Source organism: Cuculus canorus, chromosome 23 (genome assembly GCF_017976375.1).
Source record: "Cuculus canorus isolate bCucCan1 chromosome 23, bCucCan1.pri, whole genome shotgun sequence".
Lineage (NCBI taxonomy): Eukaryota > Metazoa > Chordata > Aves > Cuculiformes > Cuculidae > Cuculus > Cuculus canorus.
In genome coordinates, this window is record NC_071423.1 from 3,936,136 (window position 1) to 4,075,724 (window position 139,589).

The window sequence follows — 139,589 nt, forward strand, 5'->3', positions numbered from 1 at the left end:
ATTAGAGAAAATAAAACAGATGGTGAGTAAGGAGGTGGTGGCTGAGCTGGGAAAGGCGTTTTCATGCTCATTAGCCTGTTGTGTATCTGTTACTGTCCTGCGCTGGAGAATGATGCTGTGTTTATGCAAAAGAGGATCTTGTGTATCTTATGTACATCTTCAAAGCAGAGGTGTTTAAACATCCATTGTAGGAAATGCAACAATGGTGCAGCTATTGGGAGTGGAGCTGATAGCTGTGGAAGTCATTGTTATGTTAATAGTGGGTTCTAGGCAGGAAAAAAAACATTGGCAGCTTTAAGACCAAGAAAGCAGTGAAGATTGAAATGTCAGCAAGTACTGTCCTTTAAGGCATTGTTGAAATGCAGATGGAAGTCCACTCTATTGCCAATACAACTTTTTGTAGTAAGAACACTTTAAATCTTCCATTGAAGTTACTGATTCAGTTTAAGTCTCTCTAGCTTAAGAGGTCTTGTGTGGTCCCAGTGCGTGAACGACCAGCTGGCAGCTTTGTTCAGCGATGATATTGCTTGCTTGGAAAGCACCACTGCAATAGAGTATTTTTGAGAAGATGCCTGTTAGTATTATACTAATTAGTGCTTGTTATTGCTCAGGCTAGAGAAGGGAAATGTGTGCCTGGAGGGAAACGGGCAAGGTGGGCATACTCATCCGTTCTTGTAAGGAAAGAAGACTCAAACAAGTGGGACGGAGAGTGGGAAACCAAAAATAATCCTTTGCTGATTGGATAAGTAAATCTTACTGCTCTTGGCTAAGATGGGTTTCTCTGTGCTTGAGAAAAGTGGGTTTTAAAGGCTGTATAATGTCATCTTTATTGAAATGCAGGGAATTCTCTGGTTCTGTGGGCAGTTTTGTGTAGTATAAGGAGCACGCGGGAGCACTGCATGTTGGCTAAAGCTTGATGGCCACCAGTGTCCATGTCTATTTGTGAGGTAAAGCTGTAAAACCAGCATTTATAAGACTTGCTTTCCTTGCCAGGAGCTGGCTGTAGATTTACTGTAGGTCAGGGCCCAGTACAGCGGCGGTGTAGCAGCATGAGACGGGCCATAAGGCACAGAGCTGCCTCAGTGGTGTAATTAGTTGTAGCAACAGGATATGAAAACGATCAGATTTAATGTAAGAAATATATTCATTTAGCCTGAAGAGGTGATATAAACTGTCTTTAGTGGCAGCATCTTGGAGCTTCAAATGTGGTTTACCCTCTTCTAGATTCTATCATCATTCCCCAGTCTGCTAAAAACTCTTCGGAAACCACTTATTTTCTGGCTTTTGTAGCGTTATTTCATAGATTTTGCAGTTGTATCGTAAGTATCAGGAACTGAATGTGCAGCACTGTTGTGTGGTGTCAAACACATTTGTTTTTCCTTGTATTTTAGTCAGCTACCTGATGTCTTAATGAGCTACATCCGAGCTTGCTTACTGTGGAATCAAATTCCCTGCTTACCTTGCACATACTAATTGTGATTTTGGCAGATGTCTGTTAATTCCCTGTTAAACAATTGCTCTCCTATTTTCCTCGTGCAGTTTAGATTTTTTTTGTTTAGCCTCAACTTTCCAAACAAAGTGACCAAAAATGAGAATATTCAAGGGGATATTTGTTGAAGGGTACTACTTAAATGTAAGCAAACAACAACAAAAATGCAGACCTCCATATATACATCTGTTCTCCTTTCGGAGTATTTGAAGGATTGAGTGCAAAGTTACCAGGACATCAAATATCACAAAATTGAGGATGGAATTTTGCAGCTGGGGGCACAGAACAGCCGATGTTGGTGGCTTGTTCCTCCAAAGGAGGGAACTCGGGTTGCACAGAGCCAGAAAGTTGCTTTCTCTTGAATATAGCATAGTTCTGTGGTTAGTGAGCCGGAGATGTTTGGCAGAGCTGAGGGGGATTTATTTACATGCAATTTTATTTTCAGACTACTTTTTACTATTTTGACACCTCTTGGCAATTTTCCTGAGTGCTTAAACGGTACATTACTGTGAAGAATGTTTTTAAGCAGCTACATGTTTAAACGGGGTAAGGCTTATTTACTGTGTGACTTCTGGCTCTGACAGCATTTATTTCTCTAAACGATTTCTGCTAAATGAGTTATTTCTCAGTTAGATTGAGCAGGTTCCTGTGCTTGCATCTTCTTTTCCATTTGCATTTTCTTTCCTTTCTGCCAGTGCCAATCATACAGCTCCCTAGGTAAAGGATGCTTTTAGAAGTCAAACGTTTCCTGACACGGTGTGCAACAGAAGGGGCAGAAAACCACAGAAGGCAGAGAACCTTGCAGCTTTTAGCTGTTGACTGACATAGGCAGCTGGATGAGAACAACTGTATTTCAATTTACTCTTGTGTTTTCTAATGAGTGAGAATGTATTGACAAAGCAGTGGAGATAGGAAATGGGCCCAAATAATGGTATTTTTAGAAAGAGGCTTTAGGATGCTCTAATCCAGTGGGCTTCACGTGCCCCAAATCCTTACTGCACATCATCAGTGTCCATGAGAATAAATTGAGCCAACAGAGGTGCTTAGACTTCATCTGAGGGGCTGATGGCATGTGTTATTTTGCATTTGGGCTTCTGTTTGTGCATTCTGCTGTATTCTGTAGGCATTCATAGCCTTGGAGAGATGGAATTACTGTAAGAAGGATTCTCTTGCCCCTGTGGGACTTAAGCTGTTTTGTCTCTGAGCTCCTCTTGCCTTAGATGCAAACTGAGAAAAAAGAAGTGTTCTTGTTAAAATAGCTCTGGTATTGCCCTGCATTTCATGATAGATAGGGAAACTCGCTTTGCTTGTAACCCAGTTTATTTATCTGTTGGTAGATTGAGGCATGTGTGTTGTCTAAAGGCTTTACTGTTCTGCCTTCTACAAGAGCTGCCTGCACAGTTTTTTTTTCTTATGAGTCTCCCTTCTTGGTCTCAACTCCTTCTGTTACACTTTCAAACACTTAAGAAGTCATTATCGGGCTCAAAGCTCTTGAGATAAGGCTGGGGCTGCTCAGGGAGGCAGACAGCTGATAACACGCATCTGCCTTAGGATGAAATCTGGCTGATGTGAAAAATAACCAATTGTCTCCTTTGGGGATGATATTGTCTGGTGGTGGTCGAGGCACGCTTTCTAGAACGGTAATTCTAATGAACCCCTGTTCTTAGCCAGAATATCTCTGCAGCCTAACCATAGCTCAGTGTTTCTTCACAACAGGTTTTTACAGAGCTTTATATGGATCTAAGCTATTTTAACTCAATTCAATAGACAGCTGCCTGTTTGACTGCTTAGAGGAAAAATATTCAAACTCGGGTAAGGAAAACTGTGCTCCTTTGGTAATTGGAAGTTTGCTCCCAAACAATCAATAACAAATGTCATAAAGTGCTGATCTATTCAGAGAATTAATTGGAGATACTTAAGAAAAATTAATAATGAATGTTCAAGTGAGAGTTCCCTTTTAACTTTGCAAGAATATTAAAACAAAGTAAACAGCAGAGGAATTATAGTAAACCAGGCAAACTGGGGGGAAAATTAAGTATGCAAACTACAGAACTGCATAAATCTACATGTTATTAATTGGAGGAGAGTTTCTGAAATTATCATATGGGATGAATATTAATTATAACCAGCAGAAAATTGAAATGAAGAGGTGCAAAGTGGGGGAGGAGAGTGTAGTGCACAGGAAAAACCATTGCAGGCATCCTTCTTGGACTGCAGCTTTCCACGGTTCCATTGTGATGTGTGTAATGTTTTAAATGTATATAGTTTACTGCTTATACAAGGAGAACCACTCAAAGGCTGGAATAACCAGAGCAAGTAATTAGAAACCTCTAATTATAGAGTTATTGTATTTTTACCTTCTACAACCCAGAGTTTGTCCTGAGGAATTTTAGCTTAGAAGTAAGTCATTTGTGTTCTGGCTCGCTCCTAAGTCTGCTGAAACCGGTTTCTTCAGGACATGCTCTAAACTTTATTGCTGCTGAGCTTTTGGTGATGCTTACAGCACTCCTAAGGGTTTGGTGAACAAGGACCTTACTAAACTTTCCAAATAATAAAAAACAATTACTAAGAGTATGTAGATTTTTAGTAATGTGGACAGCATTTTACAAAGGATCTCATTGTGGAGTTCATGATGAGTGAAGGACTGTAGTGTGTTCTTAAGTAATTTGGGTAAACCTGTTATTAGGCTTGGAGGTCTAATGGCCACAGCTTCATTCCAGGGCTTTGGTAGTACTGTCAGATACCTTTACAGGCTGCACTCTGCAGCCTTTGTAATCATAGAATGATTTGGGTTGGAAAGAACCTTAAAGCCCACCCAGTCCCACCCCCTGCCATGGGCAGGGACACCTCCCACTGGATCAGGGGCTCCAAGCCCCATCCAACCTGGCCTGGAACCCCTCCAGGGATGGGGCAGCCACCACTGCTCTGGGCACCCTGAATCAGGTATATAACAGTATATAACTGCTATTTCACACGATGTCATTAGGTCCTCCGGAACTGCTTGAACATAGCTTTTTGATAGTTGGCATAACTCTAATATTCAGAGTTTGGCTGAATCTTAATTAATGGCTCCTAAATGAGTTGTAAGATTTCTTTGTCGGTCGTTACCGCGGTGAAGTTGAGACGTCTGTCAGCATAGCTGAGGAGTTGTTCCTGCGTCTTCTCTCCATATATCTCTTTCCTTTCTTCTTAAGACACAAAGGTGTTTACTGAAACACTGAAGGACTTGGATTTATTTCCAACCCATCATTTTTGTGATAAACTTGCATTATTCATAAGGTAGCATCTTCCAATTTATCACTTGCAAATAGTGTTCAGATGCACATTGCGGTATCCAATAACAAAACTACTGTGCTCAGAATTACTTCCAGCTTGCTATCGTTAGTAAATCTGAAACTGGTCCTCCTTTAATTCTTGTGCATTGAAGGTGATTGAGGGTTTAGCCTGGCCCTCTGCAAATTCAGAAAGGTTCTCTACTCCTGCTAAAATCGGAGTGAGTGAGGAGGTGCGTGGAGCACTTCAGGATTAGTGTGACTGGTCTGAGCTTAGTCCCCTGTATTTGCTCTGCAATGTGCAGTTGTTTTCAGCTTGAACCTCATTGTCTGCTTTGCATATGAACGTGGGGTCTGGACTTTTGTAACACGGGGACTGTCATGTACTGGGCTCACGAATAGAAAATTCATAAGGATTTATAGAGGATAGGAAATAGTTTGCTTTTAAGCTCTTATGGAAGACTGCAGCAAATCTTTGCCCTGTGCCTTAGCTATGAGGCAGAATCTTTGGCTGTGGGCATAAAGGGCTGTTTTATAATGAGGGAGCATCTAATTACTGTGATGGCTTTTCCTGTTGCATAGGAAGATTGTTGTTCTCATGTCCAGAAGTCTGTCGTCCCCCAAGGTGTGGGAAAGCTGGGAGATGGCCACCTAAACCAGTGATTTGCACTAAGGTCTTCCATGCATCCGAGCTAAGAGGCTCTCCAGAGTGCCAGGGAAACTGGAGAGAGCGGATTTCACAGGTGCTCTTAGTGTGAGGTGAAGCCCTCTTGGTTCCTGCTGGCTTGTAGAAATGCATCCTGCAAGCACCCGAACCATCTTAGCTTCTGTACTGTCAGCTGTGGGAAAAGATTCTGAGTGTCCTACCTTCAGATAAACTTCTAATATCTAAAAGAATGAAAATACCCTATAGCTGCTGTATCATTCCTTTTCTTTTTTTGCAGAAAACTATTAGATCAAGCAGGAAGGGCGCAGGACCAAACCAGAGATTCTGACCTCCTAAGTCTGCTCCTGTCTGATTTTGTGACCTCATGTGTGTTGTCTTCCTTTACTTTCTTCAATTTATCTGTTTGTAAAAGTGATTCTCACTCTTCCATGCAAAAGCCATGGCTGCATAAAAAGAATGCAAGGCTTAACTAATCTGTGATGACTTTGAAATAATGTTGTATTTTAACTTAAGTGATGGGGGTTTTTGTGTCCTTCTCTGTAACAAAGTAACATGGGAATATCCTGGAGATGCCGCTGACCAGAGCGCTGTTATGCTATTCTTGATTAATGGCATCATCTCCTTTCCTTGATGTGAATGTATTGTGTTGCGCAGCTTGCTCGTCTCAATGTTCAGACTGTAATTGTCACAATAAATTCAATGCAAGTAAAAAGCTATTTAAGGGAGTACAGAGCAGAAAATGCCTGAATTCTGTTGTCATTCATAACTGGTATTAAATCTTGACATAGTATGTGTGCTTTCCAATTAAGTTTGAAGCATCGCTTTCATTCTTCAAACATGTCTCTCAAAACTAAACTTGCCAAATACATGGCTTGACTGAACTGTTTAGGGAAATCTTTTTGGCTTTATGCATTTCTCTGGAAAACTTGCTTTTGTGAGAAGTATTATAATTGATTAAATTAATGTGCGGATATGTTATAGTAGGTGCAAGGAGATTAAAGTTCTGCTGTCTCTTTTCATTATGAGCTTGAAATATGCCTGTGTTAAGATATTAAAGTGACATTGGTATTTGTGAACGGGCTTCAGGGAGGGTGGGGAATAGAGATGAGAGAGAATCCAGAAGGGATCCTTTTCATTAGCATCATTCAGTCTTGACTTGCTCTCCCTTTTTTCTTCCGGTGCTGTCTGGCTGCTTATACCTCTATTCGGTGATGTAGAACTGGTGCTGCTTTCCTTTGACACAGACCTTCATTTTCTCCAATTGCGATGAGCAGAAAGGCAAATCACTCAGTAGTTTACTGGCTGGGTTTCAGCACTTGTTTTGCATTTGTAAATTGAGTGCACTAAAACATTGTTGGATTTATTTGCTGCCTTTGATACTAATAGTTCAGAATGGATGTCCTTCCTATCGCTGCTTCTGCTCATGGAAGGCAGCTCGAGGGTTGCATGTTAAAAGCAGTGGTATTCAATGTTCAGGTAAAAAAGGTGATTATTTATGCAGGGGGAGGTTTCTAATTGAGCATCTTGTTGGATAATGACCACTCTTGAGACTCCTAATGGCAAAGTTGATGCCCTTTGGGAGGGAAATTCCCATTTGATACAGGTAGTAATTGAATTTTTCTTCCTGGAAAAGCTTTATGTACATCCAATAGGAACAGCAGCTCCAGCAGAGGGTAAGTCATATTGGAACTGTTGGAATGGGTCCGGAGGGAGATTACAAAGATGATCAGAGGGCTGGAGCACCTTCCATACAAGGACAAGCTGAGAGAGTTGGGGTTGTTCAGCCTGGAGAAGAGAAGGCTCCGAGGAGACCTTAGAGTGATCTTCCAGTACCTGAAAGGGCTACAAGAAAGCTGGAGAGGGGCTGTTTACAAAGGCTTGTGGGGACAGGACAAAGGATAATGGGTATAAACTGGAGAGGGGCAGATTTAGACTAGGCATAAGGAAGAATTTCCTCACTGTGCAAGTGGTGAGACACTGGCACAGGTTGCCCAGGGAAGCTGTGGCTGCCCTATCCCTGGAGGTGCTGGATGGGCCATGGGGGCACCCTGATCTAGTGAGATGTCCCTGCCCATGGCAGGGGGTTGGAACTGGATGATCTTTAAGGTCCCTTCCAACCCAAACTATTCCATTATTTTCTTATGAGTCATATTTAGGCTTCTGAGAGTTACCTGATATACTTGTGTCAAGGTTTCGCCCACTGATCTCAGACACCATCCTATTTTATCTTTACACGTAGCACCACATGGGTGTTACCTTTTTTCTACTGAGGTTTGCAAGTGCTCCAGTTTCACTCAGTAAAATATAAAGAGCATGAGTGAGGGCAGTCATATCCAGGTATAGGGAGAGAAGGCAGTGGTCAGTGTGCAAAAGGGCTAAAGGAGTTCTGGAACAAAGATAAGGGGACCTGGTAATGAGCTGGCAGCGCTGTCAAGTCATCTGGATCTCAGGATATTGAGCTGCTGGTTGTTTGTGGCAGTGTTGGATAAATGCCAGTCTCCAAGGGACTGCACATCGCTAGTGGCACCCAACATTTGGTGTTGTATGACCAAGACAAATACTGAGAAACTTCACTCTAAGCTCAGAATGATCTATAAAATCTATCTGCAAAGATGACTACCTGTCGCCCTCAGTGATTCATTTTGCTCTCTGAGTTCCAGGCATTAAAAATAATGTGAAGGTGTTGCAGCAGAAGAGCTATGATCATGCTGGCAAGACGGCTTCGAGAAGACACCTCTTATTTTTCTTTTAAAGGCCATAGACACCTGGATCTGTAAAGCACACGATCTCCTGAGGGAATAGAGAAATACTGCTGCAGCACAAACTTCTGGAGGAGTTGTAATGTGAGAGGTAAATGTTTTTTGTGAACTGAATGCTGGAAGTTCAGATGTTCTGTCTATGTGCCCTAATTTTTTGAGCGGTGACAGGGAAATCGAGTCCCTTTTTTTCAAGAGTATGGTGCTTTTCTACAGTTCTAATGACAACAACATTATACAACCTTGAAAATCTTAAGAACTTAAGACTTAAGATTTTCAAGGTTGTACCTGAACTTTTCTGCTGTGCAATTGGAATTGTATACCTGCAAGTCTTGAGTTGCTTTGATTTTTCCCAAGAAAATATCTTGTTGGCCTAATACAACTTTTGTCCTTACAGATTAGTGATCAGTGTCAGATATGTGGACTGAGATAAAGGTAAGGATGTCCAAGCGTCCTTTTCAGCCAGTGATATAAGGCTGAAGCAGCTGTGTTTAGAGGTGTGTCAATCTGACTTGGTGTTGAGTCCTTGAGATGAATGAATGTTGGACCAGGGAATAAGACTCGCCTCTGAAAATGTGGGCACTAATTCACTACACATAAAGCATAGCTAATGTGCTTGACCCCAGACTCTGCTTCATACCAGACTTTTCCTAGCAAAACACTGTCGACCTTGCTGATTTGTATATAAACTGCTCTTAGCCTGACTATGCCAGAGATCTGTTTGCTCTGCAGTGGGGAGGTACAATATAAAGGAGATCATACTTGAGTGTTTTCATAGAATCATAGAATAGTTTGGGTTGGAAGGGACCTTAAAGATCATCCTGTTCCACATGCTGTGATGGGCAGGGATATGTCCTACTAGATCAGGCTGCCCAAGGTCCATCCAACCTGGTCTTCAATACCTCCAGGGAGAAGGGGACAAACACAAATTCCATGGGCAACCTGGTCCAGGGCCTCACCACTCATGGTGAAGAAATTCCTCTTTATTTCTACCCTAAATCTGCCTCTCTCCAGTTTATACCCATTGCCCTTAGTCCTATCACTAGAAGCCTTTGTGAACAGTCCCTCTCCAGCTTTCTCGTAGCCCCTTTCAAGTACTGCAAGGCTGCTATGAGGTCTTCCCGCAACCTTCTTCTCCAGGCTGAACACCCCCAACTGTCTCAGCCTGTCCTCCTAGGGGAGGTGCTGCAGCCCTCTGATCGTATTTGTAGCCCTCCTCTGGATCTATTCCAAAAGCTCCATCTTCTCATGCTGAAGATTCCAGAACTGGACGTAATATTCCAGATGAGGTCTCCCAAGAGAGGAATAGAGGGGCAGAATCACCTCCCTCAATCTGCTGGCCACGCTTCTTTTGATGCAGCCCAGTTGGCCTTCTGGGCTGTGAGCACACGTTGCTGGCTCATGTCGAGCTTCTCATCGACCCCTAAGTCCATCTCTGCAGGACAGCTCTCAATCGCATCATGACTTTTTCATCGTGATGCAGTGCAGTCTTGATGTTACTGGACTGCTCTGATGGGAAGGATGTGACCTTGTATTAACCGTACTGCAAGACTGTTTCAGAATCTCTTTCCTGATGTTGTTCTCTAAATCCCTTTGCTGAAAAGCTGGAGGTGTTGGCCTCTAATCCATCTGTGGGCTGTCTTGCTAGAGGTGGAACAAGGCAACAAAAAGCTTTTTAACTGTTCAGTATGCAGCCTCTGATCCCCTGTGACCCTCCTGTAGCACCTAATGTGCTTGTAAAGAGAGAGCTGACCTGGGGCTTGTTAATTAATGTCCTTGCTTGATCTGAGTGGCTGGCCTGCTGCTTGTCAGGGCAGATAGGCTGTAAAGTCAGGCAGACAGTGCTGCCTTTCTAATGAACTGTTTAAAATAAGTACCAATTAAAGCATTAAACAAGCTCTACTCCTCAACCAGCCCGGCATTTTTTTGTTGGTGCTTATTGAATTACAGATTGCAATAAGAGATGAGCCATCAGTAGGGACTATTTGCAGCACAGCGGCACCGCTCGGGGTTTGCATTAGCAGAAATGGACAAGGGGGGAGCTAATGGCTTGTAGAACCATGTAGAAGTGGCATGATTTCTCATTTCATTGCAAGACTTAACGTTAACTGGACTCAAATTTATTCTCTTAAAAGAAAGCAAGCTCAGACCCAAGTAGGTTTTGTTCTCTTTTTGAGTTGGGCGTGGAAAACTCGCTTTAAAATAAAAACGTGATGGTGTTTCGAAGCCTCATGAGAAGTCTGAAGTGGGTGTTTATCATAGGCTAAACTTAGCTAGAATGATGGTAAAAATGCTTTGTTGAAATCAACTTGGCAGACGGGGATCGGTAGAGTACCCCTCAGTGTGATGGGAACACCGTGGCTGAGTCTTCCTGCTGCTTTACTGGCCTTGTGGGTAGCTGGCACTCGAGTCACGTGGAGCAAATGGCCCCAGAAACAAGAATAACAGCTAATTGTCCTTCAATCTCACTTAATGCAGCCTCTTGATAGGACCCTTTTTCCTGGAAAAGTGGTACCCAGTCGCTGCTACCCTTGCAGCAGCTGTGCAATAAAGATGTGTGTTTGAGGCCACTTAGTTTTGATACCAGACTGCTTTGGTTCATTACATCTGATTGGATTAGTAGTTCACATGGGGCGTTTAACAGAAAAGGGAGGAAGGGAACCTGTTTGTGTTGTTCAGTTTGGTTGAATTCTGAATTCTGTGCTAAATGAAAAGCACAATTAATAAATCCAGCTTTTCTAGGCATTGTGCTTGAATCTTGGTGTGTGAGCTGTGATTTTTTTATTATTTTTTTGTTATTACTATGCCTCTATAGGTATTAAACCCATCCAAACCCTCTGAAAAGCACAATGTCCCCAAGTGATGTGAAGTTTTCTGGAATCCTTTGCTCTACTTTAGAAAACTACATAGTTGAGGCAATAATATACACTGTTATCGCAAAAAAACTAAAGCAAATGTTTGTAGCAAACCCCAACTCAGTAGCGTATGTGTGAAGCTATTCTAACTCATGGTAATTGAGCAGGAATTCCCAGCCACAAACCACCTTCGTTTGCGAGTGCTCCTGCTCAGGGAGGCTTAGCAGGGGCAGGAATTGTAATAGAGGAAAACAGGCTGTTTGTTTTTCCCCTTTCAACTTGATCATCTGGGAATACGTTGCTTGTGTGAGATTGGTTAGGGGTTTTTTTTGTTATTACTTTTTTTCCGTGGCTGCCTCTATCCTAGCGTTTATTTGGAAAAAAGCCCACAACTTAAATATGCATCTGCACAGAGAAGGAGGTAATTGCAGATAAATAAGAGAGCCGAGGTTTGCTTTCCTTTGCTGACACAGTCTCTGAAAAAAATGGACTGAGTAAATGTTACCAAAGCAAAATGCTTTGATTGGGCCTTTAATACTGAAGGAATGGATTATTGTAATGCTTTCTTCTCAGGCCTGCTGGGTAATTTGCTAATGCTGCTCCAGACATAGGGGCTTATCTGACTGCAACAAGGAAATATAATCACATTCTGCTTCCTTTAGTTTCTCTTCACTGGTTACCAGTTCATTTGCAGTTGTTTCTGGCAGTTCTTTCCACCCTAAATTTTAGTCTAGGTGTTTGTATTTTCTCGTTAGCTGCTGTGTTATTACACAAACCCATATGTTCCTCAGCAAAATGGTACTGTCATTCTCTTGTGTGGTGAGAACAAAGCCTTCTCCAGTACAGGTACTTCTCTACTGCTTCCCCTGACCTCTTTGAGCTGTCTGGAGTGTTTTCTAGAACCATCCAGACTTGCTTAAACTGCCTGTTCTGAGCAAGGATTTACTCCACATTTTGGTTGCGACTCTGGAGATGAGATGCTGAAGGGCACTAGGGGAGGGTTTGGGCTACCTGGCTGCAACATATGGAAGTTTAATGACTGTGAGTGGAATTTTGCTTGTGTTCTTGCCTTCACTATTGGGCAAGAAGAAACCTTCTCAACTACACTAGCATGATGATGTACCCTTTTACAATTTGAGCTCATGGATGAGTTTCTCTGCTCTTTCTTTGTATGACGGCATATGGTTTTAAGGATTTTCTCATTCTTCCTCCCTCAGCCTCCTGGACTCCATCCTTGGTGTGAGAGTGGTACTTAAATGAAACTGTGCGGCGACTCCAGCACTAGCCGTGTGCCACTTCCAAAAGCTGATTCGCTAGGATCTTCCTCACACTGTGCCCTTCGTACACAAGGAGGGCAACAAAATATTAATAGCCTCGTTCTTCCCCCCAAAAGAGGAGAGACGAAGCTTGGATTTTGCTAGGTTTCACTGCTACGTGATTATCTCGAGTATTTTAAGGCTAGCTTTTTCTTTATCAACTAGAATGCAGAGCAGGCAAGAGAATCTTTGTTCCCTATGGGCACCTTACTGCTTTTCCTTCCCCAACTATTGTATTCTTCTGATGTTTACGGCTTGTTCTTGTTGCCTTGTAAAGTTTCTGTATCTGCCATGATATTCAGAAAACACAGCATCTGTTTTCTGAACTTGTATTGCTCCCTTTTTGATGGGAATTTGAACTGTAATTTTCCAGGATTTGATTCTGAAATGGCTTTTGGGCTGGTGGTGCACATCTTGGTGCTCAGAAGTAGAGACTGAAGAAGAAAACAACACCCCCTGCTTTGAAAATTACTCTGTACTCCTCTTTGAATACAATTTGTTTTCTCGGGGTTCTTTCCTTGCTAAGATTTCATGGGACCTGTGCTCAGACCTGTGTTTTTCTGCTTTTGTCTCACTGTGGGACTTCAAGCCATCAATTGGGCTGCAGTTCAATTTCATGAAGGGTCTCAGTTCCTGATTTTCCAATGACTGCAATGTCAAAAGGAAGTCAGAATATCGGAACAAGAGATGGAAAACGTGACTGGCCACGACAGCCTAGCGAGCCAGCATTAAGGCTTTGATGCAAACTGGCACTAGAAGAAACGCTCCATTTGCTTAAGAATAGTCCTCCAGCATCTCATTTGCTTAAGATTTTACAGCATTCTATGGCATAGCTAATAGAGCTTTCTCAAAAGTAACAAATACCTGCAAAAATCAGCTTATTTTTCTGCTTGTGCTGCTTTGATCTCTTTTGGCGTGTTTCCTCAATATAACGGCTTTAACTTTCCCAAGGTACTGCATTTAAAGGAAGAGGATGATTTTGCGTGACCAAAGCTTGAAAGTCTGAAAATAGTTTCCTTGATGCATTGTGGATGTTCTGTATGATTTTTGGACAATCCCATTTTATCCTTCGTCGGTCCTTAACATGGAAAAGGAGGATGGTGGTGTCTTCCTAACCTGAGTTATGATAAATTAAGCAGAGATACTCCGTGTGACTTAAGTAGGAGGTTTGTAAAACCTTTGTGTTGTGCTAGGTCTAAAATTGACTAGTTTATGAACAATTCTGGTCCTGTTACTTGAGTGCAGTAGTGAGAGATGTCCTTGGATTCAGGTTGAGGGGGAAGCCTAAATGCAGCCCATTAAGCTTTTCTGGTGTTTCCCGATGAAGGGTATTTCCAACTGTACATATGTGATATTTCTGTTCATTGACATTTCCCTCTTTCCAGATGAGTGCCCGGACCAATTCTGAATGAATGGCTCTAACGAGGTTTAGTTTAAGGCTTTCAGAGCACTTGATAAAGGTATCAATTGTCAAGTGTTGTGTAGTTGTAATTGAATTTGTCTGCAAGCCCTCTTTATTTGACTGAAGGCATAAAGCTTATCTGTGCTATGCTCACTTGATTATTAACTGGGAAGACTTTCTGGACTGTTGCTAAGTATCGCCCAATAGAAATGTGCTTTTTGCTGTTGTACTTCCCTGTTCTGAACCAGTTTGTGTTAACAGGGAAATTATTAGCAAGGAATGAAAAACTGATATTTGGAAGGAATAATGCAACCTGCAGGTACGGATAGCGTACACTTAAAAGCATATCTAACCTGTTGAAGCCTGTTCCAGCCTCTAGGGTTCTTTGAATTTTTGGGGTGGGGAATCCAAGTTGTCTTAGTTTCAGTGTAGTTCTCTTTTTGGGCTGCTTGGCTTTGCACAGTTCTTGATCTTAGTTGTGCTCTTCTGTTTTCTTGACTCAGCAAGAAAAATAGATCTCTCCGCATGAAGATAGGGCTCAGCCCTTGATGGAGATGAGCTGTAGCACTGTAATGCCCAATGGATTTGTTTAATGAAAGAGTAGAACAGGTGTTCCTGACTTGCTGAGCTGACATTTAATGTGTTCACGTGTATAAAATTATCTCGTCAGAGAAACAATAGCTCTGATTCTCCGAGATCCCATATCACACTCAGTATATCAAAACCCTTGGTAATCTGATAAAAATTGTTAGCTCGATCTCATAAACTTTAGTTAAAGAAACAGCGGTGGAACAAGATGCCCACTGTGTGTTATTTACCCTATCTTGTAGGAAGCAACATTTTAGGTTGGTGGAAGCTATTAAGCTAAAATTGTGGAAATATTGTGGTTACTGCTTGCAGGCACCATCCTCCCTTTTCCATCACCTATGTGTCTGTGAATGAAATGCCTTGGCTTGGTGAAGGCTGGAGTGCAGAAAACCATGGATATGGGCAAAGCAAAGCTTCACTGTTCTCTTTGTTTACTATAAAATCATAAATTAGGATGTATGGAGCTGAAGAGCAGATCTTGAGCAGTAGGATGTCTCTGGGAACTGGGAAAAGCAGCAGCTAAAGGCCACATGAGTCACTTGTGATGGGTAGCATAGGTGTACTTTGGGGACATAGCAACAACTTAGCTTTAAATATATATTTAAAATGTTTTAAGACAGATGATTGCATCACATAAAGAAAATACTAAGATTGCACATTGCTTGCAAGGCACTAAGGAAAGTTTAGTTTCTCATCAGACATGCCACGCTACCAGCATGAAACTTGTCTCTGTGGAACTGGAGGACTTGATGTTCATTATTTTCCTGGTTGCCATCCTGATATAACCATGCTTCAGTGGAAGATGTGGCATAGCAAGTTCAGAGGCATGTCGTTAACCGATTTATTGTACATTAATCTGAGATTGCACTTTTCAGGGCAGTCCACTCAGCTGGAATAAAATTAGCGAATACCTGTTCATCATTTTAGACTGAGAAGAATTATTATTTTAAAGGAAAAGGTAGGTAGTTTTTAGTAATTTGACACTTTGACGTGTTTGCAAAAAGCCTATTGATCAAAGCGTTTCAAAACTTGACTGGTAGATGTAATGCTTGATTTACTTTTTCCTAATTCTGCAATGATAGCATTCCAAATCACTGAGTTTTCCCTGGCTTTCGTGTTGTACTATAAATAAATTCAAATGTAAAAAGACCAAACCCTACATCCAAAAGGAAAAGGAAGGGAATTTCCAAGAAATGGGGTCTGATGCACTCTTAAATGGAATCAAGTTCTCAAAGAAACTATTCCTTTAAATAAGGCCCAGTGGAGTTTAATGGAAATATTCTTCATAGGCTTTGATGGGCTCTTGAAATTTCTACAGCAAGGGTGTATTTTATTGAACTTGAATGTCTCATAGAAAGACTTATGTTTTCCTTTAAGTTCTGTCAGGCACTACAGTAATGCCTCGAGCTATCTGACAATACCATAGTGCACCCTTTTCTGAGGACTTCTATTGTATTATCTTTAAATAGATGGTTCTCGAAAGGTCTGGTTTGTCACTGAATGAAGGCTCTACTGTCCCACTTCCAGTTCACCGTGTGGGATGGTACTTAACTTAAAGCATAATGTATTGTAATGAGAGTTTCAGAGAAGAGCAGGAGGGAGGGGAATGAAGCTTGGTAAATGAAAATGTCAAGGCAGAGGGCTCTTATGCATGACTATTGTTTTCAAAAGCTTATTTGAATTAGGTGGGGAAGGAACACAGTGTGCTAATGGGGAAGTACAGTTAAATACTTAAGGTTTCTTGGACTCAATAGAGCAGTAATTGTCTGTATTGTCTATTAGATCCTCTACAAACACTATGTACAGCTATGAATACGCGTGGAACACAATCAGATGGCTCTGGACTCGAATAGTTCTAATATGAGGAACAGAAGATATTTCATGTGTATTTCTCTTTGAGATTTCGTATTTGCTTTTCCCAGCGTGAATCAACATATTCAGTCTACCCAACCTACACGATCCTGTTTGCTTTTCCTTGGTTTCACTTAGTTTGTTAGAATGATCCTTCCAGCTTTGTGGGTTATTTGTGGGCTGGGGGAAGTCACTTCTCTCTCCTTATACGCCCACAGGCACAGAGATGGGTTTTATCTGTATGGGTGAGGATTGCCAAGAGTTAGCAGGGTGTGCATTGCTCTGTGCTTTTTGACGTGGTAACAAAGATATAGTATTAGTGAGTGGTATGTCTGGTGTTAGCATGACTGAATTGTGAATGGTTTAACACTTCTTGTGATGAGTTTTGCTGTTGACTTCAACCGGAGCATGATCGGGTTCCCTGTGAAAGCTTGCTGGCCTTTCGCTGTCAATTCATTGAACTTATTGGACAACATAAGTTTCTAGTACTCAACTTTGCTATGTAGTGAGCATTAAATTTCACTCATTTAGTCCTTGGCATCTCCGCTTTGTTTTCAGATTAAAATACTGATTACCCATAGTGGAGACGCAGTGGAGAACCCTACTGCAAAGCTGTACCAAACTCTATTCATGGAGCAGCTAGTGGACAGTGAAGTTTTTGGTGACTATTTCTGCTTTCATACTGATGGCCGTGTCTTTGGAGGCAATGTTTCAGTGCTGCTCCCCTGAGCTTGTGAAGCCCTGATGTAGACAACATCTGTATATCATCTTTTTCCTGCCATAAGTCCTAAGTGTCAGTGCTGGCAGAGATGGCCAAGTGTGATGCTTCGAGGTATGGAGACCTAAGAATAAAAGGGGTAGACAGTCTGTGCCTTTCCTGGCTTGGAAAACATTGGAAGGTGGTGCCAGTTAGGAGGTTTGATAGTGCTGTGAGATGCCAGCTGTAATCTGCTGTGCATCTGAATGGATCACAAAGGAGAAACTAGGTTCAAAGCCAAACTGGTTTTCACAATAAAAGCTGCAGCAGTTGGTGGCATTACGAAGCATTTGGACTGTGGTCTGGCTTCAGAGCTTTGCAAAATCCATATGAAACTATTTGTGAAGGCTTAATTGAAAGACTTAAAGGAATAGTGATATCATATATATCATATATAGTTATCAATATCTCTTGATCTATGCTGTGTGCTTGTGCTGTTTATGCTGTTAAAGGAGGAAGGAATCAAAGCGGAGAGGTGAGGTGGTTAAGCCTTCACTGGTCCTGCTGTCACTGTGTAGAACAGTGTATTGCAATGGTCTCCAACTGCTGCTGGACAAGGTAGCTCTCATCTTATGTAGCCCAGCTAGGTCAGAATGCGCTATGCCACAGGTACATCACTGCTCTACTCATATCTCTGTAACATTATGCTTCCAAAGTTCGTAGGACGGAGAGTTCAGATATTCCCCTTCAGCTCTATCCTAGGTGACAGAGATCAGTCCCAGACCTGGATATCAGGTTTCACCTCTCTGAGCATTGGGTGGGAAATCCTATAGAGAACGCTGAGGAATGAACCCCTGAGCCTTATCTCTCAGCCAGCTGCTCAGCTGGCAAGCAGCAGATGTCTCCTAAGAGGGATGCTCTTGGAAACTTCATGTGCAAACAATAATTAAAGCAATAAATATTCTGAATACAAATGCTGTTTAGAGCTGGCTTTGAAATGATATTTCTACTGAAGGGGGGATGGGGAAGGAGAACAATGAAAATGAAAACCGTCTTTTCACAGAAAATGCTGTGTGAATAACTTTGTGGCTTTTAAAGGAAAACATCACAAAAAAATAAATATAAAAGGCTTTGAATTTTAAGTAGAATTGACACATTTTTTTCATGAGTAAATATCTAGAGAAAACAAGGATGTTGATTTCAGTCCTTTTTCTCCCTACTAAATGACTTCTACTTGCTGAAATTTCACTCAGTAATCCTCTTACTTGAAATTCCAGTGAGAGAATCTAGCATGATTGGTATTATTCTTGGAAAGCAGTCAGTCTTTCTAGGTAGCCTGGATGACTTGTAGCAAGCCCAGCTACTGGGGACACTGGTTATTGGGATGTCTGCAGAACTGGAACACTTGCAAGCTTTCCAGGTGGGTTAGGGTCAAGGGATACGTGGTCAGGAAGAAGTCATGTCTCTAAGTTATTTAGACTTAAAGTACCTTAATGAAGAGGGTTCTGAATAAATAGGAGCCCTAATTCTACTCTTCCTGCTCATGGTGAAGAAGAAGAATGGCTAGAAGAGAAAGTAAAAGTGGATTGCTGGCTCAGGGTAGAGTTTCCAAACATTAAGGAAAATGTCCAAGCTCAAGAATTGATTCAAACTGATTTTGAAGCTTAGAAAGGAATCCATTGCTGCCTTTGTTCAGCAGGTGTCATGATCAACATGTGGGAAGTCAGCTACATGATCTCCTAGAATTGTGGAATGGTTTGGGTTGGAAGGGACCTCAAAGCCCATCCAGTTCCACCCCCTGCCATGGGCAGGGACACCTCCCACTGGATCAGGGGCTCCAAGCCCCATCCAACCTGGCCTGGAACCCCTCCAGGGATGGGGCAGCCACCACTGCTCTGGGCAACCTGAGCCAGGGCCTCCTCACCTTCATCAGGAGGAATTTCTTCCTAATGTCCAATCTAAATCTTTCCCCATCCAATTTAAACTATTCCCCCTTGTCCTATCACTACTTGCCTTTGTTCTGGTAAAGTTTCTGCTCGGGTAAGGGAGCCTCCTCCCCCAGTCAGCCAAAGTCTCCCTGGGTATTCCTAGTTGTATCAGTTTAGTAGGAAAGTGAGAACAACCTGCCAGTGGCTGGAAGGAGCACCGGTCACCACTGAAACAGCATCATGAGGGAAGTGGTAAAATGGGGATGGCAGTGTTGTAATCGGAAGAGGCTAAATTAAGATAGACAGAGTTGAGACAAAAAGAAAAACAGGAGCAAGGGGAACTTTGGAATTTCAATTGGACTACAATTACAAGTCACTAATCTAACCTGGAGGTTAAACTCTGGCACAACACCGAGCAAAATTCCTCTGCTCCGTTAAAATAAAATCCAATGCCTTCAGTTCACTTCTTGAGCCAGATAAATTGTCCAGAAAATAAGGTGTTTTGGCTTTGCTTTTCTAAGCAAAATACAGCTCAAAAGGGAAAGAACACCGACTTGCAAGAAGCAAGTGCTTAGTTTGCATTTTACTGTAAACACGAAAACAAAGAATGAAATCAAAAAGCTTTTGCAATGAAACAATTTCCTCCTAGCAAGCAGTGAACTGACAATCATCCCTGCGTGCTACATTCTGATCCGTCTGTCTTTTGCTTCAGAGAAGTTAACCTACTACCTCGCAAATACACGGGAACTTGTGAGACAGCGAGTGGAGATGCTGAAGTGTTTGTTTGACACGGCTGTTACAGCACTGCTGATAACGGGGAAGCTGAGGTTTAGCATCATTTTCTCAAACATAGCAAATTACCCAACAAGGAGGAAAAGCTGCAGCGGAATTAATCGCTACCTGAAAAACAATTTCATGCTAGGCTAAACAGGGATTAAAAAAAAAATCCATGGTCTAGTTCACAACCCAAGCCTTGATTTTTTTTAGAAAGAAAAGTGGTGGGAAGGAAAGATATAAAGGAAAGACAGTTATCTGAAGGTGTTACTACAAATCTGCTTTATTGATAAGATATAGTTTTGGAGAAGTCTGAACTAAGAAGTCTGTGGGACAGTTGGCTACTGACTCTGCCCTTGACTCTGTGGAAGAGCGCGATTTACACACACTTGGAATTGTTGCTATTCGTGTGTGGTAAGGAAACCTTCTTGGGCGTACCTGGGAGGTGAGCGATGCTAAGAGTACTATCACCATATTTGATAATTTCTGTGCTGCTGTAGCACTCAACCAGTCAGACACACTGTGAGCATTTAATATTTTTGAGTTTCAATTAAATTCTTGATGGGATACAACTGGCCTGGAGCTTTTCCTCCTGGATGGACGTGTTCATTTCATCTATCGTGTCCTGTCAAAGCTATTCATCACTTTAATCTGAATCTGAGGATTTCATTAGAAGCCTCTAATTTTTCAGTGCTTCAGGATGAAGAAACTCAATCATTGAGTGCTCCTGATGAGTTATGTGAGCTCCCTTAATATAACACTTGCAGGTTTTGATAAACTACCAGCATGATGATTTGAAAGGTGTGTGGGTTTTTTTTCTCACCCAGGTTCCTTTTCAGTTGCTCAATATTCTGTTGCTGGCTCTCACTTTGGCCTTTTTCTTTCTAGGCTTTAGCACTTGAGCTGCTAGTTTGGCCTTGGAGACACCTGAGATGGTCCAATTTTCTTAGCTAAGATCCTTCGCAAGGCCTTGACAGTACTTAAGAGAGTTACTTCTGCTTCTCCTCAGTGACAGAAGTGATCCCAATTGATGTACTAGACTATAAAGTTCTCTGGCCTCTGGAAGAAGAGCTTTTTTGTCCCCTTGAAAAAGCAAGTGCCACACTTATTAATATTTAAATCTATGATTATGCTGTTGCCTTTGTTTTGGTACATGCTGCAAGATGAAGTGTGATTGTATTGATTAAGAATCTAGGCAAAACAACATCTAACGGGAATGGTGGGGGCTACTTTCAAATAAAAATGCGAGTTTATTCAAGCCAGTGGTTAGTTTGGATTTTCTGCTGTTGTAGCAATCTTGCTTTCTAATGAAATGGCTGAGAGCATCTCCCAAAAGAAGTTCTGGTGCTGTTGGCCTTTGGCGTTGTGATCCTTTCTGGACTATGTAGCACATATCAAACTGGAGTGTTTGAGTTATCTAGATTCCCGTTCTTTTTTTTTCTTGAGTGGTTTACTTTGATTTAACATTGCAAAGCAAGGGTTTTCCCAGCAGTGTTCATCTTTTCGCACTATCCTGTTATGAACCCTCTTCCTCTTACACAGATATAGAGAGAAAGGAGGGAAGAAACAACTCCCTAGCTGGCACGCTCAGCTGGTGGTTGTATTTCCATTCCATCTCTGCTCCACTAATATCTTGGATATTCATATGAAGTGACCAAATTTTCCCTGTATTTTGTTCTGTACCAGCTTTCTAGCCTTTTTACATTAAAAAGGGGGGAATGTACATACATAATAGATATCTGCTTCAAAGGACAGTGTTTCTAGATGCATTCAAAATGCAGCAGACTAACCAGGCTACACAATTTTGAGTCTATATTGAGGTAACATTCCTTCCCAATAATTGAAATAATCTTTTACCAGTGGCTGGAAGCTTATGTATTTACAGATATCTAATGTATTTTGATACAACAGATCTCTGTTTGTGTACACCCTTAGTTATTACATCACCTCTGTTTATTTTGCCCATTGTACCCTTCCATGTGTTAAACCTAAATGTGGACTGCAATATGCAAATACAAGGACTGACACAAGAAAAGGCTGCTTGTTTTAACTCTTTTGTGGTTTGTTAAATAAAAAATCAACTATACTCGCCTTCACCAGAGTTCTCTTCTGAACTGACAGAGCTGTACATGATACCATCAATGTTCAAAACAATTCCGCAGATCATTTTCTGGAAGGCTGATGAGGGTCTCCATTGTTTTTGCTTTCACATCATCTACTGACGAGGGGGTGGAAAAAAAGAAGGGTTGCTTTGAGCACTGACTGGATCTTTGGGAAGAGGGAGACGGGTCTGGCAAACAGCGTGTGCTCAAGCACAGGGATGTTGTGAGCTAAAAACTGTTCCACCAAGCCTTGTGGGCTGGTGTACACTGACATTTTCTAACTGAGAGTAAGAGAATGTCTGTATTTGAATGCTAATCTATTTCTACAGAGTGAAGAGCCCAAGCTCAGCCCTGTCTCACTGTGACAAACTAGAACGTGTTTAATAACCCCCTCTTTGTCTCTCCCCTTCTGTTCTTTGTTCCCAAACTATTCCATTAGTCTTGCCCAGTTTCAGGCTTTCCGTGCCTCCCTTCCCCTTGAAAGTCTTGCTGTAGGTGAAATGAGATGTGCAATTTTTGATATTTGCATATTCTTCATTTAGAAAATGGACATTTTATCAGGTTTGATGGCTGAGGAAAATTGCCTACGTGGAAAAGGTAACTAATTTCAAGGTGACTGATTGTAGCTTTCTGCAAGGTCCGAGGTCATTCTCGTCCCTTCTAGTGCATTCGCCACAAGAGAGCAATCTTCCTGCCTTAAGGTAGTGCTGCAGCTTGTGCACCCGGGAGTTCATTACTATTGTCAGTGAGCTGAGCAGAATGGTTTTTTTGGTGTTCAAATCAAGAAAAATGGTGCCTTCCTATTTTGCGAAGGACTACTATATTACAGGGCTGACTGGTTTCTTTAGGACTGGCCAAACAGTTGAAGAAAAATAGGAGCCTTTTCAAATACAGTCAGGTCTGCTGAAGCGACAGTCAAGTCGTCGGTGGGGAGAAGATGAGCATGTCAGTTCTGGGAGCTGAGCTATTTTGTATCCCAGAGGAATGAATATGCTGATACTTGGTAGGCTCCAACGTGTGCAACCAAGAAAAGGACGTACCTATTTATTTTTCTTGCTGAAGTCATCTTCATATTTCTGTGCATTGAGTCCAACAACCCAGATTCAATCTGCATCTATTTGTTTCTTGACAGAAGAGGATAAAATAATAGCAAGGCTCTGTTTTCCTTATAGCCAGGAATAGACGGCTGCAGCTTACTGCCAGTGTAAACTGTCCAGGGGTTTGTGATGTTCCAGATGAATGATGCTGCTACTGTATGAAAGTAAATCACAGTGTCCTGGAGTGAGTCCCAGGTTATTCCGCTGTTCGTTTCTGTAGCAGCGCACTTGTAGAGAAGCACCATCGGGTCAGGTTATTTTTGTTAATGTTGGAGTCGCTGTGGTAGGGAGAGTGAAAGTGGGTTTCTTTAAAATTGGTGCAGATCCAGTGGATGTCAGAACCTGTTTGGAGAAGTATAGAGTTCAGTATTGGGAAGCCTTGAAGGCTTCGTTCTATGTTAGTGGGGCGTATGAGATAAAGAAAGTGGCTGCCCCGCTCAGAGCTCCAGTTCAGCTGGCAGAGGAAGGACCACCTTTGAGCACGAGATCAACAAGTGTTTCATCCCTGAAATGAGACCGCAGTTAAATAGCAGACCCTTCTCTGTCTTGTGTGTGCGCCGGGGCTGAATTTGACCTGTGATTTATCTCTGCTCGAATCTGATCATTCCACAGTTAATTATGGAATTGGAAATAAGACAAAGTTAATGTAACATTTTTTCTTATCTTTTCTGTATTCCATCGCACCTTCTATCGTTTCTGAACTTTCTGAAGTACGAGGGACACAGGCAGGTCGAAAATGGGAAGAAAATTAGAAGCGCTTGGCCTGGTGCCTGCCTTTACACTATGTTGATTACATTTTAATTGGCAATTCTTGTCTGTAATATAAGATAATTGCAGAGATTTCAAGGAATTGTTTGTAGAATAGGAAGAAACAGACACATCTGAGTTCTACCGGAGGAGTTTAATTAAAGACTTTATAAAGTGCAACAGATGGTGCTTTGCTAGTTAAGAAGACGGGTGTAGGGCCTCTTTGTAGACACTCAGCCACGTTGGTTAGAGCTTCTGCTCCCTGCTGGCTGGAGATGCTCTGGCGTAACCTTCCGTTAGGGGACCTGAACAATTCAAGGGGAACGTACGCTTTATGCTCTTGTCCAAATTGCAAAGATCATTCTTCAGAAAGTGAAGTTAGGTGGCCATAGAGTGAAACTTCTTGTTTGGTGGCAAGATTACCCCTCCCAACAGAAGTTTTGCTTTCACTGACCTCTGCAGTTGTCCTTAAGTTCCTTCTGAAAGGCCTTCAGAACTGGGAAGATATGTCAGTGGCTGTAAAGGTTTCTTTATAGACATTCCAGTAGCATGGAAAAAAAAGGAGAATCTATTGGTTTTGGAGGGCAGCATTTCTCAATAATTTCATGTGAGCCAACGATCAACCTTGGATTGGCTCCTAGACTACAATTATGTCCGTTTGAAACTTGGAAGACAGACGTTCGGCTTTTTTTCTCCTAATGCTCTAATCAAACTATTTCCAGAGCCCTCACCAGTCTCTGGCTTGCAGGAAGTCAGAGAGAAAGCGGAACAAAGAGAGGATATTACAGCTTACAGAGAAAAAAGGACCTTCTTTTTACAGTCTTTGTTGGAGTGGGTACCAAACCTTGCATTTTTTATTTCTGGAAGTACAACAACTTGTGGAAAGAGAAAAAAGTCTGTTCTGAAGTTGCATGCTCATGAAATGGCCTCAGAATATGATCTACTTATTTACTGTTGCAGTAGAATTATGATTTCTGTTTGCTTACCAGCACTGCCACGGCTTTGATGAAGTTAAACGTGGTGCATCATCAAAGAGTTATCTAGGAAAAGGGAAATTAGCTAGCAGATGGTGGACATTACAAGGGAGATTCTTGGTCTAGGAAGGGTTCATCTGTCTTTTCAAATCCCAGGAAGAATCTAAAATTGCAGAAAAAAATAATAGGCAAACAGGGAAGATTTGACTTGGATGTTGAAAAAAACAAGAAAGTTGTGGACCTGCAATGTCTTTTTTATGGGGTCGTTCTGTTCACGGGGACGGATTTGCAAGGTGACAGCAAACATACTTTCAAGCTCCTTGCTCAGTGGGTGCTTGGAAGGTGTACATTATCTCATGTATAAATGAGGTTTTCTCACCTTTTGGCATCAGTAATGCTGCAGGGAGGTTTCCATGGGATTGACTCTTCAGCCGTCTTTTCTTTCTGCAGTTCGGTGTTCATTTCACTTCGGGCTTTATTGGTAAGCGATTCCCTGGAAGGGGTTCAGTTACACTGGGTTTCAACAAAGGCAGCACTAGACGCTTGAGAAACATTCTAAACATCTGCTCTAAGCCCCATGGCTGATGCTTGGAGTTGGATAATTTTGTTCTGTAGCCTTAGGATCTTCCTGAAAGGTGAGTGGGTCGCTTTCTCATACAGACAGACTTCTTGGGTTTGTTCTTGTTTTTTAGATCGGTGTTGATGTTATCTTCTGAAAGCTATAAGGCATTAGAGATGGCAGTTGTTTAGATCATTGTTGTCTTAAGCTTATGAGCATGGCTGCTGTTCTCTCAAAAGCACTATCTTTCTTACGGGAGAAGATGGGTAGAAAAGGTAGAGGTCGTGTTCACTCAGAGGTTTTAATTTTCTAAAGAGAGAAAGAAAAAAATATGTTGCTGCTTTGGGGTAACAACAACAATAATAATAATCCCATCGTGTTTATTTGAGTATGGAACAGAAGAAAATAAACACCTGGAACTCTTCTCCCCACCCTGTGCACTCATGTTTAGTTGCTCGGGTACAATACGTGAAAAGCCCTTCGTGAGGAACTTCATCTGAAATTCTTGTGGTTACCATAGCAAAGCTCACTTTTCAAACCAAAGGAATTAATTAGAAGAGAGGTATTCTAGAATCTAAATCTCATAGGCTTGCAAGATGTAAGTAAGAAACACAACAATGGAAATAGTCACTCAATATTTGTTTCATTCTTTAAGTTCCAATTTCAGGCATCTCGCTCTGTTGAGTGTTTATCGCCTTCCTCTTATAGAACGTGATGTCAAGAGAGATGTGCAAAAGTGGCTTTACTGTGTAGGCTGGATAACTGAAGCAGAGGAAGATGAAGTATCTTGGTTGTAATTACACAGCACTACGGTGCCTCCTTCATCCCTTGGCTCTTTCCATCGCTGTGCTGTTTGTACTTTCTTGGAAACTTAGGGATCCAGCTTTCCGGCAAATACAATATGACTTTTTTAAAAGATGATAAAGGCACGGAAAAGGTGCTCTGCCACCTACAGAAGGTAGTTGGGTTAGTTTGATAAAGCATCTAAAGTTCGGGTGCTTATATAAAGCTTATTGGGATTTCTCCCAGAATTTTGTGCTCAGAATATTTACCTAGAAATCTTAAGGGAACAGGTTTTAATTCTGGAAGGGAAACATCTTCCTTATTTCAGCCACCAAGACTTAAGAGTGAACGTGATAGCGGATGGGGAGGTAGCATCGATGGATGGAAACACAAGAGGTTAGGTTTATTTCCGGCTTTGATACACTCTGTGTGGCTCTGAGAAGTCAGCTTATTCATGTAGATGTAACAATAATAACAATAAAAAAGACTGTGGAACGCGAGTTGTTCATTTCAGCTTCTTTCTTAACAACACAGGCTTAGAATATTTCCCGTTTCTCTTGTAGCCACTACACTGGTGGGATGCTGTGTCCTATTCTCTATCTCTGTGTCCTCTATAGAGGCAAAGCATTGTTCTTAATAGTGAAAAAGATTTTACGAGCAGCATTAGTGCTATTAACCGCAGTGATAAAACTCTGCAGATACTATTTTATAATGCAGTATTAACTGGTAGTTTAACTTGGAGTCCTGAATGTTTATTCATTGTGCCCTAGATGTATTTCTTTTGCTTCGTTTTAGGGACCTCTTCTCTCTCACCAGATTGCAGCGTAGACTGCCAGACCCACTGTCGCATTGACTGCAGGCAGGGACATTACTACGCAGGTGGCAACTGCTTGGAATGTCCAACGGGTTTCTAGTAAGTCTCCTTCCTTCCCTCTCACTTGGCTCTTATACTCCTGCAATAAGCAAGATAAACAGTTGGGATGTCACCTTTACATCGAGAATATTCTGAGAACTCGTAATGCGGATCCAGAGGTGGGGCACAAGCCTAGCGTCTGTCCTTATAGTTTAATAATTAGCTAACCAGGAAAACCACTATTTTTTTGTGTATTTTGTACAGTGTGTATTTTGTACAGTGTGTGTTCAGGAGGGGCAGGAATATGGAGAAACCGGAGAGAGGCAGATTTAGACTGGGCATAAGGAAGAATTTCTTCAGCATGAGAGTGGTGAGACACTGGCCCAGGTTGCCCAGGGAAGCTGTGGCTGCCCCATCCCTGGAGGTGTTCAAGGCCAGGTTGGATGGGCCTTGGGCAGCCTGAGCCAGTGGGAGGTGTCCCTGCCCACGGCAGGAAGGTGGAACTGGATGATCTTTTTGGTCCCTTCTAACCTTAACTATTCTATGATTCTATAAATATTATGTGTAGTGCTCACAAAAACTAGGCTTAATTTTCAGGTCAAAGGCAAGACGCCTTTGATCCCTGATGCAGGGAATCTTCTGCTGGAAAACTCATTCTGTGTCCTGGCTGCTTCCTTACTGACGTGCCGGTCAAAGAATGGGATGTAAGCCAGGCATAGGGCGATGACCCGAGAACAGAGAAGCCTGGGTACAAAGAACATTGAGTTGCAGGGGTTGATAGTTGCTTCCAGAGGTGGTGAATCCAGCTGGATCTGGAGCTGTGTTGCAAGCAACGCCTCTGTGAGCCATTTTCAGTTGGAAAGCTGTCTTAAACTCTGGTCTATCACCACTAGCATGCTCTGTCTTCCTCAGAAGGACATCATTAAGACTGCTTTCTCTGCCACATATGGCTCACTATAAATAAAAATAGAAATGGCCACTGTGGAGTTTTCAGACACAATCTCAAACTGGATTACAAAAGGCAGCTTTTGTACAAACTGTCTTGAATCCTACGTTCAGGTTGCCACATTTCCTACTGCAAATTCTGTCCTTACGTGTGCAATCCAAGCGATGCACCCCAAGCTTCTATATCTGTGTTAGAACCCTCTGAGGTCTTGGCGGATCTGATTCGAATCCACGCTTCTACAGCTATAACAGCATTTGAGCAGTTGGTGAGGGGATGTTCCTATATCCACACAACTCCCATACTGGCTGGTAGGGGATGAAATTCCAGAGAACTGGAAGAATTTCATTGTATAACTTCATTAATTTTAATCCAGTTGCCCGGGAGGTCAAGCAGCTCCAAGGAAATGCCCTCTGGGAACAGCCAATGAACTTACTGCTCAAGCGGACATCACAGCCTGCCAGGTAAGCTTAAAGACAGGGGAAGAGGGCAGGCGGGTGAAGTAGGACCTTTCACCTCTACTCCCACGTATTTTGAATCATCTGATTTCAGGCTTCTTCCCAGATTTTCGCAGTCTGCTTTCCATTTTTTTTTCAGGCAATTCCTGTACTGTATTTGGCTCTGATTTGGCTCAGAGAAAGCAGGTTGTCCCTCCAGGTAGACAGCAAGCGGCACTCCCTCCATGCATTGTTTACACCATTGACAGGAAAAGCAGATGCTGGGAGCTCTCAAGAGGATGTAGGCCAGATTTTGAAAGCAATCCAAGATCCTTTCTTTCTGGCACTTGATCTGAGGATGTCTGAAACGGCTGTTTTGCATTATTCATGTAAGGAAGACGCTTCTGTGGATCTGATGCGCTTTGTGATCTCGCTGCAGGTTTGTCCTGATGGTTACCTCAGCCTCGAGAGCGGAGCTGGGTGCCGTGTGTGCCCAGATGGCTACTCGTGTGATCCACGTAGTGGTGTGCAGAGGAGCTGTGGTCCTGGCCAGTATTCACCAGAGGGAGAGTTGGAGTGTCAGGAATGTCCAGAGGGATACATCTGCCCAGATGGACGGAGCAAAGAGGTACAGAACGAGCATGTTCTTCTCCAAGAGCAAATTTGCATTCTTCTGGACAGGCAGGGCCTGAATACAAATGTATTGTCAAGAGAACACGGGTTTGCCTGCTTTAGTAGTAGATTTACGGATCTTTATTCATCAAAAAAAAAGCATTCAAAACATCTCAGTGGTAGAACTAAGACCTCCCACAAATGGCCTGTACCAGGAGAAATAGATAACTGATCTAAATTCTGAGAATGGTACTGCTCAGGTTATCTTCTACCACTAACGCCATCAGCTGAAGGCTCAAAGAAGTTTGGAATTTGAAGTCCTGGCTTTGCTTTTAGAATTTTTCCCTGGAGAATAGACCCAAAGCATTGCCTGGAAGGGAGGAGAGGGCAGAGAAGGAAGAAGCACAAGACAGAATGCTGTACTAAGATTTTTCCTGGGTCTCTCTGGCACACAGCTCTGGGCCATTAGACCTTATGGTGGTATGAATTTGTGTTTCTTCTCCTCAGCGTTGTTTGGCCGGTCAGCAGCCAGACCCAAGCCGCACTCACTGTGTAACCTGCGCTCCAGGTTCTTTCTCAGCTGAAAACCCTCTGCTATGCGAGCCTTGCCCAAAAGGTCAGTACACCTCGTGTTTTTTCTGTTAAAGCGTACAAGGTAAGGAGAATGAAACGGCGCTTCGCTCTGGTGAAACCCAGCTGGCAGGAACAGAGACACGATCCTTATATCGCAGTAAAACTGGAGGTTAGAAAATAGTTCCTGGTATAAAGCAGATGCCAGTCTGCTCAGAACAATTCGTGAAAAGCAGAGAATGAAAATGAGAGAACACAAAGAATCGCAGTTGGCTTTGACGGTCACCGCACTCTCTGGCTTTGTGCGGGAGGTCCAGCGGACACAGCCTCGGCACATAGACTGCAGTGGCTGAATGTGCAAGTGTTGCTCAGCAATGAAGAAGCTTTTGCTTTCTCTTTCCATACCGAAAGCCATTCTCCCACTCTGTGATTTTAACTGATCATCTGTTAAATTGATTTACGCGCAGTTACAGCTTTTTCCGCTCCACGGCCTTGATTCACTGGCCGTCACAAATACCCTTTATAATGGGCGCTACGCTCCCAGGTGACAATTGTAGGCGTTAGGATTCAAATAAGGGCACACTTACCTGATTTCTCTTTCTGGTTTGTACTCTCAGAGAAACCCAGATAAGCTCATGTTTAGGAAATTGCAGAGTGTCATCGTTGGGGGCGTCAGAAATTCCTCTCTGAGATGCTGATGCCGTATCAGGCAGCAGGGAGCAGGCTATGAGGGACTACGTTTTTATGATGCAATTATTATCTCTTGAAATTATGATAGGTATAGAATGTTATATCGCATGGTTAATAAGCCACAAATATTGGTCAAAGGAAATGACACAGTGACTTGCGAAGTCACTTTGTGTTATATTCTGTGAGGGTTTGCTGTTGGGGAACAATCCTGATCCAAACACACAGAGAGAGAGCAGGTTAAGCCGTTTGAGTACCTAATGGCTGTTTGGTTTAGTTTCCTTATAACGACAGAGAGTTTTCTGCAGCAGTAAAATCCTGGCATGTCCCTTATATATCCCAGAGGATTTTGTAAAAGGATATGTAATGTCACTACAGGGATGCAGTTTGCAATCTGCAGTCCTATCGAGCTTTTCTCTCTCCTGTAAGCCCTGTACTGCATGTGAAGATGAACTATTTAACAAACAGCTCCAGCCGCCTCTTGCAGAGCCAACGAATTCAGTAACTTGATTCTTCCATCCATAATTAGAATCTCTCTTATTAAATAATGAAGAGTTCCTGCACTCTGGGTACCTTACACGTTGTCTATAGAAGGAGTAACGAAGTAGCTAAGAGATCGTGTTGGACCAAGATCTCAGTAGTTTAGATCCAGTTATAATACACAGGGGAGACAACAGAATGGATGATTTCTCTTATTTCCAGTGCCTGGGGTTAAGTATGAATAGCAAATAATTCATCTTTTGCAAGGTCAGCCTGGGAAGTGATGGTGATTTTTGTGGATGGGGATCATATTACACTAAATATTTACTCAACCCTCTAGAAGGCCAAGAGAATTAATTGTGGCTCCATTAAAAGAAAATCAAGGAGCTCTGGTTTCTTTGGATTTATTGCTCGCAATTAGCAAGCGTTCGAACAAGTGAACAGATACGGTCATGCTAGAGCATGGATTTTAGAGCAACAGATTTTCTACTGTGTTATTATTGTTTACAGCACCAGATCAGCTCGAGACTGCAGTTGGGTTTCCCCTCCGGTGCATCACCACAAAACCTGAAGAGAGCAAGGGAAAAATCTCAGAGATGATCAACAAACATATGCAGAGTATTCCATGCTGAAGTTCAGTGCTTCAGTGTTAAAATTAATCCCTCTTCTGTTCTTAAAACTGAATAAATCATCCAGCCCAATTGCAAAGCCCTCGGATGGTGAGGAGTTTTAATACCATCCCAAGCAGGAGAGGCTTGAGGATTCCCAGCATTCATTTGCACGGTTTGACTGACTTCAATTACATATAATCTGTGAACTTAGCATTGCGTGTGTGTGAATGAAGTGTCATTGCTCTGCTGAATCATAACCATATATTCCAACATAGCAGCAACACTTTCATGCCGCAGTTAAATCCTTTTTCTCCTCCCACCCCCAAAAAAATCTATCTGGAGTTTAGTGAAGCATTTGATTACCAAGTTCTACTCAATCTTACTTGGAAAGAGTAATATTTTTAAGCTGAAAGACGAGACGTTTAGTTTAGATGTTAGGAAGAAACGTTCTCCTGTGAGGGTGGTGAGACCTCGGCAAAGATTGCCCAGAAAAGCTGTGGATGCTCTCCCACTGGATCAGGGGCTCCAAGTCCCATCCAGCCTGGCCTTGAGCGCCTCCAGGAATGAGGCAGCCAACACTTTTTCTGGGCAACCTGGACCAGTGACCCACTGTATCAATACCTGTTATGCTTTAGGACACTGCTACCACCTTAGCTTTGCCTTGACCTTGTGCTATGAGTCCTTTTTAAGTCAGAAATGTGTTAGCTCAGACCAAATACCACACAGACACAGTCGTTTCTGCTGGGTTTACATTGGAGCTGGTTTGTGTCCTGCCAGGTGAGAGCACATTCATGCCTGCTTCCAGGGTGCAATGTCATACACCCCGATATGATTTAGCCAGCAAATATTCATGCTTTCCCACTTGTCCCCCTACCACTAACACACAGCAGCATGCAAGAGACCCATCACCTCTCTACTCTGAGTCTCATCTATCCAGAATATTGTTTCTAAACCACCTCCTGTTTTCTTCTTTTCTATAGGTCGCTTCTGTTCTGAGGGATTTGCAGTCCCTCCATGCCCAGCAGGGAGTTTCAAGCCTAAAGAGGGAATTCACACACCCATCAGCAGCTCCTCATGCGTGCCAGGTCTGTGCCATGAAAGATCTTCATTTTGGAGTGATAATTCTCGCTGTAAATCAGTGTTGAGTACATTCTTATGAGGGAGCTGGCAGTTACAGTCCTTATTTACTAAGATCTGGCTTGGGCGACGCTAGAGCTGGATGGAAGGAACGCCCATAGAATCTCCTCTGAGTCACCAGATTCATGGTGAAGCATTCAACGCTTAGAAAGCTGTTAATCCAAAGGTGTTTACTGTCTATTTATTTTTATTGAAACTGCCTTTATGGATACAAACACTGGTATTTAGAGATCTGCCCCGTGCAAAGTTCACAGAAGTTGCAGTGGAGGGAAAAGGTGATTGTTGTACTTCCAGTGGAAGGAAAGAAACTCAAGGAATGATCTGAAATGATGTGCTAAAGTCATCTAATATTCATTAGATGAATATTAAAATTCTTAAAGCTTAATTGACGTGCCCATCCTGTTCCAGCCCCATGGGTAGGGACACTTCCAAATGCATCAGGTTGCTCAAAGCCCCATCCAGCCTGGCCCCGAACGCCTCTTTTCTATTTGATCATTTCTTTTCTAGCACAGACTCAGCTGCTGAAGTGTCTTGACTGTTGAATGATTTTTTTACTCACCAGCAAAGTTTGGGATATCATTGCTTTCTGCCCACTTCTAGAATTAAAACCAGAAGTGCGCTTACATGATGCAGCGAGGAACAAACCTCCCATCTCATCTAGAAAGCGAAATTCAAGAGACGGGGCCAGTGGCACCTGAACAAACACTGCAGAAACTGCAAAATAAATTAGGGTTTAAAACCTCTTTGATTTAATAATGTAAACTGTTAATGCTGCACCTGTACGACTTTATATAATGATGTTATCAACTCTCCAAAGGAACACTTGGCAAAGGTAGGACAACGCCTGATGCAAGCAGGGAGGGGACACATGGATAAACTCTGACAAGCATTAGAATATTTCAAGTACGCTACTATGAGATAGATAATGGCTCGTAGCCTGTGCCTACCACCTGCACTCCAGCATGGTAAGGGTGACGTACTTACTCCTCAGTGAAACCACTTTTGTTTGCATCACATTTATTGCACAGCAAGCACAAGGGCTGGTTTGGTCCTGCAGAATAGACAATACACTGTAAATCCATGCCCTGATTGTTCTCATATAAAGTGGCGAGGCAGCCATGCTACTAAGACTGTTCTGAACACCAAAGGGAAGGATCATCTTCAGAAAGTCAGGCAAGAAATGGAAATTTCATGTCCCAATAGCCAAGTGGTGTGGCTTCCGTTTCTACAAAACAGCAGTCCAAATGGATTTGGTGGGAGTGCAGATCCACACGCTGAAGCTTTTGTCAGCTTAAGGTAATTTTTAAAGGGTCCCACAACTCCCTGACATTGCAGCCCCTGCTGAGAGTGTTGATTCAGTTACTGTGCTCAGAGTGTGGACTTCTGTAGTCTTGAGAAATGGGAAACAAGATGGGAGGAAACGGCCTCAAGTTGTGCCAGGGGAGGTTTAGATTGGATATGAGGAAATTTTTTTTCTCTGAAAGAGTGGTGAAGCACTGGCAGAGGCTGCCCAGGGCAGTGCTGGAGTCCCCATCCCTGGTGGTGTTCAAAAAGCCTGGAGACATAGCACTTTGGGATCTGATTTAGTCGGCACAGTGGTGTTGTGTTGATGGTTGGACTGGACGATCGTAGAGGTCTTTCCCAACCGTAGTTATTCTATGATTCTATAATGAGATATTTCTGAGGAGTGGGAATAAGCAGGTGTGCAGAAAGACAATGGGAGTCATAACCCTTAAACGTGCTTTGCACTCTGATGAATCCAAATCTGACCCTGCGCCTTCATTCTGTGGAGGGGGAAACATAGATTTCAAAATCTTGATAATTTTGGGAGCGCTGTAAGGCTCCATTCTCACCAAGAAAGGCATATACACGCTAGCGTATGCTTGAACCTTGCCTGGACAAGCATTTGGAAGGCGGCAGGGGTTCAACCTGCAAGTCCTTCAGGAAGCCAGCAGCAGCAGCCAGTGTTTTCCCTTCCCCCTGCATTGCTCTCTTTGTTCTGTGCTGTTGAAAGGCCCAGTTCAGGAGGAGAAAGCATCTCCTGAGCTAAATTTGTTTTTCCTTTTTGCTAAGTTAAACATTTGAGGACATTCTGTAATGAAACGCAGTTTCTGAACATGGTAACGCCAGTAAGGGATCGTTGGTTTATTACACGTTGATCTTACTAGTGTTCCTTCAAGTTACAATGCAAGCATCTTTTGTTTAACACAAGGGATTTTGGAGATCCCAATTGCTCAAGTTGGCTGTCATTCAAGCAGGTATCCGTGTGTTTGTACTGAGTATATTTCCAGTCTGCAAAACCTCTTAATCTCTCTCTGTATTCAGAACACAAACATGGAAACAGCTCAGCTTTCATGGAAGCCCCAGGCTCTCTTACAGCTGATGCTTAAGCATCATGATTATTAAATATACCTGCATCCGAGTGTGATTGAAGGCTGATGGTTTTGTTTATTTTTTAATGTATTTCATTTCTTGTGTTATCGGCTCAGAATACAGTCCAGATGGTTTTAGCACTTCCACGAGCCACTCAACCGCAGCAACATTCAACTAATCCAATATCACCACCTTCTGGCTTTGCACTGACTTTATTGCTGGTGTCAATGAACTCCCACCATACTTTCTTGCTGTAGCTGAAAGCAAAGGAATCATATTTTGTAGGACCCTCTGTTTTGTCAGCAGGTCATGCTCCTTTTGGGTCCTTCAATGTTTTCTCCCTCTTTAGGACTTGGATTGTGTTTGAAGTGTCCTGCTGGGTATTTCTGTCCTGCTGGAGCAAGTTATCCAGTCCCATGCCAGCCAGGTACCTACAATCCACTCCAAGGACAGGATGAAGCTGCTGATTGCAGAGCCTGCCCAGCAGGTAGAGCTTGTACTCAGGCTGGCTTAACCCAGCCGGATGCGGAGTGCTTACCAGGGTAAGTCTTGGTTGTTTTCTGGACTTAATTTTATATCTCTGCACATATTTTCCTTCCATTGTTTTTGCTTTGCGCGGAGGGAGGTGTAGGTGGCATCCTCTGCTGTGGCAAGGTGGTAAAAAAAGGCAAGAATGAAGTTGGGTTGTGCATCCCATGGTTACAAACAACGTGACCTGGCCGAATAACCCACTTTTCTTTTGGTAAAAAAAAATGTATGACACAACCAGTCCAGTTACAGTGTTTAATTTTCAGTATCTCTGCATTATTGGCTGTCAGTTGTGTTGCTGTCAGCCACAGCACCAAGCAGTTCGGCTTTTTCCCAGTGGCAGCATTCATCCTAATGTTCTGGTAGGGCACAGAATTTGTTTCACTCTTACATCAAAACACTTGTCCCAGCTTGCCCGCTGTATTTTGTTAGGTATGTGTGCCCAGTGGGGTCATCCAGCCCTCATTTTCCCAGCAATGCCTGTCCTCCAGGAACAGTTGGCAATGACTTCAACCTCTTTGACAAATCCCAGTGTGAAACGTGTCCCGCTGGATTTGTCTGTGTGAGAGGTAAGTGGCTTTGTGACAAAGTCAACTGTGCTCTTTGGTATCCCGTATCACAGAGCCCACCAGCAAATCCTAGAGCAGGTCAGCGAGGCATCACAATGATAGCAAATGGGAAAAAGCTGTAGCCATTGGTCAAGTTGACTTTAATTCTACTACGAAATGTTCTCTTTATGCCACCCATGGGTACAGTTTTAACTTCATGAACTGGAAGCAGCTGGTTTTTACGCTTTTTAAAGGTTTAGGCTTATTGGTGACATCTTCGCTTTGATGTCTCTGCCAGCTTTGGGTATGGCCACCACGCAGGATGCTCGATTTGAACAATAATTGTTTTAGTATCCAGTTCTACGGCAGAGCCTCTCATCGTCTTTTTAAAAGACAGGTAGAGGAGGCGCTCGGGATATAGTTTAGTGGTAGATTGGAATGGTTGGACTCGATGATCCGAGAGGTCTTTTCCAGCTTGGTGGTTCTATGGTTCTATGATCAGCAGAGGAAGTAATTATTGTTATCCTGTTTTAAATAGAGGAAAGGTGCAAAATGAGAAGACTTAAGTTGTGGTCATCTAGCAGAACTGAAAACAGGGTTATGTGAAGCCCGTTTGATACCCATTAGGCTCTGCTGCTTCTCTTAAATTTGCCTTTGTGTTGACAGGAACGGGGGGGAAACAGAAGCCCCCCACACCATGCCCTGTTGGTCACTACTGCCCACCGGGCACAAAGCACCCACTGCAGCACAAGTGTCCCCCTGGCACCTGGAGCAATAGGACAACCCTGACCTCGGGAGAGGAGTGCTTTCCATGCCCTGCAGGCTGGTTTTGTGTAGGAGGAGCCCTTAGCCCTACTGGGTTGTGCAGTTCAGGACACTACTGCCCTCAAGGTAAGCAGCTTTTTGCAGGAATGAAGGATATTTAGCTTATATCTGTCTTCAGAAATTTTGTGAACTCTGAAATCATGCGCTGACTTTATCAGCATATTTTTTGTACCAAAGTATTTCAGTGTGGAGCTTTCTGCACAGTCAAATACTTCAAATCTGGACTGTTTGAACTGAGCTTGTTGGTGCCATTGTTTTGTTTCCCTTAATTTGCAAAGAATTAAAATGTAGAATCGACTGGGTGGCACCAGAACAATTATAAACATGAAACTTCCTGTGAGAGTTCTGCAATATTTGCTAAACGGCGATTGTTGTTTTGTTCTCAGAGCTGCGAGCTATGAATTTTATGTCTATAAATATACATACTTATATATAATTCATATAAATGCTTAATAGCAATGAAGAACAGGGCACTTACCACCTTCTTTCCTCCCAAATAAAAAATGATAGGACAAGAGGAAATGGCCTCAAGTTGCACCAGGGGAGGTTTATATTGGATATTAGGAAAGATTTCTTTACTGACAGAGTGGTGAAGCCCTGGCAGAGGCTGCCCAGGGCAGTGGTGGGGTCCCCATCCCTGGAGGGCTTCAAAAAACATATAGATGTGACACTTTGGGACATGGGTTAGTAGGCAAGGTGGGGTAGTGTTGATGATTGAACTTGATGATCTCATAGCCTTTTTCCAACCTTAACAATTCTATGACTCTTTGAGTCCGTCTCCAAGGCTGTACAAAGAATTAGGATGGTTCTCTCCTCTTTCTTTTTGGAAAGGCACGTGGAGGGGCACGCAGTACCCCTGCCCTGCAGGGACTTACAGCACCCGGCTGGGAAATAGCGGAGTAGAAGATTGTGCTGCCTGTCCTGAAGGAGCTTTCTGCACCAGTGGGACCTCCAAGCCAGTCCTCTGCCCAGCGTGAGTACTGTGTATGGTGCAGTAGTGCCAGGAACAAAGAGAAATATTTCTACATGGCTTTACTTAAAATCAGAAGCATTCTGAAATACTTTTCTTAAAACATTAGCAAGTTCCCTTTACCTTGGTCCAGGCAAGTTTTTCCTCAATCAGACAATTTATTGGGTCCAGAAATAGTAGATTTCCTCTATGAAAAAACTAAGAAGGCAGACCAGAGGTGCCCTGTCCTTTTCTTCATCACTTCACTGCCCTTTGTGACTCTCCCTTCTGATGTATTTTCTCCTACAGTGGAACCTATCGTGTGGAACGTGGTGCAGAAGTGGCTGCAGACTGCATCCCTTGTCCAGGAGGGTATTACTGCCCCGAGCTTGGCACTGTTACTCCTCGAACATGTGGTGCTGGCAATTTCTCAGTAAGTAGCAATAATTTTATCCTGGCATCTGTTTAGCGTAAGGACTGAATTTTGGCAGAAAGGAGAGCTTTGAGGAGAGCTTCAGAGTTTGAGTGCCTCAAAGGAGGAACCAAAATGAGCCCATCTCATATGAAGAATGTAAGTATTTGAGGTAATTGCGTGTTTAAACAATTGGCCACCTGTGTTGACCCTAAAAGTAAGGAGTGAAAATGCTAATCCAGGGAAGGCACTGGGAATGTTCCTGCTCAATCAGGTTTGGAGCTGCTCCAGACACGATGCTAGAAGTCTCTATCACGTGTACAATACTGTTGTTGCTGCTCTTCTCGCTCCAGAGGCTTGTGTTAGCCATCCGAGTATATCCATTGCGTGTCTGGCAGTGTGTAGTTGAGCAGATACTTTGGGTTTCCATGATATATTTTACCCTGGCAGAGAGCAGACACCTGTAGTTAATCCCTACTCAAAGGGAAATATTTGATTGCAACGGAGTTAAAATGATCAGTTAACTTTGGTAGGTAAAACAGCAAGACAGAGTCTCAGAAGGGAGAAGTGATGGCATAACCCTTCTCACAAGAAGGTGTTAAAATCTGTTCTCATTTATCAGCCCCAAAATTATAATGAATATTTCTAGTGATAATTGACGTTTCCCTGTTGATGGAATACAGGCTTGTCACTCCTAAATCTCTGCCTACACCACTTTTCTATCACTGTGTGAGTTTGATAGTTATCACTGGAACCCTTTAAGATTGGAGAGGAGATAGAAGATGAACAAAGATTTATGTATGGCAAATAGACCTAGAATATTTCTTGTTTGCGCTTTGGAGTTCAACAAAGACAGATGAAGGAATGTGTCTGTGTTTCTCTCTGTTTCTCCTGCAAAGGGTGTGGGATTGACTGTTCTGAGGATCAGAACCTTTTGCATGGATAATCAACAGGCAGTGCTGGGACCGGCTTCTTATTTGTGAAGCACGGGCATTCTTGCCTGCAGGGTGAATACACTGAGCCATAAGCAGTTTGTTTTTCATAGGGTGGAATTTTTAAAGGTACATCTTTGTGTTTCTAATGCTACAACTGAACATAACCGAGAACATTTCCTAAGAGCAGGGTCCTGTCGTCAGTTCCCCAGGGCAATCTTTGATGAATAGCCACTTATTGTGGCCCGGTTTGTTTTCTGCTGTAGAATTCTTTGCATTCATTTCCTTTGTTTTCTGCCTCAACGTGGCTGTCAAATACGCAGGGATTGTTTAACGCTCTAGAAGTGGAAACATGTGCCTTTTATGTTGTAGGACCAGGGTTCCGTCTCCTGCTTGCCATGTCTTGTTGGACATTACTGTGCTAGTGAGCACACCAGCCAGGAGGTGATGCTCCTTGCCATGGTCTGCCCAGCTGGTCTCCTGTGCCCAGAAGGACTGGCAGTTGTGCCAGATGCCAGTGCAAACTCCTGTCCAAGAGGATACTACTGTCCCCAGGGAGACAACGTGAGTGAGTCTGCTTCGGTCCTTGGGATTCACTGGTCTCTTCATCAAGTCTGCTGTGCAGTTACAGGCTGCTCTGGGATAAGTCTTGCTGTGGGAGCCTTTCCTAGTAATTCTTTTTACTGATCTCTGTACTCTTACGGCGTTCTTAGATCTTAGCAGTATTCACCCTACATAAAACCATTCATAATAATGGGATAGCGTTTTATGCGCTGCTTTATACGATACAGAGAACTGGATCCCCATTCTGTTATGCTGTCTTGTCAGCCTTCAAATGAGATTCCTAGTGTTGCTTTTCAGTGTTTTTTCCCAGTTAGTGGGAAGAATTATTTTCACAACTTGTACATTTACCCCGTGGGATGCAGCACTCATATCAGTACATTAAACACTCGTTTTCCTACTTTATTTCAAGGGCTTACACGGTAAACCTTGCCCCAATGGGACCTATGGTGAGCAGAGGGGTCTAAGCAGCGCTGATGAATGTTTACCATGCCCTGTACGGAAGTACTGCTACAGAGATGGGATTGAGCCTCCAGGAATCCCCCACCCTGTGAGTATAGTCCAGGATCCCCCAACTTTTTTCTTTCCAAAGGCTGTTAATGTAGAAACTGTTAATGCAGAAAGCCTAAAGCATGTTTTCCATCTTTGCTTTGCCTATCAATGCAGGCTATGAAAGAGACTTCAAAGGTCGGGAATTGGTTGCCTCTCTGGTTGTGATGAGTTTTGGGATATTTCATTGTGATTATCTTGTCTCTGGAAGGAGTGAACTCTTCAAATTTTAGTACCTATTAAAAAAAAGAAACAGTAAAAAGTTCAGTTGGAATCTCCTCAATGTGATGAATCCGTGTTTCTACTTAAGAGTGAGGTGATAAATCTCATCCCAGTTATAGTTCTTTTCCAGCTGTGGAAGAACAGCATCTTTCCCGTAACTGTACAGGCAAAGTGTAGGGCCGGTATCAATCACAAGATTTTACCTTAGAGGAATCTGGCCTAAACTAATATCTGACATGATCAGAATTTTACTGGTAATACTGTGAATTCCCTTCCTTCCCTTCTTTTCTGTCCCATTTAGTTGCTGTAAAAAAAATTATTCTACGTTATCTGAATTGTAGATGAAGCTTGGATGTTTGTGTCGAATCTCAACAGATTCCTACTCAGAAGACAACAAAGCCATGCCTGACTGTGTTTTGCTTTCCAGACTGGAGATTGCCCACCTGGCTATAACTGCCCTCCAGGGACTGGATTCCCTTTCTCCTTCCCCTGTATGCCAGGCTTCTTCTGGGATAATTCCACAGCAGAGGATGAAGACGCTTGCAGGCTATGTCCATCTGGGTACTACTGTGACTCTCCTGCCATGTCACAGCCCAAAACTTGCCCAGCAGTGAGTTGCTATGTCTTGGTTGTAGAATCATAGAATCATTAAGGTTGGAAAAGACCTCTGAGCTCATCCAGTCCAACCATCAGGCCAACCCCACCGTGCCAACTAAATCATGTCCCAAAGTGCCACATCTACATGCTTTGTGAACCCCTCTAGGGATGGAGACTCCACCACTGCCCTGGGCAGCTTCTTCCAATGCTTCACCACTGTTTCAGGAGAGAACTTTTTCCTAATATCCAATCTAAACCTCCCCTGGTGCAACTTGAGGACATTTCCTGTTATCCTAGCTCTTGTTACCTGGGAGAAAAGACCAACACCCACCTTGCTCCAACCTCCTTTCAGTGAGCTGCAGCGAGCGATGAGGTCTCCCCTTGTCCTCCTCTTCTCCAGGCTATACAATCCCAGCTCCTGGGGGAATGGTATTTGGGAATCTATTTAACAGGAGATCCTTAGATGCTGTATTAAGCTGCCTTTGTTTTGCAGGGCTTTTACTGTGTGGAAGGCACCTCTAAACCTGAGCCCTGCCCAGAGGGTACATACAGTAACAAGAAGGGGCTGTCTGCACCCTCGGGGTGCAGCCCCTGTGGCCATGGCTTCTACTGCTCTGCTCCAGGACAAACTGGCCCAAGTGGTCCCTGTGAGGCTGGATTCTACTGCCAGGGCAGGGCTGTGAGTCCGGTGGGTAACCTGGCAAGTTTTTCTCCTTCCCTTCTAATCGTGCCTCACTGCCATGTTGTTTGTTTTTTTCCACCTCGATGCTTTTTATTAACCCAATCACTTCAAGAGGTACAATTTTGTACTGCTCACATTCAAGTTTATGGCGTGAGGACCAATCCTGCTGCCCTCAGAGAGATTGGAACCATGTCATATTTTTCCCTCTCAATACTAAAAATGTAGCCAGGTGAAGAGGTCAGTGGAATTCCTAGCATAGAAAGGGAATCCGTGTTTATTGTTTGTCTGCTTGCTACATTTCCCTTAAGTAGGTATTGTCTTTTCTCTATACAACAGAATATGTCTCTCTTTTTCTTTTCTGGGCCCAAATCAGGATGATGCCTTAAATATTTTAACCCCATTTACTCCCTCTTTACGATTGATGTCTTTTTCAATTTCAGTTGCCCACAGACGGTGTGACGGGAGATGTGTGTCCCGCAGGGGCATACTGCCCACCCGGCTCTCCCTTACCTATCCCCTGTCCTCCAGGAACTTACAGCAACGTGAACGGGTTGAGAAGTCTCCATGAGTGCTTGGAATGCCCACCTGGGTGAGCAACATCTTTGGAGAATATGACTCCAAGAGGCATGACTTCTCGGCCAGGGGTCTTGGAACTAGATGACAGTTAAGATCCCTTCCAACCCAAACCATTCTATGATTTATGATTCTGTGAATTAGTTCTGTCCCCTTGCAAAGGGACCATCCAACCCTCAAGGGACCAGCCCAGCCCTCTTACCCTCAGCCCTCTTGCGGAGGAGTCCCCTCTGCTCCCAGGACTCTACTTCAGCTGTGCTACTGATGTTCTTCATGGCTACATACCTGGATCAGTAGATTTTACAATAAGGAATTTGAATTGTCCGAGTTGTCCTCCAGCTTTTACCATTCGTTGGCTTTTGTCAAAACTCATTATATCTGCAGTGCAGGATGGCTTGACCTAGCAGCTCTTGCTTAAACATTCTCATTAATACTAATTGGGTAGTCTATTTTTATTACCAGATAGTATAATTCACCACCCTGCTGCGTTCCCTTTAACGACACCAAAATTACACGTCTGATTCGGAAGGGAAAGGTATGGATTGTGCAGCTTGTTAAGACTGGTGAGGCACAGCCTGACTTTGAAGTGGTCATATCTTCATGCTGGCGTGACAAATACTGCTTGGAAGATCATCTGGGGCTTAGTGGCACAAGATCTGTCGGGTTTGTGTGTTACTGTGAAGGTGGAAGCCAACTGGGAAGGGATCGTAGATCTCCATGGGGTGGAATCCAAAGCTCTGAGACAACCCAAGTTCTAAAAACTGCCCCTCTATTTTTTGCTTTTTCTTCACTCTCTGTTTTCCCAGGAGAGGAAGGCAGGAAAACGGAGCATGACACTGCTCTGAAATTTGTATGCTGTCCAGAATTTGGAGGGGATGCCATCAAAGTTCCTTTCTTTTTATATATTTTTAGCCCAAAACTGCAGGGAAGATTTGAAGATAACCAACATTTGGGTGTTTCTGTGATCTTTATTCAGAAATACACACAGATGTCACTCCCTGATTGTAGAGGGGAGAATTCTTCCCAGGGTAGAGCTACTGAATCCGGGTTTTGGTCTTTATAAAGCCTTTATGAGAAGTGATCCAAATCCTCTGAGATTCACTTTCAATGCTTGTAAGCAAACAGGAACCAGGTCTCTAATATTCCAGGTAGATCACCGGGGTATTTTTGTGTTGGGACTGTGCTATCCAGTGACAAAAGGAACTGTTGCTACCCAAGTGTTTTGTTTTTCTTCACGTAGCCTGTATTGTGATGGGACAAATAGTCAGACTCCCTCAGGACAATGCAAACCTGGCTACTTCTGTACAGGAGGTGCCAGAAATGCTCTTCAGCAAGTGGTGATGGAGGGGCATTATTCCTTAGCAGGAGCTTTCAAGCCAGAGCCGTGTCCTCTTGGCAGCTTCCAGCCAGTAAGTATATGCTGTGTAAGACACTTGTGGGGTCATCGAAGCCCTTGGAAACTATAAAGTGTGTGAATAGAAATTCATGAGGCATTTGTAAGCGATCAGCTTAAATAGGGGGAGGACTTGGGGTTTCTCCTAAGCTGAGTAATCGCCACCTCCTTTGTTTTAACCCTGCAACAGAACTCTGCGCAGAACTAAAAAGGTTTGGGTCGGGACCTCAGGTTTATGAGCGCTGTTGTCTATAGCTCATTTAGCAGTTTTTCTGAACTTTTCTTGCGCGGTGTGAGTTTAGAAGTGGACCGGCGAGGCTTTAGCCTAACACAACTGAATTAACTCATGTATGCACCATACTGCTCTATCAAGGCTGTGCCCACCACTGCTCTAGCGATGCAAAGCTATTCAGGTACCATGAATCTGTTGCATTTGGACTGCAGTTCATTTGCTTCGGAGTGTTTATTTTGTAGTAGGGAGTCTCTAGGAGCTGGTAGAATGTGCAAAATTTATCCGTTCATGCAGTAAGCAGCGATACCCCACATCAGCCACATTATTTCTGCATTCCCTCTTCAGGTCCGTGGTCAGTCTCTCTGCAGGGACTGTCCAGAGGGGACATTCTGCAATGAGACAGGTCTGGCTACACCCCACGATTGTCCCAAAGGGCATTTTTGCTTGGCTGGGAGTTCCTTGCCTCTCCCATGTCCAGCGGTAAGAATCAAATATGGACTTGTTTTTCAAGTAGCAATTTTCAGGAGGCTTCCAGGCCCTTGGCAACATTCACTGCTTCTCTCTCTTTGTGCAGGGAACTTACACAGATGTAGGCAGGGCAGGTTTGTGCAAGCCCTGCCCAGCAGGCATGTACTGCAGCGTGGCTGGGCTGACGGAGCCAGAAGGACGTTGCCAGCCAGGGTATTACTGTATTCAAGGTTCCAGCAGCTCCTCACCCGTGAGTACTGAATATCTTGCATGGCTTCAGACCTTTTGGCACCACAAAAGCTTTCATAAATGATTTTAATTTCATTTTCCTTGCTTCAGGTAGGGCTTCCATTTGGAGATCTTTGCCCACAAGGACATTATTGCCTTGCTGGCACAACGCACCCTGAAGAGATGCCGTGCCCTGCTGGCACCTGGAATGGACATAGAGGAGCCCAGGATGCCTCTTGGTGTCTGCCTTGTGTCCCTGGGTTTTTCTGCAATGTATCTGGCCGAGATGCTCCTGCTGGACCTTGTGCACAAGGTGAGACAAAGCCAGAACTCCTTTAGCTACTTTGGAATCCAATTGGTTTTGAATGGGAGATGGAACTCAAATGCTTTCTGTTTTAAGGCTATTTCTGCACAGGAAGAGCAAAGACTGCAAAACCAGAGGATGGCATCACTGGAGATGTCTGTCCTCAAGGACATTTCTGCCCTGCGGGCTCAGCAGCACCTTCTCCCTGCCCCAGCGGAGAATACAGTAATGCGACAGGTCAGGACTGGATCTTTGCAACTTCAGCGTGAGTTGGGGGAGGTAAAAACACGGATCGTGGGTTTTGTCTGTACCCAAGAACATCTTGATAGCCCCTGGCCAGCAGGAGTATTTTGGGGCGTGAGCTGTGGAAGGCACTGGCACTCTGGGGCTGGTGAAGTGCATTGAGAACCTTGCTGAATGAAACGCTTCTAGGAGGAGGTACTTGTTTGAAGACCAGTTAGTGAAAGAGGGCTTATAAAATAACTTTATTTCATTTTCTGCTTCTTTAAGTGCACAACCAGGCAGAGGGAAGTTGTGCACGTGGTATTTTTCTTCCACTTCATTACACGGTTCCTTGACCTTTACAGGGCAAGACAAATGCTTCCCTTGTCCTGCTGGGTTTTACTGTTCAAAAGGGCTAACACATCGCTGTCCTCCCGGCTTCTATTGCCCTCAGAAAACTGGAAGCACTTTTTATCCTTGTCCCCCTGGGACTTACAACCCCTTCTACGGACTCAGCCAGGCAGAGAGGTGCCAGCAGTGCCCTGCAGGTGAGGAAACGACCGACTTCTCTGAGTGTCCATGTACAACAATGCCTTAGAGGGTCATCTCTCTGCATATCTTTTTTTCCTAATCCGCTGATGCGTGCTTTACCCATAGGAAAAACAAGTACAAAATTACACAGTCAAAAGAGGTTCCTTATCCCTAATGAGCCACAGGGGGTTTTGAGGCTTTGTAGAAGAATTTGGGGTTTGCCAGAGGAGTGTGATCTGAATTGTAATGCAGTTTTATCCTGGTTATGCTGATGCTGAGGGCCTGGCTCTCCCAAACTCTTCCCCTTTGTCTTCCAATCAGAGCGTGCAGCACAGCAGCTCTCCTGGTTTTTCTCCTGGTTTACTGATACTGTTTTCCCTCTGTGGTCTTCCAGGAATGTTCTGTGGAGAATGGGGATTAGCCTCTCCAAGTGGACTCTGCTGGCCAGGATTCTTCTGCACAGCAGGTATTGCGTTTAGCTTTCACAGGGCAAAAAGTGAAGTGAAAAAGTAGGAAGCTGAGACCCTTTAGGAATTGTTTCTTCTACATTGTCTGTGCTGTCTCTCTGCCTCTTATTGCAGAGAGGGTCAGGACAGTCCTGAGGAATGAAGCTCCCAGTTTTCCCATATAAATAAAATAGCTTCTATACATACTGGCCCATTCAACAAAGAGATGATTCTGGGTTTAGCATGGGAGGTAGACGTTTCAGATCACTAACTCTTAGTTCTGGTTGCAGCCGCAGGAACTTACATAAACTGTTCTCTTCTGGATATTGTTTTCCTGGCTCTACATCAGAGAGGTTTATACAGGCCAGAGAAGGATTTTGTGAGCTATAGGTAAAGCCCCCATTCTCCAAGAGCAGTAGGTCTATGTTCTATTCCTCTTGCTGATAATTGTTCCATTCTGCTGTAGTTTTTTTTTCTTTATTATCATAACCAACAATCTGCTGTTCCCTTTTCCCAGCTATGGAAATGATTCTTTAGGCATAGGGAACAGATTTGCTTAGGAATAGCAACCCATCTCATTCAGGATTTCTTTGGTCTCTCTTTCTCATGTAGGGGCAAGTGTCCCAAACCCTAATGGAGCCACTAACACAAGCACTGGTGGCCCGTGTCCACTTGGACACTTCTGCCCCTCTGGCACAAGTATCCCCCAGCGATGTCCTGTGGGCACTTACTCAGACAGGTAAGCTTCTAGGTTCTCGTGATGCTAAGTTTTATTTTCCTTTTCTCTTTACTTTCTCCTTCAGTCCTTTAAGCAATAAAGTGCAGCTCAGTAAGGCTCGTTAGACACATCTTTGCATTGAGTACACAAGTTTCCTGGTTGTTTCCCCTTGGCCAGAGGGGCAGGTTGTCGATGGGCTACCTGCTGAACTTGAACACTTGCCAACAGAAAACCTGCTTGTGTCCCTCACCAGGCTCTACAACCAGCAGGATTCCAGCTGCACAGTGTGTCCATCTGGCTCCTACTGCAGCAGTGCTGGCCTCGCAGCACCCTCGGGACCCTGCTCAGCTGGATATTACTGCCTGCCTGGAGCTTCCTCACCATCACCACTTGGTGAGCTGCACTGAGTGCGAATCAGTGTCTTCATTTGTATGTGTCAAATAAATAAGGGTTTGGGCAAAAGGTAGCCTTAAAATTGCCACCTTTCCCCCCAGTGTTCTTGCCCCCTGCCTTCTCACGGTCATCCAGACCCCCGTATTAATTTTTTTTGAGGTATTTGTGCCAATACATACAAGCCAAGGATGGAGAAATCTGTTGCTCCACCAGTCTGTGTTATCAAATGAGATATTAGTGTCAGACACCGGGAAAGCTATGAGTGCCTGTCGGTAATGGGCAGAGCCCAATTTTCCCTTTGTCATTTTATTGTGTCTCGGAAATAATGATATCCAGGGAAAAGTTCCAAGTCCCCAGTGGACAATTCCTTATTCTCCAGATTTCTCTGATCTGTTACACACGGTTTGTTGTGGTTCTGCTTGTGGAACAAGGAGGGAAGAGACGTGGTGACAGAGCATTTAATAATTCCTAAGCTGGGATGCAGTACTCATTCTAGTTATTGTGTTGTGTATCCTCTTAATCTGTCTTCTGGGACCCCAGGGGAGACAAGATCTTCACCAAGTGGGGTGTCGGCTCCCGGTGTTGGCATCGTCGCTCTCTCAGCAGCTCTCTTTATCCGCTGTGTCTCCTATTCCCCGTATCCTAGGTATGTGGGAGAAGGGAGGCCCTTGTCCTGTGAGCCACTTCTGCCCAGAAGGAACCAGCTTCCCCTTCCCCTGCCCTGCAGGGACTTACAACAACATCACCAGACAAGCTGCATGCTTCCGTTGTGCTGCAGGCTACTACTGCCCGGAAAATACCACCAGCTACAGCCAGAATCCCTGCCCCGCCGGCTTTTACTGCCCCAAAGGTGAGATGTGCCTAGGGAACGTGGCAATCCATTGGCCAGGCTGAAACATCCTTCTTCTTAAAGGCAAGGGATTATCGCTGTGAACGAAATATTTTAGTGTCACTAGGGTTCTTCACAGAAAAAAAAGCCCCAATCTTTTAAACCACACGGGTATGGCTGTCACTTAATCCCTTCGCAGACAAGATAAACAGCGTCTTGGCCACGAAGGGCAGGCTGTTCACTGTGGAGATTAGCAATGAGACAAGCTGGCAAAGATGACATGAATTGATACAGCAGGATTAATAGCCAAGATAGTATTTATAGTCCGTTCTTGCTCTCTCTATTCCAAAGGAACCAGGTTTGCTACTGAGTTTCCCTGTCCTCGGGGCTACTATAACCCTGAGCCCATGACACAGAGCCTGGATAGCTGCTTGCCCTGTCCACCTGGGCACTACTGTGGGAAGGAGAACCTGACAGCTGCCTCGGGGAAGTGTGATGCGGGTGAGTCTGGAGCTGTTCGGCTGTTGTACCACACAGCACTTGGGGCAGTGAACTCGGGAGGCTGATGTCTTGCAGGTTTTACTACAGCCTTTCCAGTCTGAATTGAACACTGTCCCGATAAAAGCAAAAGTACTAAACTTAAGGCTGTAAGATCTCTTATGATCTTTGCTGATGTGTTATTATATAGAAGCATCATTTCATCAGCTGCTGCATGGAAAATTATACCCTGGTGGTGGTTCAGCTTTGGAGATATTAGCCTGTCTCGTATTCCATGTGCTTATGGTTGTGCTGTGCAGACATTGCGTGAAAAGCCCATCCCAGCTTGTTTGTTCAAGATAATTTCTGGGGTTCTGTCATTGCTAGAGTTTCTCAGTTGTGTTTTCTGTTTTCAGGCTGGTTTTGCATCTCAGCTGCTTGGACCTCCCGGCCTTTCGATCTGGATAACTACACCAATTCCAACTGCCTCTGCCCAGCCACGGCCACTGGAGGGAAGTGCATAGCTGGTTTCTATTGCCCCAGAGGAAGCCCAGAGCCTCTTCCCTGCCCTCCAGGATTTTACTGCAACGCCCCAGGTTAGCATTTGCTCTGGAGAACATGTGTTACCTGTTTCAAGGGGAGCGGAAATTTTGTGGACAAGAAAACACTTCCTATTTAAGATCTCATTAGAGGACCTTAAAGCCAAGTTCTGCTTCTGGGTGATAAACCTGATTTTGCTCAGAACTTTCTGTGTGACCTTGAGTGAATCCCTTTGCCTCTGTGGCAATGTTCCTGCCTTCACAGGACCAGGACACGCGTTGTTGTATGTTCATAGACATCGACAATAAGGTTTTTTCCTGTCAGACTCCCATGTATAGTCTGCAACTGCAGAGCCTGCAGGTGCTGAGGTACTGACTGCAACTTCATTTTCTCTTCCTCCCTTTCTCTTCTCTCAGTGTGTTAAATTGGAGCTGGTTTTATCCTGATACTTCCATAGAGCTGTAATGGTGCTTGCAAGATGCTTTTGGTGTCTCCCTGGACTAGCAGAGAAACAGGCTCAGCTGTAACCTTGCAGTGTTTGCCCAGAGGGAGGCTTTGAGTGGTTGTTTTTCTGGCTTTTCTCCCTTTGTCTCGGTGCTTTGAGTGCCATTATCCTCTCTGTCTTCCAGGTCTGTCTGTCCCTAGCGGGGAGTGCACAGCTGGGTTCTACTGTAAGGGTGGAGCAGCTCTCCCTAAACCAACAGATGGTGTGACTGGGAATATTTGCCCTGTGGGGACCTACTGCAGTAAGTAACCAGCGTCAATCAGGACTGGAAATTTCATGTCACGTAATAACTCAAATACTGAAAATGTCATGTCATATGACATCTGAAACACTGATGATTGATTTTGAGAGCATGGAGGCCAGCTTGCTAGGGTCTGACGAGAGAGCCTGAAGTCCTAGATCTTCTACTAGTCTATTCTTTGAAGGTGGTGAGTGAGATGTTTGTCTGAATGCCTAAACTCATAATTAACTTCACCCCTGTCCCTGTTGGTAAAATGAAGCTGGTAACATCTGTCCTCTCCCGTGCAGGACCACTTGGTCTATGAGTTTTCTGCTTTCTCACTTATCCAGTTTCCATGCTGCTGTGTGCTCATCCAACCTCTGAATACACGGATCTCCTTCATTCTTTCATTGTTCATCTCTCTCTTTCTCGCTTCTGTTCTCATAGCTGCAGCATCAGCTGTACCCAAGCTCTGCCCAGCTGGCACCTTTTCCAGCCTTCCTGAGAGGAGAACTCTTTCCGAGTGCCAGCCTTGCCCCTCTGGCTTCTACTGTGAGGTTCCTGGCCTCAGCGCCCCAACTGGAGAGTGCTGGGAAGGTAAATAATGAATAAACCGCACTGCAGATTGACAGAGTCCCTGGGGAGTAGTGTGTTCGCGTGTAGTGGACAAGATGAAAATAGATGTCTTTCTGAGGATCACTGCTTTAGAGTGGAAAAGCCATCCTGCTGCTGGGCAGTCTGATGGGAGTCAGAGCTGCTGCAGAGCGTACAGACATCCAGAAAATAGGAGTCACGTCTTTCAATATCTAAATGTTATTTAGTGCATCCCTTACACGAGCGATGCCCGCTCGTGGTTGACTATGGATGAAATTTCAGAGCCTCACTTCCCGCCTTGGTGGTTTCTTTCTCTTGACCGAGAAGAACTGTTTGCGGCTCTGTGTGAAAAAAGCAATTAGAGATTAAAGCAATTGGGATGTGAAAGCAGAAATGGTAACTTCTATGTATTCTGAACTATTGAAATAACGGCAAGGGAAAACTTTATTTGAAGGCTTTCAGTAACCGAAAGGAAGCAGAGGTCGACGCTGCTGTCCCTACGTGTTTTCCTGTGCCACCGGTAAATCTCACCCTGTGTTCTGAGGACCACTGGGTGGTCAATTCTCTTCTAAAGAGTGCAGCAAGTGGAAAGCTTGGTTGTGTATTTGTCCCAGCAGGAGTGTGATTCGGATCAATAGTAATTTAAGGTCAGCAGTAGATTTATTTTTCGAGTGGCCAGTGAGGGGCTTTGTATGCCTAAGAGAAACCCGTTAAGAGTCTTCTCTCCTAATGAGCAGCACCTCAATAGCTGGTATCTCTCGTTGAGTAATTTGGCTTTCTTCTCTCTGTCTTCACTGCAGGCTATTACTGTGACAGCCAGCAAGGGCCAGTTATTGATTTTACCCTTTACCCATGCCCGCAAGGTTTTTACTGCCCAGCAGGGACAAACAGGAGCACTCAGCACAGCTGCCCTGCAGGAACCTTTGGATCAAGGCAAAAACTGAGAAGTATCAAGGAATGTCAAAGATGCCCACCGGGAAAATACTGCGAACTCTCTGGCCTCGCTGTCCCAACAGGTAGAGCACTGTTCTGAGCATCTTCGCTGCCAGCAGTCACGTTGGTACTGGGGGTTGGGGTCAGGGCTATCAGGTTCTGATTTCAGCTGAGGGGAATTGTCACGTTTTACTTGTCAAGAACTTTCTGAGATAAAAAAAAAAAGATTCTTTTTTCTATGGAAGAAGCGAGAAAGGGACTGCAGAAACTACAACTCCATGTATGATACCTTGTCAAAAAATCCACTGAGGAGTTTTCCAGTGTCAAACCTTTCAGGCTTTCTGTTCGGAATCAGTTTGGTTTTTTTCAGCCTAGTTCCCAAAGAACTAATCCTTGCGTGTAATTGATACACACGTGCTTAGGCTTAGCAGAGAAAGAGAGGGCAAAATACTCTTCTCACATGGATTTTTATTGCTCCTTGTCCTGTATAAAAGCCCTAATTGAGTAAACCACTTTAACAATATTCTGAATGTTCAGGCTCTGCTTAAGGACGTGTTGTATATGTGCCTGAGGAGAAATTTATGCTTGACTACCTGCACAAATATGGAGGCAGTGCTTAATCTGAGCTAAGTGAAGTTCTTCTTCATCTAAGAATTGTCACTCTAGCATCTGGTACCAATTCTGCACTCCTTCCATCAAGCAATTCTCCTGCCTGATGACCATTACATCGCTAGTTTGGGGACCGGCAGCGACTCTGCACAGTGCCACAGCAAATGACTATTTCAGCCTACATTCTGAAATTTGCATTTATACTCTTCTAATTTTAATATATGTGGGTATTTTTTTTGTATGTTATTCTGTTCTCCAGGAGATTGTGCTGCAGGGTTTTGGTGCAAAAGTGGGGCCCGAGTAAGAAACCCCCAAGATGGAGAATCGGGACGTCTTTGTCCTCCGGGTCACTATTGTCCTGAAGGTATTGTGCTCTGCTAAAGGGTAATTTTTCTTAATTGGTAGAAAGCGCAAAGTAGCATTTCCTCATTGTGGTGCAATTGCATTTGCCAGGTGCCCCAATTCCATTACAGTGCCCTCCTGGCACGTGGTCTGGCAGTGAAGGCGTTCGGAGTTTGCAGGAATGCCAGCCATGCCCTGCGGGACTTTATTGCAACAGCTCTGGGCAAACGGCCCCCTCAGGACACTGCAGCCCAGGGTAAGCAGAAGAGCAAACGCATTGATGTACTTCTTTATGTAAGAAGAGGTCTTCTACAAGGGGTTTTCTTAACTCTTTTGGAATAAAGAGTGTTCCTGTATCCCCGGCTGCAGGTACTACTGTGTCACCAGGGCTCAGACAGCAACACCCACTGATGGCCTCTCTGGAGCTCCGTGTCCGGTCAGTCACTTCTGCCCTTTGGGATCCAGCAGCCCCGAGCCGTGCCCTCCTGGCTCCCACATGCCACACACCCATGGAGACAAGTGTCTCACTTGCCCGGAGGGTCAATACTGTGTCTCTGGTGAGAACCCACAGCCGTGTCCCCGGGGTGAGTTAAGGTCAACCTAAATGCCTGATCTCTCTCTGATTTTTCCAAAGACTGCTGATTCTCATCTATTCTTTCTTTCCTAGGGTATTTCTGTCCCAATGGCACGGCTCTTCCACTTGCTTGTCCGGCAGGGTCCTACAATCCTTCACAAAGGCAAGCCAGCTGCCTCCCCTGTCCTCAAGGGTAAGAGCAAGACAGTGGGCTTAGTGTTGTAGCTATGAGCAAGGGACTATTGGAAATAATTGTTTATCCAGTCATCACGGAGCAGTGTGTGGTGGGAAATGAGTTATTTCAACACTGACAAGCACTTGTATCTGCGAGGAAGCAGAACAACTAAGTTTAGCAGCACTGTATAGCTGATTAGGGGACCACGCAACGTCCTAAACCCAGGTGCAAGTACACCAGAGGGGAATTCAGATCAGAAAGCTGTTCAGAGCAAGGAAACCATTGGCCCCGTAAACCTTTTTCCCCCGTCTGAAGTGATAGATGGTTCCCTTGGCAACAGGCTGGCAGAGGCGTGTTGAAGGGGAAGAAGATCATGTATATCACCTGATGCTGAGTCTGGCTTCTCCTTGGGGGATTCATCTCCAATTACTGACTGGATTTGACCTTGATTAACTTTTACAAGTTGATGAATCACAGCCTGGATATGTTATGACTCAAGTTAAGAAAATTAGGTCTCTGTGGCTTCTGCAATTATGTCATCAATTTGGCATACAAGGAAAACTAAGAAATGCAGCAATATGCATAAGTAAATCTCTTGCGGTCAATACAGCCAAAGCAGCAGCCACACCAGGCGACTTAGTCCCACCACTGAGTCATTTATTAGGTACTTGTGGATAGAATATTGCTAGATAACTGAAGTTTGGGGTTGTTTTCCCCTCCTTCCTTTTAATCTCTCTTTGGACCAGCTTCTTCTGCCCCGAAAACTCCTCTTCCTTTTTGGAGAATGAATGTTCAACCGGTCACTACTGCCCTACTGGTACTGCTTCTGCAACCCAATTCCCGTGTCCTAAGGGAACTTACAACCCACGGACTGGGAGCAGCCTGATGTCTCACTGCATCCCCTGTGAACCAGGTAAATGGCCAATAAGCATCTCTCAGGATGGTGAGAAGATGTATATTGAAAATCCCTGTGGTTCAGTGGATCAACTATGCAAGTATATAGCCTGTTCTCTGATGTATCTTATTTTTTCTGCTTGTACTGATGCCTCTGCATTGCTTTCTCAGGGCACTACTGCGCGCTTGCGGGGCTGTCGCATGTTACAGGACCCTGTTTGGCTGGGTTCTACTGCAGCGGAGGTGTTTCTAGTCCAATTCCTACAGATGGTCTTCTGGGGAACGCATGTCCGAAGGGAGCTTACTGCCCTCTGGGATCTGCTTTTCCGCAGCCGTGTCCTTCTGGTTATTATAGCAATTCAGCTGGAAATACTGGGATAGAGGACTGTCTCCTGTGTGATGCAGGTACAACGTTGAAAGAAAAGGTTAATGAGGTTCTACCCTCTAGGGCTTTGTGGTTCTAGAGCAGCCAATCATGAACAGTTGCTTTCTTGGAAAGGAAGAGAGCATAGTTAGACTAAATCTGCTACTTTTCCACATAAGAGGAAATTCATATGAAGTGCAAGGTTCTGCGCTGTGAGCTTCCCTTTCCACCCCTTCTCCAGATGCTTTTGTACTTGGAGATGCTGTTCGTTCAGGTGTGTAAGCTCTGTACTTGCAGCTATTCTCAGTGAAAGCATCTCCAAGAGTATAGATGTGGGTGACATCAAATAAGGTGCTTTGTGATTATTTCTTTGTTAGGCACTTGCTGTTTTCTGTCTTGTGTGACCAGTATCATTATGGCCCTTTTGTGGTCCCTTTTAATTTCAGGGTATTTCTGCAATGGGACTGGACTTGTCTCTCCGACTGGATTATGCGAGGCTGGATTCTACTGTAGTGGAGGAGCCATTTCTCCCAAACCTCCCAGGGTAGGGGATGTGGCGTGATGTAAATAATATAAAAGATCATATCTCTGGAACTGGAAATCATAAGTCTGTCTCTTTCAGCCCAGATTAAACTCTCCTTTTCTCCATCATCTTCTGTATCAGCTGCTTCTGGTTTATGGATAGCAAAAGGGGCTAAAAATGGCAAAATACACTTGGTCTTCCAGCTTTACATCTAAAAGCTAACCCAAAACCAGTTCTGGCTTTGCATATTGATGCTGCAAAGCCAAGTGGAACGCTGTATCAGCCTAAAATTACAGAGGACAGGAGTGCCTGAATTTGATTAGAAAGCTGCCTCCGTCAGCCCTCCTCCTAGGCAAGATACAATAGGAGTTTTTAAAGATGATAACTCAGCAAGATGCTGGTTTTGTGCCACAGCTTTATGTGAACTATGGATGGAGAAAAGGTGGTGCCATCTTCCAAATGGTCAGCCCAGTGACATTTGTTATGGGCAGAATTCTGATCCCTTATTTTGGGTAAGGATAAATCTCCAGCCTTAAAGCCTGAAGGATGAGCACAAGATTTCATACTACCTGTCTGATTCTCTTAGAATTAGTCTGACACAGATCTTTTTGAAAGGCTCCTCCTGAGTCTCTGCGCTGTAACCAGTGTTTCTCTTCAAAGACAACAGTCAGTGGAGGACCATGTCCACCTGGACACTACTGTGTGAGAGGGAGCAGCAGAGCCCAGCCGTGCCCTGCGGGGACTTACAACCCATCCTGGAGTATGGCACAGTGTCTGGAGTGCCCAGAAGGTTTTTACTGCACAACTGCTTCCACAAACTACATGGATTGTCCTGCAGGTGGGTCTGGTTGCACCTACCCACTCATTCTGAGAAATTTAAGGGATTAGCAGATCCCCCTAAAGCTATTTGGAGTAGACTTGTCATGGGACTGGGCTGCGCGTGGGACCGGGAGGCACAAATGTCTTCCACTGGACAGATCAGGGACTTTGGTCGAAGCATTTAAGCTCTTCGGGATTCAGTTCCTGTCTGAATGTGGGAAATGGTAAACAGAGCAAATCGTTTTGACGGTAGATATTTACCCTACGCTTTGAGATCTTCTTATTAAAAAACTACATGCTGTTAAAACTATGGCTAATCCTTAGCCTTGATCAGCTTCCTTTTATGCAGCCAATGTGATGAGGCTATCGTAGAGTAGTGATGGGTCTGCCATCATATTTTGGAATCAGTCCTTCTCAGAAAGACCTGAAGGGAAATCTGTGTGTGCGGGTTGGCGATTCTTCCCTGGCTGTTACCAGCATGCGTTAACCTTTATGAGACCTGTCATCTTCCCTAGGTCACTACTGCCCCAGAAACACAGAATTTGCCATGCAGTATCCTTGTCCCACTGGAACATACAGTGAAGCTTTAAATATCTGGGATGCTTCCAAGTGCCAGCTGTGTCCTCCTGGAATGGTCTGTTCCAAGCCGGGCCTTGCAAGACCAGATGGACCGTGCACGCCTGGATGGTTTTGTCCTTCTGGATCCACTTCAAGCAAACCAGTGTTCCTTGGAAACTACTCTGGTACAAAGGGGAATCATAAAGCATGATGATGATAATTATTGAGGAGGTGGTATTACAGAGCCACCTAAAGGACCTGGCCAGGTTCATGATGGCTTCCCTTTTTATTTTCTTTAATCCAGTGCTCTACTTCTGTTTTTCCTGAGCTATTTGGGTAAGATTGAATGCTTGCACTTGTTATGTTTCAACTCAGTCTGTGTCTTTTCCATTAGCAGGCATGGCAGTTCCATCTTCTGGATCCGTTGGGTTGTGCCAAGCAGGAACCTTTTGTCCACTTGGTTCATTTCTTCCTCTTCCCTGCACTCCAGGTAAGAGAGGAGTCTTTCTTCTTGCACAAGTTTTTGTGGTTTGGATTGGTTTTTTTGTATTCTTGCCCCTTTTTGCCAAGATCAGTAGGCAATCCCAGTCTTGTACCATGACTGTTTGGTGCTGGTGTCTCTTAAATGATGGCTTTTCTTCTGCTCCCTGCATTAGGTTTGTACTGCGCAACTGCAGAGCTTGCAGCTCCATCAGGTCCCTGCGACGCTGGCTTCTACTGCACTGGGGGCTCCACGCTCCCAAACCCCATGGATGGAGCAATGGGGAACATCTGTCCTCCAGGCCACTTCTGTCCTGCAGGGAGCTCTTCTCCATCTCCATGTCCCCCGGGTAGGTTCGATGATAGAGTCTGTGTGCTATCATCTCTTCCCAGAGCCCGATGAGCTGCCGAGATTGTCTGCGTCCGTACCGTTCTTCTGCAGCCCCTTGCTACTTTGTGCTGAAGCATAAGTTCCCCAAGAGACAGCTGCTGTCAGGACAAAGCTCAGCCTCTAATCCAGTGCTGTTGGATTGGAAACATCAGCCTTAAAGGTGCATTCAGAGAGCGATCACCAAACTGCCTCTGGAGCTTGTGGCTACGCGCTGCTGGGCAGAGAGAAGCTCTGCTGAGCCCTCCTGGAGGAGAGGTCACCCAGCCCAGCACATGTAGAGCCTCTGCCGCCCTCACTGCACAGTGAGAGCTGTCCTTTAACATCACCATTAATGAGAGAAAGGATTAAGTTGAATGAAAAAGTCTGTGAAATGTTTCTTTCCTCGGTTAAATTTATAGTTGCATTAAGCAAGAGGTTGCGCTGTTCAGACCAGAAATAAACAGGAATTCACCTTAACTAGCACTCAGGAACAACTCTTACACACACCTCCTGTAGGAGCTGTCACCTATTCTCTCAGGGAAGTGCTGAGATTGTACTCCCTTTGAATTTCTTCCAGCCAATGTCCTTTTGGCATCTTCTGGAAATGGGAGCTGGGGATAGTATAACTAGAAAGTGATTGTGTGAGCACCTCGTGCTTCTCTCCATAGACCTTCCTGCAGAGTCTAGGATGATAGGACAACGTGGTTTTGATGGCTTTTTTATTTTCAGGATTCTTTTTGCCTCTTCGTGGTGGGCAGTCGGCGCAGGATTGCCAGGACTGCTTCCCAGGGTGGTTCTGTTCTCAACCTGGTCAGAGCTCCCCAGAAGGTTTGTGTAAAGAAGGATGGTTTTGCCCAGAGGGCTCTGCATCAGGCCAGCATTCAGGTAGGAAATCTTTGGGGTCACAGGACACTCTTTATCTACAGGAGCTGCATGGCAAGATGGTCTTAAAATCTGCCTTTACTACAGTTTCAAGATAGGTTTAGAAATGTTTTCCAAAAATGTTTCCAGGTAGCACAGATGAATTAGTGAGTAATTGAGTGTAAATAAAGGGAAAATAGGGGATCTCACTATGGCGAAAAACAAACAAAAAATATCCCGAAAGGATTTTCTTCCTTGTGATCTTTTCACCTTTGTTTGAAAGAGCCGGGGAGGGAGAGGTTATATACAATTGTCTGTTCTCCCTTTGTTAAGGGTGATGTAGGGATGGCTGTAACTCAAGTCCTGATGTGTTAGAAACGTACAGGTGTCTCTGAGCAAAGCGAGTCAGGGAACCCCATGACAGTGCAGAGAGGCTGCAGCCCTTTCGGCTTTCTGAGAGCTGGGAAGGACAACACGCCTGCAGGGCTCTTCAGTTAAAAGCCCAGTTCAGAGATACATAAAGTTTACGTTCATAATGCAATGCAGGGGCCCCACCACTCAAATCTGTGCCGAGCAACGCTTTTAACAAAATATTTATTCTTCATAAAGCTTTTATCATAGAATAATAAGACTGGTTTGAGTCCGGAGGGACCTTAAGACCATCCAGTCCCACCCCCTGCCATGGGCAGGGACACCTCCCACTGGATCAGGGGCTCCAAACCCCATCCAACCTGGCCTGGAACCCCTCCAGGGATGGGGCAGCCACCACTGCTCTGGGCAACCTGGGCCAGGGCCTCCCCACCTGTATTATGAAGAATTTCTTCCTAATGTTGAATCTAAATCCTCCCCCCTCCAATTTAAAGGCATTAAACTTTCTCTTAATAAGTCTTCCAGTTCTAAGTTTGTGGTGATGCTTCCTCCGCTGTAGAGCTGTTCAGGACAGAAGCAGAGCAGTGACGTTAGAAGTAGATTTCTTTTTTCAATCCTAGACTATGTGTGTCCTGCGGGTCACTATTGCCCCACCGGCAGCCCAGAGCCCATACCCTGTCCTCCTGGAAAATATCAGGACCGGGCTGGTAAAAGCCAGTGTGAAACATGCCCAGCAGGAATGTAAGTGAGATGGATTCATTCCTTCCTCTTGGTGCTTTCCTTGGGAATTAGCGTGTGTTTTTCCCTCTCCCATAGGCTGCTCTGTGTGTTCTATCCTTTGCTATACAAAGCTCGTTTTATTGTTTCTGGTTTTATATCACCTTTCCCTTTATTATGTCTTTTTCTGTACTGCAACCCATGGGAGGCAGAAAATTCATCTTGGAAGATCTGTCTGCTGGGGTGGACAAAATAGTTCTGACAGGTTGCGTCTCAGCTTTCCATTTCTTTTCTTTCAAGTAATTTGCTTCCTTTTTGTTGCGTGGTCTTAGGCTGTCACTGTTGTGAACGAGAAGTTTCTTCATCTCTGGCAGAACAGAGGGAGAGGATGGGCTGAGGTAACATTTGGGGCATTCTTTCGGCAGGTTCTGCGCCCCAAACGACAACCTTGCTGATCTCCAGGGGAACTTCTCGTGTGGTGTATTCAAACCAATGGAATGTCCAGCAGGATATTACTGCCCGTCAGGAACAAGAGCCGCCAATCAGTACCCGTGCCCGGAAGGCACCTACAGTAACCAAACTGGACTGGGCAATCCCAGTGAGTGCAAGCCTTGTCCTGGAGGAACATTTTGTGCCAATGCAGGTAGGAATCAGGGACTGAATACAGTCATAGGCTGTTTTGTCTCTAGAAAAGTCAAAAAGTTCATAGAATCGTTCACGTTGGAAAAGACCTCCAAGCTCACCAAGTCTAACTCTCAGCCTAACACCACTGCGCCTACTAAACCATGTCCACCAAAGGGTGGAGTGTTCTCCTGTATGCAGTTCATATGACTTTTCAGGAGCATTTTTATTGATCTCTGGGACCCTTGAGTAGAGTTTCTTTGTGATAATTTTAAAGATTTTTACAAACTATATTTTGTAAGTAGATTAAGGTAGTTTTGTTTTAACAAAGGTTATGAAAACAAAAGCCAAACAGCTCTGGTTCTAGGACTCATTTATTCTTGGTTGTGTTTTAGTGGAAAGACAGGTATTGATCTGCCTGTTCTGTAAAGGTGACCTCAAAAGCTGTTCAGGCCTCTAGCTCATCAGTTGTGTAATTAAATATGGAGACTGCAGATCAAGCTTTTAAATAACAGAGCTGCTCACAGGCCAGTAGACTCTGAAATCATCGTGATGACAAGGCTTGTCTGGTTTGTTTAGTCTAGAAGCCGTGATTTATGTAATGCCACTGGTTTCTTTGACTCTGTGGTGGTTTCTTTTCCTTAGGACTCTCCTCCCCAAGCGGTCCTTGTTTGCCGGGGTATTACTGCACTTCGAAGGCGCTGATACCCAATCCTATTAATGACGAGACAGGCAACATTTGCCCTGCGGGCCATTACTGCCCACCAGGTAGCAGCAAGCCAGAGCCGTGTCCTGCTGGCACGTTCTTACCTCAGTCTGGGATGGTTTACCTTAATGCCTGTCTGCCCTGTCCACGGGGGAAGTTCTGCCAAGGAGAAGGCCTGGCCAGTGTTTCTGGTAGGTATGCCATCCACTCAAAATTTTTTTCATCTCCTAGTTTGGATTTCTTTTATTTCCTAGTTTGGATTTTTTTTTTATTTCCTAGTTTGGATTTTTTTTTTATCTCCTAGTTTGGATTTTTTTTTTCATGTTTTCCAGATGCTTAATTTTAATGCCAAACCTTTTCGTTCTAACAGGAACATGTTACGCTGGGTATTTCTGTGATCTTGGATCAACGCTGCCAGATCCTAAACAATGCCCCCCTGGCTTCTTCTGTCCTGAAGGCTCTGAATCCCCAATTCTCTGCAGTCCTGGAACTTTCAACTCCGATAGTGGAAAACGGAAGCCAACAGACTGTCAGCTCTGCCCAGCTGGCTACTTCTGCGGCGGTGAGTCTCTGTTGGAAATGGGAGGTTATCTACTGTGAGTCTAGATAGACACCCAGTACAGCTTTATTTCTTACAAGCTTGTCCTGAGCAAAGAAACAAACTCAGTAAGTGCCACACACCTTTGGTTAGCGATGGTTTCTCCAGCGTAGGCACCAAATATAAAGGTCCTGAAAAATTTATCTTCCCAAACTCCTGTTGGGTTCTCGGTAGCAGTCTCAGGTCACCCATAACACTTCTTGCTATGACACTTTCCATCTTCCTTGGCTCAGCCACCTCTGCCTAGGTGTCTAGGACATCTTCAGTCTCTCAGGGAAACAACATCCTGGCAAACAGGCGTTTGCCACTGGCTCGCAGCCAGGGTCTCTGCTCCGAGGCAGCTGCTCCCCCTCGGAGGCTCTCACCATCTGTCTGTACAAGATGTTTAGTTGCTCCCCCAACACTGAAAGTTTTGCTGTCACCCTGACAGTAACAGATTCACCCGTTGCCTTCCATGACACAAAGAGGGTTTTCCTTTCTTAAAGAAGGAAGTGAAGCAACAGAGAGGAATGATTTGACTGAGCTAACATGAGTTTATGGCAGAGCTGGAACCGCTACTGAGAGCCTCCCTACCGCAGCTGAGCATTTCAATTGGAAGCCTCTATTTCCCCCAGGCCTATAATGCAGAATTGACTTTGTAATAAGATGTTCTTTGTCTGAGGCTGAAGTTCAGAGAACAGCTACTCTCTAGTGCACCTTACAGGTATATGATGAAGGAGGTCGTGCTTTCAGGAGAAAAGGGCTTCTGCTGTCTTTGATCTGGCAAAGAAAAAGGAAAGGCTTTGATTTTTGTTGTTACAGAGCTGGGCAAAACCACTTCAGAAGGAAGTTCTGCAGGTTCCTACCGCCCACCTGGCCAGGCTTCGGTTACTCACGTTCCCTCTCGCTGTCCACGAGGCTTTTACTGCCCTGCAGGATCTGCTTTTCCTGTACCCTGTGAGAATGGGACATATCAGTCACAGGAGAGGAAGGACTTCTGTGACGTCTGCCCGGGAGGATACTTCTGCCAACAGCCTAATGAAAGTGAGGGGTCTGGAGGGGTCTGTGTATTGCGACAAAAAAGGATTCCACGTCACTAAGGGCTGTGTCTTCCTCTTAGACTTAGCAGAACAAAAAGGGATTTCTAGCTTCCTTTCTTCTGTTAACGTTCTACTAAGTCAGAGTTGGATTGGACTGGACGGGCAGGTGCACCAGTTTCTGCCAAGAACGGAAGCCAAAACACCTTTCAAAGATTGTGACTTGTAGGTGAACAAGTAGGCTAAAGCCACATCATTCTCCCATCTGGGGAAAGAACTCAATGCCCAGAAAAAATATAAGCAACGAAGGTGTTTCCGTGTGGTAGCTCATGCGCTTAACAAAAAGCCCCAAGAAATACGTTTGCACAGGTGGAATTGAACTCCCTGGGTGAGATTACTCTAATAAAAGTGTAGACAGCTTCTTTGTAGGCAGCTGTATCTGGACTAATATTCTGTACTCCCTCTGTGGTCAACGGAGAGAAAGAGGCGCTTCTGAAGGGCAATTTATCTTTCTCATTTTAGATGTCTGCCTTAGGATGAGATGAATTGCACTTGAAATGCAGTTCCTCTGGATGTGCTACTTCTCTCCAATTACTGAAGTGGGAAATCTGAACAACTAAATCAGAAATATTCATGATGAATCCCTCGTCCTGGGTCTGGCTGAACTAATAAGGGAGGAAGGCTGACTGTGTTGATAGAGAATGACATTGCCTGTCGCCTCTTGTAATATCTCCTGAGCAAGATGCTGTTCTTTGTATCGCAGATTCTGGAGCACATACTCCTGAGCTGTGCCCTGCTGGGTACTTCTGTCCACCGGGTACCAACTTCAGTACAGAGCATCCGTGTCCAAAGGGTACCTTTGGCCCCAGGACTGGTGTCACTAGTGAGTCTGACTGTGAGCCCTGCCCAGCGGGTAAGTGGGGCTTGGCACAAGGAACCCAGGGAATGTTGACTCGTGTTGTTGACTCCTCTCCTGAGTGATGGCCGTCACGTTGAGATTGCTTTTCTGTTCATTTTAGGCATGTATTGCTCAGCACCAGGTCTATCGCAGCCTTCTGGGTTTTGCTCTCCAGGTTATCATTGCGCCAAGGGAGCCATCAGCCCAGCCCCCTTCAAACACAGAGTGAGTGAGCGCCAGGCAGAAGCACAGTCAACTTAAGTGACCTGGGGACAAGGACTGGGCTGTCACAATCTCATAGCTTCTGGTGTGACGCTTTCCCAGCTTTACTGCTCCATATGGGATTGCTCATGCCTTTTACTCCTGCCCCTGAGAGCTACTCAGATGTAGCATCATGATGCTCTTATCTCCTGGATGCAACCTACTGGTAAATTCTGGCCAGACCTCCATTTCTGTAGATTGCACTGGACTGTGCTGTCTAATATCTCCTCCAAAAGATGGTATCAGGGATAGGACAGCCATATCTCAGCAGCCAGTGCCCCTTTTATACCAGCCGTGGCCTTCCTTTAGTTTCAGTTGCAGCAAGCACGTAGGACTCGGCTCCCGAGTGCCCTTTCCAGAACCTGTCGCTGTAGTACATTGTGTTAAATAGGATCACAGAATGACTTGAATTGGAAGGGATCCATGAGAACCAATGAGTCCAACTCCTGTCCCTGCCCAGGACAACCCCAAATTCACAGCTTGGGGCTGAGGGCCAAATGCTTCTGCAATATGGTCCGGCTTGGCACCATGACTGCTTCCCTGTGAGCTGTACCAGAGCTCCACCACCCTCTGGGGGAAGAACTTTTCCCTAATATCCAACCTAACCCTCCCCTGGCACATCTTCCTGTCGTTCCCTCGGGTCCTGTCGTTGGTCACCAGAGAGGAGAAACATTGCAGTAATGTTTTTTTCTCTGTTTTTCTGTATTTTTCTGATGCAGGTGGAATCTTCCAGCCTTGGTCTCCCTGGTAACGACATTTGTCCCATAGGGCATTTCTGTCCCAGGGGTACAGAGCATCCTGTGCCTTGTCCTCCTGGATCGTTCTCTACTCTCATGGGTCTGGAGGCAGAAGAACAATGCCAGCGCTGCCCTGCCGGCCGGTATTGCAGCGGAGCAGGATTATCTGATCTGGCCCAGACATCGCTGTGTAACGCAGGGTACGGCGAGACAATCACTTGTTAGCAGAAAAATATACCTGGCAGGAATGCTGTAGGTTACAGTAGAGGGACATCCATGCTAAACACACAGGGCTTGAATATCTGTTGTTGAATATCTTGCATGCAAATATTTGTACTCAAGATGAATTAAACTGCGAAGACTTTGTTCTTAGCCCTTCAAGTCAGCTCTAAATCATCTGCTTCATGATCTCAGCGGGCATTTCAGAGTCATTCCATTTCTCTTTATTCTTGCCTGACTTTCTGCCCCAGTCTTATATGTGAGTTTTCACTGTTCTCACCACAGGTTTAGCGTATCAAAAATCCCTTGTTCAGCCTCATAATCACACTTGCTGAGAATTTGACCCGAGCATCCTTTTCCCCTTCTGTGTTTTACCTCTTCCCCCACGAGGTGGTGCAATAGGCAGCCACAAATTAGGGTTTCTAACCTGCATAATGCAAGCTGAAAGTGCTGTCAGCAATATTTGTCCATCCCCCGAAGCAAGCCTCATGGCAACAGGCTACTGAAGCTTGGTTTATTTTATCTGTGAAAGAGAGCCTTAGGAGTGATTTCACTGTAGTGTCATGAGATTTCATGGGGAAATGTTTATGATAGTAAATGGCTCTTGAATCTGGTGCAGGAACTCGCGACAAAGTGTGTCTAGAAGTTAAAGCTAAGCTTAGAGTACAAGTAAGGGCTGCATTTGGAATGAGAAAAATTAATTAGACGCAGAAATAGAATCCCTGAGTATAAGAGGGATGTGCCACATCACGGTCGAATTTTGAGCCTTCCCAAAAATTATTTTGATTCTATAAGGTGTTGTAGCCTGCCTGCTAGAGCATTGGCTACGGTTTTCTGGGCTGAATGATGATGATTATTATGTGATTATAAATGACCCTTGACTTCCAAGATCTGTGAAGTTCTTGCCTTCCAACAGGGTACAATTTGCACTTTCCCTAGGCTGCTCTTCATCATCTCTATCACGTAGCATACGTCACTTCTGATAGCCTTCAGTCTATTTAGTTCTTGCTTCCAGGCACACAGCTTTGCTACTCGTTTGTTCAGTGCTGTTCCTTCTGCACTCGCTCATTTGCTTTAAAGCCCAGGAATCGCTGCTTCTTCAGAACTACATCCTTTGAATCCTTGTCTACAGCACGCAATGGGATCGTGGCTCTCATTTCCATCTTGCTTGGCTCTTATCATAGTAGCTTTAGTATTTCCTCATCTTGTTGCAAGCGCATGGGAGAGAAGTGATAAAGGGAAGAGTCAATGTAGAAGTAGATGGCATTAAAGCAGAGGGCTATGAGAGACTGAGAATAAAAAGGAGGCTGAGCAAAGACAGCAGGAACAGAATGTTTGGGCTCTGTGCTATTGAAGTAAAAGAAAAAAACATTTTTGAAGGCTTTGCCTTCTAGAATGCGAACGATTTCCAGTCAGCTTAGTGCAAAAAAAAAAACCAAAAAAAGCTTTTTGCTAGGATTTTCAGGTGGGTGCTAAATTACAGATGCAGAAGGGAATTTGTTAGCAAAACTGAAATAAACAGCGTTTCAAGGGATGTTTGTTAATGTTTGTGAATGTCCTGCCCTTTGGCTCTTGATTAGTGCCTCCTCCATCTATCGCCTTTGGACAGGGTTGTGAGCATATTGTTTCAGGTCTGAATTCTCTCTCTACAGATATGTTTGCCTGGAAGGAAACTCTGATCCCTGCCCTTCTGATGGGGTTCATGGATACAGGTGTCCCAGTGGCTTTTACTGCCCGGCAGGCACTGGGCTAGAGCTGCCCTGTGAGCCTGGTACGTTCAGTCCTGTGCCTGGAGCAAGCGTCTGCCTGCCTTGCCCAGCCGGGACAGCCTGCAGCAACGCTGGCACTGCTGAGCCGCTGAGCTGCCCTAGAGGTGAGCGATGCACGTGTGCAAACCCCCAAACACACACGTGGGAAGAGGTGTGATGTATGCCTGCACAACCCCTTCTGGCTGAGCCGGAGCAATGAGAGGATGGGGGATGTTTGGAGCAAGCTCAGGGTTCCCACTTCTTTCTTGTTTGAGCAGTGTCTCTCATTCGCCTCCTTAAATGTACAGGTTATTATTGTCCAGCTCGCACTGCTGTCCCCCTGCCATGCCCTGAGGGGACGCTGAACACCTTGGAAGGAGCAGTGGCCGCGGCTGCCTGCACGCCGTGCCCCGTGGGGAAGTACTGCAGAGGAGATGCCAACTGGGAACCTGATGGTGAGTTGGGTTAATAACACCCAACACATAACAGAGGGGTTGAAGGTGCAGGGAAGGAGAAAACCTTAGTGAACAGAAGTAGTAAAGGCTATCGGAGGGTACCCATCTACTCTGCCTGTGCCAATACGCCATTTCTTTTCTCTATTTCAATATTGAACTGAGCATTTGTTTTGAATGTTACTTTTGTGTTACCGCGTTACTTACTTTCGGTGTCTCCTTTAGTTTTCGTATGCTTTCTCTTTCTTTTTGCTTTTAGCCCTTATATTGCTCTTCTTTCTGTACTCCTAAATCCTTCCCCTCCTGTCTGAGGATAAAGTAGGGGCCAAAATGCAAGAGTTGGACACATGGCAAGAAGATAGGCAGAATACCTTCCACAGAAAACGAAAGACGAGGAAGCAGTTACAGAAGTGAGAAGGTAAGCAAATGCCAGATGAGCTCAGTGCGAGTAAGGAAAGGAAGTCATAGAAGCCAGAGATTGATGAGAAGGATGAAAAGCAAACCAAAGGTTTACAGCCCAGTGATAAAAGAGGACAGGGGTGGGTTTCAGTATCTCTTCTCTGACCTACCTGCCTACTACCTAGGGTCTGGAGAGGTGTCTCTTCACTGACCACGGTGCCGTGGGCTGGCGGTTGTCACCCTCCCTATTCTCCCGTGGCAGGTCTGTGTTCAGCTGGGTACTACTGTGAAGGAGGAGCCACCGATGCCGTTCCACGTGGGACACCCGCCTTCCCGCTCAATGGGCCCTGCCCAAGTGGGCACTATTGTCCAGAGGGTACTCATCTCCCACTTGCCTGCCCAGTTGGGACCCTGAACAATGCCACAGGTGAGTGTGACTTCACCTACGTGTTTCTCCTGTGGTCTGCAGCGATGGGGGACCTCATTGTTGGCACCTGTGGTGAAAGAGTGCCTCTTCGTCACTGAAGGATATTGATTGGTACACTCAGCCAGGCCTGATGGTGGGAATGTGTTATCAATTTAAATCAGTGCTGATGATGCTGTGGCTGTAATGGGTGTACTTTCATCTCCCTGTCTCGTTGGCCTTGGCTTTTGGCTTCCTCCTCAGGTGGTACCTCCCTGCAGAGCTGTGTGCCATGCTATCCTGGGTCTTTCTGCGCTAGCACTGGTTTGAGTTCTCCAACAGGACCTTGTTCCGAGGGGTTTTACTGCCCAGCAAACTTCAGCTCCATCAGCCCCACGGCATTCCTCTGCCCTAAGGTATTGCTTAGTGACAGAGGGGCAGTGAAAGAGGCGCATCCGGGCTCTGAGTGTCATAAAGGGCCATACGTTCCTGTTTGAAATATTGATTACATCCACACGGAATGTTGCCCTAGGCTTCGGTAGTTCTGGGATTCACCCTTTCCATAGACCTTAAGTTTGCTACCATCTCCATGCAATCTTCTTCCTCCTCTGTCATTGCCAGGGTCACTTCTGCCAGTCAGGAGCAGCCCACCCAATGCCATGCCGTGTTGGGGAATACCAGCCGGCCAGGGGCTCTGCATCCTGCATTCCATGCCAGAGAGGATTCTACTGCCAGGACCAAGTGACAGGAGACCCCAGGCGCTGCCCACCACATTCTTACTGTCCCACAGGTATGCTTAAACTTGCACACCAGCTGTGCTGAGGATTCAAATGTTCTGTGCCTTCACTGTGATTCCAGAGTTGTACAAAGCTACTGTGTACAAACCCATCTGCAGGGCAGCTGGTGAGGAGGTGGCAGTGAGCGAATGTGGCGTGGTTGCCGCCTTGCTTTCTGGGAGTCATCTGGAAAAGAGAAGGCTCTGAGGAGACCTTAGAGCAGCTTCCAGTACTGAGAGGGGCTCCAGAAAAGCTGAGGGGGGAGCTCTTGATCAGGGGGTGCAGGGATAGGATGGGGGGGAATGATTTTAAGCTGAAAGAAGGGAGATTGAGATGAGATCTTAGGAAAATGTTTTCCTGTGAAGGTGGGGAGGCCCTGGAACAGGTTGCTCCAAGCAGTGGTGGCTGCCCCAAGGCCTTAAGGCCAGGTTGGATGGGGCTTGGAGCAACCTCATCCAGTGGGAGGTGTCCCTGCCCATGAATGAGCTTTACGATCCCTTCCAACCCGAACCATTCTACGATTCTATGTTTTGTTACGCTCTGATATGGTTTTATAGCCTCATCAGGTCTCAACAGTCCTCCGAAGGGTTTTGTGGTCTCTGTGGTCTCCCCTCCAGGCACAGGGGCTCCTCTCACATGTCCTGAAGGTACCTTCACGCCTCCAAATATGACCGGCCTCTGGAATGAGAAGGAATGCCTGTCTTGCTTACCTGGTCACTACTGCAGGTTAGGATTCATTTCAATCTGGAATATTTTCGTTTTGCCTTAAGCAATTTGGCATCCTTGTTTTGAGCTGATACGTTGAGGCTAAGTTCCTTCCAGCTTCTCTACCACATCTCTCTCATTCAACGAAAAGAAATACAAGCTTCTACAGCTTTTTTGGTGAGGAGTTATTGGATCTGTGAGTCTTGGGAAACACCTCAAAGCAGTCTGAAATGATTGCCACGATGCAAAGAAGCATCCGAAAGGTAATTAGCATTTGTGAAAATGGGGAAGTGATCCAGAAAGTCACCCAGAATTTCATCTAAAGCAATTCACCCGTATCCATGAAAGTTGAACCGAAAGTACCCGACTCACCCTAGTAAACTGCGTGTTTTTGTAAGTGGAAAAAATGAGTCTATTTTCTCTCCCGTATCAATGCAAGCATTTTGTATTGTTAATATTTTATATAGTTCATAATTATTTCATTTAATATTACATATTTTTTTATTGAGACTTGGCAGAATTCATTGCATTGACCCTCGTCCTGCCTCTGCACCAAGCCATTAGTCGTAGGTCATATATAAATTCTCAGTGTCCTCTCTGCTCCAGGCACGGGCAGCTGGAGGGAAAGTGTGCTGCTGGATACTTCTGCCTTGCTGGGAGCTCTCAACCTACTCCACAAGGCCAGAGCTTTTCCTGGCGCTTCCTCGCCGGGTGCCGTTGGGGTCAGGTGTGTGCAGGGCTGTGTCCTGCAGGTAAGGGAGAATCCCGGTGGCATTTTAAGTGTAGAATACTGACTTTGCTTCTGAAGAACTGGAAAGTATCTGCTATCTTGCATAATGTGTTGTGATCCCTTCTTTAAAATTGTCATCTCTCATTGCTTTCCTCTCTTTTTACACCTTTTGAACAAAGAGCTGTGCCTGATCAAAAAGGCCACCTTGAATTTATGGTTCTCGACTGCTAGTCTAGAAAAATTTGAAGGATGTTGGCTTGGGATCTTTATATCACAGCATCCTAAAAGCTGTGTAGATGTTCATTCTACAACAGCAGAAGGCTCTTGCTGAGTAAGGTTTGGCATTGGAGGGCTTCACATTTTACTTTCATCTCTTTCCCACCTATTTCTGTAGGGTTTTACTGCCTGGAGGGATCAGAGGTACCTATACCGTGTCCTGCCAATACAATCAGAGATATTCCAGGGGCTGTGAAGAGAGAAGACTGCCTGCCCTGTCCACCGGGCCACTGGTGCAAAGCAGGTTGGAACTTAGGGGTGAACAGTGAGGGTTCAAGAGAGTTGTATGTATCCCTGAGTCTGGTGAAGGCTGACACCGCAGTGTGGAACAGTCCTTGCAGTAGGTCACACTGTCTCTAGAGATGACTTCTAGTGTCTGCAGAGAAAGGAGATATTCGACACTGTTAATATAACGTGCTGTTCCAGCAAACGTTGGAAATGTAAGAGAGTCTGAGATCACAGCTAGTGTCAAATATCCCTGTATGCCATCTCTCAGAAGAGGAGCTCAGATCGTGGAGGTGGGTTATACACATATGTGCAGCAATTTAGGAAGGACCCAGGGAGGACCCAGAAGAAAGATGTCCCAATGACAATGAAAAGGTGACTCCTCAAAGCCCTGCTTTCTGCTCGTTTTAGGGGATTCAGAGGCCTATCCATGCCCATCAGGACACTATTGCTTCGGAGGCAATGGCAGTGACCACAGCAGTCTCCTGGCACCTCAGAAATGCCCTCCACAAACTTATCGCAAGCACCCAGGAGCTCAGAGCCTGACAGATTGCCAGCCGTGTCCTCCAGGCTATCACTGCCCTTTATCAGGTAATTTCCAGGTGAAAGTCAGCCCTCTAGGGCTGATTACAAAACCCTCTACAATGAGATAGGGAAAGGGAGACGTCATTTATGCATGTAATGAGCAAAGAACCCTTCTCCAAAACGGTCCTGGCCATTCAGCCTCCCATGCTTCATTTCTTTCTCTTCCTAACAGGTCTGATCAGGTTTGAGGATTATCCATGTCCCCCTGGATACTGGTGCCCTGGTAAAGGGGATGCTTTCCTTTGCCCACCTGGCACTTCCAGAATCCAGCCTGGTGCAAAATCATGGGAAGAGTGCGATCCCTGCTCACCTGGATACTATTGCCCTGATCCAGCACAGACTGGGCTGCCTAACACCCAAGGAGTACCCTGTAAACCTGGCTATGAGTGCCCAGCAGGTAACCTCACCTTGCTCCTTTGTTTTCTTTATTTCCAGCTGGTTTTTAGTCCAATGGAACAGCAAACAGCAGTGTCCATACCATTAAGCGGTGACTATAATCCCATTCCTGCAGCAACTCTCCTAGGAAATCATCACTGATGGAGTGACTTTAGAAGCTATTTTATTACCTTAAAGCCTTTTCTTGGCTTTTGGCCTTCTAATTCCCATCTCCTGTCCCTCAGCCTTCCCTTCCTGGTCTCTTTTTTAGCTGAAGTTCTCAAAGAATATGGTCTGGAACTAGAAAAGAAGCAGATACCTTCCATTATCCGGGGATAGGTATGCAAGCGTTAGCTTTCCATGCTAATTCAAACCGATTCCTTATGGCCATATCCCCTTTTGTGAGCAACAGGAAAAGTGCCGTGTTTGTGGACAGTCACAGTTAGTAAAGCTCCCTTGCTCACTGTCTCCCCAACACATGCTTTCCTGTTGAGGAAGTCCTACATAATTGATCACCAGTTCCGCTTTTTTTTCCACCAGGTTCAGTAAATCCAAAGCCTTGCAGACGTGGTTTATACTGTGGTGGTCACACAGCTGTGCCTTCCGTGTGCCCCGCTGGGTATTACTGTCCTGAAGGATCATCGACGTACAATAGCCCTGAGCAGCTGTGAGTACCTCACGTGTTTGGTGCAGCCAGGTTTAAGTTTCTAAAAACTTTGAGTATTGTGAAATACGCCTACGATAGAATCATAGAATCATTTCGTTGGAAAAAAGACCATTGAGATCATTGAGTCCAACCATACCTACTACTAAATCACATCCCCCGGCTTCTCGTATGCCCGTCTTTTAACCCCTGCAGAGATGAGGACTCCACCACCTCCCTGGGCAGCCTCTGCCAGTGCCTGAGAACCCTTCCAGTAAAGATATTTTTCCTAATATCCAGTCTAAACCTGCCCTGGTGCAACTTGAGGCCGTTTCCTCTCATCCTTTTGCTTGTTATTTAGGAGAAGAAACTAACACCCACCTCACTACAACCTCGTTTCAGGTAGTTGTAGGCAGTGATAAGGTCTCAGCCTCCTTTTCTCCAGACTAAACAACCCCATTTCCCCAAAAAAAATGGGTTAATTCTTCACCAATGGCCTTTATGTGTTGTGCAAAAGCAAAAGTATCTTTGTATGTTGTGGCTTTGGTGACTGCAAAGACTGAAGAGGTTCATCTATGATTTCTGCTCGTTAGCTTAGATCTGGAATAAGATGAGAACCATTTCTAATTTTGCTCTCTGCTCACACTGGTGGTTGAATCCAGAAAGCAAAACATTTTCAGAGACTTTTTTGTCCATCTTCCTGCCTTTTTTGGCCTTCCAGGTGTGTGTTTCCCTACTACTGCCCCCCAGGCAGCGCCCATCCGCTGCCTTGTGAAGGAGGGTACATGGCCCTCAGTTTGCCTGGTCCAAGAGATTCCTTTGAGAGATTCTGCAGGATCTGCAATGCGGGAACTTATCGCAGCGACTCTCTCATCACCGCACCCTGCCAGCCCTGTCCCGCAGGCTTCATCTGCCCACCAGGTACGTGGAGCTGCCGTGGAGGAGCGGGGCAAGAAAGAGCAGCTTAAATTGTAACCGGAAAGCTTTAAGTTCTATGTAATAAAGCACTCCATCCTATACAGTTATATATATATATATATATACACACACATATATGACTGCTGGAGGCTGTCATATTAATTTGTGGAGCATTGATTGTGGTAGGTAGTTATGGTTGTAAGAGTTCAGAGGAATGGGTCAAGAGTGCTTTGGATATTGGTATCCTGCCTCTCAGGTCCCTGTAAGCCCTATTTTCTTCAATTTTGTGGCTTAGCTGGGAGTTAATGCATTTCCAGAACTAGCAAAGTGAACCCAGAAGTTCAAAGTTTGCTGTGTGACAGCCAGTGCTGCTCGGATTCTTCTGGAGTGGAGCGCAGGAGGAATGGCTTTACAAGCATTTGGAGTTCTCCCTTTGCTCAGATCCTGTGTTAAATTCACTGACACATTAGCTCCTGCTCTACAACCTGGAGGAGAACGTGCCACCCACTCTTGCCACTGGATTTAGATGGGACAAAGAAAATAATGGGACACAGCAAAATAGATGGGACAAAGAAATCAAGAACTATATTTAAATTGAAAAATAGTGAATATTGAGGAACTTTATATATGTATATGTGGGTGTATATATATATATTTATATTTTTGTTTGTGCATGCATATAGGCGTATGTGCAGGTGTAACTGGAATAAATAAGTGGTCTCTGCCTATCTCTTAGAGCTTGCTTAGGTCCTTAAGCAGCGTCTGTGTCTGACATAGCCCTCTCCTTTCTCCAGGCAGTGAGAATTACCATAAGAAGCCTTGCCCCAGGGGCTATTACTGCCCTCCTCTGGCATCTGCCCCCCTGCCCTGTCCCCCGGGGACCCTAGGGAGCAGCGACTTTGCGAAGCATATAGAGGATTGCCAGGCCTGTCCTGCTGGCTCCTTCAACCACCTTCCTGGTCAGGCTGCCTGCTTCCCCTGTGGCAGCTCTTCTTCCTCTCAGCCTGGTGAGTTGTTGCCTGTAAGTGAAATTTTCACCCCTGTTAAGAGAAAGGCTAGAAAGGAAATCAACTGGAAATGTCATTCCCTACCCCTGGTTTCACAATAGACCCCAAGCCCTGGGATCCTCGTGATGATGTTTGCTATCAATGCTCAGCTGCTCTTCCTCTGTCCCACCCAAAAGGAGGATTTGCTTTTCAGAGCTGTCTTTTGTTCTCTTATACTCTGTCAGCTGAGGAAAATTGATCTCACCTTCTTCAAAGCAAGGAAGAGATGAGCAGCCCTGCTAGTTCTCGCTCTCCCATTGCTTTGAAAGCAGTGGAGTTTTCCCCAAGAGTACTTTTGCTCTGAACTGGGGCACTTGCATGAATGTAGGTGTGCTCTTGAGCCAAAATTGAGCGCTGTAACCATGCCCAGCTCAGGCCATGATAAAGTGGGAAAAGGCTGGAACACTGGAGGGTAGGCAGCTAAGCACCTTCGCAGTGTCCTGAACAGTACTTCCAAAAGTAGCCACATTCCAAACAGAGTGGATTTGAGAGCATTGAGACACGAGAAGGGGTTGGGCAGCCTTGAATGATTTGGTCCCTCTACCATGCAATGGCTTAATGGGCAAACTAGCGGAGTGCTTGTCGAATGCTGCGGCTGCAAATGTCCAGTGGCCCTTTCTGCATCTCTCGTTCAATGGACACTTCAGGAAATGATCTGACGACTGTGTTGATGGAGCAGAAGGCAGGCTGGCTCCAGCTGTTGGAGCTCTGTTGGCTCTGCTGTGCCAGTGGGGCGGCAGACTCCAGGAGTGTCACTAGAATGAGTAGTGTGATTTGCTCAAAGAGTGTTAAAAGCAGGAACTCTTCTTTTTCAGTGATCACAGCTTTTATGAACTGTATTCCCTACCCTGATTAAAGCCAACCTCTTCTCTAAGGTGCTACCAGCTGTTCCTGCCATGGGCTGAACCGGGCGTTCCAGCAGTCAGATGCCTCCTGCATCTGCCAGGCAGGATACGTTTACTACGATGAGAGAGGCAAGAAAGACCCTGACAGCAACAGCGATCAGGACTGCCGACCTCAGGTGAAATTTGGCTTTAAAACAAAGTTGGTTTGTGACAAGCAGGAGAAGGAGAGCAATTCAGTGCTTTAGGCCCTGTCTCAGGGGGTGTGCGTAGTCTTAGCTTGTTTCTCTGCGATGCTGCAGACACAAGAAAGTCCTTTAGCTGTTTTGTTTGAGACCCTTCTAGGATCTTGTGAGGTTAAATTCATAAAGGCTGGAGGCCAAAGATGTTCCCATGCCAGGGCAGTGGGAAGCAGCTAAGCGTCTCAGATCACAGATGCAGGAATTTAAGCCTCTGTGTTGTTACTATGGAATTTTTCCCTAGACCTGCTTGAGGAATCTTACCTGGAAGTGAAATTGAGTTCTTTCTTCAAGTTGCCTTTTAACAACACTTCTTGGATTACTTTTGCGCTGAATGTCAGCGGTGTGGGTGGGGAAGGAAGAGAATTCTAGGGCTTCTGCATCTCAGTTGAAGTGCTAGGGATTGTGTAGTTGAGTATTGTTCTTCCAGGTGGATGAACTCTGTGCTCCTGGAGAGGTCCGTCTAGCATCTACGCGCCAGTGCGTCCTTCCTGAGCGATACGACTGCTCTCCTTCTTGTGGGCCAGCAGGTGGAGAGATTAATGCAGACCTGGGCATGTAAGTCTCAGCCCAGCCTCTTTTTATGGAGCACTTCACAATTAGTTCTGAGTGCCTGAGTTAATGATCCCATGATCATAGGGCTCTGGGAGGTGTTTTTGAGAAACTTTCCACTGCTGGAGTTCTTTTCTGTGGAGTTATTGGCCTTCAGACCTCATTCATTGACCTCATCCCTCTACCCTGGAGAGTACGCCTGTGCTTTCAACATTTCCTAGTTATTTTTTTATGCTTGGATGGAGACACCAGCATGAACACAGAGTGGCAAAGTGAAGGTGGACAGGGCTCACGTTGTCTGAGGTAGACCTTTTCCATGTGCCTCAGGTTGAGCCTTCCTAAAATGAGTGCTCACTCTGTTAGATATAAACCAGAATTCCCATCTCTCCTTTAATACTGACTAAAATATTGAAGCTGGTTCTTGTCATGTGATACTACTTTTTTCACCTTATGAACAAACTTCTGTATTGCAAAACCCTGACATGGATTGCGCAGAAATCTGATGTGTTCAAATTATACTCTGTTGCTTTCAACTGTTTTATTAAAACAGAACTCTAGGAAAGGATTCATAATGCTCTGTTACAGCACTGAAGTTGATCTCTATTAGACACCAAGGCCTGTTAGAAAGTAGGGTATCACATTTTGGCCCTGCACCGAATAGCAGACACAGTGAGATGGATGAGATGGACCATGAGTTTGCTCAACAGAGCAAAGTTTGTGGATGCTTCGTCCCTGGAGGTGTTCAAGGCCAGGCTGGATGAGGCTTTGAGCTCCCTGATCCACGGCACGAGGCGTGGAAATCAATGAATGGTCTTTCAGGTCCCTTCCAACCCAAACCATTCTATGATACAGAGTAGGCCCTCAAACTGTTTGAGATAGTGAGCTAGCCTGGCCATGTTACCTGGCCATCGGTATGTTGTAGCTGTTTCCTCAGGGATCTCAAGTAACCAAGACCTTTCATCCGCTTTACAGATGCCACTGTAAACAGTATGTCTCTGCTGAGGAGCTCTGTGACCAACTGTGTTTGCTGAGAGCCCCAAGGATCTCCTTGGGATTTGGCATCAATAGAGAGTTTCTTCTGAGGATGAACGAAGGAGAAGTCAGGGTAAACATGGAGTGGAGGAATCTTTTCTCAGTATGTACGTTTGGAGGCTGAGGTATGGTATGAAGCTGTGAGCTGAGAGAAAAAGGAGAAACTCAGTAGGTCTCATGACCCAGAGTAGTGGTCAGGTAGGAGATGCGTGACTGAGAAATGATGGTTCCCGAATGGCGTGGGAAAAAACTCTCTCTAGCAGTCTTGTACAGCTGAAGGTAAGGTTGATCACAAACCAGGTTCTGAATCCAGACTTGATTATGTCAGTGCTCAATGTTCTTTTCTGCTTTTAATAGGAAGTAGCAAACGTTCTGGGCCCAGATGATCACGTGCAGAAAAGCCAGCGGGTGCACTTGGTTCTGTTTAGTCCCAGTGGAGTGCTCGGCTTCATTGTCTCCAGCACAGAGGTTCTGGATGCGTTTCTCATGGGTAAGGCTTCAGAACCCAAGTTCCAGTCAGAATAAGCCATTCGTTTCCTTTCAAGCTGGTACAGCAAGTGGATAACTGGTTGGCACAGAGGGAATTTACTGTTGGATGCTCCAAACTATTTACAAAAGAGGGGTTATCTTCCCTCTAGGAGTAAGCAATGAGGATATGCACTGACTGAAATAGACTCCCTGGAAACCGACCAAATAAAGATTGTAGGATGATTCTGGCCTTCTAAGGAACTAGAAGGAAACTCATTTTGGGGAGGCAAATCTGTTGGCAAGCATGTGCTGGCTCCTGGTTCCAGTTGCTCCTCATTTACGGTAGTGTGACCAGGAGTAGAATTTGGCCTCATGAGCTGCCCACAGATACAGAAGAGATTGTTCTTCATTGCCAAGGTTTAGATGTTTTCACATGCTGCTCACATTGTGGAATTCACTTGGGTTTTTTGATGCTTGTGTCAGGAGACTTTTCATCAGATCCATTGCTGCAAAAAGGTCTTCAAGTCCAGAGGAGTTCTTCCAAAGGTATCCATGCCTTGCCTGTCGTTCCTAACCCAGTAGTGTGTTTGGAAGCAGGAGACACAATCCTTTTCCAGCTTAGCATCAATTCCCACAGTGAGTATTGTTTAGGTCTGTGTGTGCTCTTTGCAGATGTATCTGTCCAGACCCCTTTAGAGCAATGACTCCACGTTTGGTAGTACTGCATGTAGGAGCACATTCCTTCACCTCCCTGCCTCTTTTGCCTTCACAGAATTCCAGAACTTTAAGGTAGGCTCTCTTTGTGACTTACCTGCTGCCTTTTTTACTGGATTTCTGTAGAATAGAGATGATCTTTTTCCTCTCTTAGAGAGTGTAAGTCCTGTAGGGCAGCAATGCACACCACAATTAAATGAGTTTATACTGCATGGCCCTTTAAAAGAAGTGCAGTCACATCGTTCTTTACCAGACCGGTGTCAGCTGTCCTCACTGAAGTGGATCAAAGTTGCTGACACTATGCTGAACTATTCCCAGATCGAGCATCCAGTCATTACCCCGTTTATCAGAAGCAACATCTGTATAACAGCAACCCAAGCTGGGATTTTGGACCCTTCCGAAGACTGGAACACCTCATCCAGGAGACTCACCTCAACATCTCCTGGTAAATTCTGGTGTGATTAACGGTGCGTGTGTTACGGGCAGGACTTGAGAGCAAGTGTTTCACAGAACCAGCAGGTCCCTGGCAGTGAGCGGTATGCAAAAACACCAGAGTTTGATGTGTTCATGCGTATGTATTTGACCATTGTCATGAATGGAAGCTAAAGAGACCATGAGAGTGGGGAGGCCCTGGCCCAGGCTGCCCAGAGCAGTGGTGGCTGCCCCATCCCTGGAAGGGTTCCAGGCCAGGTTGGATGGAGCTTGGAGCCCCTGATCCAGTGGGAGGTGTCCCTGCCCATGGCAGGGGGTGGAACTGGATGGGCTTTAAGGTCCCTTCCAACCCAATCTATTCCATGATTCTAAAGGAAGCTTAGATCAAACAGTGCCATCCTTACTTCTTCCTTTCAGGTTTGCCCATGTTTTCCTGGAGTCTGGGACATATGTTTTCAGGGATAGGACCATTCAGGAACACTTCTTGATTGTAACTGTGAAAGAAGCAAACGTGAGCTGTGACCCCAGAGATGCATCCTTCCAGCCCTCTTCTCTGTTCCAGCTGGCCAGACATGGGGTTTTGAAGCAACGGGGACTGAATTTAGCTCCTGACTGGGCTGCTATCACAGGTACAGCCAGAAAACTGTGATACCTTCCTTGAACCTTAATACTTAGACCTGGTCTTTCTTTTAATTCTTTGGGTGTGTTTAAACAAGCAATTTTTTTTATTATTTTTTTTTAAACCATCAAACTATTGGCTTTGTCGATTTAATCCCTTTCTCCTGTGTGGCTTCCTTTCCCCAAGTTCGCTGCTCTCTAGCTGAGAACCTGTCTGTGTAGGAGCTGAAGCAGGGACAGTGGGAAGGAGCAGTTGTGTTTCTCCCCATGACCTGCTGGAAGAATTCAACTTAATTGAGGTTTTTCCTTGGCTTGAAAGCAGAAAGTGCCCGGGTGTTTCTGTGATCAACTAAACTAAAATTAAATGCATCATGTAAAAGTTCACTAAATGCTAAACGCAGGGGCAGTTAAGGTCTATCTCTGTTTAAGTGCTGTGCACATAGCAGTCCCTTCTCTGAGTGAGAGGACAGTGAAATGAGAAATGAAAGTGTAGCTCGCGAATATGATCCTCGTTCTTTTGCCTTCAGCTCCCAGTCCTGAAAACACTTTGCCTCCTTGCCTGCACGCACCAGATCAACGAGGGGAGAAGAAGAAGCTCGTGTAACGAATATGAAAGTTGCTAAATATTGGTTTTGTGGGGAAGGGAAAGTGTTCAGTAAAGCATAAAAGGGAGATTGTGCTGTTGCTTCCTGTGTTTCTCATTCCTTGCTATCCCTCTTGGCTTCCACAGTGGTCGTCTTCATTCTGGGCTTCCTAATTGTTGTGCTGACAACCTTGGCTATAGTGTTCCAGCCTGCTGTTCCCATCATTAGCCCCCTGAAGAGCTGGAAGCCACGATGGAGAAGCCTGGGCGAGCCACACATCCCAGCAGAGTACATCCTCCTTAAAGACAGGTAAACTGCCTTTGCATAGAATCATAGAATCACCAGGTTGGAAAGGACCCACTGGATCATCAAGTCCAACCATGGTACGGATCAGGAGCTCAGACCTTGATAGTACAAAACGTGTCCTCTTGCAATTACCATCTCTCTCAGGCCCCGATGCTGGACTTATCAGCTTTACAGTACGCTGTGTTTCTAGCTGTACACGGAGTTTTTTGGTATTACCCAAATTCCAGCTCACTTCCAGTATGGTGTAGAATAGCTCTCTTGTGTCTTCTGCACGGAGTACTATTTCCTGAGCTGCCTGTCCTAGGTTTCCCGACATGTTTCACTTCAAAATCTAGATGAGAAACCTATCCTTCTGCTTGATCTAGGCTGGTGATGCTGCAGTATTTGATTTTACTGAGAAGAATGAGATGTTCTCTTCTGTCATTTCCTCTAGCCTTCAGTTCTATCAGACAGTTGGACCTCGTGGTTCCGGAGAAGACGCTGCCTTTGGTGAGAAAGGAGCTGCACATAATGCAGGTGAAGTTCTGTGCCAGCCCCAGATGTTCTCCTGTTGCCTTCTTCCCGCTTAGTCCCCATTCTGGTGTCTTCTGTTAACTCTCTGGTATGATATTGATACCCACTCACCCAAAAATTCGTACACGCGCATGTGGTCACGCAGGTACTTTGGCTGCTCTCACTTACGTCTTCACATATATTTACACACACGCTTCTATTCTTGGTTCATTTGACCTCTTCAGTTGGGGATTGTGACCTCCTGTTTGGAATGGGTTAGTGGTTTCTTCGGAGTTAGGGTGGTGAGTGGCCAGTCCTTAAAATGTCTTTTAAAACAACAGCGGGTTCGAATGACTTGTGTGAAAAATAAAGATCTTGAAAACTATTTCCTGGGGTTCTCCTCTTGGTCATGGCATTCTCTGAAAGCACACGACTCACGGGCCGGCGCTTGTCTTCTGGGGATGACCTTATCTTGGGGGATTTCGGGATGTTCACAGGGTACAGCAAGTTCAGAGCCCAGCAGATGGCACCATCTAGTGATGCTGTGAGCAGCTTACAGAGAAATAACACCCCGAGAGTTTATTGGATGAGTTAGGAATTGATAGTGACGCTGTCATCTCCTCCTCGCTGAGGAGCAAGACTTTCTTTTGCATCTCTTGCCTCACCCGTTTTCCTTCTTAGCAGCACACAAACTGCTATTGTCCCCCATGGACAGGCAATGCCCCTTCTGGGAAACGAGTTAGAGACTTGTGAGACTTCCCTTGTGTTTCAGAAGAGCGTTTTCCACTGAAGGTTCTGGAGGATTTCAGTGTTCGCACCCTGTATGACAAACTGGAAGATCAGAATTTGCACCTGGCATCTCAGCTGGCGAAGCACAGGATGGATGCGTTGGTGTTTTACAATGGAATCCACCAGCAGATACAAAGCCTCATGGTCAGTGAGAAGGGGCTCTTGGAACTGTGAGATTTGTAGGATAAAACAGCCCTGAAGTAGCAGTTTACTGGGGGAGAAGCTTTACTCTTTTGGTACCTTATTCTGGCATAAAATTGTTATATTATTCTCTGTTTTAGTGAGAGGCAAAACACAGAATAAGTGGTTTGTGAGGTTTGCAGAGTATAATACTGCTGCTTTCTGCACACAGGACGTGGTGCAAGCCTGGGGCACCGAAGGCCTGAAAACCTTTGCCAGGCAAAGGATTTGTGGGAATAAACCTGCAGAGAGCAGCTGGGCAGCCGTGGGCATCGAGCAAAGCGATGAGCACTGCAGCAACAACTTCCAAACAGGTGAGAGAAGGAGAGCACAGAGCAAGAGGGAAGTGGAATGCAAGCGTAGCATCGGTGGAATGGTTAAAACGAGGCTTATACACATGAAAAGAGATCCTACAAGGTGGTGTCTTCCAGTGTTGTTGTAGTTCTATGAGAGCTAGCAGCCTGCCTCCACCTGAACTTAGTGAGAAGACAGGTCTGTCGGGTTAGGAATGGGTAAGAAGAGAGTTATTTTGAACTGGTACAACATGAGGCACCTTGTGGAATTTCCAAAGGAAGGTTCCTGCTCTTGGTTTTCCCCTGGAGATAATTACAGTTCTTCATGTGGTTGTGTAGAGGTCCTTTTAAACAGCTTGTCGGGTTCGTTAGGTGCTCCATGGCAAGAGGCAACAGAGTTAATGAAAGCTCTGGTAACGCTGCTTGGCAACGCTCCGTACAAAAACACAGCTGTGAAACAAGAGATGGAGCGGAAGGTCCAAGGACAGAACGCAGTGGCAGTTGAACCTTCACTGGGTAGCCTGGACAGTGGAAGTAAATCGGAAGTAGTGGAAGGACAGGTGAGTTTTGGGTGTCTGGTAGAGGGCTCTCTCACTCTTTTCTGCTTGCTTTTTCTGTTTGCCCATTTCTTTAACTCTTGGACTCTTTTTATCCCCCAGGATCATGAGCTGCCTCAGCAATATGAGCTCTTCAGTAGGAAAGATGGTTTTTTCGGCTTCGCTGGACATGAAGAACATAGTAAGGGCAGTGACCGGGTTGTGGGTTCCACAGATACTTCTCAGAGATCACAGTAGAAGACTAGTTCAGTGAATTCTAGCTTAAGAGAGGGCGTGTATATTTGCTAACAGAGCAAATGTGTAATTACTATTTCCCATTTATGCTATTTACTTTCACATACATTTTTGTGCTGAGGCGGACAACTGACGTATCTCCAGTTCAGGAAAGCCAGTTCTTCCTCCTCTATTCCTCTGTAAGAGGGAAGTCACGGAACTTTTGTCCCCACAGACCCTTTACACTGATACATTAAGCGACCACAAGATATTTTGGGTCATTATATTAATTAAATGCTAGTGTGAATAGGTCAGAAAAAATTCTATACCGTGAGTTCTGTCATCTCCGAGTCTCTGGGCAGACATTGTCGCTGCTCAATACAGTATTTCCTTGTGGTGGGACGTACATTGCAGTCATCCAGGCATGAAGAGCTGCTGCTTCCATTAGTATTGAAAGTTCTCCCTGTTTCCATCAGGTTTGGATCTCCAGTTGGCGTATCTGACCGAGTTGGAGGTGGAGGGCCTGATAGCAGCTTCTCCCCTTGCCAAGACTCTGTGGGAGATCAAGCAAGCTTTGAATAACCTGCAGCAGCTTTAAGAATTTGTTCATCCAGGTAACAAATCCTACTCTGTATTACAGTTCTTGTTTCCCCACAGTGGAGAGGATGTACGACTACCAAACGGGGGGGAGAGGAGCTCTCTCTCATCCTTAGCGCCTTGCTAAAACACACAGACAAATGTCTGCTTTTCAGCTGCAACTCATTAAAAAGAAGTCACCCAAAGGTCAATAAACTGACCAAAGCGCTTGATTAATCCACATATGTAGACTTGCATCCTTCTTTTTCTCAGAAAGTACTTACACAAACAGGATTTTGGTGCCTCGTGAATTCATTCGTTCGAGCTTTCTGTTGACTCTGGGGGGGAATTGTTGTGGTACAGCCAAGATCTGCGATCTCGGGGAGCAATGAACCAGCAAGAGAAAGAGGCAGCTGTTTCTCTTCGTGTATACCGCTTTGTAGCAGTAAATAAAAGCGACTTTCCAGTACCTGAAGGGCCTACGAGGAATCCGGGGAGGGACTGTTTACAAAGGCTTGGAGTGATAGGACGAGGGGCAGTGGGTATAAACTGGAGAGGGCCTTTAGGGCCTTCAAGGAGACCCCTCTTGGACCCACAGGACCCCTCTAGTGCCCACTGGGGCCCCTTTAGGGCCTTCCAGGACTCCCCTTGGGCCAGCAGTACGCCACTAGAGCCCCCCAGGACCCTTTCAGTATCGCCAGAACCCCTCTAGAGACTCCCAGGACCTCTCTAGAGATACCCAGGACTCTGCTAAAGGCCCCCGGACCTATCTAGAGCCCCCCAGTACCCATCTAGGGCCCTCAGAACCCCTGTAGGGGACCCCCAGCACCCCTCTAGAGCCCCCCAGAAGCCCTTTAGGGCCTTCTAGGACTTCTCTTGGACCTGCAGGACCCCATTAGAGACCCACAGGACCCTGCTAGGACCCTCTGAGCCCCTCTACAGCCCCTTGGGGCCCCTTTAAGACTTTCCAGGACCCCTCTAAGACCACCCAGGACCCTTCTAGAGCGCCCTGGGACCTCTTTAAAGCCTTCCAGGACCCCTGTAGGGTCTTCTAGAGCCCCCTGGGGCCCCTTTAAGGCCTTCCGGGATCCCTCTAGAGCTACCCAGGACCCCTCTAGAGATACCCATAACCCTTCTAAAGGCCCCCGGACCTATCTAGAGCCCCCCAGTGCCCATCTAGGGCACTCACGACCCCTGTAGGGACCACCAGCACCCCTCTAGAGCCCCCTAGAAACCTTCTAGGACCCTCAGGACCGCTTTAGAGCCCACTTGGACCCCTTTAGGGCCTTCAAGGACCACTCTTAGACCTGCAAGACCCTGTTAAAGACCTACAGGACCTCTCTAAGAGCACCAGGACCCCTCTAGAGCTCTCTGGGACACCTTTAAGGCCTTCCTGGACCCCTCCAAGTCTCGCAGGACCCTTTTAGAGCCCCACCGGATGCCTCTACGACCCCTAGGACCAGTCTAGAGCCATCTGTAACCCCTTTAGGGCCCACTAGGACCCTCTGGGCTCCTTTAGAGCCAACTCATGACCCCTCTTGGTCTCCTAGGACCCATCAAAAAAAAAATCTCACTCACCTTAACTGCTCTCCAAACAAAAGCTGAAAGACTGAGGTGGCATTCCCAGAGGAAAGTCAGCTTTCTCCTGCTCCCGCACACGTCCTCCAGACGACAGAACACACACTTTTTTACAACATAAAAACTGTTGATTGTTGCTTTTGCGTAAGGCAAAGGATTGGGTTTTTTTGCTTTCAACCTGCACTTATCCAGGCAGATTTGGCTTTCCCCGGAGCTGCAATTTGGGATTATTTTTTCTCCTACCAAAGTCAGATTTTATTCCCTCCAATGCAAAATCAGATTCAGGGGGATTGGAGGATTTTTGTGCCATGGCGGCAGCTCCCTCACTGTACGGATCGCTCTGACAGTCTTACAGAAGATGGTTACAAATCAGCTTCCTCTCTGAACTTCTAGAAAGCCAAAGCCCTCCCCACCAAACTCCAGCAGGGATAAAATCAGACTCAGGATCGGGTTTTCATTTCCACGAGGTTTAATAAGTTAACAGGTTCAGCCATTACACAGCAATGGAATTCTTCAACATTTACAAAGCTGCAAGAACTTTAGTCCAAATTAAGTCATTTTATACTCATCTCTTAAATAACTATACAGTTCCTATTTCTTTTCCTTTAAACAATCTGGGTTTAAAATAATCCACCCAGAGAGAAGGCATCAAAGTACAAAAGAGCACGCACAAGGAAGGGCACTAATTCCAAATCAGTGTGGGTATTTGGTCCAGTACCTGTTTGAGCAAGGAAAGGTGGTGGGGAGCGGTCATGCCTGTAGAAGGAGCTGCGATATTGCAAGTACACAGAGACCTTTCCCAGGAGTTGGGCCATCACTGGGATTGTTACTCTACCACGACGCTTGCCACGACCTGAGGGCAGAACAAGGCAAAACCAAGACCCCAAAACCACACAAACACCAGCCCGCCCAACTTTCAAGCCAGGAAATGACTTCTCTGTAGGTTTAGCCAACAAGGAACCAAGAGAAACTGTTGCAGGAAGGAAGTGGCATCACTAAAGAAAACCGGCGGAACAGAACTACTTTTAAGCGTATGCTTTGCCATGTACCCAGTTCTAGTCTAGAAACAGCATGTTGCTATGGCCCTCTGTGAAGAGTTTGATGACGTTTTAATCACAGTCACCTCCACAGCGCCGTTTTCTGACCAGCTCTCTAGCGAGTAGTCTTCCATCCATTTCCTCTACTTCAGCCCAACAACCCATCCCCACCCCAAAAGCAGCACAAGGTGCTTGCAAGGCAGAAGTTGGACTCTGTTTGCTCAAGTCTGCCCCTGTGGGGGTCACACAGACACGTTCCGTGGAAGTCGCGGAAGCTGGCAAGGCCGCTTTCCCGACCCACGCACCAGCCCCACTGTGTCACTTTGCAGCATGACTCGTATGGGTCTTTGCAAAGGGCTCTAATTACTGGTGTGTGCAAACATGTACACAATCCCTCTGCCCTCAAAACCCTCCAAGTATCAGGCCTCAGTCAGGCAGCCGTCACACTATAACCTATGGCACCCCCAAAACACTCAGGTTTTGCAGTTCCCTTCATTTCTTCCCGTGTCCTCGTTTTCTCTCACCTCAGGAGGATACCCTTCGCGGGCTGATGCCCAGGGCTTTTACGACAGGGAGGCTCTTAAAAAGCCTTACCAAAACATGGGGAGAGAATGTATGCAGACAGAAATGCACTTAGAAGCATATTTACAGCTAGGGAAATCTGTTTTCTTCAGAGAAGTATAAATATACATCACATATAAGTTCTAGTAACTCTGCTCAGCCAAAACAGCAAAAAAACTTCCCAAAGAAATAAAAATACGTATACTTTGGCTTCATTCACCGGTCACTGTTTCTACTTGTGCAACCGACAGTGAAACGCAGGCCCTCACACACAGGCTGAGCTCCTTCCGAAGCCTCCGTGTCTTAAAGCTGCTCTGCCGCTCCTCTTGCCTCACTCGTGCAACTGAAGACCAATTTCACAAGGTGCAAATATTAAGCCTACCCTGAGACGGCAACCTGGCAACTGCAGATCATTCCGGGCTAAAAAGTTGGATGGCAACCCATGCCATGCACTGGGGTTGCTCCGCGGTCCCAGGCATTCCGAAATACCACAGACCCCCGTGAGGGCTCTGGTATTCGGAAGAAGCTAAACAGGGAAAAGCAGGGATTAAATACAAAAGTCATTTCTTTAAGTTCCACGGGGGAAAACTCCCTGGGACTGCCTTTCCAGCTTCTGGAAGCCAAAGGCCTCTGTGACCTTTCCTTCTGAGAAGATTAGGATAGAAGAATCATTTCTCACACCAATAATCACACCTTCTCCACAAGGCAGATTCATTCTTGGCTTTATGAAGCCAGGAGAGTCACCCATGCTCACATAACTAACTAATACTTCGTTAGACTAACATGTAGCCTGCTCTTTGGGGGATGAGAACAACTGTGCGTGTGAGAAATGAAGCGATGTGTGGATATGAAGAGAAAGGATCAACATGTTAATTAGGAGCACATCAGAACCAAAAGTATCCTGGTGTACACAGCTGAGCCATTCCCCCTCTGTCCCTCAAACAGCAGTTTATCCAAGCATCCGGAAAAATATTCTGCACTTACCCCAAACATACAGAAGAAGATAAAAGTTTATAGTATCAGTTGTATGCTGTATGACTTTGAAAAGCAATGAAATAGCAGAAAGTACATCACTAGGATTCCCAAGAGGGTGTGGGAGCTAATGTCTGGGGATGCGCTCTGTCATCCCTCTCCTTCACAAGCAATCTAACCAAACAGAAGCCTTCATAGCAATTTACTGCCCATGATAAAGAGCGCTGTCAAAAATTCAAGAGAAGATACACACTGCCCAATCTGCATCCCATCTGCCGTCCCTGCCGCAGACTGCAGCAGAGGAGATAAGTCCTCCCAGAAAAGTCTTCTGCCAAGTCAAAGCTCAAAAATCAAAACCAGCACCTCTGCTGTGATTCATCAGCAAGCATAGCCTGGAGCCAACAAACCCGGAACAGATTCAGGAAAGCACATGGATGGAACTGCATGTTTAATAAGAATACGAAGAGATCCCCAAGTCCAGTGAGGAATTCAAGCTTTGGTTTTACTCCTAGCTTTCCCAGTACCTCCCTTCTCCAAGCCAGACCAAAATATTCCAGTCAAAATCTAGGCACGTGTTGGTTGGACATGAACCTCACTTGCCTTTGCCACTTCAAGCACATGGCAAAAACGTTTGCTTGCCCTGGCGGCCCTCCTCATGTACATGAGCCCAATTCACACTTTGGAGGTGGGTGGGAGCCTCCGGTATTCGCCTCCAGCTGCTCCGCATTGAGACAACTCAAGGTGCTCTTGCTGTTTAAAAGAATGCAGGACTATTAAACCAGACCGGCAGATTGTCCTGTGATAAACCCACAACTAAACGGTTGCCGGCTCTTCAGAAAGTCCCTTTCCATTCAAACCAGCATTTCTAAGGCCAGGTTTCACAGCCGTTGCACCAGAGAAGCAGTGCTGTCAGGGCTCAGCCAGCACTTTTTATTCGAAGCAACCTTAATAAGGTATTAAAAAAGAACAAAACCTGAAGCGTTAAGTACTGTTAGGACACAGGCAGTCATAGCTGCAAATCGGAACCAAAGCTGCCGCCAAGCTCCGGGAACAACGGCATGCCTACAAAGGACAGTGCTGTGAGTGACACTGCACTGACCCTTCACTGCACTGATGAAGGCTACGTCAAACCGGATGGCGAGAGGTAAGCCGCAGATTGCCAACTTCCAGCAGCACGAACCAGTCGCTCACATTGGTGAAAGTGATTTTCAATGAGAAATGGCAAGCGCTCTGACATCCGAAGGGCACAGAGCTGCGAAAAAAGCTACAGTACCATGTGGACGAGGAAAGAAACAAAGAATAAAAGACATGAAAGAGCTCAGGGACCGCAGAAAGCCTCCTGGACCAAAACAAACAGATGGAGAAGAGGTTCTTGGTCAGCCAGCTTCTCACATGTGCCCAACTTTGTAGGGAAATGGCAGCAGAAAAGGAATGAGTCCCTCCTGCTGGCGTGCACCGGCACTTTCAGTTCAAGCCCTTGGCACCTCTGACCTTTCCTTCCTCCAGACATTTTCAAGAGATGCCCTGAAATTCCCGTCTGTAAATCTTTTTGCAGGGTCATACTAAACACATCCCGGTCTTTGGAAATGACGCACAACCACCATACCAGTAAGCCAGGATTTGTCCTTCTGAAGAACACAACGTGTTCTCTTGACAGTGTGCATTAAATAACAACTGCTTTCTCAGTTGTTCACATCCTGCATAAGATAAGGTGACAGTCCCCACCTCAGGAGGTATCGGAACAGGACAACAGAGGTGGTGATTCCAGCCAGGCCTGGGCAACTGCTCTACAATGAGGTTTTTCCTCCCCTTTGCCCTCTCTCCTTAACTATAAAACCCAGAGGACAGCAGGAGCTTCCGTTCAAACCAGGCGCACTGACAGCCCATGAGCATTCCTCCAAAGAACTTCGTTACAGAGCCTCTGGGGATATTCACAATGTGTGAACATCAGGAGACTGAAAAAAACATTCATCTATAAGGGCAGCCTCCTCCCACGCAAGGAGTCGATTTTCTCCTGTGCACCTCTCCCTCCGCAAATACCCACCACAGAAATGCCCCCTGTTTGAAGATGGTGGATGGTGGTTGCTAGAAGAACAGAAACACCTCGTGCAATCAAGAAAGTCTCCTTCTACTCCAGGAAACCCCTTGACCAGTGAAAACATGTAAACTCTTGCCTCTTTCTGCCATGTGGCTTCAGGCTCCACATCAGACTGCCCTTTTGCTAGCATCACTACATTCCTTGCCGTCCATTGCCAGCACGATGACAGTCCTCAGTGTGAGAACCAACAGAGTGTGAGAGACCAGGTGTTCCACAGGTCTGGAAGATGGCTTGGCACCCTGCTGGAAACACACTCTGGAACCACCGACTGGCCCTAAGGGGAAGGGTTCCACTCACACAACAGATAGTGCACACGTGCAGGACAGCCCCTTCCCCACTGAAGAACAGGAACGCAGAAGGAGTGCTGTCTCATGGAGCGGCAGCACCAACAGGACCGACCTGGCGCTCATGCAAGGGCTCGTGCTTCTACAAAAGCTCACCCAGTCGTAACAACTTCCTTCTTCTTAGAGACTCTTTCCATCACTGGCACAGCACAGGAAGCAGGCACCCCTCAGCACTGTCTGATTTCAATGGCAGAGCCAGGTTGAGAACCGCAGCTTGTTCTCTTGACAGCTCACAGCCCGGGAACACATCACCCCGCACTGCACCACAGTCAGGTTACAGCCTCTGCACCAAGCAGAAGCAATAAGTGCATTCAGATGACCAGTAACCGCGTTGTTGCCACGCTAGAAGACCTGAGCGAGGCTACAGCCCACAATTCTCGGCACCGTAGCAACACAGCTAAATCTTAAAGTTTCTCAATATTTAACTCTGAGGGCTGCCACTTGAGAGGCCCTCCTGCCCTTTCCAGGACACACCCAGTGATGCCAGACAGCTACGCAGGCTTCTGCAGTTCCTGGGATCTCTGCACGCCACCTGGATTTTCTGGGAGAGCATGGTGGGGTACGACAGTCAGAGAGGGCTGAACCAAGGCAGACGAGCAGCCTCAGCTCCAGGTTCGCCACCTCCAGTCCCCAAACAGCGTAAAGCACTGGGGTGTCTTCCCTTAGCCAGGGTTGGAAGGAACTGGACTGTAGACCACAGATACCGCAGAGTGGTAAGACAAGAGACTAGAAAAGGATCTCTGCACAGACTTTCCAACAGGCTTCTCCCTGCTTCAGTTCTCACCCGCTGTTGTGCTGTCGCTAGCTTTGGGTTTGGATTTAGACTTGAAAGAGAAGCGCTTGATGAGCCGGCGGGAGAAGCTCCCAGTTTTCTTCCTAGTGACAGAGTTGGCGGTGACGTTGGACAAGTCATCATGTGACTGGCTCAAGCCCGCTTCCTTCTGCTTGCTTTTTCTCCGGAAAATTAGCTTGGTACCACTCCGAAGAAAGCTTACTGCAGAGAGAGAAAGGAAGGAGACAGAAACCATGACAGCATCCCGCCTTGGCGAGTCTTGGGGACAATGAACGCACCTGGCCATTCGGCCAGTCTCAAAGGAGTAGCAATGACTTTTTTGCCCAGAGAGGCAGAAGCACATGGCAGGGTGGCAAATCCCACCTTCCAACTGTAAGGACAGACTGCAATACCACCAATCTGCTTCACTAAGTCACACGTGAAAACTTGCTTTTACATAACAACATCCTCCCTTGAGTGGAAAGGTGCAGAATTGTAATAGGAAGCTCACATGAACGGAAAACAAGCGAGAGTATCTGCATATGGAGACACTGGGGAGAAACACACAACAGGAAAACGGCCTCTTAGACTAGACAGGCCACCTCAAGGGCACTCAGTTGGTCATCAAGCCTCCAGAAAACTGCCCACAGTTTCCCAAGATGCCCAAATCTGGAGACAAATAAAAGCTCTGTTTAAAAGCAGAGACTTTGTGCGGATATTCTCTGGTACAACAGGTTAGAGTCACTGGCTGCTTTGATGCTAACGGAGAAAGAGGGAGGGCATCGAGGCCATCGAGGCCCGTAAAATCCACATTGTGGGGTGGCCTCTATTTCAGTGCCAGAGGCAGCTGGATTCAGAGGAGGAATCATTATTTACAGACAAGCTCCTGACCTCTGGACTCAGGGGCCAGGGAGTCAAAGCAGGTTCTGGGGAACATGCAAGCTGACATCTAAGAGATCATAGAAACTGAAAAGGCTGCATGAACTGGATACCTGCAATTAGAGGAGTTTGGAACTGCTCCAGCAGGAAGCATGTGAGACAGGCAGGCTCTTCCAGGCTCCAGCAGAAGCTGCTCTTCACCATGCCAAAAGCTGGCTGCAGCCCCCACGCTTGGGCAGGGAACTCAGACATCACTTTGTCCTCAAGTACAACAGCCTAACGTGAGCTTCCATCTAATGGTTCAGCCTTACCTTTGTGATCTTTCAGGCTTCTGGTTTCAAGGGCTCCAGTGGAGCCAGTTTCAGACTCAACATCTTCCACCGATGGTCTCTCTGAGATGTCCGACCGTGTTGTCTCATCCAGCTCCTGACTGGCCCTTTGTCCTGAGGGTGACGTTTCCAGCAGCTGTGATGATTCAGTAGAATCGTGCATCTGGTCAGCTGTGCGCTCTGCCGCAGAATCCCCACATGCTGTGGCCTCCAAGGATGCGGCATAACCCAAAGAAAGGGCCATTTCATCTTGAGCAATGGGTACCTGGAGTGGTTTAGAAGGTCAGACAGACAGGAAGACAGGGTCTAAAGGATCCCATTCATCTTCCTTCTTCCAGTCACACCTACATATGGATGCTCCAGTTCCAATCAGCAGTGCTAGACAGCGCTGATGCACAGTCACCACTTTTTTGCTGAAACATACTGGAACAGAGCTGATTCTAAAGCATCCTGCAGCACCTCACTCCTGCACCTAAGTCCAAGGAGAACTCAGATTCTCCACAAGGTTCCCAACCAGCTATGGCAGCAGCTTCCCTTCACACAGCTGCTCTTTGTGAACTCCCACTGGCAGCCGCCTGCAGGCTGGCGAGGTACCTTTGACACTCGCTGAGAAGCAGTGACAAGCTGCAAGGAACACCAGAAGGCTTCTGCCAACAAGTCATCTGCTGGAACCTTCCCGCACTGGTCCCTACAGGACAGGGTGGTTCCACACGTGCATCCCTAGAAAGAAACTCCCAGACTAGAAGTAGAGCCCAGTTAGACCACAAACCTTGGAAACTCCTGAGATGATCAGCGTGCTACGTTTTGTTGGGGTCTTCTTGGCGGGCTTGTTATTCGTCTCAGTTAGCTGCCTGATTGCTGTCTCGGCCACCGGATCCAAGCCATTGGGCATATGGTTATCTCCTGCACCCAAGAAAGATACCAATGCTTGAAGTAGAAACCTTCAGCATGGGCAAGAGTTTGCTTGCCGATTGCAATGCTTGTAATAGGCAATGACATTTGCACGAAGGTAGAGAACAGAATTTATTCCATATAGCTCTCAGCTCTTCTAGAAAACTGGCATTTTAGGTATATCATCAAAATACTTTTCCCACTCAATAAAGACTTCCAAAGACTCCCAAGAGTTTGGGCAGCCTTGGCCGCAAACTGTCATAACAGATGCAGCGCTCTGTCCCCAAGACAGTCAGAGTCCCGAGTACAAGGTAAGCAAAGCTCTTTGGGTCTGGATAGACTGGAATGTTCTTGTCAAGTAAGGAAACACCCAGAGTCATGGACTGGATAGCCAAAGTCGAGTTCCTTTTACCTGCCCCCACTCGCCACCACCCCTCTGCCCTGCCTACACTTGGACACTTAAAACATTCTCTTCCGCAAATGAAGATGGGTTCAGTGACCCACATTCACAATGCTACTCTTCAAGAAAGGCTAAGGAACACCATCACTCTGGTAAAAGCCTTGGATTTCCAAGCACTTACGGCTACCACTGGGCAAGGGGCTGCGAGGGCAGCCACTCTCCAAAAGCACTGTTGTCTTCTTTTCAGTCACTTCCACCTTGGAAGGCGACCTGGATGGTGAATCTTCACAGTGAAAGAGAAGCAGAGACAGAGACACCAGTAAGTGGAGATGAAGCTTAAGCAACTTCACTACTGGATTGCGGCTCCCTGCATGCACACCCCCAAAAAGCCTCCAGTGTGCAGAAAGCCTGCAAAGCCTGGATCCGTGAGGCTTCACGGCAGCAAAGTACTAAGGAACCTATTGAAAAAATACACAAAGCAATCCTGTCACGAGAGTCTGTTCATGCTGTTTCCCAGTCCCAACTCATGGAATATTCAGGACCACAGGGCTGTATCCATTCCCTCCCCCACAGTTACACGTGAGTCTCCCGCCAGCCACAAGACCCTAAGGGAATGGCAATGATGCCCGTGTTCCGACCCAGAAGCCAAAAACACCACAGAAGGTGCGAGTCTGCAGCAACCACCACATACAATGGCTAAACAGTTTTGCTGCTGCCTGCATGAGCAGCCTTAGGCATACCGTGGCGGAAGCCGCGGCCACCCAAAGAAGACACCTGCCGCGGGGCATCCTCACCCAGTTTGCAGTCTGCCTTGGGCCGGGACTGGATCGTGGTGACAGTGGTCACGATGGTGCCGTCAGGCATGATGGTCCGGTCCATCTCCACCTTCTTAGTGGGAGTGATGCTAGTTCGCAAAGATGAGGCATGCTGAGCATTCAGAGATGCAGGAGACTCTTGGAATAGCAGCTACAAGGAGTAAAGCACAGCTCAGAGAGGCTCTCCTCCTCCCATACAGGAAGGCAGGCATACAGGTGACAGAAACTACTGCTCTGGGCACCAAGGAGCCACCCCCACTTCGACACCAGCTGCGTGAAGGGAGGCTCAGGGACCAAGGTCCAGGTGACAATCCCTCCTCAGCCTAAGGGTCTGCAACGAGCCCAGGCCTAATCACGCTCGTCTCCTGCTAGAGGCTCGAATCATAGAATCATAGAATCACTAGGTTGGAAGGGACCCGCTGGGTCATCGAGTCCAACCATTCCTAACACTCCCTAAACCATGCCCCTCAGCACCTTGTCCACTGAACACTTCTGCAGCATGCATTTGTGTCGAGCTTATGCAGTCGGGAGCTCACCTCCAATATAATGGTAGCTTCAGCTGCCAGTGACTGCCCAGCTCCTGGGGCCAGTGAGCAGACCTGTCTCCCAGATGGCTGTTTGCCCAAAGAATCAAGCAAAAGTGTGGCATGTGCCAGCAGCACATCTGTGGGAAGGAACAGGAAAACAAAACACACTACATGACCTCAGCACCTCAGGTGTCTCCCAGGCAACCCCAGCTTTTGGGAAGCAGGCCTGTGCGCCAGCTAAGCCGATTCCCACCCAGTAGTTCCCAAGTTCGAGGTGGGGAAGGTGCGGGTGACATTCCTCTGCTCCTGCTAACCAATCCAGAAACTGACTCCCTTAAAGAGGTGGCCGTCATGCAGCCTCCATCAAAATTAGATGCTGTGGTTAGTCCTTGACCAAGTACAAATGCACAGAGTTAAGAGCCTTCTGCAACGTTTTCCCAATACACAGGGGGCAAGTCCCTACACCCCTCTCCCAGCTTCAGAATGCAGACAGGCAGGCCACAGGAACCTCCTGGGCACCAGTAAGGTCAGAATAAGAGCGTTTCACTAAGAACAACGGGCTCCAGAGTTGTTTCACTCAGAGGCTCGTGTAAAGCTGGATATGAAAAATTCCTTTTCACACTTCATCACACATCATCCTGAAACAGAACTACCACAGGCTCAAAGCACAAGAAGTCCCTTAGGCATTTTCGTCTTCCCATCTTACAATCCCTCTCATGGCTGCCCATACTCACTTCCCCCTCCATCAGTGTTCCCCAACACCTGTAGCTTCAGCTCTTTACTTCTAGGTCCCAGCTCCCTGTTGAAACAGAAGAAGACAAGATGGCATAAGGCTATTCTTGCAAAACAGCCACAGAGCAAACAGTCCCATTCCCCATCTTCCCTCTCTCAAACCTCAGACACCTCGTCACCCTTTCCAAAGCTCCAGGTGTGTGCGGTACTGTGAAGGACATAACAAGGGTCAGCACACTATACAGAACAAGAGAACTCCAGTTCAAGTCCCTGCAGGACTGTGTTGCCTGCCAAGGGAAGCAGAAAGGGCAATCTGTCTTGAAGACTGATTTATACTCCAGGTCTTCCGCACATGATGCTCCCACAACACCCCCCGTAACCAGTGGTTCTGCCCACCCAGCTAAAACACAAAGTGTCCAGGAGAGTGGGAAATAAGTACGCAAGCTGGGGCAAATTGATGGAATTGGTACCCTGGCACGTGGGCAGCATAAACACACAGTGCCCTGCAGCGCAGACTTCACCTCTGCACCACCTGCATCAGTTCTGTGGTGCAGTCACAACACCTAGAGTCCATACCAGCCTGCCTTTGCTGTGCCAGCCGGAAGGAGGGCAGACACTTACAGAAGCAACTCCTCGTTCCACTCCATCTCTGCTGCAGCACTGGCAATGCTGGCTGTCACCGGCCTCGTCCGCTTCTGCTGCAGGGGACTATCCAGCTCTGCCACACAGCGGATCTCCCCAACTCCTACAACAGAGGGACAGAGCGCATGCGTGCGCTTGTCAACACAGGGAAACGGCTCAGTGGACACACACCCCTCTCTTCCACTCAAACCGACACAAAACATTCACTCACTCCAATCTCGCCACCTGCACGCTTGCCTTTGCTGATCACCAGTGTTTTCATGCTTACCTCCCTTCCCCTGGCAGCCCAAGTTCAACACTCGAAGATTCCGGAGCAACAGCTTAGAACCCTGAGGCGCTGCTGCTACTCTGGATGGGGACTCTCGAGTCAACTTATTACTAGTTACCTGAGGAACGACAAAAGTGAGACCAATGCCTTTATAATTCACTCACCAGCAGAAGCACAGCAGTAGATGCACAACATTTGTCCTTGCATCTACTTCTCACACCACCTTAGGGGTATACCCACAGAGACATCAAGAGATGTTGCAGGTTCCCAAGCTACTGACCCCTGGTGGGGCCCCACGTGCTTTCAGGTGGGAAATTTAAAGCAGATAGGAAAACAGACAGACAAAAACAAGCTTGCTGGGTGCCAGACAGACAACTGAGGATGACAAACCATGGACCATTTCATGTCTGTAAAGGCTGTCCTGGGCAGAGCCTTGCTGTTCAGAGCATTGGAAAGACTGCCAAAACAAAGATGCAACTCAGGCAGTCTCACTCCACCTCAACACCACCAACACTCAGTGTTGAACAAACAAGGTACAGAGCTGCCTTTTGGAGCAGTTCCTAGTTATCTCTTCTCCCTGTGTCACACAACCGCAACTCCTAGGACGGCGCAGGCTAGGATACAGCTGTTACCCAGAAGTTAGACTCAACCTTTGGATTCCTGCCTGAGCATCTGCCCTCAGAAGCATGCTGGGACACAGTGTTTGAGGCAGAGGAACGACATGAGGTGGGAGCCTTACCGCACCAGCTCCAGCAGGGCAGGCCTTCAGGTTCACCATCATTGCTGGCTGCGTGCTGACAATGGTATCCTCGATCAGATCCTTGATGGTGGATAGATTCGCTCTCCCTTCGTTCTTCACAATTCAAGAGGAAACGCACAAAAATCATAACAAGGCAGACACATTTTCTCCTTACACAGTTCCAATTGCTTCTTGAGCCTGTACGGCACTTCACAGTCCCTCTCCTGATAATAACCTCCCAGGTACTCTTCTCATATGCTATATTCACTCTCGCCAGTGCTTAAAGCTTCTATGTAACAGCTGCTAGAAAAGCTGGGGAGGGACTTTTTACAAAGGCATGTAGTGACAGGGCTAGGGGGAATGACTATAAATTGGAAAGGAGAAGATTTAGACTAGACAGTAGGAGGAATTCTTCAGTGAGGGTGGTGAGGCAATGGCACAGGTTGCCAAGGGAAGTTGTGGCTGCCCCATCCCTGGACGTGTTCAAGGCCAGGTTGGATGGGCCTTGGGCAGTCTGATCCAGTGGGATGTCCCTGCGCATGGGCAGGGAGGTTGGAAATGGATGATCTTTAAGGTTCCTTCCAACTCAAATCATTCTATGATTCAGATCACAGAAGCGCAATTATGCCCGCATTCAGCTCGTTAAACCTCTAATACCCATGGGTTCCACAAACTAATCTCAAAAAAAAATGCCAAACAAACAAACAAACAAAAACACTCCAGCAAAACTCCCAGCTCATTTTGCAGCTCTATATCTGACAACAGCAGGAGGACTTATATAAATAGAAAGTATTTTTTGACACACAGGTTCCCACTTGGCTGTTACACCAAACTCGGACAACAGAGATCTGTTCTGCTTCAGCCCTCTTGAGGATGTGCTGTTTTCACAGAGCTGAGCTAGTATCGATTCAAGGGCAAAAGAATCCCTAAAGGGCCATGACAGTGAGTTGCCAAACTCTCCCCTTCACACCCTTGGCTCAAGGCTGTTCCTGCCCCTCCCCTCTTCCTCCACTCCATTTCAGCCTCCCACTCTTTGTCACTCACCTCACGAAGTTGAAGTTTTGGAAGAACAGAGAGGTTCAAGTCTGGTCTGTCCTTGAACATCCATGACACTAGGAGACCTTCATTCTCTATCTCCTCCAAGTGGATCTCCACCTGGGCCAGAAAAAACACACACAGTCACGAACAGTGTCTTCTTCCACCAGGCATTTTTTTGCCCCGCACCAGATTCAGCAGACGAAAAGCCCTCACACCAGGGTAAGAGTAGGAACTCTGTCCCAGTATCTCCCATAAAAACAGTAGGAGCTTCTGACCCAGAGTAACAAAATATAAAACACTTGTAAAGTAACTGACAGATTGTCATTTATTTTCAAGTCATAAGTCGAAAGCGACAGATCTGGGACAAGGCAACCAGGTAAGCAACCAAGAAGACACCCATAAAAGAGGCAAAGCACATTTGCGAATATAGGACTTGAAGTATTCTGACTGACATCCACATGGTAACAGTCAGTAACCTGACTGGCATTTCACAACGCAGCAGCCAGACCTCAATTAGAACGCCACACACAATTCTCCACAAGAACAATCAACCCAAAAGTTCAAGAGGCACAGACAGGAGACCTAGGAAACGCCAGCACGTAGAGGAGCAGTTTGATGAACTGTGACAAAGGCCACTTGGCTCCCAGGGACTCGGCAAAGGTGAAAAGCAACCGCAGCCACTGCCCACGACTACGTGGCAGCTGGCATGCTAAAGGCCGAGGAGAGAGAGGAGCAAGTGAAACGACCATGGAACAGAGGTCCAAAACCAAACCAGGAGGATTTCATATATACACGCTGAAAATTTTAATAAAGCTTCTGAGAGAAAAATGGCTCAACCTTCCAAGCATAATTCCTGAAATAGTATAGGATTGGCTTCTTCTACCAGAGTTGCTTCGAATTTCACTCATAGTGCAAATGAACGCACAGTCTCCAAGCAAGATACCATCTCCAGCATCAAGCCCTTCTTCACGATGGGAATAAAATCACATTAAAAAAAAAAAAAAAGGCAAATCCAGTCAGAAAGTGACTGTGGAGTTACCACCCACTGCGATTTCACAGAGCTTTTGGAAGAAGCATCTCTAATATTCAACTCAGACAAAAATCTGTATCACACTCTTGTGAATGTATTAAGGGAGCACTGACAAATAAACTGCTCCTCCTCACCGTGGATTTCTTTTTCACACCAAGAACCAGGAAAACACTATAATTAAACAGGTGCACAGGACACATCTTTTCCTATCCATGACACTGTGAGGGAACCAGAATACTGAGGACACAGTGTAGAGTGCTGCCATCCCTCAATCTCTCTGGATTTTGTTATGGCTATGTTACGCAGCCAAGACCTGCAGAACAATACTCAGAAAACACAACTCAGCAGCCAATCAGGAATATTTGCTATCCCACCAAGCATTAGTGACAGCATGCCAAGGCCTTCTTCTTCCTTGATTGGCACGGGGCCAGGTGAAAGAACAAGTTCGATGCCAACTTTTCACAGTCTTTACCTGGGCCTGCAGCACAGCCAAGGTGACATGATAGGTGTCCACAGAAACAGCAGCTGGGGATTGCTGTGTAACAGAGACGGGGAATTTCACAGCCTCAGCTGACAGACGGCAGGATAGCACCTAGAAAGAAAAGGAAGGAGTTACATATTTGGCGAGAGGCAGCTGCACAACGGTAAAACCTCTTAAAGCAATAGGCACGGTTGACTCATTGTGGCAGGAAAAAAAACATCAGGCTCACTCCCAGGCCCAGTTCCATGCTGTGAACCTGTTGGTTCAGACTCTGTACGTGAGGCAATAAAGATCTACCAGCAACAGGAGCTCTCTTCTCCTTTCCACTGCAGGACCCAGATATTTGGGCTCAGCATCCATACACCCCTGCTCCACCAAAACACCTCCTCCCAGAGCTCTCCCAGAGGTCACTGATGCACAGCCCCAGAGCCGCAACCTCACAAGCCCGTCAACAGGCCTCTAAACTCAACAAGAAACCTCACTCCAAACTGCCCTGGTTCCACTATCCCCATCGCACAGGCCTCGGCAATCTCCATGGAACACACCATCAGTCGACAGAGAAAGCTCACGCCATACAATTCAGAACAGCGAAGCCTTACCATGCTGTGATCCGACTGTTCCTTGCACGTCACACAACTGATATTTGCGGCTGGCGGTAACTGGGGACCCTCTTCAAACGTGATCTGCACGGAACTCTACAAAAAGAGAACTCCATTAGGTCTCAGTGTTCAAGGTACCCTAGACAGTTTCAAAGAGGAAGAATGATTCTGATGTGGGGCCCAAGAGACACTGCAGTCCGTTTCCATGAATCTAGGAGAACTGTTGTGCACTGCAATTCTACCCTCCTTGGCTTGTCCGTACAGAGAAAGGGAACAAAGTCTCCAGCCAAGGCTTACACTCACAAACACTAACTTAACTTCAGACAAGCAAGCCTAAATGAGAATGGAAAATTGTATTTTAGATTACAGTCTCCACCGCAGAAGCATCCCTCTTCTTCCTTTGAGAATATCCTCATAACACAGGACTGGTTCTCCACAGAGAACCCTTCTCAAGAAATACAAGATCAAGATCAAGAATTCAGAGCACAAGGATAAATGAGACAGCACACCCAGAGGATGGCAAAGGTGGGACAGCTGTTGTCAACGTGAGGCTGACTTCACCTTGTTGCACCAAGCTTATAAAAGACTGGAAGAGTACTCTCTTAAAAAATGTTTTCGATTACGGTTAACACTTTCATATTATTGAGTCCCTACTCTCTTCTCATTTTGCAGCTCTCTACATTGCTCAAAAACATAATTCCTCAGGGCATACAAGTTACTCAGCCTCGCAATACGTTGCAACGACCTAGTCTAAACCGGTCTTTCTTCTCCTTCCTCTACTGATTTGTCTGCTGACACTACAGGTTCTAACGCAAAAGCTCTTGTATAAGTCAGTAAAGAGCTCCTTGGCAGAACGCATCTCGCAAGAACTCGGTACCGAAGCACTGGCTAAAAGATAAAACATAGGAAAATCAGCGATTTTGTTGTCTGGTAAAGAGATATCTCAAAAACTATTGCATTATAAAGGATGGCTGTATACTTTCTGCATGTATCTCAAAGTTTAGGTGTGACTGAAATCATGATGGAAATAGTTATCTCAAGCAACAACTTCACATCTCTGTAGCTCTGCAAGCACTACTGGGATTCAGGACCCATACAAAGGCTTCCATCTCTGACCCTGACTGAAGTCCATGCATTTCTTCCTCATGTCTGAAAGAATTTCCATGTCTTAATTCCAAGACTCAAGGAGGAAACACAAATGAAAATATTATTGCTATCTCTTTCCCAGTTACACACAATCAAGCACTTTATCCCATTTTACAAGGACTAGGGGTCTGAGTTCTGGAATTCTGAAACTCAAAAGCAACGCAGGGCATTGGCAGGAATGGGATACCTGAGGGGCAGGAGAAGAAAAAGATCCAAGACAGAGTACTTTTCCCAGTTAAACAGATCGAAGGCTGGGGGGAAGAGAGGGAGAGGAATGGAAGAGGCAGAAGGAAGAACTTTAGCAGCTGACATGTTAAAATACCAGCTCAAGCTTCTCACCTCTCACCTACTATAACCACCAAGGGCATAATCTTACAGTACATAACCCAGTCTCGTTCAGTCCCAGACAGAAGATCCAGCTCCACCTATTCCCATTTCCTAACACCAAACAGATGGTTCTAAAAGACAATTTAATGTACCACAAGTAGCAACAACGGAGAAACTCTGCCAACTGCTCCAAGTCAATCTAACATTCAGTAGGTCAATCTACCAAGGCAAAGGATGAGGGGAGAGCCTCACCACACACGGGACAGACAGAACTTCAGGTAGGAAAGTAAAGGACTGAACAAAGAAAAAATTCTTTCTTCAAAAGGAAAGCAATAAAACCAAGCTGGGGAGCATCAGCAAGACGAGCCCAAGGAACCAAATCTGTCCAGAACTGTGGCAACATCCAGCTCTGAGTGGGGCTCTGACACGCTTCAACATAGGAAGATGCAACATTAGACAAGGGTTAGAAAGGTAATGTCGGAACAGGTCAACGCCTCAATCTATCTGTGACAGGCAGAAGATGCAGCTTAGTAGATAAAATTGTCAGCCAGATAACAGGGGTCCAGAATCCTACACAGACAGCCCATCCACATTCACACATGTGCAACACTTGTAGAAGATGACCCCGCATCTCTTAAGAGAACAAGACTTTCCTTGAGACATGCTGCTTTTCCGAGTAGGAACACGCAACCTCCTCACCTTGTAGAAGTGACAGGCAACAAAGACCTTCAGAACACCCCCTGCTCCCACACAGCCAACCCGTGGGGTTGCAGCTACAGCCAGGTGCAGGCACGCTTCATTCCTCCCACCCTCAACCATCCCCTGATCTTTTCATAGAACCATAGAATAGTTTGGGTTGGAAGGGACCTTAAAGATAGAATCATAGAATCACCAGGCTGGAAAAGTCCTCTTGGATCATCAAGTCCAACCATTCCTACCAACCACTAAACCATGTCCCTGAGCACCTCATCTACCCATCTTTTAAATACCTCTAGGGATGAGGACTGCCCCCCTCCCCAGGCAGCCTCTGCCAGGGCCTCATGACCCTTTCTGTGAAAAATTCTTTTCTGATATCCAGTCTGACCCTCCCCTGGCGCAGCTTCAGGCCATTCCCCCTTGTCCTGTCCCCTGTCACTTGGGAGAAGAGCCCAGCTCCCTCCTCTCCACAACCTCCTTTCAGGTAGTTGTAGAGAGCAATAAGGTCTCCCCTCAGCCTCCTCTTCTCCAGGCTAAACAACCCCAGCTCTCTCAGCTGCTCCTCGTAAGATCTGTTCTCCAGCCCCTTCCCTACCTTATCCAGTTCCACCCTCCCGCCACGGGCAGGGATATCCCACTGGCTCAGGCTGCCCAAAGCCCCATCCAACCTGGCCTTGAACAGCTCCAGTGATGGAGCATCCACAGCTTCCCCGGGCAACCAGTTCCAGTGTCTCCCCACTCTCACCGTAAAGAAATTCTTCCCAACATCCAGCCTAAACCTGCGCCTCTCCGGTTGACACCCGTTTTCCGGGGACCCCGTTTTCCTGCTCCCCCTCCGCTCCAGGGATTTACCAGCTTTGCCCAAAGCGGACACCCCTCGGGCCCCCAGCTCCCTTCCTCCCCACACGCGAGCCCCTCGCCCCCCTCCTGGCGGCCCCCTCACCGCGGGACCCTTCGTACCCCGTGCCGCCGTGCCTGCCCGTTGAGCGCCCGCACCCAGGCGCGCCGCCACGGCTCCCGCAGCGCCCGCAGGGCGAGCAGCGCGGCCAGCGGCGCCTCGCGGCCCGCCCCGCCCCTCCGCCGCGCCACCGCCCGGCACTGCTGCAGCAGCCAGGCCGCCACGGTGAGCAGCGACGCGGCGAACAGCAGCACCAGCGCGACCCAGCCCGGCTCCGCGCCCATGGCGGCGCCCGCGCCGGCGGAGGGGGGGGCAGCCCCGCGCGCCAGCGACAAACATGGCGGCGCCGGCGCTTCCGGCGCGCGCGGCCGGCCATGGCCGCGGCGGGGTGGCCGCCCCGCGTCGCTCAAGCCCCCGCGCGCCAGCGACAAAGATGGCGACGCCGGCGCTTCCGGCGCGCGAGCGAGGGACGGTGCCGGGAAGGAATAATGGCGGCGGCCGTGGTGGGGTGGGCGCCCGCGCCGCTGCTTGTCAACCTCGGCGGGTCGCTGCTGGGCTTCGCGGCCACGGTGACGCTGATCCCGGCCTGCGCGGAGCGGTTCGTGGCCGCGCGGCTCTGCGGGCGGGACCTGAACAAGGCGTCGCGCCGTCCCGTGTGAGTAGCGCTGCGCTGCGCGCCGCGGCCGCGCCTGGGCCGCCTGCTGACCGCGCTGCCTTCCAGCCCCGAGGCGCAGGGCGTGATCAGCGGCGCCGTGTTCCTCGTCACCCTCTTCTGCTTCATCCCCGTGCCCTTCCTGAGGTGCTTCGTGGAGGAGCAATGCGCCGCCTTCCCGCACGACGAGGTGAGGCCGCCGGGCGGGCAGGGGCGGCGGGGAACGGGCTCCCGCTGTCCCCCGCTCTGTCCTCCGCTCCGTCCCGCTGTCTCCTGCTCCGTCCCCCGCTCGCCTACTCTGTCCCACTCTCTCCCGCTCTGTCCCGCCATCCCCTGCTCTCTCTCACTCTGTCCCCCTCTCCGTCCCACTGTCCCCCACTCTGTCCTCTGCTCTCTGTCGTTGTCCCCCACTCCGTCCCGCTGTCCCCTGCTCTGTCCCCCGCTCCATTCCGCTGTCCCCTGCTCTCTCCCGCTGTCCCCCACTCTGTCCCCCGCTCTCTCCTGACATCCCCTGCTCTTTCCCGCTTTGTTCCACTCTCTCCCGCACTGTCCCTCTCTCTGTCCCACTGTCCCCCACCCTGTCCTCCTCTCCCCCGCTCTATCCCGCTGTCCCACGCTTTGTCCCCTGCCCTCTCCCACTGTCCCCTGCCCTCTCCCACTGTCCCCTGCTCTCTGCTGCTGTCCCCCACTCTGTCCTCTGCTCTCTCTCTTGACATCCCCTGCTCTCTCCCTATCCCCCACTCCGTCCCGCTGTCCCCTGCTCTGTCCCCCGCTCCATCCCGCTGTCCCCTGCTCTCTCCCGCTGTCCCCCACTCCGTCCCCGACTCTCTCTCGCCATCCCCTGCTCTCTCCTGCTCTGTCCTCCACCCTGTCCCGCTGTCCCCCGCTCTCTCCTGTCTCATTCCTGCAGTTCGTCGAGTTCATCGGCTCACTCCTTGCCATCTGCTGCATGATCTTCCTGGGCTTTGCGGACGATGTCCTGGACCTGCGCTGGCGCCACAAGCTCCTTCTTCCCACCATGGCTTCCCTCCCGCTTCTCATGGTCTACTTCACCAACTTTGGGAACACGACCATCGTGGTGCCGAAGCCCTTCCGTTCACTGCTGGGAATGCACCTGGACCTGGGTGAGTGGTGGCTGCTTCACAGGAGAGAAGGAATTTCTTAGGAAGCTGCTGCTGCCCAGACTCACAGCAGAGTGTTGTACAAAGCAGGGAGCGTGGGCTTTGGAGAATTGGCCCAGTACCTGCTTCACCCACAAGTGCTGAAGTGCGTGGCTGGCTCTGATCCGCAGGTATCCTCTACTACGTGTACATGGGCATGCTGGCGGTGTTCTGCACCAACGCCATCAACATTCTCGCTGGGATTAACGGCATTGAAGCGGGACAGTCTCTGGTGATAGCTGCTTCCATTATCATCTTCAACATCGTAGAGCTGAATGGTGAGGAGGTGACACGGGTGTTTGCAGATACAAAAAGCAAAGGGAGATGGCATCCTAGAGTCCAGTGTCTGGTGTTACTGAAAATCAACCTGCCCTGCCTCACCACAAGCACATTCTTTTCTGTTTTCTGTAGGTGATTACCGAGAGGATCACATTTTTTCTCTCTACTTCATGATTCCCTTTTTTTTTACCACGCTGGGGCTGCTTTATCACAACTGGTAAGAGGATGGTCATGCAGAGTTTCTTTGAAAGCATCCTTTGCTTTTACTCTCTCCCTTTCCGAACAAACCCCCTTAAGGGACACGCAGGAGCGTAGACAGGCTTCTTGCCAGAACCAACGCATTGATGCACTGATAGCTTTTGTTTCTCTTAAAACAACTCCGATTGTGCTGGCTCACCAAAACACAGACTACGCTCCTTTGGGTGTCTCACAAGCCGTGTTTTCATACCATATTCCCTGCGAGTCAGGCTGTGGGTCCCAGTCCTGCAGTTCTTGGCATAAATATCTGCAGTTGTTGCTTTTACTGTGTCAATCTGCTGCCATTCCCCTCCTGGCCCCTCACCTGCCATGCGGAAATACACTTAGCGCTCATAATGTCATTTTCATGGCAACAGCAATGGTGACAGACCTTTGCTTTTCTGTCCTGTGGGCCGCAGGTACCCATCGCGAGTGTTTGTTGGGGACACCTTCTGCTATTTCGCTGGCATGACCTTCGCCGTGGTGGGGATCCTGGGGCACTTCAGCAAAACCATGCTGCTTTTTTTCATCCCACAAGTGCTCAACTTCCTCTACTCCTTGCCTCAACTCTTCCACATCATTCCTTGTCCCCGTCACCGGCTGCCGAGGTAACGTATTGTGGTACCACAGATTGTTCCTCTTAGCTTTGGCACCACGTGGTGCTTGGTGCTCTTTTTAAAAGCCACCAAAGTCAGTTTTGTAGTTAAAAGTCAGCTGCCTCGCTCTGCTGGCTGTGGTCAACTCATACAGTGGAGGTTTCACAAAGCTGAATCCTCTGACTACCTGTGTCCCCCCCCACCCCAGATACAGAAGAGTGAATTTTAGCTGTGCTGGAATAGGATTATTCTCAGCTATAAGACTGAGAGAAACGGGCACAGGCCACTTTCGGTGCCGTTGCAGTCGGATCTGCTGAGATCTTGCAGTAGCAAGCAATCTGTGGCCCTGTGCCACATCAGCCACTGTCTCTGCAGATGGTAGTTTCTTCTTTTTCAACCTAAACAATTCTGTGATTCTGTATAATCGGGAGGAGTCTCCTCCCGACTCTGCCCAGTCTGAGGGCTTTTGCTAAGTGTATTGGATTATTCCTGCATTATTCCACCACTAGATTTCTTTCTCAACTAGGGCTCTAAGGCCTAGTTACATAGGGATTACATAGGGATCTCTCCCTCCTTGCTCTATCCATACTAAAACTGTAATGTTTCTTTTAGGCTCAATCCTAGTACAGGGAAGTTGGAGATGAGCTACTCCAAATTCAAAACTAAGAACCTCTCTTCCCTGGGAACAAACATTCTGAAGGTAATATCTGGAAAACGTTCAAAATCCAGGCACGTTTAGAGGTGGTGATCAAATTTGAGAGGAACAGGATGGGAGGGAACGCAGGACTTCTGGCTCAAATCCAGAAGAAAATACTCTGCGTAGCCCATCGCTACCCTTCATGGCCACTTGACTGTGTTAATCAGCCTTTCAGGAGACCTACAAATAACAGTGTCCCAGGGCTGTTATGAGCCTGTCCTGTCATAGTGAGAGCATGAGCCACACCACAGGGATGGTGCAGCAACAGGCATCTTGATCAAAGCCAGGCGGGAGCACCAGACATACCTTGTGAAATAGCACACAATGATGTTTCTGTCCCCAGGCAGTCAAGATCTTGCACATAGTAGATGTGAGGAACGGAATGGATGAAGATGGCGAATACACCGAGTGTAATAATATGACGCTTATTAATTTGGTCATAAAACTCATTGGACCCACCCATGAGCGAAACCTCACTCTCCTGTTGCTACTCGTTCAGGTCAGACAATGGTTCCTCCAGCAGAAAGATGCGCTCTGCAATAGAAACAGCTCCAAATCAGTCTGGAGAGTTTCAAGGGCAAAAGGGGGAAAGAAGTAAAGCATCATGCTCTTCCCACAAGATGCAGTTGAGTTGTGGAACTTGGAGAATTGGAGGTTTACAGAGCTCGAGGAGGAAATGGATTCCTCCCCCAACTCCAGCCTGTTCACTGGGAGTTAGTAAAGTCCTTAGGTCAGCTTGGGAAGATCCCAAGGCACAGATTGTTGAGTGCTAGAAAAGCATAAGAAAAGCAGAGTGCCTTGTCACTCGGATCCCGTACAGCCTTTTCCTATCCTCCTGGTTTTTCAGTCACACTAACATAGATCCAGAGCGCTCTCTGGCTGATGGACATGCGTGAGTGTGGCATACAGCTCAGCAGTATCTGGAACCTCAGTGGGGTGTGGGAGCGTTTTGAAGGAGCTTAGAGCACAAGGATAGCATGCCTCAGACCCTGCTGCTGCCTCTACTCAGCACAGAACTCGTGTGTGTAATGGAGTAGAAACTCTACTAGGAAGGGCACTGTGCTTGGTTGCTCATGCTTTTTTTCATCCTCAGATCAAACCTAGGAGGTTTTTGTTAGGAAAGAGAAGAGACACACAGCCAAATTCCCATTCAGGAGGAGAGATTTCCAACAAACCAACCTGGGGACCGCAGGGCTTAGGCAGACTGCATTGGGGATGGGAGAGTACAGGAACTACATACTGAGTAATCCTGAGCCCAGTCACAGCAGAGACATCTTGGCAGCACCTTCTTGTCAGGATGCTTAATTGCAGCTTTTGACAGAAGGTGTTTTCCACTACAAACCATAGGGTTTCCATAATCCTACAGGCTTGTGAAAAGGGAGAGTTGTTCCCAGCCATTTACCTCCTCCACTGTGACTGTGCAGGAACACGCAGAAAGCCTTCACAGATAGCCAGGATAGTCAGAGAAAGAACTGAGGACTTGGGCTAGGCTTCAACTTTTCATCTATACCTAAAAACCAAAAATCAGCCTAGATGTTGCTACGTAGCGAGCAGAGGCACGCTGGAAAGCATAGCAAATCCATCTGGAAAGGAGTTATCTGCCAGCCTGTAAGCTGTTTAATGCTCTGATATTTGCATTGTCTGATTTTTACCTAGGTTCTGGGCAGCATGATTGCATTTTCAATACGGTACCAACTTGTGCGCTTGTTTTATGATGTCTGATGGGAGCAAGGAAAGGAGCGGTACCTGTCCGTCATTTTTTTTCCGGTTGCTGACCTTGCCACAGCCCTCCGAGGGCCTCGAGACTCCTGTCAAAATGCAACAACTACTCTGCCAGGGTCTTGAACTGTAGCCATCTGAGTTTTGTGCACAGAGGTTTCTGTCCGATTCCGCTGACAGAAGAGATTCATTGCTGCTTGCACATCATTATCACTGGGAATACCTGTCAGAGGGGAAGGACGTAGCCAAATGTTTACTCACAGCACATCGCGGAAGTGAGAAAGGTTAAATCTTTAAACCTCTGACAAGCATGTTGCTGTTCCCAAAGAGAGAAAATGGGAACATCAATTTGTGTGGACTCTGTACAGCAGGACAAGTAAACCAGAACCCTCTCCTGGCTTCTCCAGTCCTGTTTTTAGTCCATGGACATTGAGTGACATGGACCATACCCAAAACTCTGAGCGCTCTGAGAATAAAATAACTCACAGCACCTTTCCCCTTCAGTGCTTTGCCTCAAGAACGTCTCACACAGTGAAACCAGGTTACAGGACATGCTCTGTGGCCGCCTGCCCTGCCGGGGGCCATCATTTCTGCCCTAGACTCCCTCCTCTCTCTCAGCTGCCAGTGAAGTTCCCACCACAGGGCTTCTTTTCACAAACATCTTTATCGTTTGCCTTCCTTTGTGGAACAGGACACATCAGGAACAGGCTACCGGAGTGAGGATCACCGTGTCCTTGTGTGAGAGGACACCAATAAAAGCCTCAGGTTAATATGGGACCATAGCCCTGCAGTTCCCATCACCTTTTCATAGAATCACACAATCACCAGGCTGGAAAAATCCTCTTGGATCATCGAGTCCAACCATTCCTGCCAACCACTAAACCATGTCCCTGAGCACCTCATCTACCTATCTTTATATACCTCCAGGCATGGGGACTCCACCCCCTCCCTGGGCAGCCTCTGCTGGGACCCAATAACCCTTTCTGTGAAAAATTTTTTCGTGATATCCATTTGACCCTCTCCTGGTGCAGCTTGAGGCCGTCCCCCCTTGTCCTGTCCCCTGTCACTTGGGAGAAGAGCCCAGCTCCCTCCTCTCTACAACCTCCTTTCATGCGGTTATAGAGAGCAATGAGGTCTCCCCTCAGCCTCCTCGAGGCTAAACAACCCCCAGGTCCCTCAGCTGCTCCTCATAAGACTTGTTCTCCAGCCCCTTCACCAGCTTTGTTGTCTGAACACACTCCAGAGCCTCAACACCCTTCTTGCAGCGAGGAGCACAGAACTGAGCACAGGATTCGAGGTGTGGCCTCACCAGTGCCGAGTCCAGGGGCAGAATCACCTCCCTGGCCCTGCTGTTTCTGATCCAAGCCACGATGCCATTGGCCACCTGGGCCATTACTGGCTCATGTTCAGTTAATTAACACTCCCGAGGTCCTTCTCCATGCAGCTCTCCAGCCACTTTTACCCCAGTCTGTAGCTGCACAGGGTTGTTGTGCCCCAAGTGCAGGACCCAGCATTTGACCTTGTTAAACCTCATCCCATTGGTCTCAGCCCAGCGGTCCAGCCTGTTCAGATCCCTTTGGAGCCTCCCTACCCTCCAGCAGATCGACACTTCCTCCCAGCTTAGCATCATCCACAAACTTAATTGGGGTACATTCGATCCCCTCATCCTGATATAGGTCACTGATATAGATATTGAACAGGACTGAACCCAGCCCTGACGGACATCACTTCTGACCAGCCTCCAGCTGGAGTTCACTCCATTTATCACCACTCTTTGGGCCCATTTCCCACCCAGGAGAGTGTGCGCCTTTCCAGGCCAGAGGCAGTGTCCTGAGCAGAATGCTGTGAGAAACTCTGTCATAGGCTTCACTGAAGCCCAAGAAGACTCTATCCACAGCCTTTCCCTCATCCAGCAGGGGGGTCACTTTGTCATTTCCTCCGGTACCGATCGCTATCTGTGCGGCAGACTCGCCGTTGGGTTAACGCGCAGCCGCTGGGGAACGGCTCGGAGGCCACAGGAGGTTAACGGGAGTGGAAGGTGACGCGGCCCGGGCGGAAGCAGCCACCCCCCCACCACCTCCTTCCCGCGCTCCCCGTTCGAACTTGGCGCGCTCGGCGCTCATTGGGTGCGCCTCAGTGGGCAGGGCCGGCGCGGGCCAATGGGCGGAGACGGCAGCTTGGCGTGGGCCAATGGGAGGGCGCGGCGCGCGCCAGTGGGAGGGGCGCTCCCCAGCCCGAGCCCTTAAAAGCTCGCGGCACGCTTCCCGCCCCGCAGAGGAGGGAGCGGCGGCGCCATGTCTGGCCGCGGGAAGAGCGGCGGCAAGGCCCGAGCTAAGGCCAAGTCGCGTTCGTCGCGGGCCGGGCTGCAGTTCCCGGTGGGCCGCGTGCACCGGCTGCTGCGGCGCGGACACTACGCGGAGCGCGTGGGCGCCGGCGCGCCCGTGTACCTGGCGGCTGTGCTCGAGTACCTGACGGCCGAGATCCTGGAGCTGGCGGGCAACGCGGCCCGCGACAACAAGAAGACGCGGATCATCCCCCGACACCTGCAGCTGGCCGTGCGCAACGACGAGGAGCTCAACAAGCTGCTGGGCGGCGTCACCATCGCACAGGGCGGCGTCCTGCCCAACATCCAGGCCGTGCTGCTGCCCAAGAAGACGAGCGGCGGCGGCGCGGGCCCCGCCAAGGCGGGCAGGAAGGGCGGCGGGCAGCAGTCGCAGGAGTTCTAGGGCGGCCCCGGCCCCCACACAACGGCCCTTTTCAGGGCCTCCCCACCCCGCTCACCGGGAGAGCTGCGATCGCGGAGCCGGCGGCAGCGCCGCCACAGACTAACAGGGGGTGGGTGGAATGCACTGTATTTATCCTGTTACGCTCGCTGACCGTCGCATAGACAATAAACCACTTCGTTTCCATAAACGGGATCCCAGCCGGGCGCCCCTCCAGCGTTTCTACAAGGTGTGAGGGGACGGGGTGCAGGAACCGAGTTACAGAGAAAGGCGTGGCCGCCCCGGTTCGGATTCCCCCACTGCCCTCGGGAGCATTTGCAACTGCCTCTTTCCGCCCCCACCCCCCCCCCCAATTCCCAATTTCTTATTGGTAACCGCAAGCTTAGCACCGTTCCTCAGCTGAGACCTGTGCTGAACGTGGCATCTGTGCCGAGAAGCCCGGTATTGGGAACCCAGTCTTCCCCTTCTTCATTTCCCCAAACATTAATGACTCCTGAAAAGTACTTGGGTTCTGCCAGCACAGTGCTTTAGTACCACCTCAGCTGAGGCTCATTATAACCCACAACAACTGCCTGGTTCCTAAGCAGAAGAGGAAAACACAGATTACTTTCTTTTTTTTTTTTTTTTTTAAAACATCCTAACTACAAAAGTTGTTAAAAAAAACTTCAACCAGCCACACTTTGCTAGAGAAATGCAGAGGGATGAGAACCCCAAGCAGCATAAACTGCTCACAGGGTCATCAACGTGGTATTTCAAGTTTTTGTACCCAGGTAAGGCTGTTGTGAACGTTTAAGTAAATCCCTCCTTCCCAAGGAGGGCAATAAGTGCAGCAGCAAGGCTGGCTGGAGCTGGAGCTGCAGCGTGTGCCGACAGCACCGCAGGCTCAGTGGGCGTCGTTGAGCTGCCTGGCCACGCTAAGGATGTGCTTCGCTCCCTTGCTCAGCAGTAAACTGGCCAGCTCGACACCCAGGCTCTCTGCAGCATCCTGGGCCTGGCTGGGGACATTCCTGGCTGTGATGCCAACGTGCTGCACATCATCATTGGGTCCATCTTCATTCTGCAAACACAAAACACCTGACCTAAGGCAGAAGGCAACCAACAGTGTAAGCCCCATGTGACACAGGGTTAAATCCGTGGTCTGTGGCACCTCACAAACTGTTCAGTTACAGCTTCCGAGGAACCAGACCAATAAATAGCACGAGGCAGATTTCCAGAGGTCTGGTTTTGTTGTTCAGCTGACGGTTTGGATTCTTTATCCACAATAGTTCATGTACCTGTTGGGGGTAGTGAACACTGGTCTGCATTGTCTCCTTCAGGCTATCGGACCCATCCAAGCTGTAGACCGCTCCTGTCAAATACAACTTGGAAAGGCACACAGGAAGGGTTAAGACCACGTTAAACAGAACGCCAACTATCTCCATTTTTAAAGAAACCACACAACATAAGGAAGCTCCGTCTTGAGGGGAAAACTTTCATGGTCCTACAACACAACTAGGGGGAAAGTAATCTTAAAATCATAGAATAGTTTGGGTTGGAAGGGACCTTAAAGATCATGCAGTTCCAAACCCCTGCCATGGGCAGGGACATCCCACTGGCTCAGGCTGCCCAAGGCCCATCCAACCTGGCCTTGAACACCTCCAGGAATGGGGCAGCCACAGCTTCCCTGGGCAACCTGGGCCAGTGTCTCACCACTCTCATGGTGAATTCTTCCTAATGTCCAGTCTAAATCTCTCCCTCTCCAGTTCATACCCATTCCCCCTCATCCTGTCCCCACACAAGCCTTTACGAACAGCCCCTCTCCAGATTTCTTGTAGCCCCTTCAGGTACTGGAAGGTCACTATAAAGTCTCCAGCTAGCCCAACTCTCTCAGCCTGTCCTCATATGGAAGGTGTTCCAGCCCTCGGATCATCCTTGTAGTCTCCTCCAACAGGTTCCAACAGCTCCATCTCCTTCTTACATTGAGGATTCAATCACTGCTGGGGAGGGGGGCAACTTCCCAAGGGACAACCTGAACCTTTTCTTAGATCCTCACTGCCTTAATCACCCTCCATTTTGGGGGTCAGAAGCAAGACTTTCAGATCTCAGGGCAACGCTCCCTTTACAGAGGGGTGGGGATGGAGCTCTGGTACTGACTAGATAAGGGCCTTTTCCAGACAACAGAGCTTTAGCAGCCTGATGTCTTCTCACACTCATGCTTTGGACACAATCCCAGAAGGCCAAGTCAGAAGCCTACCTGCCCTACCTGGCTATAAAGGCATCTGCTGGAATTACTGTCCAGGAATGATCAAGGAACATGCACACGCTGGAACAAGTTCTCCGAAATAACCCCAGACAAAGTTCTCCTCACCTGGCCATCTTTCAGCACGCTGCTGACGGCGACAGGGACACTGCAGCCACCCTCCTGAAACAGAAAGCAGCTGACACTGAGGCACCTGCCTGACACACTCAAAGCAGAGGCCTCTGAACAGGTTAAGCTACACAACCTGCCTGTTGCTCTGCTTGTGCATTGAGAAGGGCCTGAAATCTCTGCTTTGCAGTACCAGTGAGGTGTAACAGATTTCACGTACTCTGGTGTCAAGTCAGCTCACAGAGGGTCCGCTGCAAGCGGAGAGCAAGGACACCCAGAAACCTACCAAAGTTTTCATGAAGGCTCTCTCAGCAATGCAGCACAACACGGTGTCTGCATCGTGCAGGGCAGACACCATATTCAGGATCTCTTGGTCTTTGGCACGAACTTCCACTGCTAAGGCACCCTGTAAGAAGAAACACACAACACGGTAATTATGATAATCCCTCAGTTCATATGTCTGTCTGCACTCAGCATTGTTCACGAGACAGAACTCAGAGGCTTGAGCACATTTCCCTAAGGAAGCGATGTTTAGATGCTTACAGAAATAATTACAAAACAATCCATCGGCTGCAAAGCCATCCTATCACAGTGGCCAAGCCCATGCTGTCACCTCCAACCATTTTAGAACCTAACTCAGTTACCACTTCTTATATAGAAACACCCATCCCAATGTCGCTTTGTGAGGAGAACGCTGGATAAATCTAAGCTTCTCAACCTTTTCTCAAGGTAAAGCTGAAGGAGTAGCAGTGACAAAACAATTCTTTCCTAAACTGGAAATTATATTACGGGGAAAAAAAAGAAGGAACTGTACCGTACCAGACAAATACATGGTCAAAATCCCTATTAAAGACTGAATTTGCAGACTAGTTGCTTGCAATCGCTAATGAACTGCCAGCTCGGGTTTCACAAGTTTGACACCCACTGTGCAATCCTGCATAAAATCCGCCACAGGGCCAGTGCTTTGCCTGCCCAGGAACACTAGGATGTGCTCCAAGGCAGTTGGAGCCCACCTCCACCCTATGGTAGTTGGGACACCACGCATAAAGGAGAGAACATCACAGGGCAAAGACGCTGCAGAAGTCCTGCAGTTATCCCAGTGTTGCACTGCTGCCCCTGCCAGAGCTGCCCCAGGGTGGATGTGCTACACATTGCCTTTACCATTTACCAGTTTCCCATTACCAGCAGCAATCAGCCCCCACCACAGCAGCTAACAGAGCTGACCACCATTCTTTCCACAAGCTGTCCTCTAAACCAGCGTAATGGCCAACGAGGGAGATCGACACAGTAGCTCTTGGGTAACCAACGCGTGCAAAGCATTCAGGACAATAAACTGCTCCAACATATCGCAAGGCTGCCGTCTTTCAGTACGGCTTCAGACATGGAGGTTGTCACGTACCTGTCCAACAGCATATAGACAATCCTCAGGGCTTAGGAGCTGGAAGAAAGTCAGATCAGAGTTAACTCCAGCGGCACTGGTCAGCAAACAAACGTGAGATTCTATATTCACTTTTAACATAAATTGCTTTTGTGCCAGACCAAAGAAGTGTCACCTCCCCCTTCCCATGCCTCTGTTTCTACCTCTAAACTGAGGTAACACTTCACCTGGACCAACACTCCATGAATGAGCTGATCAGAAGTCTTAGTCATGTGCACTGCTGTGCTGCCAGACATGAATACTGCAGAATGCTGAGAGATGATCAGATAAACTGTTCTTGCACCACAGAAAGACTAGCAGTGTAAATTTTGATACAAATAAAATATAACCAATTAACCACCAAAATGCGCCCTGAAGTGCATGAAATCACACACTAACACGGCCGTGGATTCACCAAACGGCACACTCGTCCCCGACGGGACAACCACAAGGTCTGAAAGGCAGTTGATGATGGTTCGGCAGAGAACAGTATTTTCTGTGTTGCTGCTCCTCACCTGGCCAATGCGATTCTCCCAGCCCATCCTCTTCAGCCCAGCAGCAGCCAGGATGATGGCACTGAACTCTTCCTTCTCATCCAGCTTCTTTATGCGGGTATTTAAATTCCCTCTCTGTAGAAGTGATTAAGCAAGCATAGAAACAGCAAACAGTCCTATAACCACCTAATGTTCGCTTGCGAGTATTTACAGAATGTACAGAACCCAACAGCCTCCCTCCTCAAGGAAGTGTTAATTATGGACAATCTTTTTAATTGCCGAGCATTATGGAATATTAATTCAAGCACGAACTCTCAAAAGATATGCATGTCATTATTAACCCAACATCAACTCCTTTCACACAGGGACGAATGAGGCCACTAGGACTGACATAACCGTGTCTTCTCCCACTGGTTCAGCAGCACACATAAGAACTAGTGGCCCAAATTGCACCCAGGGTTCTGGGAACCAGTCAGCATTTGGCCACATTGCTGCAGTCAGCACACAGAAGGCATCCGTACAGCAGGAGTTCAAATATTCCTTCACATAAAATCCAGCTGTGCCCTGGATCTCAGCTAGATGGAGGCTGCCCCTTTCTTGGAGCCTTGTGAGGAAGCAGAGGACAGGGCTCCCGTATGCTCCACGTGCATCTCAGAAGGGGGACAGCAGAGCGCAGCCTCTGAGGAAGCCGTTTGATCTCAGGGCAGGCAGTACAAATCAGCCTCAATTCTAGATCTCACAGTAAGTCAGATTTCGCCGTTTGCAGCTTTACTCAGCTCCCACGTTTTGCCAGGAAAGGATACAATATCCCTGAATTCCAGCTGAGGGAACTTCTTTTTGAGCTGGGCTGCTCTCCGAAGTGAGCTGGTTCCGATCACACTGTGGGGATAATAAAACCCATGAAATACAGAATACTCCTAACACTTACCTCCAGCCAGAGGGAAGTCTGAACTTTCAAGTTAGCAGTTAATGACTATTGTTTTAATCGATACAAAGATCCAAGAACTTGCCAATGATTTTAACCTCCTCAGAAGAAAGGAAAGCACAAAGCCTGGCTGAACCTAGATGCAGGTAAGCCACTCCCAAAGAACCAGTTCCCAGGAGACTGTTCTGGAAGGCAGCCCCCAGGCACTGTCAAGGAGAGATGAAACCTCACTTGAAGACCACAGTAAGGAATAAAGGACTCAGCTGCTCCAAAGTGAAGTTACTCAAACGGAGGGACTTCTTCAATGAAAGAAATGCTGTGGGAGGAGAACAGCGGGTTTCCAGCATAACTGTAAACCACAGAAAAATGCCAGGTCTTTTGGCAGCTGAGCGTGAAGCATTTCCTTCCTAGAGATGTAGGCTGTTTGCTTTTCCTGGTACTGGAATCCAAAACAGGCGTGATTTTCCCACTATCCAGACATACAGAAACACGAGTCTATATTTGTGTCACAGCGAGTTTGTTTATTTTACACAGGAAAAAAAGAAAGTTTTCTGTCTGTAACCTTAACCTGAGTAATTTCACCCAGCTGTCTCAGACAAGAGCCTGCAGTAACCTCTATGAAAAGGCAGGGAATACTAGTCCAGTTATTCAACATGGAGAAACTGCTCATGCTCCCAACAGAACCATAAAAAAAGTGATGCTAAAAGATAAGGAAGAAATCAGAACTGAGTGGATGAGAAAAACAGTACTGTTCAGGCCCACGCAAGCTGAAATACTGCCCCGGACAGCCTGTCTGTATTGGATGCACTCCCCTGCAGTAAGCACAGTACAGAGGAGCAGGAATTTCTTATGGAGACTGGGATACAAAAAGGTCTCACTTCAGAAAACACTGCAACTCAAGGGTAGCTGGAGAGATCCAGCCTAACTTGGCGAGCTGCACTCCTGGGAGAACGCACTCTTCGCTTCTGCAAATGGCTTCAGTACAATGGAAAGTTATGGAAGGAAGTGGAAAACCAGTACAGGATAAAGCACAGAGCTCACTGCTGCTGGGAATTATCAAATCAACTACTTCCATTTTTACACCTGTTTTCCCTTTCCTCTCTGCACTCACCTCTTCTCAGGAAGAAGGCTCAGTGTTTTATCACAGTTTTTGGGATGAAAGACAACAGCATCAAGTGGGTTTTCCCTTCTGCAAAACAAAGCAAGAGCAGAATGGCTGACAGCACATAACAGAAAGCTGTAAAGCCTAACAGTTCTGTGACCGGTCCCCAGAGGAACCTGCTCCGGCTCCAAAAGACCCCTTCAGCTTTGTAAGAGCAGGGATTTCCAGCAAACCTGCTGGCTATGGAACACTAGGACAGGTCTTATGTTTCCACCTTCAGAGAATACTCAGAGGGAAAACAAACACCCGGAAGGCCCTGAGCTGCCTTTGCTTTCCTTCCACCACCACTGTAAAATCCAAGCCCCTCGGAGAAATGAATCTTGCATCCAAACTTACTTGCAGACAGCACCAATGGTAAAGCCAGGAGGAAGAGAAGTCGGCAGGTCCTTCAAGGAGTGAACCACGAGGTCAACTCTAAAAATAAGAAGACAGCAATCGCTGAACAGAGGGCTGAGTTCACACGGTCCCTTCTGGAGGCTTGTGGGTCATCTACAGGGGTGCGTGAATCCATCCTGGGAATTTCAGCATTCTATATCCAGAATAACTACAGAATTCTAGTGTTGTTCCAGAAAAGCCTCTTCACCTTTCTCTGTCCCTCTTTTCCTACCTGTAAGATAAAACACCTTCCTCCCAACAGCCACGCAAGATATTACAGCAATCAGGCTGAGTGCGGGGAAGATGCTGGAGACGTTCACACGGAGGGATTCAGCAAACAAGTATGCAACCAGCACACTGTCTGGTGTTACAGTTCAAGCTGAAAATAACAGCCAGCCCAAATGAATGCTATCTGCTTTGTTACAAGGTCAATGAACATCACTTTAAATGCTTGATTCTCTGGTATTTTTTCTCCAACTTTACTGGGAACCACAGCATCATGTGCCTACATGTCAGAGATGCAAAAAAATATCTGCTTTTAAACCCACTTTAACTAAGGCATGAGCACCAATGAAACCCTCCTCGGGATAATGAAACAGGGAAAAAAAGAAGAGGAAAAACTAAAAGCACTGATCTCTCTGCTCCAGCAGCAGCCTGAGCTGAGTTTTCATGTAGAAAGAAGTCACCCAGAAAACAGCACAATTTGCCCATGCCCAACTTAGCATGCAAATATGTTAATAAACGTTATCATGGAAACATCAAACACGTTACCCAAGAGGTTAACACCACCAAGCAAAAGTTTTAAAAGAACATACTGGTAAGCAGGAATTAGATCAGATCAGATTCAATCCACTCTGATGCACATGTTACACATGAATCACAAGAGAACACCATTCAACCAGCGCAGACCAAGCAACAACTCCACTGCAAAATCTGTAGCCTAAGCCCAGGGGAAAGGGGAGAAAGACAACGATTTATCAAAGGACTTCCTATTCATAGAGGTACCAAAATAGAAGGAAACCAGATCATACATGCAGCAAGGCTTAGATGTCCAAAGAGCACCACAAGTGCCAGAGCAGGAGAGAAAACAATGAGCCCTTACTCGTTTCTTTCAAGCGCATTTTCCAGCTCTTTGGTGAAGAGGCTCTTCTCCCCAATCTACACATAACGGAGGAACAGGAATCACAAAAGAAAAGTCTGCAACTACATCATCAAATACAATTACTTCTCCTGCAGAGAAAGAAGAGAACTTTTACCTTGGAAAGGGCTGTGTCCAGGATCTTGTCTCCAGTTGTTGACATGGCCACTGCTCAGAGAGAGAGCACAGGTGAAACATGAGATTGCAAATATTGACGCAATATGTACCGAAGCAGTGCAGCGCCACACCCTGCAGCATGAGCACACACTCATTGCTAGGGATACATCACGCTCAGGACAAGAGAGACTGAGACCTCCCTGTCCCTAAAAGAGTGAGAAAGACGGCAGCTTTGGGAAGAGCCAACCCAATGGGAATTGCCACAGTCTTTCTCTGTAGGGCCAGGAAAATGATGCTCAGCAGTTCCCTGCAGTGCAAGGCCAGGCCCCCAGTATTCCTTCACTGCTCCAGACAGGAAAATGTCCCTAATGCATAGTGTGGTACGGCCAGGATCTCAGCCGGAGCAAGATAACACCATCTGCATGACATATCCCGAGCTTCAGGAGCTCATGAAATACACCTCTCTGCCCTAGAAGAAATGAGCTGCAGCTGCTTAGCCACACAACTCATGGAATTCAGACGGCGGGATTTGATAAGCAGGGCTGGATCCATCTCCTCATGACAATACTCTACATGCACCTCTTGCACAGAGAGATAAGCAGCTGGCTCCTGCCATCGTCCAGCACCCAAAACCCCTTACCGATCTCGAAGCAGTGGTCAGGATAAAGCTTCTGGAGCATCTCGACTACACTGTCAGTCTGGATCCGAGCCAGCTGCAGGGAAGCAGAAAGCAAAGCCCTGTTCAAAAGCACATCATCTGTACAGCAGCCAGAGAGGACTCTGCCATGCCTCGATAGTCAGGCATATGTGGCTGCTGCATTCTCTACATCAAAAGTGTTAGTAATGAGTGGGCCCAAGTAAAATCACTTGTATATATGTACAAACTACTCAAATCACATGAGCTTGTATTGCAACTGGAGCACTTCACTGAAGAACTTATTTTATTGACCAGGGAACAGAAAAACATCTCCCCATATCCCGTGCTGTAGTGAGCTGAGAAGCTCGGACAATGCAAAGTAAGGAATTTATAGAGGTAAGAAGAGCAACTACAGCAGAAGACTCTGTGTCAGGATTTGTACACTCTATTTCCAGCTGTGTTATTAAGGTCCCCCAATCAGAATTCCATTTCCCCATGGCACCTTGGTGCCATTCTACCCATGCAATTTTGAATGACAAGGTTTCACCTCTGTGGACTGTGACTGCTGAAAGATGTTTGCTCATCGGCAGCCAAGCAGAAAGGTATGAAAAACCACCCTCCTGTTGCTTGGTGACAAAATAACTCACGTTGCATGCTGGGCAACCTCTCCTTTTTGCAGTAGTGAATGTTAGGATATCACCGTACCCCTGGAAAAGTCTAGAGTCACTAGCTATTCTGAGTTAGAATCACAGAATAGTTTGGGTTGGAAGGGACCTTAAAGATCATCCAGTTCCACTCCTACTGCCATGGGATATCCCACTGGATCAGGCTGCCCAAGGCCCATCCAACCTGGCCTTGAACACCTCCAGGGATGGGGCAGCCACAGCCTCCCTGGGCAACATGGGCCAGTGTCTCACCACTGTCATAGTGAAGAAACTCTTCCTACTGTCCAGTCTAAATCTGCCCCTCTCCAGTTCATACCCGTTCCCCCTCGTCCTGTCACCACAAGCCTTTATGAACAGCCCCTCTCCAGCTTTCCTGTAGGCCCCGTTCAGGTACTGGAAGGTCACTAAGGTCTCTTCTGAGCCTTCTCTTCTCCAGGTTGAACAACCCCAACTCTCTCAGCCTGTCCTCGTATGGAAGGTGCTCCAGTGCTCCGATCATCTCTGTAGCCTCCTCTGGACCCATTTCAACAGCTCCATCTCCTTCTTACGTTGAGGATTCCAGAACTGAACACAGTATTCCAGATGAGGTCTCCCAAGAGAGGAATAGAGGGGCAGAATCACTTCGGTCTACACTCACAGCAAGGAGCAGATCACTAAGCCGGACAGCAGAGGGTGAACCTTCCCTTGCAGAAGGCAAGACGAATAACAGCAGCGGAGCCCGGGCGGAGAACGATCCCACACAGGCAAGCGGCAGCAGGAGTAACCGCAGGGAGTCTCAGCCTCACCCGCCGATGAGCTGTGCGGCCCGGGGCGATGAACTCCGCTCGGGACAGCATCCCTCCCCCGCTCCCCGGGGCCTTATCTCCGCGGAACGGGCGCAGTTATCTGGGCAGCGAGGGCCGCTGCCCCACCCGCCCGGCCCCCCGCGATACCGCGCTGCCTCCGGGGGTCCCGACCCTACCTGGCTCCGGCGGGTGCCCACGCGGACCGTTCTCCCGCCACAGCCGTTCCGGCCCTGCGGCAGCGACCGGGTCAGCGCCGGAACACCCGCTCCCCTCAATTCACGGTCCCTTCTCCCCTCTACTCGCGACGCCCGTTCCCCGCTCCGCTCCCAGACCCGGTCCCCGCCACTCACGGTCCCTCTCACTCCTACTCACGGCGCACGGTCCCTGCTCCCAGACACGGTCCCCGCCACTCACGGCCCCGCTCACCGCTTCGCCCGGTCCCTCTCACTCCTACTCACGGCGCCCGGTCCCTGCTTCCAGACCCGGTCCCCGTTTCGCTCGCTCCCTGCTCCCAGACCCGACCCCCGCCACTCACAGCCCCGGTCCCCGCTCCGCCCAGTCCCTCTCCCCCTCTATTCACGGCGCCCGTTCCCCGTTCAGCCCCGCTCTCGCCCGCTTCCCGCTCGCTCCACTCACTCCTCCCGGCTCCGCCATGGCCCCTCCAGCTCTGGCGCTCCCGGCCCCGCCCCCGACGTCACGTGCACCGCCCACGTGATGCGTGCCCCGCCCACATGACCGCCCTGCTTCCTGCCACGTGACCGCCGCCCCGCCCTCAGCAGCCAGTCCTGCATGCGGTTGGGTTTATTGGGTCAGGTGCTGCGCGGCGCCGCCTCGGGGGCCGCTTTCCGCGGGGGCGGGTCGGTGATGAGGGTCAGCTTGTTGAAAACGCCTCGGCCGAAGTAGTCGGCGACCACGGAGAAGCCATCGTTGGAACACTTGAGCTGCCGGAGAGAGCGCAACGTCAACCGGGGCCTGCAGCCCCGTCCTCTCCCCGTTACAGTCCCTCGGCCCCGGAGCCCCGCAGCGAGGGCTGGGCAAGCAGCTGCCTCGGCTGCTCCTGCTACAACGGGTGCTGCTGCCTTCTGGCAAACGCCCGGTTCTTGCCTTCACCGCTTGGTCCTCTGAAAGCACCACACGGGCACAACACTGCTAGTGCAGCCCCATGGCACCGGCCGGATCCTTTCTCCTTAGTTTGGGCTATATGAGTTGCTGACGAGCCTCCACGCTGACCCACAGGTGTCTGTTTCTGGGCCAGGTGAGAAGAGTTCCACCTCTAGAGAGGCTCAGGGAACGCTAGGACAGATCCGGCGTTCCCACTGTTTCAGAGATTAAAACTACACTTAACGCAGCCACCCAAGGGCCCAACGCTTCATTATCCAGAACCAACGTAATCCTGCTTAAAAAACGCTTCCAGCCGTAGCCTCACCCACCACTCTCCCTAATCGGAATCTAAACCCAATTCATTTAAGTCAGTAAGGCAGGCAGCATTCCCCTACCTGATGCTGAAACTGGTCGTGCAGATCTCTCTTCTGCTCCTGCGCTCGGATCATGTCCATCACTTTGCGGTTTTCTGGCATGCAAGTGGGGCATTCCGAGTCACTCTCGGAGTAGCTTTCAAAGCAATGCTGGTGGAAGGAGTGTCCGCAGAGGAAGTGAACCGAGGGCAGCTCCAGGGCGCTGGTGCAAATACTGCATTTGGTCTTCTGAAAGATCTTGGGACTGAGGGAGCGAGAGAAGGCAGAAGGGTGAGAGAGGTGAAGCATATTTTCCCTTAACAAAAGAAAAAAAAAGTTCTATCCTAAAACAAGATGGCACACAGCCCCGCACCTTGCTTTCAGCTCCTCAATCTCCTGGCGGATCCGCGTAGTTTCCTCTCGGTATTTTTGAATTCTCTGCTCATCTTGCTCTATCTGGCGGCTCTGCTTCTGCAGCTTGTTGACGAGATAATCCTTAATCACGGACAGGGTGGCTGTGGAGTTATGAGCCAGCGTCTGCACAACTGAGAGCAACCAAGATGTTAAACACCAGCAAATAAAATGCCACTGCACTGATCCCGCCTGGACAGGCTTGCTGTTCTGGAAAATACCACTTACAGGCAAAGGCAGTCAGCACTCTTACTGCATCAGAGGGGTCATTTAAAGACTCTCAGTTTGACCTCTTCCAGAAATGTGTGATTGGGAGCGGGTTGATATAGGTTAGAGCAAAAGGGGAAAAGCAAGGCTCTAGGCGATTGGATTCCACTTCAACTTCTCCACTAAGCCCTCCGCCTCCCCACACCGACAGAACAGAAACCATGTGCAGACATCTCTACAACCGACACAGCAGATCCTCTTTCATAATTAGGGAGCCGTGACTGACACTTTTCTATACAGAGCAGGGTATTACTTCAAATAGAGGGTTCAGACTTCATTGATACTTCTGTCAAATTTCTATAGAATGCTATAAACTAGTTTGGGAGTGGAGTTTGGGGTGACACATGTTGTTATTACCAAGCAGAGGAGGCATAAGGTTCTTGTTCTCAATGTGTTTCAGCACCGCAGCAATATACTCTTTGCAGTCTTCCTCCTTCCGTGCAAAGTATCCGAGAGCCTGTTCCCACAGACAAGCCTCTTGGTCTCCATACAACTCGCAAACCTCAATCACCTTCTTGTACTGCTCGTTCTGCATGTGGTAGTGCATGATCTGTTGGAAACTACAGGAAAAAGAGACTCATCAGCTGCAACAATCCATCTCTCCTTTTGAGTCCAGGTTTTTGCACAGCCATGCAATCCCCAGACAGTCACACCAAGCCAACATAAGTCTGACATTCGCTCTCTGCGTAACTGCCCTGCTCTACCAACAAGATGTTCCACTGAGCAATGACCTACAGCTCCTGAGACACTGAAGAGGCCGTCATCGTTGTAAGGCAGGGACATTTACAGCTCAGAAATTCCTGGGGTGGTTGGGAGGGAAGGGACTCTCTGGACAGGAGCAACACTCACAGTTTGCCCTGCTCGTAGAGGTAGAGGACACCATCTTTGAAATTGTGCATCTGACATAAGACCAATGCTTTGTCAAAGACTGTTCTGAACCTTCCGCTCTTCAGGAGGGTGAGGGCTTCATTGTGCAGCTTCTCCTTGATCTACAGAGAAAGAGGAGAGGTCAGGGAGAACAACACACACTCACACAGAACATTTTGCACTAAGACCTGAGAACAATCTGCAGCTCTTTCACAGAGGAGGACAGTTTTGCCCTCAGTCTTTTTCAAGCAAAGAGGACACATTTCCTTTGCCCAAACAGCTAGCACCCTCAGAGATCTAGACAAGCAAATAGAGCTGCTATTGTGGAACAGGCATCTGCTTACAGAGGTTGTATTGTCTGGAATCTGTTAAATGAGATTCATACAAAACAAGCACAGCCTCGCGTAAAGGAATATTCTCCTGGCTAGCAGGCTGCTCTCCCATTTATGTACCATTTGTTCAGCACAGCACATGCATACCTAACATGAGGCAATGCTCATCTGGAAAGGTTACAGATTTGCAGGAGTGCAAGCAGGATTTAAAGCTACGAAACTTCCCGCTCAAGTCACAAAGCTGGAGAAGCCCAAACCTGCTCATCTTGTTCATGTGCCCAGTTCTGGAGCCGAAGTTCCAGTAAAGTGTCATAGACACCCTGTGGAGAGTCAGCTTGCACTTCAGTCATGTGCTCCAGAAAAGCCTTCAGTTCCCGGGAGTTGTTTGCAAAGACTGGGATGAACTCCTCCGAATTAGCCTGTAACACAGAGTCGAGCACTCAGATCAGCTGCAGCCAGACTGGTGCTTCTCCCTGCTGTGCAGAGTGCTCATTCCCAGAGTCTGTGAATAGACAGATGCAGCACATTATGGGATGACAATTACGTCGGGAATCAGTCCCGAGCAACAGCTTTAAGCGGTCTCTTGTCTCTGGGGTCACCAGTGCACCCGGACGGGTCTTCTTGCTATACCCGGAACACCAGGCCTGCACCACAAGGCATGGAGAAGCACTCGCTGGCTGCAACGTCACTACTCAAGACCAGCAGTTCTCTGTCCACGCAAACCCCACCTTTTGCCCTTCCAGCATTCCAGGGCCTTCATTGTCTCCCGATGGCCGGTAATCAGTGCAAAGGATCTTCAGCAGTTCTGTGGTCTCATTAGGTACATGGTGCATCAGGATTTTACCATACCGCTTCATGTTGCTCTCTGCCTGATCAAAAGGCAGTTTTCCAATGTAGCGCAAAGCCTCTTGGTAGTTCTGTGAAGACAGTCAGCAAAATACTCACACAACACTGGCCTCTGCTCTCCTCTTTGAGGCCAGGACAGAAAGCATTGAAAACACGCTGTGAGTATGGCACAAACACTGTTTGCTCTGAATTATTACCCAGTTCACTATTTCCGCTTGTTTCCTCCCCACAGAGGAAGACTGGCTGTGGCCTAGGGTAGAGTAGTATGCAATTAAGATCCATCTCTCACTAAAGACCCTCCTCCTTTTTAAAGGCCACTGTAAAAAAGTCACATCTGACACAGAACAACCCATCCCCTCTGATTTCCACCCCTAGTCTGCCACACAAGCCCACGGCGGAAAGCCAACACACGCGCAGCAGCAGGTGCTGGTGCTGCTGCCTCATCGAGACGTTCTGCACACTGGCCACAGGGGAGAGGTCAGTACAGCAGTATTCTTGCTAAAGAAGGTGCTTCTCCCTGGGTAAGAACACGGGAGCAATAATGGCTCCTCACCTTGATGTCCTCTAGCTGGATTTTGAGGTACCATTCATGATGTGCATGCTTCTCCGCCAGGTACACAGCGTGGGAGTAGTAACCTGCTTGGCGAAGCACCTTGATTGCTGTTTCCACATCAAAGCGGACCTCACTCTCACTCGTCTGCAAGAACAAAAGCAGAAAGGTGGTGGTTCCTCAGCAATTCCCCCAGTCCACAAGCAGCAGCCTTTTACGGAAGAAGAGGAAAGCCAAAGCACGGACAACTCGGCACCTTTCAATGCAAGGGAAAGAGCACTCATGCAGGAAGGAAGCAGCCTAACCACTTCTCCTGAGCTTGTTGGTCACACTGGCAGCACGCTCCAGACTCAAACAGCAAGCCAGCCAAACTGAGAATGTAACCAAGAGCTCGGAAATAATGCAGCACAGACAGGAGCACTAAGGGATAAACCCATTCTTCTTTCTCTCAGCAGCCCCACAGGGGCCAATTCACAATGTCACCGCCACCCCTTTTTAATTACTATGGTGACACAACAACTTTGAACCATTTAACCTTCCCCAAATACCTTAATGAACTCCTCCAGCTTGGAGCTGTCTTTGAGTTTCGTATAGCAGTTCAGCAGGAGCGTAGTGTGGTCTGCATTGGCCAGGGACTGCAGGTGGAGTGTCTGCAGATACGCAGTGAGGTTGTGGATACGCTGAGCATCCAGGAATTTCCGAATAACATACGACGGTTCCAGCTTCCCTATAGTTCTGAGAGGCAAACAGTCATGTCACAAGACGCCATATACTCAGGAAGTTAAAATAAACGGAGAAATTAAAAATGGAGCACAGAGAAGCCTTAACTTCAGCAGGCACTAACCCACTTGGGATCACTCAGCTACACAGAGTCAGCTGATTACGTTGAAAGACCATAATCTCACTGACATGTTTCTCTCTACTGGCAGGATTTTTACCTCAAGTCATGCTTTTTGGGGGGTTGTTTTTTTGTTATTTCTGGGCTGAAATGGAAATCGAGGACTCCGTGGTGCCTATCTGTCATGGCTCCACAGGACAGCCCACTTACCTAATGTACTGCTGGATGGCTCCATCGTGGTTCCCCTTGTTATAGAGATGATCACCGTACTGCCGAAAAATCTCTGACAAACCATCGCTGTCCAAGTGGTGACTTTTGGCCAGGTTAATGGCCATTTCAAATAAGTTCTTTCTGAACAGCATCTGTTAAACACACGGTAAGAACAGCATGAGGAAAACGCCACTCCACAAAAAAAGTTCTAACGTGTCTGGAAAACAAGTTATTTCTTCTTCTTGGTGCTGTCCACATACGTGTGTTCGGGCTTTTAAACACCAAATGGCTTAATACCACGGATTATGCTGAAAAGCTATTGGGTCACTTGTTCTGTAACTCACTTACCTGAACATTTTGGCTTTTCAATCTGCAGAACCAGTACAATCTTGCAGACAGAAGGCAAAGACTAGTAACAAAACAGATTTACGTGCCTCAAGTTTGGTTTGCGTATCTTTCTCCTGCAGGACGTGAATCTTCCCGTCTCTGGTCAGTACATACAGAGAGCCCCACTCCGCTAACACATCCACTATATCGTCAAAGATCGAGCTGTACGCAATGAATTTGTTGCACAAGTCATAGATATTCAGGACTTGCTTGTCTGAATTCTGCGCCTCATTCCCAGCAAACTCTGACCTGGAGAGCAGAAGCAGGTTTTTAGAATACAAGGAGAGTGGAACTTGAATTCTTGATACCAATGCAAACCAGGGATGTGCAGAGAGCAAGAAAAATGGGGTTCATTTGGGCAATTAAACTAACAAGACTCAGTGGCAAAACACCCTGTATTCACACACAAATTCTATCTATGTGTTAGACTGAGAAAACCATGGACTGGGAAAAAAACCCCACTCATTCAGCATGCTTAACTGTGCTAGTGTCACGCAAGAAGTAAATTGATAAACGGGTCTGGATGAATCTTAACAGCCTCTGACAAAGCTACCACTGGCCCACAGGAGCGAAGCATCACAGGGAAGGAGGAAAAAGAGGGAAAGCAGGAAACTGCAAGAGCTGAAAAAACTCATCTGTGCCATGGAGCCCTACTTCGGAGAAGTCTTTCGGTCCTTGGAGACAATGACGAGGTAGCCCCGATACCAATGAACTATCAGCTTCTGTCCCTCAAAGGCGAAGCAGGGGCCACGCTCATCTGGTTGATAAAGGTACACACACTCATTTCCCGCCACGACAAACTGGAGGTCCTGGGAGGGGTCGCTGAGAGATGAGCAGCGCAAGCCACAGCCACGAGTGTCTAGTTCCAGGCGAGGATAATCCTTCACTGAAAGCAAGTAAGACTGCAGAGGAAATGCAAGGTTTTGGGGATTGCTCCAAATCAGACTCTGATGCCCATACAATTTGCAAGGCAGAGTCCCAATTTTTCCCATTGACTTCCCACCTGGATGTTCTCTGTGGTTGCCACAAACAGATGTGTTGTTTTGCCAGACTGTCGGAATGCAAGGCCAGTAACCGGATAACTGCCTTCGTGTAGGATCTGGGTCTTACTATGTCGGTCTCGTGTGATGTCTCCTTTTGTAAGGACAACACTCCCGTCTGCAAAACCTGACGCATGGGACAGACTAAACCGTTACTCATACAGCACCCCTGAATTATCCAGCCCCAGCCCTGCGAGCTATTCCAGGCTGGAAGGCCACAACACACAAGCAGAAAGCTTTTTGAGTCCAGTGCAGGAACCAAGGCACTGAAAGTATTTGTCACCTCGCACCATCACTCCTCTTACTCTGTCACAAGTTAAGCATGAAATATTACAAAGGAAGGGTTAAATTCAAAAAGGGGAATTGGGTTTTTGCTTTTAATAAGAGGCTTCTATAAGGTGCTTGAACAAAAGCCCTCTGTAACACGAGGTATGGCAAACCTGATGGATTTTCCTGCACTACAACAAAACCCAAGTTTCGTACTAAGTGCAATAAATAACCTTACTGATTGGTGGGGTACTGAAAATACATGCTTCCCTTTCCAGTATCAAAGTTATTACTGTAACATATGCAAACTCAGGCTAAATTTACATATTTCTCCTCTCAAGAACTCCTGCAGTGCACGATACACCACCTCTTTTTGAGAGCAACATAAAAGCTGTGCGAGAAGAAAAACTGTCAGTACATTCTATGCTGATTTTCTTGCTATCTAATTGAAATTTCCTTACATGTGAGTAAGGACCGTGACGTGTTTCTTAAGCTATTGCAGCTCTGGTTTACTTACCAATAGCCATGAAATTCAGATTCTCGTGGACGGTTAGGCAGGATACAACTGTGGGCTTGTTACCCGGAATTGCTGGAAAAATGCGTGTGCAAAGAGGATTGCCACCATCTCTTTTCTCCAGGTTCCAGACTTTAACCTACAAACAACAATGATCAGGCATAAGCAAAGTGTGAGGCACAAGGAGGCCAAGACCCAGCATCAAATGTAGCGGTGCCCAGAAGAGCAAGCTACTTTAATAAGAAAGAGAATTGCAACAGTCATAGAATCATGGAATCATTAAAGTTTGAGAAGACATCTAAACTCATCCAGTCCAACCATAAGCCCAGCCCCACCATGCTTACTAAACCATGTCCCCAAGTGCCATGGCCACACATCTTTTTAACCCCTTCAGAGATGGTGACTCCACCACTTCCCCGGGCAGTCCGGTCCAGTGTTTCTTCACTTTTTCAGTAAAGAATTTTCCCCTCATATCCAATCTAAACCTCCCCTGGCACAACTTGAGGCCATTTCCTCTCATCCCATCACTTGTCACTTTGGAACAGAGCCCAGCACCCACCTCAACCTCACCACAACCTCCTTTCCAGGAGCTTGAGAGAGCCATGAGGTGTCCCCTCAGTCTCTTCTCCAGTCTAAACAGCCACAGCTCCCTCACCGCTCCCAGAACCCCTGGGCTCCACGCCCCTCTCCAGCTCCGCTTCCTTCTCCACACACGCTCCAGCCCCTCAGTGTGTTTTCCTGGGCCCAGAACCAATCCCAGGATTCGAGGTGCGGCCCCACCAGCACCCAGGGCCGGGGGATGATCCCTGCCCGGCTCCCGCTGCCGCCCCAGGCTGATCCCCCCAGGTGCTGCCGGCCTTCCCGGCCACCCCAGCTCCCTGTGCGCCAGGCACGGGGGTGACCAAGCCTCGACTCACCAGGGGGTTGATGCCCTCCTCGTCCTCGCCCACAGACACCAGGATGCTGTGCTGCTTCAGCTGGTAGAGGTGCGTCACGCGCAGCTTGTAGGCCTGGAAGCCGCTGGGCCGCAGGGAGCGCGGCACGAACCAGATCTGCCCTTCCATATGTGCAGCGGTCAAGGCAAAAGGCGCCTGTCACGGCCACGGCCGCCGCCCCCGCCCGCCGCCCGGCCCCGCCGCCCCCGCAGGATATCCCCGAACACCAGGCTGCCGCGGCCCGAGTCGCACACGGCGATGCCCGGCGGCAGCGCGAACGGCTTCCCGCCCGGCCCCTCCGGCCCCGGCGGCTCCTTCAGGACCTCCCGGTCGAAGAAGAGGAAGCGCCGCCACTGCAGGTACGCCGCCATCTTGGAGGGACCGCCCCTCCCACTGTCACCTGGCCACGCCCCTTCCCCTCGTCCGCCCCTGGACTCCGCCCCGTCATTGCTCCCGACTCCTCATTGGCCCCTCCCTCCTTGGCCTCCCCCATTCTTCCCCCTCCTCCTTGCCCCCTCCCTCCTTGGCCCCGCCCCTTCTTCCCCTCCTCCTTGCCCCTCCCTCCTTGGCCCAGCCCCTTCTTCCCCTCCTCCTTGGCCCCTCCCTCCCTGGCCCCGCCCCCCCCCTCCACCTTCCCCGTAGCAACCCACACGAGACCAAAGTGGAGTTCCAGGGAGCTTTTATTGAGTTTAATCAACAAAATCGGGATTTTACCATTCACATGTTTTGCATCAGGAACTCGTGAAGCTCTCCACGAGCCCGTGCGGCGCTGCCCATAGGGGCCCAAGAAACGCATTCTCAACAAAACCCAAGCTCCGCTGGACGCTTTGCCAATTGCCGATTTAACAGAAAGCCAATTTCCCCCTCCCACCCCTGAATGTTTTTTTTTCAAGAACTAGTCCATGGTGTTTGCTGGTTAACAGTAGGAATACCAAACTCTTGATTAGGGACCGGTGGATTAAGACGTTCCACCCAAATTGCAAATAATTTCTTTTCTTGAAATAAAAGTTCCAGTTTCTTTCAATAAAGGGAACAGTGACTATTTTCTTCTCCTGACACCCCTTCCCCGTAATTATTGGTTAAAATACAGCAAGGCTGTATCTTAATGAGCCCATCCCTCCCCCCACCCCTCCTTCCCCTTCCCTGACTGTCTACAGCAGAATTTAACAATGCTTCCATACAGGGACACGTTAGCTACACAACGGCGAATGGAGCAAAACCCGCACACAGCCGGCCAAAGCCTGGCTTTGAAGGTCAGATGCACGCTCCTTGGTCCAGAGACCTGGTTTATTAGGAGGAGAAACTGCAATTCACGAAAGATGGACCAGAAGCTCACAGCAATCTGAAACCTCTGACAGCTATTGCCCAACCTGTACCACGGCAGCCGTACCACCGGCATTCCCAGGAACAGAACTCACTCCCATCCTCAAGAAGCAACAGCTGCCGGGCCACAGCGGCACCACCAAGTCCAGCACCTGGATAAGAACCACCACAACAGCAGCACAGAAGCCATGGCATGGCACCTCCATAACATGTAGAACGGAAACTGAGGCAGGACAGCCGTCTGCTCAGGTTTGTGTCCTATCGATTGTTTGAAAAAACACAGAGTGTGAAGAAAGCATTTTTAAATCCTTGGAGCAGACACCCTCCCCATCCCAAGTAAAAATAAAGAACAAAAGATCAGAATGAGATGATTTGATACCGACGTATACGCAACATGAATTCATGTTGAGCTTCCCTGTTCTTACCCACTAAAAGTCAGAGGGCAAAGGAAAGATGCTCCCATCTCATTCTGGAAATTGAAACACGTATTTGAGACCAACCCACCCCCCTCCCTTTGGGAAAAGCCCTCCAGCAAGTCGGGCACTCCTGACGGCACACACCCAGAGCCCAGAGCTTCCCTGGAGATCCGAGTCACCCTCTCCACAGCCACTTCACCAAGCCATGAAGCTCCGTTCAATCAGAGTCACCCAGTGATGCTCCCAGACTCGCTAGGGGAAAAGCACGGAACACAATGGATTCTCCTCCGTGTCATCTTTGCCAGAGGCAGCGTTGGACCTAGGGCTCTTACTGAGGGCTCCAACCCATGCCTAAGTGTCAGGGCCGGTACAGGACCAGCAAAAACAGGAGCTTGCAAGGAATCTCAGGAAGCTAAGATTTATACATACTTCTTAACTCCTGGGTAGGGAACAAACCAACAACAAAAAAAACAACAAACCAAAATAAAAAAAAAAAAAACAACAAAACAAACCCAAAAAAACTAGGATTATCCTAGTCCTTTGGAGCATCTTTCCATTCGCAAGATCACATCAGTCAGAGATAGCCTACTAGCACCAAAAATAGGTTGCTTCCTTCTTGACAAGAAGCCACCTAAAAGTGGTGCCCCCGATAGCTCAGGTAAGTGCCACTCCTCATCCGAGGCCAAGTTAAAGTAATACTTTCACAAGTTCTGTGCTTCCAGAGGGACCAACAATGCATGGCACCAGGCTAACCTACCCCAAATCCAACAAAGCACACGCCACAGACGCTGCTATCCTGTTCTTGTTACACACGCGTGCCCTGGTAAGATACAAAATTCCTATTTACATTTTCCACGTCTCTGTTGAACTAAAATGATCCCTCTCCTGTCTCTCTGGAAAATCATAAGCTGGCTGCAGTACAAGAGCAAGATTTTACTTTTGGTCAAAGTTACCACCCACAAACTCCCACCCCCCACCCCGAAAAGCACCCCAAAACTGTTTACACATAGTACCTGCCAGTCCAATGTAAGCTATGCGGCTCATGGAGCGCCTGTGACCACGCTCTCGAGTTTGTACTCTAGTGCAGCATTTGCTACAATTATGGAGTCACTGCTGACAAAAGGAAAACAGAAATCCCAAACACAAAATCCTTTCCATCTGGTAAGTCGTTGTCAGGAGGCACCTGGCATCTAATTATGATCCTCAAGGAAACGGACAAGTCCGCCTTGTAGTTCCAAGCGGTTTTACTTGAATTTAAAAAAAAGGGTCAAAACAGGGAGAAATTAAGACAACAAATTCCTGCCTCAAGGTAAGCAAGCGTGGTGTGAGTGCAGCATCTGTATACGCAATAACAACAGAGCAGAAGGGGCTGCGTTCATCCAGGTGCCTCCTGACAGCGTTGGTGAACAGGCTAAAAGGGAATTTAAAAAGAGTACTGTTTTTGATTTGTCTCACTCCTTTTGCCTGTAGATCAGGCCAAACATCAAGCATGTTGGGAGGGGCACAATTTAAAGCAACACTACTGGACCAGAAAGCGCTTTTCAGCAATATACAATGCAAAATGACAGCCAGCAATTCGTGTCAAAAACAGAGGAGATGGCAAGTGGCTTTCTGCAGCTTCTGACAGGAGCAGGGTTTGCCCTTCCCTGCTCACCAGTCTGGATAGAGGCCGCTCCTGGGCAGAAAGCGCTGCAGGAAGGAAATCAATCCCACACAGCTCCACAACTGTCAGTTTATGCATGTACATTAGTTTTCTATGGTTTCTTTCAACCCCAAATCCATGCCTTTTGCACATACTGACACCTGCGGGGATTTCCCTCTGGCCACGGTGGAACACAGGTTCCTGAAGTTTAAGGGGAAAACCACAGAGCATCTCCCAACAGGCTGAGCTACTGACTTGGAGGCCTAGCAGCCCCACAAACGCTCTCTCCCACACGAGCGGTACAGGACGGTGTTGCTAACACCTGAGCAAACCCACCCTGCCAAGGGATGCTTGCAGAAGCCTGCTCTTCACAGAGGTCAGAGCACTTCTCCTTGGTTAGTGTTGCAGAAAACTGAGCCCCTCTCATCTATAGCTGCTCCCATAATCAGTCAAATCCCTTTAACCCCAGCAACCTTCATCACAAAAGAAAAAGTTATATATGAACCCAAACAGAAAAAAAAAAAATATTTACAAAGTTTGTACAATATACACATCTGATTTTCTATGGGACACACTGCACCAGAGGAAAGACGGCCATGGCTCTGAAACAAGTCTACGGATCAAGTGCTGTAACTACGAATGGAGACTCTTATGGAAACCAGTCTTTAGTGTTCTGCTAGAGCACAGAGCTTTTTCTTATGGCTCCTGCAAAGGATGACAGGCTGCTCTTTCCTTCTGGAGCTACGATGCTGCACCTCATCAGCCCAGACTTTCAGTTGGTTTCGTTTTAAATACAGGTATTTACAGTGTGGGTGAACGGCAGATGCATATCAACTCCTCCAATTAAAAAAAAAAAAAAAGTTGAAGACAAAAGTAGTATTACCAATACATTTCACCTCCCAGCCCTGGGCTCGAGTACTTGGGGAGGAGGAGAGGGGGAAGAGAGGGGAACTTTGACCTGAAACCAAAAACGGCTGTTGACTCCTTGGGCTGTGTTGGAAAGGTGATATTCTGAATGGTCTCATAGCATAAGGCACTTTGCACGAATAAGTAACAAGCTCTGTAGCTTAAAAACAGATGAGTAACCAGGGAGAAGTTGAAATGCACTCAGTCGATGGTTGAAGAATTTGAAATCGCAGACAAGCTCGTGTTCATCAAGATTCTTCTCTTTTCAGGGTTTCTCTTCTTCCCTTGCTGCCCCTCCCACCCAAAGGAAAAAAATTTAAAACCAGCAGTTAGTGCAACTAATGTTCAATCAGCACACAGTGCAAACGAGTGGAAAAACAAAAAGACATTCCTCCTGTTATCTTCCTTCTTCCTTGCTGCCAAATTTAAAAAGAAAAAAAGGCCGAGCTCTTTAGTCTTCAATAGTTCCAAAATGACAAGACGAAGAAAAACCCACAAAGAGAAGGGTATCCCCAAAGAAACGATGTGTCACAGATCCGGATCCAAGGGCTTCACCTTCTGGTATGTGTAATCAAAGCCTACAAGAAAACAAACCAAAACACAACCGCAACACCCCCAAGTTATATCGATTCTGTGCAAAACCAGAATGTAAGCAACGAACCCCACTGACTCCGCAGCATTCCCGGGAAGGCAAAGGGCATTTGGGATGTCTGAACCTCAGCCACAGCTTCGCAGAAGGAAGTACTGCTAACGCCCTACTACACCTACAGAGCACAGCTACCTACAGGTTTGTCTTTTCGGAAGGGGCAAACAGTGCTCAGGCAAGGTCACAGCATTCCCCTTATGGAAGCCACTCAGGAGCCTTCTCCAAGTTCATCACCTGAGATCTTATTTATTTACAAAAGATGGAGGAAGCTCAGCCAGCAAAGCAGAGGCTGCGAAGCAGCTCAGCATGACTGGCCTGAGCTACCCCTGAACAGTTTCAAAGGGATGTGGGCTCATTTCGGTGCTATCCAGTAGTCTGCGCCCACAGACACTTTTTTGTGTCACCCAAGAAGAATTTCAGCGGCTTCCCCAGGATTCTTTCCAATTCATGCTTTCCAAGAAGAATACACAAAAGAACAATTTCCAACCCAAACTGTGTGGTGTCTGATCTTGCTTGACAGAGCATCTTAACTAAATCCAGACCAATCATCATCCTGTAGCTACCTGGCTTGACAGCAAAGGATTCAGCTCAGTAGTTTTCTCTCAGAAAATGACCAGGAAGGGCAGACTTGCGAGTCTCTGACAGTGAAACCTCTATGTAAAAGCCTGGCAGATGACCTCGAGTGGCAGCAAAGATGAACTGCAGCTTTGCTCCCTACACTGTGTACTAGCAGGAGTTCCATGAAGCACAGGATGCAAATGACGCAGCACCTTGAGCCCGAACCAGTCTCTTCTATCCGACAAGGTGGTTAGGCTCTTCTATTGGCACTCTGTTCTCAATGCCATCCATTTGCTCTCCTCTCCATTTTTGAGGACCACCTTCCCCTCAGGCCCTTGACCATTCCTCATTTTAGCTAAGTGACACAGAAATAATTCCTTAGGCTATCAATAGCCATTCCAAACACCACTCTCCACTCCCCCTTTCCCCCCCCGTCTTTGGTCTCTTTAGCATATGGTCAGCATTTCAATCAAAACAACTAACAATTACTCATCCCTCACTCCCAGCTTCAGCATATCCAAAGAATTCCTTGAATTTGCAGTCTATTTCAAACTCTTTTTCCTACACTCAAAGTCGCTCCAGCACACGAGTTCCACCCTTCCCCTGCAGTAACATTCACCTGACACCTCTCTGTTCAGGACAGCATTTGCATACGCACATTTTTACTGTTTCTCATCTTCTACAGGCTCGCTGTGGTATTCTGCCACGTACAGGCTCTTGTCAATGTTGCTTGGTATGGGTTTGATCTCAGTTCCCAGCTGTTCCTCAATACTTTTCAGGTTGAATCGATCATCATAGGTGATCAAGTTGATGGCCAGGCCAAGATGACCAAAGCGACCTTGACAGAACCAGAACAAAATTGAACTGAGTAACAGGAGGCTGAATGAAAAAATCTGCAGGCTGTGGTTAACATGACTCCCTGGTAATAAAACAAAACCCAGTTCCCACCAAAGGTCTCTACCACTTTCACACCAGGTTTTGGTACGGAGTTACATACTGCTATAGGAATAAGAAAACCCAGGAGGCTCAAAATGCTCTGACTAAACCTCATTAATTACCAACAAAAAGTCTTCCACTACTGCATTACGCACATCCAGCCTTTCTCCAATAACAGAGCCCTTGAACAAGTCCAAAAGACACAGTTCAAGCACACCAAGTTCTTATGTCTGGTGCTTTTCTCAAAGGTGCATTTTGCTGATGCCCAGACATTAGAACCGTACCTTGAAGCATGTGCAGAAGAAAACTGCACTTAAGGAACCACAAAAGCTAAGTTTTCAGTATAGCATTTCCCCAAACTGCAAACAGGAGTGTCAGAAAGGCTCCCAAGATAGATGCAAAATATACAAGTCTGGGTTTTGGTGTGGAGTTGTTTTTCTCACCAGGCTGCTCGGGTTTCAAGAGCACAGCATTTCGTTCAGGTATGTGCGAAGATAACCAGCTGGGATGGTACCCAAACATAAATTACTCCCAAAAATTAAAGCCATCTGTAATAATGCTCAGATAGATACAGTAATAAAAAGCAGAAGAGCATTCTAGACTTGGAAACATCACAGTCATCAGCAAAGTAGTCCCTAAAATGTGTTTTTCCACTCACCTGATCTGCCAATACGATGGAGATAAGTCTCTGCCAGCTTTGGGAAATCAAAGTTTATCACCACATTCACAGCTTGGATATCAATACCTCGGGTAAACAGATCTGAAAGATAATCCAGGTGATGAAGAAAGTTAATTTCAATGACAGCAATCACTGACAGTATTTAGGATGGCAGGATTAACAAATGATGAACACTGGCTTGCGCTAGGTGCCAGATATAAGCTTCCCTCGTATCAAAGAGCTTACGTACAATCCTGTCACGGCTTCTTCTTGCTCTTCAACCAATTTAAACATGAATAATACAAGAAGAATGACCAAAACACCAGATCTGCACATCTATGCTGAGGAACTAATTACCACAAAGCTAGGTTTTTTTCACTGCTAGACTACCCTCTGAGCAGGTCTTCTAAACAAGCACCTCCTGGCACAGAATCGCGCATTGCCAGTGTTGTAATAGACAGGAGATCTGAACCACATCCCACTAGCTCCACTCTTTTCATCCCAATTCGAGTGATTTTTAAGATGACACAGACATATGTAGTGATCAGCAGACACTGCCACAGCACTGCCTAAACAGGCCGCACAATGGAGAACTCTGATCATATACGAGGCCAATCGAAACTACAAAAACATTTTGAAGAGATGAACTATAAACATTTCAAGAACTGGAAAAACTTACTCAGGTGATCTCAGCCATAGTTTTACGGCCCAATGACTCAGCACTCACATACATGAACAAACAGAAAACATAACTAGTGCAGAATCCTTTTACTATCACAGTAAAAGGATTTGTTCGCAAGCTGCACCTTCATGATTTGTCACAAGAGACAAACACTGACGTGCCTAAAGCAGCACTGCACCCTGCTACACGCAGCTTGACAAAGAGATCTTACCAAAGCATACTTGTTTGTTTTATTACAAATCGAGTGACCTATTGTACCTGGGCTAATAGCTAATCTGCTTTCGATCACCACCCACAGAAACAGAAAACATTTAGGGGCTCTTACCAGTGCAAACAAGATTGCGGCATAAGCCATTTCGGAAATCGTGAAACACACGATTGCGGTGCTCCTGGAAAAAAATACACGTACACATAAACAACGCAAAACAGAACAGTCCCTCCAACAAACAAAGCACTGTGACTTTCAGGTGTATTCGAGTTACAAACACAGAACTGCAATGAAATTAATCCCCCCCTCAAGAGGGTGTCAAAGCAAGCCACTAATACTTATTTTTTAGCACTTCTCATCCATATCTTCTAAAGAACTGACCAGAGGGGCCCTGGGTACCACTTACAGACAGACACTGAACTGATTGTGTCTTAAAGACTCCTACATCTGCGGCACTATCTCTGAATTGGAGCACAATTACACGAAACGTGTACAGAGAAAGTTAAACCAACAGAAGATAGCTACTAAAAGGAATGGCATCATGCTAACTATGTGGCTGTGTTTCCGCTTCCCTGTAGGAAAGACTGCATACAGATTTCCACAAGCAGTAAAAGCACGGTGACTGGCACACATGCAACCACAAGAAATCAGGGATGACCGTTTCCTGACACATAGTTCCATGGAAATACAGTTTTACAAATGAAAATTTTCTGCGTCCAAAGTTTAGTTTAACATTCAATATTTTGACTATTGTCTCTCCCCAGCCCTTGCCAAATTCTAGGCATGTTCTATTCATTCCCTTAAAAACTGAAGCCAGCAGTAACTTCTTCCAGTATGGAGTTATTTGTCACTACTGATTCAGAACCACAGGTGGGACGAGTCAACTGTGAACTCTCCTCTCACAGACAAGTCACACTGGGCCACACAACAGTTATGTAGTGTCACTCTTAGGGAGTGAAATAAACAGCCAGAATGAACAAGTCAAAGGTTTCCAAACAAACATACCTGCATTTTGCCGCAGTGACCAGTACTGACTGACCAAAAGCATACAAAAAAATCAGGCTTTAAGGAATCCATTTGTTTCTCTCTGTTCTCATTACCGACACCTCTTCTATTTTTACTTAATAAATTACTAGTCTGCAAATAGCCCAAACGTTGGCATCGCCTGTCGTTTTCACCAATGGCAAGCTGGGCTTCTTCTAACGTTTCCATCTTAATTTACATATAAAATGAAAAAAATATTTCTAACTACTATTATTTCCATGCGTCACTTCAACCTCTTGCTGAGAGGTTTGATCAAAGCCACCTCTACGACCATCTTAGCTTCCCCTGAAGTCACATCACAAAATCTACTGTTTGCAAAACCACGTGGGGCACCTGAGTATGGGGGTTTCTGTTGTGTTTTCAATTAGGCTTGCTCTCCTCCGTCTCAGGTACAGTGTGGTATGCCACGTCTCCCCACACTGGTAAAGCATCACAGAGTAACACAAACCATGCCTTCACCGTACTAATTAACCTGACCTGAAGTACTCTTACCTGACCAGCTACATCTAATAGTCCATGAAGAGATGGGGTCTAAAACCAGATCAACAGCAAAGCAATACACGTTTTGGTTTTTAAAGAACACACACATTTAAAGAGAGAGTGAAGCTTTACTCAGCTGCACAGTAAAGTGTGAGGTGGTGGGGAATAAACCACCGTAGACTTCATACTCACCTGCCTCATTTTAGCGTGGATATAGAAGCAGGAATAGCCCAGCTGGGAGATCTTTTTGGCTAGCAATTCAACCCGTTGAGAGGAGTTGCAGAAAATGATGGACTGGTTAATCTGGAGCTGAACAAAGAAGTGGCAAACTCAGCAAATGCAACATTTTATTAACAAATAATCCAAGACCTAAGTCCCAATCCCTCCCAGAGAGAAAGTAAAGTAGGCATTCGGCTGGTAATTCACACGGTACATATTTTTGTACAGGAAGGGAAAAGGATCAACAGAGCTCTGTAACACAAAGGTGCAGAACTAGCAGCACACGCATTTAGCTTCAGCTAAACAGCACATTTCGACAAGGGAAAGTGTCCTTAAGCCCTCTTGGTTGCGGAAGGCAAAAAGCTTTTGTATGTTCTGGTCCCAGCCCTGCCACTTACCCTGGAGAACAATGTATTGAGGCAGTGTACTTTCTGACGCTCAGTTACATAGGCATAGTACTGGGTAACTCCCTTCAAGGTCAGCTCCTCCATCAGATTAATCTCGTAGGGCTTCTGCAAATGGGAATTCTGAAAGACAAACATCAGGATAAAGCCGACATCTACATGCAAAACGAGCGTTTCCCAACCTCTGGCACATTTAACCTCCTAAACAGCAAGGATGCACTACCTAGCCGCTCACTCTTCACACTGTACACAACACAGATTAGGTGGGCAAAATTCCACAAAAGATTACTTATAAATCCAAGGCGACAGAGCAGGCCTGACAGGAGAACCCTCTAGAAGCAAATGAGCGCAGATGGTATGTATCTAATGCACAACATGGAAACTAGTGCCTTCCAGGTCAGAACTGTGCACATCCAGCTCTTCATTAATCCCACCGTGATCAAAAATTATTTTCAAACTTGGGTCCTAGACTGCGGCTGATTGAGATGAAACCAGTCTGGATGTATTAAAAAGCTGAGTGCTATCAGCTATGCACCACTCATGCACCTGTACTCACCATGAACTTCTGTACGCTCAAAGGGAAAGTGGCTGAGTAGAGCAAGATCTGTCTGTTTTTAGGTAGCGTAAGAATAATGTCTTCCATTATTTGGACAAAATCTTGAGACAGCAACTTATCTGCCTGTATCAGCATAAGGAATAAAGAGAAAGTGAAATTAATAGGGCAAGACTTTAGTCATCTGGTAGTACCACACTGGGAAAAGAAAACATAATACCA

At 47.0% G+C, this 139,589-nt stretch overlaps 7 protein-coding genes across 8 annotated transcripts in view; 3 read left to right on the plus strand and 4 right to left on the minus strand.

Moving 5' to 3' along the window:
- The first annotated feature begins 17,546 nt into the window (after positions 1–17,546).
- Positions 17,547–82,155, plus strand: LOC128854345 (zonadhesin-like). Its single transcript, XM_054086795.1, has 78 exons — positions 17,547–17,562; positions 26,653–26,770; positions 28,030–28,117; positions 28,530–28,718; positions 29,210–29,318; positions 32,031–32,135; positions 34,910–35,102; positions 35,521–35,657; positions 36,303–36,527; positions 37,293–37,434; positions 37,720–37,843; positions 39,127–39,318; positions 39,728–39,865; positions 40,514–40,696; positions 41,177–41,371; positions 41,806–41,954; positions 43,179–43,347; positions 43,909–44,043; positions 44,138–44,281; positions 44,371–44,572; positions 44,660–44,800; positions 45,151–45,333; positions 45,711–45,782; positions 46,375–46,501; positions 46,734–46,873; positions 47,652–47,723; positions 48,054–48,203; positions 48,596–48,775; positions 49,349–49,465; positions 49,892–50,041; positions 50,839–51,054; positions 51,840–51,944; positions 52,034–52,178; positions 52,292–52,506; positions 52,590–52,689; positions 53,418–53,584; positions 53,737–53,970; positions 54,376–54,473; positions 55,113–55,290; positions 55,787–56,014; positions 56,224–56,319; positions 56,486–56,659; positions 57,409–57,564; positions 58,530–58,650; positions 59,052–59,269; positions 59,893–60,144; positions 60,324–60,515; positions 61,353–61,574; positions 62,331–62,480; positions 62,587–62,690; positions 63,446–63,663; positions 65,335–65,555; positions 65,739–65,885; positions 66,544–66,708; positions 66,949–67,100; positions 67,306–67,474; positions 68,078–68,186; positions 68,772–68,917; positions 69,290–69,415; positions 69,808–69,987; positions 70,154–70,378; positions 70,897–71,023; positions 71,721–71,920; positions 72,712–72,924; positions 73,839–73,984; positions 74,475–74,602; positions 75,569–75,701; positions 75,986–76,118; positions 76,580–76,732; positions 77,129–77,255; positions 77,660–77,871; positions 78,591–78,753; positions 79,184–79,266; positions 80,015–80,175; positions 80,384–80,525; positions 80,877–81,064; positions 81,164–81,242; positions 81,751–82,155. The coding sequence occupies exons 1-78, from the start codon at positions 17,547–17,549 to the stop codon at positions 81,870–81,872; spliced, it is 12,024 nt and encodes a 4,007-aa protein (XP_053942770.1). The 3' UTR covers positions 81,873–82,155.
- A 4,279-nt stretch (positions 82,156–86,434) lies between these two features.
- C2CD2L (C2CD2 like) lies at positions 86,435–101,933 on the minus strand. The gene is made up of 14 exons (XM_054086992.1): positions 101,712–101,933; positions 98,583–98,678; positions 97,975–98,094; positions 96,479–96,589; positions 95,435–95,548; positions 94,696–94,813; positions 94,407–94,530; positions 93,788–93,852; positions 93,063–93,190; positions 92,506–92,677; positions 91,893–91,994; positions 91,190–91,323; positions 90,403–90,685; positions 86,435–89,434 (listed from the first exon to the last, which is right to left on the minus strand). Exons 1-14 carry the CDS (start codon positions 101,931–101,933, stop codon positions 89,214–89,216), a joined length of 2,010 nt encoding a protein of 669 aa, XP_053942967.1. The 3' UTR covers positions 86,435–89,213.
- A 90-nt stretch (positions 101,934–102,023) lies between these two features.
- Positions 102,024–107,722, plus strand: DPAGT1 (dolichyl-phosphate N-acetylglucosaminephosphotransferase 1). The gene is made up of 9 exons (XM_054086993.1): positions 102,024–102,304; positions 102,371–102,491; positions 103,212–103,425; positions 103,593–103,739; positions 103,873–103,957; positions 104,397–104,585; positions 105,186–105,273; positions 105,614–105,769; positions 106,927–107,722. Exons 1-9 carry the CDS (start codon positions 102,024–102,026, stop codon positions 106,990–106,992), a joined length of 1,347 nt encoding a protein of 448 aa, XP_053942968.1. The 3' UTR covers positions 106,993–107,722.
- Positions 107,723–109,274: 1,552 nt separating this feature from the next.
- Positions 109,275–110,023, plus strand: LOC128854365 (histone H2A). The gene has a single exon (XM_054087021.1). The coding sequence runs from the start codon at positions 109,284–109,286 to the stop codon at positions 109,713–109,715; it is 432 nt and encodes a 143-aa protein (XP_053942996.1). The 5' UTR covers positions 109,275–109,283; the 3' UTR covers positions 109,716–110,023.
- A 365-nt stretch (positions 110,024–110,388) lies between these two features.
- Positions 110,389–120,500, minus strand: HMBS (hydroxymethylbilane synthase). Of its 2 annotated transcripts, XM_054087019.1 has the most exons (14): positions 120,411–120,500; positions 119,951–120,004; positions 118,328–118,400; positions 117,689–117,738; positions 117,535–117,590; positions 116,394–116,471; positions 116,007–116,084; positions 114,774–114,849; positions 113,992–114,105; positions 113,459–113,497; positions 112,346–112,465; positions 112,060–112,113; positions 110,987–111,073; positions 110,389–110,769 (listed from the first exon to the last, which is right to left on the minus strand). In XM_054087019.1, exons 1-14 carry the CDS (start codon positions 120,426–120,428, stop codon positions 110,596–110,598), a joined length of 1,071 nt encoding a protein of 356 aa, XP_053942994.1. In that variant the 5' UTR covers positions 120,429–120,500; the 3' UTR covers positions 110,389–110,595. The 2 variants fall into 2 exon arrangements, with proteins under 2 accessions (XP_053942994.1, XP_053942995.1); XM_054087020.1 differs by lacking the exons at positions 119,951–120,004; positions 120,411–120,500 and adding an exon at positions 119,306–119,908.
- A 17-nt stretch (positions 120,501–120,517) lies between these two features.
- VPS11 (VPS11 core subunit of CORVET and HOPS complexes) lies at positions 120,518–129,080 on the minus strand. The gene is made up of 16 exons (XM_054087018.1): positions 128,906–129,080; positions 128,675–128,819; positions 127,761–127,896; positions 126,940–127,103; positions 126,591–126,838; positions 125,984–126,185; positions 125,550–125,701; positions 125,050–125,236; positions 124,505–124,648; positions 123,834–124,022; positions 123,363–123,524; positions 122,756–122,895; positions 122,264–122,466; positions 121,602–121,773; positions 121,271–121,493; positions 120,518–120,715 (listed from the first exon to the last, which is right to left on the minus strand). The coding sequence occupies exons 1-16, from the start codon at positions 129,061–129,063 to the stop codon at positions 120,584–120,586; spliced, it is 2,757 nt and encodes a 918-aa protein (XP_053942993.1). The 5' UTR covers positions 129,064–129,080; the 3' UTR covers positions 120,518–120,583.
- A 280-nt stretch (positions 129,081–129,360) lies between these two features.
- Positions 129,361–139,589, minus strand: part of DDX6 (DEAD-box helicase 6) — a 17,478-nt gene continuing 7,249 nt past the window's right edge. Inside the window, exons 8-14 of the mRNA XM_054087000.1 lie at positions 139,371–139,489; positions 138,809–138,937; positions 138,384–138,500; positions 136,785–136,848; positions 135,778–135,879; positions 134,842–135,021; positions 129,361–133,557 (exon numbers count right to left, since the gene is read on the minus strand). Of these exons, the coding sequence (XP_053942975.1) occupies positions 134,846–135,021; positions 135,778–135,879; positions 136,785–136,848; positions 138,384–138,500; positions 138,809–138,937; positions 139,371–139,489 (707 nt within the window). The 3' untranslated portion in view covers positions 129,361–133,557; positions 134,842–134,845. The remainder of the gene's footprint in view (positions 133,558–134,841; positions 135,022–135,777; positions 135,880–136,784; positions 136,849–138,383; positions 138,501–138,808; positions 138,938–139,370; positions 139,490–139,589) is intronic.

Coding starts and splice junctions, on each gene's coding strand:
- LOC128854345 (XM_054086795.1), top strand. Junction 28,118..28,529: donor CGGACATCACAGCCTGCCAG/GTAAGCTTAAAG, acceptor ATCTCGCTGCAG/GTTTGTCCTGATGGTTACCT. Junction 46,502..46,733: donor GTGGGCACTTACTCAGACAG/GTAAGCTTCTAG, acceptor GTCCCTCACCAG/GCTCTACAACCAGCAGGATT.
- C2CD2L (XM_054086992.1), bottom strand. CDS start 101,933: ATGGGCGCGGAGCCGGGCTGGGTCGCGCTGGTGCTGCTGTTCGCCGCG. Junction 94,531..94,695: donor GGGCTGCCAGGGGAAGGGAG/GTAAGCATGAAA, acceptor CCTCTGTTGTAG/GAGTTGGGGAGATCCGCTGT. Junction 91,995..92,505: donor CAAGGCAGACTGCAAACTGG/GTGAGGATGCCC, acceptor TTCACTGTGAAG/ATTCACCATCCAGGTCGCCT.
- DPAGT1 (XM_054086993.1), top strand. CDS start 102,024: ATGGCCGCGGCGGGGTGGCCGCCCCGCGTCGCTCAAGCCCCCGCGCGC. Junction 103,958..104,396: donor GGGCTGCTTTATCACAACTG/GTAAGAGGATGG, acceptor TGTGGGCCGCAG/GTACCCATCGCGAGTGTTTG. Junction 105,770..106,926: donor TCCTGTTGCTACTCGTTCAG/GTCAGACAATGG, acceptor ATTTTTACCTAG/GTTCTGGGCAGCATGATTGC.
- LOC128854365 (XM_054087021.1), top strand. CDS start 109,284: ATGTCTGGCCGCGGGAAGAGCGGCGGCAAGGCCCGAGCTAAGGCCAAG.
- HMBS (XM_054087019.1), bottom strand. Junction 118,401..119,950: donor TGGGCACCCGCCGGAGCCAG/GTAGGGTCGGGA, acceptor GCTTCCCTGCAG/CTGGCTCGGATCCAGACTGA. Junction 117,591..117,688: donor TGGACACAGCCCTTTCCAAG/GTAAAAGTTCTC, acceptor CGTTATGTGTAG/ATTGGGGAGAAGAGCCTCTT.
- VPS11 (XM_054087018.1), bottom strand. CDS start 129,063: ATGGCGGCGTACCTGCAGTGGCGGCGCTTCCTCTTCTTCGACCGGGAG. Junction 128,820..128,905: donor AGCCTGGTGTTCGGGGATAT/CCTGCGGGGGCG, acceptor CGCTGCACATAT/GGAAGGGCAGATCTGGTTCG. Junction 121,494..121,601: donor ATTGAGGAGCTGAAAGCAAG/GTGCGGGGCTGT, acceptor TCGCTCCCTCAG/TCCCAAGATCTTTCAGAAGA.